The sequence below is a fragment of the Sorex fumeus genome, unplaced genomic scaffold, assembly GCF_029834395.1.
Source record: "Sorex fumeus unplaced genomic scaffold, SorFum_2.1 ptg000015l, whole genome shotgun sequence".
Classification (NCBI taxonomy): domain Eukaryota; kingdom Metazoa; phylum Chordata; class Mammalia; order Eulipotyphla; family Soricidae; genus Sorex; species Sorex fumeus.
In genome coordinates this window covers 8,500,656-8,644,834 of record NW_026606072.1, presented here as the reverse complement: position 1 = coordinate 8,644,834, position 144,179 = coordinate 8,500,656, and the positions used below count along the sequence as shown (strand labels likewise).

The 144,179-nt window shown below is 37.9% G+C and overlaps 1 protein-coding gene across 3 annotated transcripts; it reads left to right on the top strand.

The window, feature by feature from the left end:
• The first annotated feature begins 66,092 nt into the window (after window positions 1-66,092).
• C6 (complement C6) lies at window positions 66,093-133,029 on the top strand. Of its 3 annotated transcripts, XM_056112053.1 has the most exons (18): window positions 66,093-66,215; window positions 70,124-70,286; window positions 72,409-72,565; window positions 73,761-73,905; window positions 78,315-78,456; window positions 85,646-85,784; window positions 92,531-92,731; window positions 95,913-96,153; window positions 99,510-99,632; window positions 115,874-116,040; window positions 117,098-117,323; window positions 118,162-118,333; window positions 118,682-118,793; window positions 119,767-119,899; window positions 120,773-120,961; window positions 126,564-126,654; window positions 128,369-128,610; window positions 132,430-133,029. In XM_056112053.1, the coding sequence occupies exons 2-18, from the start codon at window positions 70,144-70,146 to the stop codon at window positions 132,609-132,611; spliced, it is 2,805 nt and encodes a 934-aa protein (XP_055968028.1). In that variant the 5' UTR covers window positions 66,093-66,215; window positions 70,124-70,143; the 3' UTR covers window positions 132,612-133,029. The 3 variants fall into 3 exon arrangements, with proteins under 3 accessions (XP_055968028.1, XP_055968029.1, XP_055968030.1); XM_056112054.1 differs by lacking the exon at window positions 132,430-133,029 and having other exon boundaries at window positions 126,564-126,650; window positions 128,369-128,604; XM_056112055.1 differs by lacking the exon at window positions 70,124-70,286 and having other exon boundaries at window positions 66,112-66,215.
• The last annotated feature ends 11,150 nt before the right edge of the window (window positions 133,030-144,179 follow it).

The window sequence follows — 144,179 nt, the reverse complement described above, 5'->3', positions numbered from 1 at the left end:
CCCAGCAGCTGAGGACCTCCGGAGCCAGCCACGGCCATGCTATTATTGTAATGCATGTGGGTGCCGGGGCTGAGGTCTCCAAGCCTACTCGCATTCGTGGCCGCGTGACATCTTATTATCTTATTTTTCCTTTGGAGAACCTGGAAGGCTACCAAAAGTATCCTGCCAGCACGGCAGAGTCTAGCAAACTTCCAGTATTGTACTCAATATGCCAAATACCAGTAACAATGATGGTCTCATTCTCCTAATCCTGAAAGTGCATTTAAATGACTCTTTTAAAATCTCAGGGCTAGGAAGAAGGAGAAGTTACTGGTGCCTGCTTGAGGAAATCAACAAACAACAAAATGATCACGATCGTGATCGTGATTATTGTAATGTAACAAAAATATATTAAAAACTTCATTTCTTTTTTGTTGTTTTTTTTTTAACTTTTGGATCACACTGGCAATGCTCAGGGGTAATTCCTGGTTTTGCACTCAGGAATTACCCCTGGCAGTGCTCAGGGGACCATATGGGATGTTGGAAATTGAACCTGGGTAGGCCATGTACAAGGTAAACGCCTTACCTGCTGTACTATCGCTCCAGCCCCTTAATTTCTTCTTTATGGACATTACCTTGAAACTAATTTCCTGAGTTTCTGTAAATTATTATTACAGAATGATTAGAAACTTTCCCTAAATTATAATCTAAGTTGTCCTAACAAATATTTCTTTTCCTTAATTTACATCATTATTCAGTTCCAACTATTTTGGCTTGTGCTCAATGACATAAAGCACTGTGCCTTATATATTCATAATGCAAATAGATATAGATATCTAACAGTTATCCTCATCTAAGTAATTGTATGTAAATTGCTACATTTCAGTAAACTATTTCCTGATTTTCTTTTTGTCTTTTAGCAAGTTGAGAAGACATTTTAGTTACTTCTAATGGTTCTAAACTGTTTTTTTTTTAAAGTTATTATTACAGAGAAAGCATGCAGCTTAAAAGGTGGCTTAGTTTGTAAGTACAGGAAGACTCAAAAGTCCTTCTTTCCTGCATTCAGGGACAGGAATAAATATAGTAAATATGTATCAAATGTCTCAGAAGTAATGTCCAAAAACACGATGGCAGTGTTGGTACCATCAGACTCTAGGTAGATTAAAAAGTGTCACTGTAGCTCAAAGGGATATTTCCACTACATGCCTTTTAAATACTTGAAATGTGTTTTCTTTCTACTTGTGTACACTCACACAGGTAAATTTGAGATTAGAACTTCTTAGGCCCTCCTTCGTTTCAAGCTCCTCTGTTATATCACTCTCCTCAAGATAAGATGTCCTAAAATTCTGTTATTTCCTGTCACCAGCCAAGCCATTGCCATTATGTTCTTCAAACTTCCATTTTTCCCCCCTGTACCATCTTTCCTACCAGTTTATATGCCTATAATCTTCTGCTTTCCAGATTCTCTATCCCCTCTCTCTTCATAAGCACTTAAAATTCTCTGGAAAACTACATTTGTTAAAACAAAACAAACCAACAAACAAATAGAAGGAGCAAACTCATGTATTATGAGCACAACAAATGGGGGTTCCAGAGAGATATGTGGGAAAATCAGGCAAAAGGTGATCAGCAATATGGTTAAAAATGACAAATTTCAATAAGAACCATAATGATCTATATAAAAATATAAAATTATAATGTTATTCTCTTAAATCTAGATAGTGTCACAAATCAAAATTGCTTCAATAAAAAAAATTTTAAATAAACTAAAAAAGGTCTTTGATGGTCCATGTATTCCACCCTATTTTTCTGCCCTAACCTTCTCAATTTATAGAAATGAATAGTTCTCATAAAATATATTAAAATTCCAGTGAATACAAGTAGTTATGAAACTTTGTTCCTGCTTCTCTGTCTCCATTCTGATTTCTTAGGCAAGGCAATGGATCCATGAATCTGTCAGGTGCAAAGATAATACAAAAATACACATCGTCTTGAGGGTAAGTGTGGTTGGCTTTTCTCAATTGACCTGTAAAGGGAAATGTTTTCTGTTTGACCTGATTAAGGAATTTCAGAGGTCACATAACATTTTCTTCCTAGACATCCCATGAGTACCCAATAAAGTATTTTTTACGCTAAAATAGTAGCTTTTCTCCATGAAGTTCTGTTTTATAGAGACTTACCACTATCTTTGTCTGAGTTTATTAGTGTAACTATTACATCTAAAATGACATGTTAACTGCTGGTGGGAATGCCAGCTGGTCCAACCCTTTTGGAAAACAGTATGGACGACTCTCAAAAAATTAGAATTTGATCTGCCATTTGACCCAGCTATAGCACTCCTGGGAATATATCCCAGAGAGGCAAAAAGGTATAGTCGAAGTGACATCTGCAATTGTTTGTTCATTGCAGCACTCTTTACAATAGCCAGAATCTGGAAAAAACCTGAGTGCCCAAGAACAGATGACTGGTTAAAGAAACTTTGGTACATTTACACAATGGAGTACTATGTAGCTGTTAGAAAAGATGAAGTTATGAAATTTACATTTACATAGAAGTGGTACTACATGGAAAGTATCATGTTAAGCGAAATGAGTCAGAAAGAGCTGGATAGACACAGAAAGATTGCATTCATCTGGGGAACATAAAGCAACAAAAAGGGAGATTAACACCCAGGAATGGCTGAGATTAGTACCAGGAATTTTGCTCCATGAAAGAAGGCCAGCCACAGGCTCTAGGTGAAGAGGAAGCTCAGATAGAGAAGAGAGTACCAAATGAAGGGTGTTGTGAGGGCCCTCCCAGGGTGGGAGAAGCATGCTAAAAGTAGTCGATAGACCAAACATGATTGCCACTCAAAGCCTCTCTTGCAAAACACAGTACCCAAAAGAAGAGAGAGAGAACAAGGGGGAATACCCTGCCACAGAGGCAGGATGGGGGGGGGGGATGAGGGGTGGGGGGAATGCTGGGACCCGTGGGGATGGATGACGGGCACTGGTGGAGGGATGGGCACTTGATCATTGTATAACTGAAACCCAAGCACAAAATTTGTAAGCCTATAACTGTACCTCATGGTTTTTCACTAATGAAAAAATAAAAATAAATAAATAAAATAAAATAAAATAAAATGACATGTTAAGTGAAATAGTAGTGATTTATTTCAGGAAAGAAGTGCCTTCTTAAGTGATTATTTTTGAGTGAGTTCCAGAGATAGTAAGAATATGAAATAAAATGCATTGTAACAATTATAGAAAAAGATAAAAAAAATTGTTCTTAATAGAATTTATGTAGCTCAGATCTCATTCTAAAAGAAAATGAATATATGTGTTGCTTTCTGCAAAAGAGTGTGGGGAAAGTGCCTTTCAATAGAATCCAGTAGAATCCAGTCTGAAGCTCGGAAATTAAGAATCATGCAATTGTAATCATACCACTAAACTGGGTCTGGTATATTAGACTTTTAAATCTCTTAATTTTATTCACAAAGTTTACTCTTTTTTTTTTTTTTTTTGCTTTTTGGGTCACACCTGGCCATGCACAGGTGTTACTCCTGGCTCTGCACTCAGGAATTACCCTGACGGTGCTCAGGGGACCATATAGGATACTGGGAATCAAACCTCTGTTGGCCGCATGCAAGGAAAATGCCCTACCTGCTGTGCTATTGCTCCAGCCCCAAGAGTGTGTTGAACTCTTATTTAAATTTTGAATGGTATATTTTAATGTATTTCTCACATGCTGTTTGAGAAAGGGAAGTAAATTTGATTTAATCCATAGCCTGTTTCTGTTTTTGATTTTTTGTTTTGAGCCACATCTGGCTGTGCTCATGGTTCGTTCCTGGCTCTGTACTCAGAGACCACACCTGGCAGGGCTCTGGTGAGCGCAGCTAGTGCCAGGGATTGAACCAGGGAGGCATAGCTTGCATTGTGAGCTCCTTACCTGCTGTACTAGATTTTCCCGTCCACCATTTATAAACACTGCCTCAGTATCTAAAAGGTAAAGGTAAAGGCCCTCTTGATCATCGATTTGCTCGAGGGGGCCCAGTAACATCTCCATTGGAGACTTTGTTGTTACGTCACGGGGAGCTTGCCAGGGTCTGCCGTGCGGGCGACATACTCTCGGTAGCTTGCCGGGCTCTCCGAGAGGGGCGGAGGAATCGAACTCGGGTGGGCCATGTTGGCTGCGTGCAAGGCAAACGCCCTACCGCTGTGCTATCGCTCCAGCCCCAGTATCTAACATATAATAAACACTCAAGAGCTCTGGAGCTATAGTACAGCGAGTAGGGTGTTTTCCTTGCACGCAGCTGACTTGGGTTCAATCCCCAGCATCCCATATGGTCCCCTGAGCACCGCCAGGAGTAATTCCTGAGTGCAAAGTTAGGAGTAACCCCTGTGCATCTCTGGTTGTGACCCGTTCCCCCCCTAAAAAAAAAAAAACCTCATGAAAGAGTGGTTAAATAATTTTTAAGCAATAAAGAAAAAATTATCAGGAGGTAAGCAAAACATAGCCTGAAGGAAAAACATTGGAAGAGCATGAATAAGCTAGTTTTTTTAAAGGCTTAAGTATTTTAAAAGGGAAAAATCAATTGAGTGTAAAATTAAATTAAGAAGGTTTTTCTCTGTTTATTCAGAAAAATAATTCCATTTGTCTGCTACCAAGAGTTAAAATGGTTTATTTGTTAAATGTGGGTAATAAATCCAAAAGAAAACCAAGGATTGATTAAAGTAAGAGAATAGAGAAGAGAAACATTAAAAACTGGAAGAGAAAGTAGGGAAAGCGAGAAAAGTAATGGGATAAAATCAGAGAAGGGGGAAAAAAAAGACCATCGTGTGCTTGGCAGCTGTGAAGTTACAAAGGTTGAAGATGTCCAAGATATTGGTTAGTTCTCATATTTTTTAATGTATAGTTGTGTTGTGAGGCTCAGAGTCAATTCTTCTGTTTGGTCGGCTATTTGATATTTTTTAAATAGCTGCCTCCTTTCCTAAACAGTGAGGTTGTTCATTGGTGACTGAGGAACTCTCACCTGCTTGACTCTAGACTGGTTATTAGTGGCATTCCACTACTGAGTGCTGATCACTGTGTCACAGAGAAGACCAGCCCAGTGCTCCTAGGAAATCACTCCCCCCCTTCCACCCCCCGGGATCTGACCCATGAGTGGTACTCCTTCCTCCTCTACCCATTTTCTCTACTTATAACTTGGAGACACTGAAAAAATCAGGTCTGCAGGGCGCTACTGCAGAGAAAGAGAGATACACTAGAGACAAGTCTGGGGTAGTCTTTACCACATCACACAAATAACTGCACACAATGGAAGTATTCTCATTCAAATGAAGTTCTGATTGCAGTCTCTGGTGAGTGGGTCAAGTTGTACTCAGAGTAGATGATTTTGATAAACCTGCTATTGATGAGAATAAGCATATTCCTTCAGGCAATCTTCTACTTCAACTGTCACTGTCACCAATGTGAGACTTGTTGTTACTGTGTTTGGCACATCAAATACATCACAGATAGCTTGCCAGGCTTTGCCTTGCGGGCAGATACTCTCTGTAACTTGCCTGGCTCTCCAAGAGGGGCGGAGGAATGGAACCCAGGTCAGTCACATGCAAGGCAAACACTACCTCAGTTCTACTTCAACACATTTTCTTAAACAGATTAAACAAACAACACTTTCCTCCCCTTGTTCATTGATCTGCTCGAGTGGGCCCAGTAATGTCTCCATTTTGAGACTTGTTGTTACTGTGTTTGGCATATTGAATATGTCACGGGTAGGCTTTGCCGTGTGGGCAAGATACTCTTGGTAGCTTGCCAGGCTCTCCCAGAGGGGTGGAGGAATTGAACACGGCTCGGCCAGGCTGGCTGCGCTCAAGGCAAACACCCTACCGTTGTGCTGTCACCCCAGCGATATAAACAGATTATATGGTAAATATAAATATGATAACTATAACTCAGTAGAGCAGCAAAAGAAATTTTTGCCTGAAAGAAATATCCATAAATAACCTTGAAAAAGATTTTTTTTGGTAAATTTAGGCACCATGACTAACAATACTGTTAATGGTAGAATTTTATGCATGAACATTCCAGCAGCACACCCTGCACCAGAGAGTTCTTCCCTCCATCATTGCCCTGGAATACCCCCAATACTCCCCATTACCCAACATCGAAAATTTCCTACTAAAGAGCAGTTCTCACTTTCTGTTGACTTTTGGTATTTTTTTAAAATTTTCTTACTATATTTCTTTAAATCCTATGTATGAGAGAGGTCATCTGACTAACTTCACTAAGCATGATACTCATGTATCCAGCCATGTAACAGCAAATTGAATGATTTTATCTTTTATCACAACTGAGCAGTATTCCATTGTGTTTGTGTGCCATATTTTTTTTTACACAGTCATCTGTTCTTGGACACTTGGGTTGTTTCCAGATTTTGGCTATTGTGAATAGAGCTGTGATGAACATAGGAGTGCAGATGGCTTTTTCTGAATAGAGAAATTAGGCCCTTGGGTAAATGCCAAGAATCGAAATTGATGGATCATATAGAAGGTCAATTCTTATTTTTTTAGAAGTGTTCGTATTATTTTCCAGAAAGGTTGGGCCAGTCAATATTTATACCAGCAATAAACAATAAATGCTACCACCCCCACCACACACACATACGTACATACACACTCATACATCCTCGCCAACACTAGTTATTTTTTCATCTTTGTGATGTATGCTAGTCTCAAAGATGTGAGATATCTCGTTGTTTTGATTTGCATTTCCCTTGTGATAATTAATGCAGACCATTTTTTCATAAACCTCTTGGACATTTGTATGTCTTCTTTGAGGAACTTTCTGTACATCTCTTCTCCCCATTTTTTATGGGATTTGTCTTTTTCTTGCTAAGTTCTATATTAACCCGTTGTCAGTTGAACAGCAGGCAAATATTTTCTCTCAGTCTGGGTAACTTTTTTTTCCCCTTTTTTTTTATTAGTGAAACACCATGAGGTACAGTTATAGACTTAGAAATTTCTGTGCTTGGGTTTCAGTTATACAATGATCAAGTACCCATCCCTCCGCCAGCACCCATCCTCTACCACCACGGGTCCCAGCATTCCTCCCATCCCCCGTCCCCTCATCCCACCCTGCCTCTGTGGCAGGGCATTCAGTCTGGGTAACTTTTTATCCTAGAGGTAGAGGTAGAGGCCCTCCCGTTGATCGTCGATTTGCTCGAGCGGGCCCAGTAACGTCTCCATTGGAGACTTTGTTGTTACTGTGTCTGGCATATCGAATACTCTCGGTAGCTTGCCGGGCTCTCCGAGAGGGGCGGAGGAATCGAACTCGGGTCGGCCATGTTGGCCGCTTGTAAGGCGAACGCCCTACCACTGTGCTATCGATTCCTCCCTTTTTATCCTAATCCCATTAATTTTGCAGTGCAGAAACTTCTCAGCTTGATATAGTTCCAATTGTTTATCTTTACTTTCATTTGCTTGGTCAATGGCTTTAAATTTTTGAAGATACCTCTAAATTTAGAGTCACAAAAGTTTTACTTTTATTCCCTCAGTATAATTTATGAATTAGTAATTCATAGATATCAAGGAATTTCATTCATTTTTAAGTATATTTTGTTCGTGGCCTGTGAAATGTTTCTGAGTTCATTTTTTTACATGTGACTGACTAGTCCCATTATTATTATTTGAAGAGGCTTTCCTTGCTCAATTTCATGTTTTGCTCCTTTGTGAAATATTTGTTGTCTATATATAAAAGAATCTGTCTCTGACTTCTCAGTTTTATTCAATTAGTCCGAGTACCTACCTGTCCTTATTCTAGTACCATGATCTTTATTACTACAGCTTTGTAGTGTAGTTTGAAATTGAGGAAAGAGACACCTCCCATCTTTTTTAAATCAATATTTCTTTAGTTATTCAAGGGTGAGGGTGTTGTTATTCTATATAATTTCAACAGCATCTGATCTATATCCTTTAAAATGCCATGCATATGTTTATAGGAAATGCATTGACTCTGAATAATGCTTTGGGCAAGCTTTTCATTTTGACAATATTAATCCTTCCAATCCATGAAATATACATTTTTCTACCATTTCCATGTGTCCTCCTTTATTTCTTTTAATGAATTTAAAACTGTAATGGTTTATATTTCTTTTTGTATAAGTCTTTCACCTGTTTTGTTAATCTGATTTCCAGGTACTTGATATTTTTTAGGTATAATTGCGAATGTGATTTTTCAGAATTCTCTTTTTTCTATGTTATTTTTTTAAAAAGCATAGAAAAGCCATGAATTTATGCATATTAATTTTGTAGACTTAAACTTTTCTCTACATGTCTATTGTTTCTTGTAGAGTCTTTATGGCTTTCTAAGTATAGTGTCATGTCATCCACAAATAGAGCTTGATTTCTTTTCAAATATGGATGCCCTTAATATCTTTTTCTTGCCTAATAGAAATAGCAATGAATGGAATGTTATAATATTTAATAATAACAATGATAATGAACAACATTGCCTTATACCTTATTTTCAATAAAAAAAGATCTGAAATAATATTGTAAAAGCTCAGATTTATAAATTACTTTATTTCTCTTTGACCCATAGACTCTGGTTTCCAGAACTGTCCCCTTCTATCCACTATGAGGTCAGCCCTTGCCTTTGAGTAATGGTGTATTATTTATATACATCTGCATCCTCTATTGTTGAGTTCCCATTACAGAATATGGTGCCTAAGAAAAGTCAAAAACAATAGGGAATAAATACAATAAGTACAGGCTCAAATGAAAGTTTTTCTAGCCTAAGTCCTTTATGCTATTTATTTTTCCTTAACAGAAACCCAACTTTATCTATTCTTTACTAATGTGATTAGTATTAGTATGTGATACTAATTAGTATGTGATACTAATACGAACAGCATGGTTTTTGAAATATCAAAACCGACAAAGTAGGCTAGAATGAATGACTATCTCCCCAAAGGCCTATCATACTACTCCTCAGGACCTAAAAATTGAGTCCCACATCTATGTGCCTTGCTATTATACTTTAAGACTTGAGCTTTGTTAAACAAGTAGTCTAAAGAGGAAAAGTATATCTAATTCTTCCTAAGTAGTGTACTAATTTTCAAAGAATTTTAACATAACAAAACATAAGAATAGAAAAAGCATATTGTGTAGATAATTTTTCCAGATTTAAAACATATTTTATGATTGCAAATAGAGCATTTATCACATTCTCTAAAACATACTGAGTTCTCAACTTTAATGGAATGGGTTTTATATAATAATGGGAATTATTAGTTATATTCGGGTAGACAAGTGAACAAATAAGTCTAGATAAAAGAAATATATTGTTTAGCCAAATTTGTAATGCAGTTTTGATGATATCTTAAAATGAGACTGTCTGAAACAAACATATTATCTGGAAGGTCTAGAATTAGGAATAAATTGACAAGGACATAACCAACAAGGTGGTGATTTTTGAAATATCTCATTCAATAACAATTTGTTGGTATTAAATTATTAGCACATCTGAAATACTTATCTGAGAAAACAATGAAATATAATGCCTGAATTTTATACTGAAAAATCTTTAGCACTGTTGTTCATCGATTTGCTCGAGCGGGCACCAGTAATGTCTCACACAAATTGTAAGACTTGTTGTTACTGTGTTTTTGGCATATCGAATATGTCATGGGGAGCTTGCCAGGCTTTGCTGTGTGGGCAAGATACTTTCGGTAGCTTGCCAAGCTCTCCAAGAGGGACAGAGAAATTGAACCTGGGTTGACCATGTTGGCCCGCAAATGCCTTACCCACTGTGCTATCGCTCCAGCCCATGAATAATAAACTAATTTAAAAAATTGTAAATTAGCTGTGGATGGCAGAACATAAGATCATAATTATAAGAACAATTTCAAAGCTCTTTGCAAGTTAGAGCAAGAGATTTTTTCTCATAACAAAACTCACTGGCCACTTAGAAAATATCAACAATTCTATGCAACTGAAGTTAAAGTTTCTACCAGTTTGTCTGTCCCCTGTCTCACATTTCAGTTTCCACCCCATCCTCGGACACAACCTAACTCCCATACTACCCTGTTAAACAAATTATATTTAATTTTTCATAAATACCACCCAGAACTTAGTGAATAACAAAATAAATTCATATCTGAAACTAAATATTCTGCCTATTCTAGAGGACTTGTATTTCAGGATTTGAGTTGGAGAGTAACATGTACAAAGTTTATTTGCATGTGTTTCTGGAATCAACAATTGGAAGAGAAAAAAATCATTATTAATTAGAGAGTGAATTGAAACTATGATGTACCAAATCATACCTTGGCCAACCCCATTGGAAATGTTATATTTATCTATGAGTTCTTAATAGCTACTTTATGCCAGAGTGTGACTCAATGGTAATGCACATAAGTGGCACATTTGAGCCTTGGGTTTGATCTCTAGCAATGCAAAAAAAAAAAAAAATACTCGATAGGAGTTTTTAAAACTTGGATCAATATGTACAGGCAAGTACTTCCCTAAGTCAAATAATCAGTAAAGTAAGGAACACATAGAAAGGGTTGTAATCTCAGTCAAGTTTCGCTCTCTTTAGTACAGATAATCTTGAAAGAGGACAGACAGTGCTGTGCACAAGTAGTGGGATGGGTTCATTTCAGAAACAGTTTCTATAGGGGCATTCTACATTCTATAGCATTCTACATTCAAAGCACGTAATTTTTTTAAATTAATTTTTGTTTTTTGGATCACACCTGGCAATGCTTAGGGCTTACTCCTGGGTCTGCACTCAGGAATTACTCCTGGTGGTACGGGGGACCATATGGGATGCTGGAAATTGAACCTAGGTGGCTACATTCAAAGCAAACACCCTACCCACTTTACTATCTCTCAGCCCTCTAAAGCAGTTTACATATGGGTGGCCAACTGGCATAGAAAAGAGTGCTTGTTCATTGTCATTCATGATTGGGGAAATACAAATCACAACAACAGGAAGTTACCATCTCACACCTGTGAACATGGAACTGTCACTGTCCTCCCGTTGTTCATCGATTTGTTCGAGCAGGCCCAGTAACATCTCCATTGTGGCACTTGTTACTGTTTGGCATATCGAATATGTCACGGGGAGCTTGCCAGGCTTTACCCTGGGGTGAGATACTCCCAGTAGCTTGCCAGGCTCTCTGAGAGGGGCGGAGGAATCAAACTCAGGTCGGTCATGTTGGCCGCTTGCAAGGCAAACGCCCTACCCGCTGTGCTAGTGAACATGACACATATCAACAAATCAGGAAAGAGGTAGTGTTGCTGGGTTTTGGTGAGAAAGGAGTGCTCATTCACCATTGGTGGAAATGTCATCTTGTTCAGCCTCCATGGAAATCAATATAAAGATTTCTCAAACAGCTAGGGATAAAAACCCCCATCTGATCTAGCAATATCACTTCTTGGCATCTATTCCCAAGATACAAAACAAATCCAGGAGAAAGGCTATATACACACCTATATTCATTGCTGCCCTTAGTACAATAGCCTAGAATGGAAACCATTGATAATACAATGCAAGCTAAATTTTTTAAATGTACTTATTTTAATACATTATAATTTTATTAAACTAGTAAGTAAAGTAAGTAAAGGCCCTCCCGTTGATCGTCGATTTGCTCGAGCGGGCCCAGTAACGTCTCCATTGGAGACTTTGTTGTTACTGTGTCTGGCATATCGAATACTCTCGGTAGCTTGCCGGGCTCTCCGAGAGGGGCGGAGGAATCGAACTCGGGTCGACCATGTTGGCCGCTTGTAAGGCGAACGCCCTACCGCTGTGCTATCGCTACTATTAATAAAATAACTCTACACCCAAATATTCTAATTCCATCTCATAATTCACTTGTTGTTGTTGCTGTTGTTGTTTTTGGTCACACCATTGGTGCTCAGGAGTTACTCCTGGTGTTGCTTGGGGGACCATATGGGATGCTGGGGATTCAAACCAGGTAGGCTGCGTGAAAGGCAAACACCCTAACTGCTGTACTATAACTTCAGTCCCAGAATTCACATTTCAAAATAAGCACTAGGGGTGATTACGACAGAGATAGACCTTAGTGCATATCTGCTAAATAAACACTGATCTTCATGTAATAGAACATGTTAAAATTTAAATGAATTCTCAAAAGAGTACTATAATGTTAAGATAATTGGTTCAAAAAAGTAAATTTTAAAAAATTAATAAAGGATTTTTGTTATAAAAAATCAATAGAATTATAAATGACAATATCATATTTTCTTTTCTTATAAAGCTATCGGCATTATTTTCTCCATTTTATTATTCTTCACGTGTAGTGAAATTTCAAATAAAATCTTAATCCAATGATAAAATTTTCTTCTTTCTGGATCCCAAACTACGACTCCTATAGTATTTCTGGGCATTATGAACTCAGTTTGAAAACAAGGTTGGATTTTGCTAATCTCCTGATGCACCTAGAGGAAGCTGAGGATAATATGACCCACTATATTCTGTTAGTGCCTGAAGCCTATGCCTAAAGCAGCTCATACAACACTTGCTTTCTGTTAAAATTTTGTTTCCGCTAAAGCAGTTATTAAAGGAATTTCTTTGTGGGTGGCAGTTTCATGTGAAGAGAAGTAAGCAACTAGCCTTTGAAAAAATGTATACTAGGGGACTGTGGACCTCTGTATACCTTTCTAGTCTAATTTGGTGCTCAACTAATTTCAGTAGTTGATCCAACCTAGAACTTTGGGGAAGGGAGGAGGGAAGGAAGGAAAGAAGGAAGGAAGGAAGGAAGGAAGGAAGGAAGGAAGGGAGGGAGGGAGGGAGGGAGGGAGGGAGGGAGGGAGGGAGGAGTTCAAAGGGACACTGTTTATGTGTATCTACATGGCAAAGCCTGGAAGTCAGTTTATCAAATAATGTTATGTGTCCTCTACATAATAGCTAAGTTATGATGTTAGGGCACGACTCTGGATCTCCGACCGCAAGCAAGGACCACGAGGAATGCAATCAGCAAGCAGGTAGTTTATTGAGCTGGCTAGCCAGGGTCAAGCCATCAGGCAAGACCCCGAATTTCTTCAAAGGGAATTTTATATAGGCCTTCACTGGCCGTTACAGCAAAGCCCGCACATTTCATAGCCAATAGATTTGTAACAACATATACTTTCTTAACCAATCCATTTAAAAGTACATCACTCCTTAGCCTATAGATTCAAAGATCAGCATTTACGTACATAGGCATTGTGGCTAGTGGTCATCTGGTAACTCGGATATTTGGTTATCTTCTTTGTTCCCTTTGATTCTCAGCTCATGGCTCCAGGGAAAAGTTCCTAAGAGAGGTAACAGATAAAGAAGGGCCAACCAATGGTTTTCGAATTTACATCCCAACAGGGAAGAGTCAACAAATGGTTTCAGAATTTACATCCCAATAAGGAAGGGCAGAATGGTTTCACTCTAAAGCTCTACTAGGTAGGAGGCAGGAAAGGAAGAGTTACTAATTAGTAGAGTTTTAACTCTGGAATCTCCTTCAGGGTTCCAAGGGACTTTACAATGACAGATTATGATTTCCCAGTTTACCTTCTAAGATAGTCTTCCCATTGGGTATAACTTGAATAGGCCTTCTTGCTCCTTTCAGATCAGTTTTACCTTAAATATTCATTCTTCATTTTTCCATTTTTTCTTCTCTGTATCTCAATTTTCTCAATTGTAAAGAAAGGATAGCAAAAAAAAAAAGATTGCATCAAAATTTTCTGAGCATTAAATGAGATAATCTCCACAAAATGTTAAGAAAACTGTCTAGCATTTTGTTAAGTCTTACATACTTAGGTAAATAATAGGCACAGATGTGTCTGCCAGTCCACTAGTGCGTGTATGCCTTATTTTTCACAGAATTACAACCTTACTAGAACAGTCATCATGGGAAAAATAGGGTTAGAAAAACAATCCTTGAAAACTTATGGCACTTTTTAATCAGGGCATTTTAACAAAAACAAGAATAATTCTAAAGGTACTAATTAAATCTCCAGTGGAATTAAATCTCAATGGCTTTTGCTGGCCCCTCCCCCCACACCTGCCAAGTCTGAATCTTTAATGTGTCAATTCCTAGAATTGAAGCTGCCGCATAAAGATGTAGATATCTAGCAATGATCTCTTTAATCATTGTAACAGAGTGATGCCAGTGGGGTCCCTCCGTGACTTAGGTGAAGTGGGGAGGAGAGAGGTATAGCCTTGAGAAGGGGACCTGCCATTTTGTGTCCCTCCACCTCTGCCATCCAGAACAGCTGGGGAAGTCCAGGACTCTGAGAGTCGGCTGTGGGTCTGGCTACTGAAGAAAGGAAAGTCAGTCCTTTCCCAGGCCTTTCAGGTTCTGACCTTTCCTACATAGAAAAGAATGCCAGGAGGAGACAAGAAATGAAGTATAACAAATTTCATTTGGAAGTTTTTTTGAAGAAGAAGACAGTGAGAGATAATAAAGCACTCAAAGCACTTTATTATTATTATTATTAACGTGGACTTCTCCAGGGTAGAGAGAGTCCCAGAACACAATCCGGGCATTCGATTCTGAAGCAGGAAGGCAGGCAGTAGGGACAGCTCCCCAGGGCAATGAATTCCTGGGATGTAATGAAACCAATAGCCCCAAGGCTGCCCAAACCATCTAGTGGACACAGGAATTAAGGCTTTATAGACCTTTACTTGGCCAGCACAAACACAGAGAAGGCTGAATCCCCTCTCCTCCCCCTATCTCCCCCACCCCCTTCGAGAGAAACTCCAGAAGGAATGAAGGCCAGGAAAGGTATGTCAAAGACCTTCAACTGCTCCAAACTCTTCTCCTTGGCAATTATCCAAGCAATGGATTCTTCTTCTTTCTTTCTTTCTTTCTTTCTTTCTTTCTTTCTTTCTTTCTTTCTTTTACTTATTAGCTTCTTGACTAAATTACTCAAGTATCAGAAGACTGTTGACTGATATTTCTGAGAGATCTGGTGGTACAAGAGTGCAAAATAGAACATTTCCCTGTCTAATATTATACCTCAATTACTTTTTTTTAAATAAATCACTGTGGCCTGCTCAGGATGGGAGATGTGTGCTGAAAGTAGACTACAAACCGAATGACGGCCATTCAAGCAACGGACTCTTACCTAGGTAGAAAGTCCCATGTGGGGCAGCTTGGGGAAACTCTATAAAAGTCAACTTGAACAAAGGAAGCAAACCCATATGCTGCCTGAGCCCATGTGCTGTCTGTGCCCATGTGTTGCTGCCAAGTGCAGGTGGTGCCTGAACATCTTTGTCACTGCGTCTGCCCTCTTGAGATGTGCACTTTCATATGTAATGCTGGGACATGCACTGGGGTTTGCTCTCCACTCTGAGAAGCCCTTGTGCTCTCTCTCTCTCTCTCTCTCTCTCTCTCTCTCTCTCTCTCTCTCTCTCTCTCTCTTCCCCACCCCCCCACCTTCCTCAAAACATCCAAATCAAACCTATTTTACACTTCACTGTTCATCTTCTCCTGAAATTCTTTTCTGACAAAAGAAAGACAAGAGCCCAAAAGGCCAGGCTAAGTTCTAGGACTAACTTTTCTGCAGGAGCCATGCCCACCGCAGATTCTTACCAGCCCTAGTTTCCCCAGCTGTTTCCTGGTGGCAGAAATGGATAGAGAAAATGGCAGGTTTCCTTTTCTCTTTTCATTTCTTATAAGTCTCACAGCACCCCACCGGCACCTCAGAAGGGGAGATGCTGGCTACATGTGGGCTCTGCATGCTCAGTTGGTTTTAATAGGGTTTCCCCAGGACGCCCACCCGTGGGGTTTGTGGGGTTTACTACCTAAGAAAGAGTCCATTACTTGGGTAGTTGCCAACAGGTAGAGTTGGGTGTATCTAATGGTCTTCTTTGATATTCTTTCCCTGACCTTTTTTCCTTCTGGAACTTCTCTGGTGCGGATGTCTAGTCTTGTCTTCAATGCTGGCACCAGGTAAAGGTCTATCAGCACGTAGTTCCTCTGTCCACAGATGGGTCTGGACAGCCCCGAGGTTAGTTGGTTTTATTACTTCCCAAGAATTCATTGCCAGGGGGCAGGAGCAGGACCTGCCTGCCTGCTTCAGAATCCTGTGCTTTGCTTTGCTTACTGGAGGCCTAGCTTCCATCCCCAGTAGAGCTGCTCCTCCAAGCACTGACAGGAGTGATCCATAAGCAATGTAACAGGCTGTAGCCCTGATTACTGTTTTGTGTGACCCTAAAAGTTTAATTAATAAATAATATAAATAAAGGACCATTGCTGTAGCACTGTCCTCCCATTGTTCATCGATTTGCTTGAACAGGCCCAGTAACGTCTTCATTGTGAGACTTGTTGCTACTGTGTTTGGCATATCGAATATGTCATGGGTAGCTTGCCAGGCTTTGCCATACAGGCAGGATACTCTCGGTAGCTTGCCGGGTTCTCTGAGTGGGGCGGAGGAATCGAACTGGGGTCAGCCAGGTCAGCGGCATACAAGGAAAATGGCCTACTCGCTGTGCTATCACTCCAGCCCAAAAGGACCATTACATTCAGTACTAAAATGCTACAAGATATATTCTTGTGTTGTTATGACAGAAGAAATGAACTCTCAAGAATCTGCATGTGCAAATTCCTCAGGCCATTTGATGCAAATAACAATGCAACAGGCTCAAGGTATAAAACCAGTTGTATTCTTACACTAAAGGAAGACAGTCTTGACTGCACAGTGTTGGTTTTCCCAAAGGTCTTCAAAACTTATTAAGATTTTGTTTCACTTAGTGAGAAGGGGATGGGGAGAGCAATTACCTTTTAATCACTCCATGATCTGCAGATAGTTAGAAAGGCCCTGGTAAATTTGGGAAAATAATAAAACTTAAGAAGAAATTGCTCACCCCAGAAACTGCACAAAGGCAAGAAGAAGACATCAGGTTGAGATGCAAATCCTGAGCTTTTCAAAGATGGAGAAGCTGAGGAACAACCCAGATGCAGAAACTGAGGCACCACCCAGGCACCAGCCTGAGGCACCAGGCCTTTCATGGTGGTAACGCCCAGATTAACCTTCATGTTTGCAGAGAACTCCAAGTCAGGACAATACTGGAAGAATTATATGTAACTTTCTCCCAAAAGTCATTCTGGGCATTTTTTTTTCCAATCTGGAGGAGCCCATGTCCCCTCCTGAACATGTAATTCCTCTCTCTGCCCTCATATTCCATCCCCCCACCTCTGTCCCTCTCAATGGGTACAGCTGCTTACGTGTTTGCCTTGCACTTGGCTAGCATGAATTCTATCCATGCACCCCATACGGTCCAGAGTCCCTGAGCACAGAACCAAGAGTAAGCCCTGGGCACCCGCTGGGTGAGACCCCAAAACACACTGTAGCACTGTAACGCTGTCCTCCCGTTGTTCATAGATTTGCTCGAGTGGGCACCAGTAATGTCTCCATTGTGAGACTTGTTACTGTTTTTGGCATATTGAATACATCACGGTAGCTTGCCAGGTTTTGCCATGCAGGCACAATACTCTCGGTAGCCTGCCGGGCTCTCTGAGAGGGGCAGAGGAATTGAACCCTGGTCGGCTGCTTGCAAGTCAAACGCCCTATCCGCTATGCTCTCGCTCTGCCCAAAACAAACAAAAAAATTTCTTTCCATAAAATATATTTTGCTTCCCTATTTCACTTCCTCCTGATATTCTTTTATTTGAGGAAAAACAATGACCCCACAAATGCCTGTGACAAGGTTAGGACTGATTTTCCTTTTCTGCAAGAAGAAATTCCTCCAAGACTAAGTCCTTGGCTCCCAGTGAACTTGGAGGTGTGACCCATTTCTGTCATGTACAGAACAAGTGGGCTTTGAGCACAGCTTGGTGGCTGCCTTGGCAGGGGATGAGATGAGTGGCAGTATACTTTGTAGGTGCTCATAGCAGACTTGACCAGTCCTGATCCACAGGGCAGACAAACAGAAAGGTGAATGCACTCTTTTCAGGCTGTCTCCCTTGCTCCCTACTTTACCAAGCCATCTGCAACAACCTCAAATGATAAACATACTGGGGAAATTTTATTTTTGTGTGTTTTATTGACACCATCCCCCATTACCCAACTAAATATGAATTGATTTGCATTTTAAAATATATTGCAACATTACACTAGTCCCTCATTTGTGATCTATAGAAAAAGCAGCTATAAAGGGTAAAGGTAAAAGGTAAAGGCCCTCCCGTTGATCGTCGATTTGCTCGAGCGGGCCCAGTAACGTCTCCATTGGAGACTTTGTTGTTACTGTGTTTGGCATATCGAATACTCTCGGTAGCTTGCCGGGCTCTTCGAGAGGGGCGGAGGAATCGAACTCGGGTCGGCCATGTTGGCCGCTTGTAAGGCGAACGCCCTACCACTGTGCTATCGCTCCAGCCCTATATAAGGGTATATATAAATATATATAAAGGGTAAACTAAATAAAAACAAAAGCAAACTTTGAGGTTATTTTTTAAATTTGATTTTTTAGGGCCATACCTAGTGATGCTCAAAACTTACTCCTGGTTCTATGCTCAAGGATCACTTTTGATCGCTATGCTGGGGTGACCACATGGTGTGCAGGAGATCAAAACCAGGTCATCCACAAGGCAGGCACTCTGCCCTCTATGTTATCACTCTGGCCCAAATTTTAGACTATTAGACCACTTAGTGGTTAGAAAGGAGGTGGTCAATCTGGACAAAAGAGGACTATTGTGAGGAAGCAGATAGCATTACACTTTTAGCAGTGACTTAATACAGTATATAGACCTGGTGATGCCCATCTGGAATTACTTAATGCTATTTTTTTCCAGTTTTTTAGTGGGTAATTAGACTGTCAATGACAGTTCAACAGGCAGAGTGAAAGCTTTGCGTGTGTATAAGTAAATTTTGATCCTCGTCATTGCATGGCCCTTCATATCCCTGGAAGCCCTAGAATAGCCCCTGAGTGGCCCTGATAGACCTTAGCACTGCTGGGCCCAAGCACCACGTCAGCTGGCCCTGTCAGCTCTGCACAGCAGGGTGAGTAATCATGAGAGGCTGAAGGGCACCTGAGCTCAACTCAGAAAGAGGCACCCTTCCCCAACACTCCATTACCAAAAACAGCGTGGGAGGAGAACAACTCAAAATTAAATTTAATCCAGATTATTTGAGACTGGTGTTATTAAACAGTCTCAGAGACCAAACATCTTTCCAGTTCTAATATTCTTTCCAACAGTGACTTAAACCTAATTATTTTTAATTTTTAAATTTCAGGTACTATGACGTGTAATACCGGCAGTAATTGAGTTCCATGCACGCAATATTCCAACACTCTCAACCAGGATGTCCCTCCCTCAATCTAACCTTCTCCTCTTGCACACCATCCCCATCATGGTAAACTCATTCTGTAGATCGGGTTCTGCTGCCTTTGATCATTTATTATTCCCTTGCTATGTTTCTTTTTTCTTTCTTTTTAAAAAATTATTAACACTTATTGCAGAAATTATGCTTGCAATTTGGGATACTGTAGGAAAACCTCAAAGCAAATATCACAGTTTAAATATAAAGGCTAATCACTTGTATCACTTGTCATTCCGTCCATCTTTGATTTGCTTGAGCGGGCGCCAGTAACGCCTCCATTCGTCCCTGTCATGTGCTATTGTAGCCCAATGGCATCTTCTCACTCCAGGAACGCAAAGGGCCTCAAACCATTTGTTTAGGGTTTTGACGAAGAAGTCTGACCAACTTGTAGGTGGGCGGCTATGAGTCCTTTTGATGTCCCATGGAATCCAGTCGGCAACAGCTCTAGTCCAGTGGTCGTCTCTAAATTGCATTACATGTTCGGCCCATCTGATTTCTGATGCCTTCGCAAATGAGACAGAGTCCCTGATTCTTGATCATCGACAGAGGTCGGAACTCCAGATTCCCTCTCTCACTTGAGTGAAGCATGATACTCCAAGCATAGCTCTTTCGATTCCTCTTTGGGATACTCAAATAGCGTTCTTGTCCTGTTTTCATAGTGCCCAGGTCTCTGAGGTGTATGTTAGTGCAGGAAGAATGGTAAAGTAGAAAAAGATGTGCCCAGAGCCGGAGGTTCTTTGTCCTTTTAACTACTTCTTCGACTCTCTTGAAGGTGCTCTATGCCACTCTCCCCCCTGTGCAGTTCTGGCATCAAGTCACTCCTTATGTTGAGTTCTTGACCCAGGTATACCTAGCTGCTGCATTCGGAGATGTTTGTTCTTTTGAGAGCAAATGAAACATCAGGGATTAGTTCATTTTTCATGAGCATTGTCTTGGTGAGATTCAGCTGGTCTGACCTTTCCACACTCATGGTCAAAGTCGGCCAGCATTTGTGTCACGTGGCTAATGTTTGGTGTTATTAGAATGATGTCATCAGCAAAACGGAGGTAGTGTAGTTGCTGACCATCTATCTTCACTCCCATTTCTTCCCATTCCAGTCATCACATGACATTCTCATAGGTGCACTGAAGAGTTTCGGTGAAATGGTATCATCCTGCTGAACCCCTCTCTTTATGTTGATGATCACTTCCTTGTAGAATGGTGAGATCCTGGTGGCGAATCCATAATTCAGCTTACGGAGGATCCTGATGTACTGAGTTTGAACGCCCTGATGACGCTTCAGTCTCAACAGAATCAAAGGCCTTCTTTAAATCGATGAACATTAGACAGAGTGGCATCTTAAATTATCGCGAAAACTCAATGAGCTTGCCACCATGTGGATGTGGTCAATCGTGCTGAATCCTTTTTAGAACCCAGCTTGCTTGTATGCTTGTCCTTCATCTAGTGTTCTGCCTATTCTATTCTTGACTTGACTTGAGTGAACAACTTGTAGATGATGAACAATAGGCAGATTGGGCGATAGTTGCCATGTTGTGGGTGTCTTCCTTCTTGTACAAAGGCTAATATATACTATAAACAAATAAAGTAAATATTCCAGTATAGCTTTATTGTCAGTAAGTTGCTGTAGCATCTATAGATTTACTGTTCTAATGTACAGGCTGTCAAACAGGAAGAGCTGGTATTTTAGTTCAAAGGCAGAAGGGAACTTTATTTTAGGGTGATCAGTCTCTTTTGTGATTTCCAGGATCTTAACCAATGGATAGTGGCCAACAGCATTAGTGTAGACAGACCACCTTACTGTACTAACTCAACTTTTATTTTTTCTATTTTATAACTTTATTGTCATCAGTTTAGTTACAATCAATATTTCCAACACCAATCCCACCACCATTGCACCTTCCCACCACCATTATTTCCAATTTTACCAACCACCCTTAATCCCATCCCCTTAGCAAGTCTGTAATAATTTACTTTATATGGCTTGTTATAAATAATTTTCTAAAAGGATCTTGCAATGTTCTTTATATCCCACATATGAGGTCAAGCTCCAGTCTTGTTAGAAGTGTGATAGTGTGTGCATTGGTGCACCCTGGTGGTAAACAAAGAACAATCAGATTGACTGTGTTTGGCCACCGTGAAACTGATGAAGGCAGCACGACTCTTTTAACTGCTTTCAATATCTGTCAATAATAAACAAAACTCCGAGCTTTCCCTCATGACATTCTTTTGATGGTCTTCCACCTTCTTTTGGTCGAATCATCTCATGCTTTTCTCTTTTCTTATTTTTCCTTTCAAAGTGGAATGGAAAATAAATGAAGATTCCTGTTGTGCTAAAAGCAACAGCTATTTTCCTCAAGGATTTTAGGTCTCTCCTTTGGGGTGAGATGTTTTACTTATGTGATATTTTAGCAAACAGTTATTCTTAAATGGTTTTTGGAACCTCTTAAATATAACTTATGCTCCTCAGACTATCTCACACCCACTCCTCCTGCTCTTTCTTAGGAAACAGTATAAAAGATAAACTAAGGACCATTATGGATAAGACATCAATTACTGTGCCAACAAGAAGGTCCATCTTCCTATGTACTCTACATTTGGCCTAATTTTCTAATCCCATGTTCTCCTTTCAGAAGTAATCTTCCCATGCTTCTTTTGTGTAGCTACATCTCACTTGTTGTCACTTTCACTCTTCATGCTCCTCTTCTATGTACCTTTGTCCACCTGACAGCAATCTTGTTCTTACAGATTTTGCAAGACCTGTAGCACACCTCATGCCCTGCCTGTGCTTGCTTTTGTCTCAGAGCGTTGCAGTAACTATATGCCATTTGGCACAGTGCAAGATACTATTTGGTCAGATATTGTCATTAACTATACATCTTAAGTTCAAATGTCTGTGATAAAGAGGATTTTTTTTGCATGTTTGGCTTGTCACAATCAAACCACATAATGGATTGGCTTTGGACTAGGTAAATATCTTTAGCCTAATCAGCTGCCTGGGACAGTGAAATTGCTACCTGCCCAGTAGGATCCAAAAGAAGCACAGGGGAAGAATATAATATAAAAATTCTCCTTGCAAGGGGGGCGTTCCGTTCCGTCCTTCACACCCTACCGAGGTCACCAGTTGCCCCCCACGAGCAGCTCTCCAGCACAGCCACGGCCCCAGAAGCACAAGGACTTAATGCAGAACCCAGCAGCTTGGAGCAGAAAAGTGAACGGACTATGCATTGATCCAGCCCATCAAGTCTGCCGGAGGGGAAAGGGTGTTGCCCCATTCGCCCTCTCCTCTCTGGAAAGAAAGATGGCGGCCACATGGGAGCCTTGTGGACAGCAGGTATGAGCCGGGAGTGTGGGGGCGACTAAAACCTCATGGGAAGGGGGGCGTTTCGGTCCGCCCTTCACACCCTACCGAGGCCACCAGTTGCCCCCACGAGCGGCTCTCCAGCACGGCCACAGCCCCAGAAGCACAATGACCTAATGCAGAACCCAGCAGCTTGGAGCAGAAAAGTGAAAGGACTATGCGTTAATCCAGGCAATCATTTCTGCCCAGAGGGGAAAGGGTGTTGCTCCCTTCCGCCCTCCTCCCTCTGGAAAGAAAGATGGCGGCCACATGGGAGCCTTGTGGACAGCAGGTATGAGCCGGGGGAGTGGGGGCGACTAAAACCTCATGGGTCGGGGGGCGTTCTGGTCCGTCCTTCACGCCCTACCGAGGTCACCAGTCGCCCCCCGCGAGCGGCTCTCCAGCACGGCCATGGCCCCAGAAGCACAAGGACTTAATGCAGAACCCAGCAGCTTGGAGCAGAAAAGTGAACGGACTATGCATTGATCCAGCCCATCAAGTCTGCCGGAGGGGAAAGGGTGTTGCCCCATTCGCCCTCTCCTCTCTGGAAAGAAAGATGGCGGCCACATGGGAGCCTTGTGGACAGCAGGTATGAGCCGGGAGTGTGGGGGCGACTAAAACCTCATGGGAAGGGCGGCGTTTCGCTCCGCCCTTCACGCCCTACCGAGGCCACCGGTTGCCCCCCGCGAGCGGCTCTCCAGCACGGCCACGACTCCAGAACACAGAAACCAATTTCTTAACTATCTGACTTTCAGTAGAAATACTTCCAGGGTTAATAGGTAAAATAGCAGAAATCCAAAACCAACATTTAATTCTTGAACCCAGCTGTAGAAAGCAAATCACTTCACAATGCTTTTTCAGCATGTCTGATTTGGGGGGGGGGGGGTAATCTCTAAATAATAGTGGTGAATCTTTTATTGAAACAATGAATCTAATCAAAGCAGATAGAGTGTTAACTAGAATTCATCTGCCTCACAGGGACGGGGAGGGGTGAGGGGTGGGGTTTTATTGGGGTTCTTCATGGTAAAAAATAAGTATTGGTAAAGGGAAATGTGTTTGATATTTGTATGACTGAGACATAAACCTGAAAGCTTTGTAACCTTTCCCACAGTGATTCAATAAATAAATAAAAAAAAATTCTCCTTGCACCCCCAATCCATCTCTACCATCATTTATTATTTATCTCTTGACATTTCACTGCCCTCCCCTATCAATCTTTTCCTGAATCCACAAAGTTTTGTCATTTGGAGCTTATGAGTTGATGCCTTTGCAAATGCCATTCTTTCTGCCAGAACCTGTACCATTTCTGTCTTCAAATTTTAATTTTTAAGCCACAATTTCACCTTCTCTGTAATACTTTTCCCAATATCTGTAGACGCTGTTGCCCATTTTTACATTACCATTCTCCTTTGTACTTATGTTTTGGGTCACGCCCAGCAGTGCACAGAGGTTACTCCTGGCTCTGCACTCAGGAATTACTCCTGGTGGTGCTCAGGGGACTATATGGATGCTGGGAATTGAACCCAGGTCTGCTGCATGCAAGGCAAATGCCCTACCCGCTGTACTATCACTCTAGCCCACTTCATACTTACTTTCAACTGGGCTGGAGCAGTAGCACAGCAGATAAGGCATTTGCCTTGCATAATCTATTCCACTCAAACAGCAAAGCCTGGCAAGCTATCCATGACATAGTCGATATGCCAAAAACAGTAATAACAAGTCTCACAATGAAGACTTTACCAGACCCACTCGAGCAAATCAACAAACAACGGGAGGGCAGTGCTACAGTGCTACAGTGCTACTTACTTTCAACTTAGTACTTACTATGCTCTGTGTCTGGGTTTGTTAATATGCTCATATCCCTAATAGAAATGCATACTCCTGAAGTTATATGTCTATCTCTTACTCATCACAGCTTTTTCACTAGTGGTTGGGATAATATTGGCAAGTCAGTAGGTGTTCAGTAAAGGTTTTCTAAAAGATTCTATATGTGTAATAGAAGTGATAATTTCTTTGACATGAATGTGGTAGTAGTAAGTCTAGAATTAGTAAATGCAAAAATAAATACTAATATGCCATCTTCAAATGACGTTCTCCAATGTTACTTACTGCTAAACTTGTACAATTGACTTTTCTATAAAAGATTATGGGGAAAGAAATTTATGTTCTGATCTGTATGCCATGAATCACACTAAAATCAGCTTTTTTCCTATAAAATGAAATTAGCTACACCTTTTCTTAATATTGACATCCTGGGTTCATTGTTAACATAGACAAAGGTAAAATTGGTCAGCACTGTTAAATTTACAGCTTTTCTTATTCTTGGCTATAACTAGAGATAAAAAAGTTTTCATTTATGGAAAATCCAGAACTCAAGATGCTAAACAAGGAATTATCTCTGATATTTATTGTTGCAAATAAATGGCTCCAATCACTTGCAAATAAGCGATTGAAGCAACTTTTTGTTGTATCTCTAGATCTTAATCTGCCACAAATAAAAGTATGATGTGACTGTTTGAGTCATCTATTCTGTGTATCTGTAACTGCGGTCTCTTTATGATACATAGCTAGGAGCTGAGCTGGTTTGGAGAGTTCAAAACAGCTGATCCCATGCCAGATGTCTGAGCGAGGACGCTATAGATTGCACAGACTTCCTTTTCCTCTTCATGTAGTCCCTGTGGTAGATAGGGATAGATAGGCAGGTAGATAGGGAAAGGCCCTGAACAATGAAACAGGTCAGCAAAACTTCTGGGAGGAAAATTCCAAGGCTGATCCACTTTGTGGATATGAATAATGAAGGAAATTCCTCGAATTCCCTTGGACTTCTCCCTCAATCTGATTAACTTTAGTGATTTGGCCCAAAGAAGACCATCACCACTCACAACCTCCCTGGTAACCTCCTTAGCAACGGACTATTACCCAGGAAGAAGCCCCACATGAGGGCAGGTTGGAGAAACCCTATAAAAACCACCTTGAACAAAGGAAGGGCACTCATATGCTGTCCAAGCCCATGTGCTTCTTGCACCCACATGGCCAAGCACATGTGGTGCCTGAACACACGTGTTGTCCACATCTCCCCTCTTGAGATGTGTACTTTCATGTCTAATGTTAGGATGTGTAGGGGCTCTCTTCACCCTTGGAGAAGCCCAAGTTCTCTCTTGAACACATTACTCTCTCTCCCTCTCACTCTCTCTCCCCCTCCATACCTTCAAAAAACCTTCCAAAAAATCTATTTACTTTGCTCCTCGTCTACTACTGAAATTCCTTTCTCTGAGGTGAGAAAGGAATCAAGTAACCCTGGGTCCCGGGTGGCAAAGGCAGATGGGAATAAAGTAACCATCTTTCTCCCCCCCACTTCACATAAGTCACACGTGTGGCCCACCAACATCACCTGCATCTCTCAGTGGTGAGGCTAACTTTAGAAATTACAGTTGGGACATCTAAGAGGCCAAGATAAAAGTTATTATCTTCCTAAAGATCAGAATAGATCAAAGCAGTGGCCAACTGAGTGATATCAAGAAAGTGGAGTAAGAGAATTTATTCTCTGATGGGGGAGTGTCATGTGATCTAGGTGGAGATGGAATAAAGGTGGATGTCTTGGGGGATGCTCCCTTCAAAGTGTGATCTTATTACTTCTAAGAAGATATCGTAACTAGATGCAAGTTTCAATCAATGAATGTAATTGACTATTACATTTTACTCTCAGTCCAGTATATTTTGCTCTGTCTTAAAGTCTTTAGAAAATCTACTTTTCTGAGAGTAGGTATTTCAGAAGCAGAAGCTCCATTCAAGCCGCCTGCTTGACTTCAGGGCCGTTAGCAGAGCATGTCATAAGTTTTATTTATTAAGAAAATTCAATTACTATAGGGGCCAGTGAGATAGGACAGCAGTAGACCAACTGGGGTTCAATCCCAGCATCCCATAAGGTTTCCCTGAGATTGCTGAAGTGATTCCTCAGTGAAGAGCCAGAAGTAAGCCCCTGAGCCTGTTGGAGCTGGCCCAACACAGCTCACCCCCATCAAAAAGGAAAACAATTACTCCAGATTTGTGCTCTTTTAAGCCCTAATGGCACAAAGACACACAACATTGTGCCCCCAAGGAACTGATAAGAAATGGGAGACATTCACAAATAATTGTGATGCATGGCTTTGCAAGTTAGTTTTGATTGCTCTGGCTTCTTTCAGTCTAAAGTTAGGTGACTCTGTGACTCTAAATTCTAATTAACTTATAATAATTTACATATAAATCAGTGCCTTTGAAGAATTTATTCTCTTAAGGATTTAAGACATGCATCTGTACAATTTATTTACATTATTAATTTGTAACTGACTGCATTTTAATCTGTTCTCAGAGAATTATAACACTCTAAAACAAAGTGATTAGGAATGCATCAACTCTAATCCCTTCTTCTATAAACAAGAAAATTGGGAAACAGAAAGGCTAAGGGTTACCTTATGGCACACAGTTTATTATTGACAAAGACAGGGCAGGCCAACCTGTTCCAAACTTCAGGGATCTGCTTAATTTAATTTATCATCTCTTTGCCTATTGAGGTGTTAAAAAATAGAACCCTTGATTTTAGATAGCATTTTTATTTTTTGTTTTCAAAATTTATGTTTATTAAGGCACTGTGACTTACAAAGTTATTCATAATATTATTCTTTCAGGCACACAATGTTCCAGCACCAAAAAGACCTCCAGTCGGGTCTCTATATTATAAGATTTTGAAAGTACTTAATGATATATTGATTGTATACTTCTTTGGCCATAGAGAAAGATGTAAACACTATACATAAATTTACAAATTTTATTTTCATTTGCTCTTCAATTTCTGATTGAGAATAGTTTAGAAAACACAGCATTTCATGTGAAATGCTGATCCTCAAATATAGAAATTCCTTCTATATTAATAGAAGATAATATAAAGCAGAAAGGCACATCATTATTTAAAGCAAAGTTGTAGCCCACTTTTTATTTTTCATAGCATTGTGACATTAGAAACTCCATTTCTATTAACACATTTCTTTCTCTGAGTTTTCCAGAATTTTGCAACTAGAATAAATTTTAGATTGTCTCTGAGCTGATCTTTACCTTTTACAGAAGTGATATCTGAAACCAGGATGTTGTAATCTTTTTTAGGTTTCACAGAGGGTAAACATCTTAAACCAGAATGTAGTTCCCTAATTCATATGCAATTCAGCTATTCTCCTTCCCAAATGTTTCTATTGTTTGCTACATTCCAGAGATATTTTCTTCTTAAATTGTTCAATTGGTTTATGGATAACCTCTGAATGATAGGAAAGCATTTCATTTGTCTTAAAAATAGGAAAACAAAAGATGAGACTTTTAAGCTTCCCGCAGTGATTTTTTTAAACCTTAATATCAAAATAGTTTGCTGTGGAAATTCCTTGACCATTGTTTTATGCCCACAGATGGTTTTCTCAAATGTTTCCACATTGAGGAAGTATTGACATTATATTTTAAAAATAAATATGTGTACACATTTGATCTTCAGCCCAAACTATTGTGGACATTCCATAAAAGAGCAGAAACTTTAGAAAAAGCCAGTCTTAAAAGTTGCATTTGAGCTCAGTGATATCACATCAAGATTTTAGACCCCAAAGAGACCATAAAAGTCTTCCTTCATCTCTTTTTTTCACTATACTTTCAAAAATGTATACCCTTTAATATTATATTGTATTTCTGTGGTTTTCTTTTTCACTAATTATAGTTCTGTTAGGGCGCGGATTGTGATCTCCCTTTAACGACAAAGAAACTCCAGAGACTGCAAACAGCAAGCAAGGTTTATTGTAAGACTGGCTAGCCAGGGTCAAGCCGCCTACACAGACACGCAGGTCAGTTAGGTGAGGCAAGACCCCGAACCTCTTCAAAGGGGATCTTATATAGGCCTTCATTGGCCGTTACAGCAAAGCCCGCACATTTCATAGCCAATAGATTTGTAACAACATATGCTTTCTTAACCAATCCATGTAGAAGTACATCACTCCTTAGCCTATAGATTCAAAGATCAACATTTACGTACATAGGCATTGTGACTAGTGGGCATCAGGTAACTTGGACATTTGGTTATCACCTTGCTTCCTCAGATTCTCAGCCCTGCATTCCGGAGGTGGATAAGGGAATAGTTCTTAAGGGAGGTAACAGATAAGGAGGGCAGGAAAGGGAGAGTTACTAATTTATAGAGTTTTAACTCTGGAATCTCCCTCAGGGTCCCTAGGGACCTAACATTCCTCCCTTTCTCTACTTCATATTGAGGAATCTTCCTCAGTGGGCTCTTCATACAGAGGAGTAATTTCCTCAGTGGGCAGGGTCCAGTATTGTTACCCAGAATTAGGAGGATTTTCAAGACTCAAACCAATTCTCCCAGGCCTCCCTTTCTCTCTGACGTTGTTCAAGGCCCTCCCCGAGCTTTGCCGTGAAGTCTCAGACCATCCCTGTATGATCAGTATAGAGTAGCAGCATTTTTCTCCCAACATCACACATAAATCCCCATTCTTCATTGCCTTGGGAGGGGGCCTTCCCTATCTACCTGCCTACATCCTATTGCCCCCCCCCCCCCCAGAGATTCCACCACCTTGAATCTTTAAGGGAGAATGGCAGAAGGTCCATCTTCTGGAGCTGCTTCATGCTGACAATGGGGCGCTGGCCCTGCCTACACAAGGGGTGAAATCTCATGCTACCTCAGCTTTTTAGTGGCCCTCAGCAATGAATTGGTTGGGTTCCTGAAGTTATCTGAAAGAAAAGATCAGTTCGATTAGACTGAGGGATATCACTTTGAAATGGTTAGACCCTGGAGGAGTAGAAGTTCCTTTCTGACCCAGTAAGGACAGAGTTCTCTACCCACAGGTTTGGCTGATAGAAAAATGACTTCCTGTGTCCAGATTTTTCTACTGGACACAGAAACACCAAGCCATTCTCTGCCTTTCTCAGTGCAGATTGGAAAAGCTTCTGCCCATACACTGAAGCTATCAATAAGAACCAACAGATATTTATACCTTGAACATATGAGCATTTGATCATTTGCATAAAGCCAAGCTGCGATCCTCCTCTAAGTTTCTTGATGCTGAACAGGTGTTAGGAGAGAAGGATCAAGATTTCCACTAGGTTCATTAATGGCACAGAAAGCACAGTTCTGAGTTACTTCTACCTTACTTGCTATTGAGTCCCTTTAATAATATTCCACTGCATTGGTCCAGGAGTTAGCAACTTTCCTTGTTGGTAAATCATCCATCATCTTCCTTTTGGAAACCTCCAATGTCCGTCGTTCCTCTTCTGCAGAGCATTCTTGCTTAGAGGAAACATTCTCTGGTGTTAATCCCATGATGCAACAAAAATTAAGAGCTGTTAACATCCTTGTTCTCTCCAAATGACTGTTCACAGAAAATGAGATGCAATACAGAAAGTATAGAAAGAAAATTCACAGTATTTTAGAACTAGATATTAATCCATTCTAATTTAACCAGTTTAGATGCCCTTTCTTGACACTTTTGCCAATTCACAAACTGGGGGAAAGCAATTCTGCACTTTGAGATGAGCTTCACCCTAGTAAAGCTCTGACTTCCAATGCTCTGATCAGACTAGTGACAGCATGTATAACATTGAGTTCCTTTATAGATTAGGCTGTTTTCCTACAGAGAGTAACCAGGTTTTATCTAAATTTCCCAAAGAGGGTTACCTTTTAGACCAAGATTAAATACATTTATTCAATCACCTTTGTAGAATTAGAATCTGATTCTTACAAAAAGCAAGTTACAGAAACATGGTTTTCTCTCCACCTTCATTTCAAAACTTTGCAAGATAGTTTAACAAACCTGGCTTGTTCTTTTGCATAAACACAGTAAGATTAGAGAACTCTCCATTTCGGATACCCCATTATTTACTGAGAAGTCCTGGGGATTGACTAAAGACAGGAGACACACCAATAGTGGCATTAATCTGATTTGGCACATCAGAGCTACCCAGGCCTAGCTAGAAGATGTCCCACGATGAACTGGATGGCCTCGAGCCTTCAGGCCTCATATTCCACAGAGATGTCCTGGCAGAAAGGAGTCCATCCCATCCCTTCTTCAGGGGTGGGAGAAATCCTGGTTTCCAGGTTTTTTTCCTTGACACTGAGAGTAGGCCCAGACTGAGTTAGTCATTGCAGAGTCCTAGATTCCTCATTCTCTATAGCAGTGATAATTTCTGGTCTTTTCTTGAGCCGGCCTGCCTCTAGGGTCGCCCTGAGGTTTGTAGGGTACTTGAAACAGTACCTGTTAAGTCCCTACTCCTGTCATTTAGACAGATCCCCTGACTGTTTCCCTGGAAGAGGGATTTGGGGTCCCACAGTTGTTTTTTTTTTCCTGTCTGCATGAGGGGTAGACCCTATTACAGAGAGGAAAGGCTTATCTGGATTTATGCAAACCAACATAGAGCCATGAAACATCAAAAACATACTGAAGGTGCAAAAGAAGAGAAAAGCAAGCATTTTACTTTACTCACAGAGATGTAATACACCTGTTTGCTGTGGGTCCTAGTCAAAAGAAGCTAAAATCTGTAGAGAAAGAGCATACCATTTAACATGTTTTCAATCCCATGTCAAAACCCTTGATTCTCTGCAACTTTTGAAAAATTCAATTATCTAAGAGCACTGTAACAGGAGTCCGGATAATCCACCTATCGTCTTTTCCATAGATCTTACTGAAAAGGTATTAGAACAATTCTGCATATGATTTAAAGAGTTTCTTATAACAAAACAATTTGATCAGTTCCTTTTCTTAAACCAACCTCAAACCTCATATACACATTTCTTTTACAAACATTCTATAACTGGATTCCTTTTCTTTTTCCCACTGATATCTCCATCAATTATCTTTCTGACTTAAGACACACATCTATATTCCTAATAGTCATCCCACAAGTTTAACCTCTTATTTTACTGAACTTAGTACAACATGATCTTCCAAGTTTAGACACTAGTTACCAATCATCTCATTTAACATTGACAAAAATACTCTGAAGTACCATTTCAAAAGCATTATATCAGTTCTATAGGTATGCAAAAGGCTTTAGAGATGCTCACAACTAAAGTTCTTACAACATACATTCACTGGGCAAAAGTTCACTTCACATTAGAAATTAACCAAGAGACATCTTAGAATTCTGATTTCTAGGAAAACACAAATACAAAAAGATTAAAACACTCATAGATGACCATGAAACAGAAAGAATTTCACACTTAGGTACAAAGTTCTGTGAATGTCAGGACTAGGTTGATACCTGGAGACAAAGCTTGGCATGAAATAAAATTATCAAAATAATAGCATGCACTTTTAAGCAATAGACAGGCTGATTAACAGCATAGTTAGTAAAATTTCCCACATTTTCCATGCAATTCTCCATTCTCAGAAACTATTACAGAAGGCTGACATCTGAGGTGAACCCATTTTATAACTCTTAGTAGTTCTAGAAATTTTAGTTAACCAAGAGTCTCAGAGATCACATAGAGCACTGGTAGGACAAACTTTGCAACCAATTTTATAACTCTAGAAACTCATGTTTAAACTAAACCATTACTTTTTGAACCTGTTTTCATGTGTCATTTTAACTCCTTCTATGTCAAATATTCTAATCCAATCCAGATACAAATATGTACATTAACATAACAGCAAAAGACCTATAAACAATCAATTTTTATAGAACATGATAAAACTTTCTTTGGCTTAATTTCAATAGTTCTTGTACCTTAATTATTTAAAATCATGAGCTCTCTATACCAGACATTTTTAACAATTCCACAAAAATACAAACATGCTTTCAGACACAGAAAAAGCCCTTTGGATTTTTTTTTTTTAACCAAATTTTGATATCAGTATAAGAAAATATTTGAATTGCTGTGTGAGCACAAAAAGGATGGCAACAATCTATCTTTCCCACCGCCCGTGTTCGGTAGTTTCCCCCACTCCAGGGAGGTAGATGGAGATGGGTAAGAAAAGGAAGGAAATCTTATGGCCAGGTTGCTTGATCTTAGTTGCAGTTTATTCCAATCCTCTCTCCATTCACTCCCGTATCTCTTCTGCCTCTCCTAGCCACCCATTCTTACAGTCTCATTATATCCCATAAAAGGAACTCAGGTTCTCTCAAGCATGTTTTCCCCTGTTCTCTCAGACCTAGTAGAGAGCCCCAAAATCTCATGGTACTTCTAAAGGGGCAAAAAGGAGAAAGAACATTGAGGCAGCAAAACATACATTGCTTCTTTACATCTGCAGGCCAGTACCAAAGACTAGCCTGGCTAGAGCTGGGAATCTACATCCCAAAGATCAGGCCTTCAAATATATTCTAAGAAACGTAGCACTATCTGTAGCACTGTCCTCCCTTTGTTCATTGATTTGCTCGAGCAGGCACCAGTAACATCTCCATTGTGAGACTTGTTACTGTTTTTGACGCATTGAATATGCCACGGGGAGCTTGCCAGGCTCTGCTGTGTTGACGGGATACTCTTGGTAGCTTGCCAGGCTCTCTGAGAGGGACGGAGGAATTGAATCTGGGTCGGCCACGTGCAAGGCAAATTCCCTACCCACTTTGCTATTGCTCCAGCCTGAAAATCCCACATGTATTTATAAACATAAACCAATGATCTGAGAGAAAAAAACATTTTGCTTTTGTTCAATTTGTTGATGTTATATAGTATATTCTGAGTATACCTATATTTTGACATTAATATAGGAAGTCCTTAGTTTATTAAAAAAATAGATTTTCAGTGAAATGGCTTAACTCATTTGACCTAATTATAAAGAAAAACAGCTAGAGCTTTCAAAAAATATTCTGATTCTGATTCCTAGATAGAAATACTATTGGATTTAATCTGATCTTTGGACTAAGACCCCTAAGACTAATCACTTACTCTTTCCATGGGATCCCAGATATTTTTTCCTGGTTTCAGTGGTATCCTAAAGTCCTATCTTCAAGACAGCTTTTAAAAAATTAGAGAGATAAGGCAAATAACCAGCCTAAAATACAAAGGCAAACAGAGGCCAGACTCATCCCTTTGGCAGGCTGAGAAATTTCCATTCGGTGTGGCAGAAAGCCTAATGAGAGGAAAGTCATTAATTAAATCAACAAAATGCTGCAGTTTGATCAGGAGGCAATACAGATAGCAGGGCATTAGGTCACCCCTATCCTTTCTAGGAGAGAATCTAGGAGGAACATATCTATCTTAACCATGATCACTTCTGGAGAAAGAATTTCAGAGTGCATGCTTCTAAATTGCAGTTAGTCCTGCATTTTACCCTAGGTGCTAAAGTTAACTGTGTCCCTTCAAACTGAAGGACAGACTGAACTATCCTAGACTTTAGAAGATTCATTACCTAGAACAATTTTCTTGGCTGTATTCTTAGATAGCCTTATGATTTCACTGAACAGCTGCCTTTTCCCTGATGCCTCGCAGTTCTCTTGGGGGCATTGGGATCACTCCACTCTTGGTTCCTATCTTGTCTTCACTACAATATTCAGTCAAGATAGATAGTATGGAAAGTCTTGAGCACTGCTCTCTCTTTACTGTTTGGTTCCTATCACAGATGTGGTACCTCACTGGAACCTGGCCTAATGGTTTGTGCAGTCAGATAATTATTCACAGGACTTATCTTCATTGAGCACATGCTGGGGAGAAAAATAATAATGGGATACAGGAAGCAGTATCTGCCTCAGATTGAAAATTGTCTTTTGATAACTTATCTGGTTCATGTTATGAAAAGCAAATGTATAGTCTGCCTTTTGTCGTCGTGAATGCTTTTTCTGGACTCTTAAAATTTTTATCTTTCAAATTTTTGAGCTCTTATAAATTTTTCCTGCTTCTCCTGAGTTCTTACCCCATAGCAGAAGCATATATCAGAAACTGCACATTCAATACTGCTTTCCAGAATGTACATGGAAAATTGAACTCTTGATATTACTGATTAGTCTTTGCATATGTTTATATCATGATATTAAGAAAAGGGAACTACCATTGTATTTATGTGGTATGGATTTTTAACAGAAAGTCATTTTCCAGTGGCTCTTTGTTAAAATATAAAATGGTTCTCTTCAGAACTGAGGGTAGCATGAGACCTCAAGCTTAATCCCTCTCTAGCATGTCTAGTATGTTCCTAACACTAATGGTGAAATCCCTGCTACAAATGTCATCTCTATTACACTGCAACCAAGTAAGTAACCTCTGAATTTTGCAAAAATAAGAATGAATGGGGAAAACTTTTAAAAATGATACTAGGAAAGGTGATATGCCAGCCCATCGATTCCCCTAGTAGATTTGGTTGTGATAAAGAACTTGAATGCAAAATCATAAAGGCATACATTTATAATCAAAATGAAATTCATCTGAATTAAGATTTCTGTAGTCTGTGAAAACAAGGACATTACATACTCAGGGACTATCACATAAACTCTGTGTATCTGGGCAATGATTAACATTCTCCATCTGGTCATGGCAGAAAGCCCAATGAGAAGAAAGACATTAATAATATAAACAAAATACTTCAGTCTGACGAAAAAACAAAACAAAACAAACAAAAGTATAAGCAGCCAACTCCTAGACCTTTCTAGAAGAAGTTTACCTGTTTTAAGGAATGGGTTAAGTCTTAACATCCTAAGAGGTCCGAGAAGAGGGTAATCAAAGAAAAAGTAGTGAGGAATAATGGGATGAAAGATAATATAATGCAGAAAGGCACATCTTGAATGAAACTTACTTTTGATTTGAAATTTAACTTAGAGGAATTCAAATAACATTAAAAGGAGCAAATATTATGCAAATATCCAATTTTTAAGTAATTTTTTAAAAAGGCCAATAACATTAAAACAGAAAATATTGGAGGCTGGAGAGATAGCACACCAGGTTGAGCACTTGCCTTACATGCTTCTGACCAGGAGTTGATCCCTGGAATCCCATATGATCTCCTGAGCACTGTCAGGAGTGATTCCTGAGTGTAGAGCCAGGAGTAACACCTGAGCTTAGCTGACTGTGACCCCCTAAAAACAAAACAAAAACAGAAAATACCTTACAGTCAACTTACCTGAAGTCTTAATTCATCCTCTACAAGCAAAGCAATGGGACTATTGATTGGATGATTATTATAAGCACATAGATAATTATTATAAGCACATAGTTTTTTGTTGGTTTTCTTGGGGGGGCATACTTGATCATTCTCAGGGGTTACTTCTGGCTCTGCACTCTGGAATTACTCCTGGCAGTGCACAAGGAACCATATGGAATGCTGGTGATAGAAACCAGGTCAGCTTTATGCGAGGCAAGCACCTTACCTAACGTATGATTGCTCCAGCCCTAATAGTTATTTGTTTGACTGGTCACTATAAGAATTATCAGTGCATCCCACCTGGGATATCTTCTACAGAAAAACCTTTTGATTTTCGACTAATTTTCTATTGTCTCTTTAATAACATTATGCATCAATGTAATCTCAATTAAAAGAATAAAAACATATTACAATATGTTTTCCCCCCTTAGGTTGTAAACAAGATAAAAACAATTTAGCCAAAATAATTTAAGAAGTAAAACTAGTTTGATCTCCTCATTGATGTCAAAGAGTGAACTTCATAGAAAATTTTTCTGCTTTAAGAGACACTTTACATACAGTGGATAAAAGTACATTTTTTTGCATTCATAGTTTGTTCTGAAATTCAAACATTTTACTTTTGTTAATTGGCTCTTTTCATGTTAGGATTCCAATTTTCAGCATAATTCCAAGTAACAGCAACATATAAAGTCTAGTCATGACCAAATAGATCAAAATTAAAAAAAAGCAAAATTACAAAATATCTCAATTACCTAAATGAAAGTGTGCCCTCCAATTTGTAGATAATTACTCAGAACTGAAACTTTATAAAAAATTAAATTTCATCCCCTAATTAACAGATGTGTTATACAGGCGATACCCACATAAATATGTATTCTTAAGAATGTTTTTAAAATTATTCCAGAAAATTCAATCTTCCTACTGATTATAAAAATTGCGTGCCTTGAAACTGATGGATAGTGAAGTAGGAAACAGCCTTTCCTGTGAAAGGAAGCCCCAGAAAGCTGAATTTGCAATGAGAAAACCAATCAATTTGTATGCTGGGCAGTGAACCCTTCCCTGTTCTCACACAACCAAGTTTCATTTAAGTGACATTAAGCAGCTTGCTGTACGATTTTCAAACTATAATTCCTACAATTGTACAACTTTTTATTTTATGTTTTTACTTTGTTTCTCAATCTTACCCATCTTAGTTCAATTCTGTTTTGAGGAAACATACTTTAGGAAATGTGAATTTTGAAAGGAAGGAAGAACAAAAAAGAGAAAGGAAGGAAGGAAAAGGAAGGAAGGAAGGAAGGAAAAGGAAGGAAGGAAGGAAGGAAGGAAGGAAGGAAGGAAGGAAGGAAGGAAGGAAGGGAGGTAGACAGAAGAGAGAGGGAGAGAGGAAGGAGGGAAAGAAATGAGAAGAAAAGAAAGATAAGAAATATAGAAAAGCGGTTTTCTCCCCTGATCTGCGCGGGACGGGCACAGAGGCCCAGCTCTGGGCAACAAAGCTGAACGGCTCCAATTCCAACCAGGTACAGCCCGCCCCCAAGGACCTGGGACCCTCTCTGGGCATGCGCAGCTAGATCCATCTCCTAGAAAGCCGGTTTTCTCCCCTGATCTGCGCGGGACAGGCACGGAGGCCCACCTCTGGGCAACAAAGCTGAACGGCTCCTCATTCCAACCAGGAGACATTCCCAACTCCTCGCCCAGTGCCAGGGACTCTTTCCAGAGCCGCGGCCGCTAATGTGGCCGCGAAATATTTTCCCACTACATATGCCATAGGAACCATAAGCTACCTTCTAAGATGGAAACTTCTGTAGTTTAGCTCAGCCACTAGAAACACAGTAGCCAATAACTCATGAACCTATCTTAACTCACAATGCATATCAAGCAGAATAGTAACAGTGAACGTGAAGGACTAAACCACACTTGTCATAATGGTAAAGCAACGCAAAAGCCCACCAAGCTTTCTTATTGAAGAGTCTAGCCCATATGACATCAACAGTACTGTAGTGTTAGACAATCTCTCTGACAAGGAATTCAGAAGGGAGCTACTTAGGATGCTTAGGTTACTAAACGAAACAATGGAAAGCAATGCCAATAGAAGACAAGAGGATTTGGAGGCAGAAATGAGGAAAATGCAATCGGAAATGTCAGACCTGAAAAATCTCGTAGGCGAATTGAGAAACTCAGTGGAAGGAATCAGCAGCAGAGTAAGAGCTGCTGAGAACAGAATCAGTGAGCTCGAAGATGAAGTTCAGAGACTCTCCAGAAAAGAGCAGAAATTGGAAAAGAGACTCACAATTCGAGAACAGATGGCAAGAGAAGATCATGATGAAGCCAAGAGGGGTAACATAAGAATTATTGGAGTCCCAGAGGTACAGGAAGAAAACCTTGATGATGAAGAAACTGTCAAAGACATCATTGCTACAACATTTCCAGAGCTGAAGAAAACTTGTGACCACATTCAGGAGGCCCGAAGTGTACCAGCTAGAAGAAATCCGAATAAAAATACCCCAAGACACATTCTGATCAAAATGACCAAAACCTTAGACAGAGACAAAATTCTGAAAGCAGCAAGATCGAAGAAAGAAATCTCTTACAAAGGAGAATCCTTAAAATCCACAGCTGATTTTTCTGATGAAACCCTCATGGCCCGAAAACAGTGGCGGGGCATACTGAAAAAACTTATTGAAATAAATGCCTCCCCCAAAATACTTTACCCAGCGAGACTCTCATTCATAATAGAAGGAACAACACACAGTTTCACAGACAAACAACAGCTCAGGAACTTCATAGACTCAAAACCATGGTTACAAGAAAAACTAAATGGGCTACTTTAAGGCAGGAAAGGCCCCTCAAATACACGAAATTTCAACAGAACAATGGGACAGAATCCCATAACAATAATCTCTCTCAATGTCAATGGGCTAAACGCACCAAGTAAAAGACATAGAGTGGCAGGATGGATTAGAAAATTGAACCCAACATTCTGCTGCCTGCAAGAAACACATCTCAATAGCCAAAGCAAACACAGACTCAGAGTCAAAGGCTGGAAAACAATCCTACAGGCAAAAAGCTCCCATAAAAAAGCTGGGGTAGCCATCCTAATATCAGACAACATCGATTTCAGAGTGAAGAAGGTCATAAGAGACAGTGAAGGCCATTTCTTATTGATCAAAGGATCTGTACAACAGGAAGAACTTACAATAATAAATGTATATGCACCTAATGAGAGACCAGCAAAGTACTTAAAACAACTACTCATAGATTTGGAAAAAGACATCAATAGCAACACAATACTAGTGGGAGACTTCAATACCGCTTTGTCACCTCTTGATAGATCAACCAGACTCAAGCTTAGCGAGGACATACTTCATCTGAGGGAAACAATGGAAGAAAGGGACTTAGTAGATATATACACGACACTTCATCCACAAAAAGCTGAATACACATTCTTCTCAAGCGTACATGGAACATTCTCCAAGATAGACCACATGCTGAGCCACAAAACATGCCTCCATAAAATTAAGAAAATAGAGATTGTATCAACAATCTTCTCAGACCATAATGCGCTGAAATTAGAAGTAAATCACACACAAAAACAGAAAACTAAATCAAACACCTGGAAATTAAACAGTGCGCTATTGAACAACGAGTGTATTAGACAGGAAATCAAAGGGGAAATCAAAAGATTCCTAGAAACGAATGAAAATGAGAACACGAGTTACCAAAACTTATGGGACACAGCAAAAGCTGTGTTAAGAGGAAAGTTTATAGCTCTAAAAGCATTCCTCAGGAAGGAGGAGCGAGCACACATAAGTAACCTAACCTCACAGCTTAAGAGCTTGGAGAAGGACCAAAAAAAGGAGCACAACCCAAACAGGAGAAAGGAAATAATAAAACTCAGAGCAGGAATTAACGAGATGGAAACCCAAAAAACAATCCGAAAGATCAATGAAACCAAGAGCTGGTTCTTCGAGAAAATTAACAAGATCGATAAGCCTCTAGCAAAAATCACAAAGAAAGGGAGAGAGAAAACCCTAATAAACCGAATCAGAAATAAAAAGAGGGTCATTACAACAGAAACTACAGAAATTCAAAGGATCCTCAGGGAGTACTTTGAGAAGCTTTATGCCACGGAACATCAAATCCTCGAGGAAATGGATCAATTCCTAGAATCCTACAGACTCCCAAGGCTGAACCAAGAAGACCTGGAATACCTGAACAGACTTATCACCATCAAGGAAATTGAAATGGTAATAAAAAGTCTCCCCAAGCACAAAAGTCCTGGCCCGGATGGATTCACTAGTGAATTCTTCCAAATCTTTCAAGAGAACTTACTCCCAATCCTCTTTAAGCTTTTCCACGAAATTGAAATATCAAAAACACTTCTGAACAGTTTCTACGAAGCAAATATCACACTGATACCAAAAGCAGACAGAGATACCACAAAGAAAGAGAATTACAGACCGACATCCCTGATGAACACAGATGCAAAGATCCTCAACAAACTACTAGCAAATAGAATCCAACTAGTCATCAAAAAGATCATACACCATGACCAAGTAGGATTCATCCCAGGGATGCAAGGATGGCTTAACTTTCGGAAATCAATCAACATAATCCATCATATCAACAAAAGAAAAGATAAAAAGCATATGATTATATCAATAGATGCAGAGAAAGCATTTGACAAGATCCAGCACCCCTTTATGATGAAAACCCTAGCCAAAATGGGTATAGAGGGGAACTTCCTCAACATAATTAAAGCCATCTACCACAAGCCTACAGCAAGCATCATCCTCAATGGGGAAAAACTGAGAGCCTTCCCTCTAAGATCAGGGACGAGACAAGGATGCCCACTCTCTCCACTGCTGTTCAATATAGTACTGGAAGTACTTGCAATAGCCATTAGGCAAGAAAAAGATATTAAGGGCATTCAGGTAGGAAAGGAAGAAATCAAGCTCTCACTATTCGCAGATGATATGATACTCTACTTAGAGAACCCAATAACCTCCACCAAAAAACTCCTAGAAACAATAGACTCGTATAGTAAAGTTGCAGGCTATAAAATCAATACCCAAAAGTCCATGGCTTTCCTATATGCAAACAGTGAGAGAGAAGAAAGCAACATGAAAAAAACAATCCCGTTCACAATTGTGCCCCAGAAAATCAAGTACCTAGGAATCAGCTTAACTAAGGAAGTAAAGGACCTGTACAAAGAAAACTAAAAAAGGCTACTTCAGGAAATAAAACAGGACATGAGGAAAGAGAAAGATATCCCCTGCTCATGGGTCGGGAGACTTAACATTGTCAAAATGGCAATACTACCGAAAGCATCGTATAAATTCAATGCAATCCCTATAAGGATACCCTTGACATTCTTCAAAGAAATGGAGCAAACACTCCTGAAATTTATATGGAAGAATAAGCCCCCACGAATAGCTAAAGCAATTCTTGGGAAAAAGAAAATGGGAGGAATCAACCTCCCGACCTTCAAACTGTACTACAAAGCAGTAATAATTAAAACGGCATGGTACTGGAACAAAGGCAGAACTGCAGACCAATGGAACAGGGTTGAATACACTGACATCTCCCCTCAATCATATGATCATCTAATCTTTGATAAAGGTGCAAGAAATGTGAAGTGGAGTAAGGAAAGCCTCTTTAACAAATTGTGCTGGCATCACTGGACGGCTACATGCAAAAAAAATGGGCTCAGAACTCTGCCTAACACCATGTTCAAATGTAAGATCAAAATGGATTAAAGACCTCAACATCAGACCAGAAACCATAAGGTACATTGAAGACAAAGTTGGCAAAACCCTCCATGACATTGAAGCTAATGGTATCTTCAAAGATGCCACGCCACTGGCCAAGCAAGTGAAAACAGAGATAGATAAATGGGACTATCTTAAACTAAGAAGCTTCTGCACCTCCAAAGAAACAGTGACCAAAATACAAAGACTGTCTACAGAATGGGAAAGGATATTCGCCGAATACACATCTGACAAGGGGTTGATATCCAGGATATACAAAATACTGGTTAACCTCTACAAGAAGAAAACATCCAATCCCATCCAAAAATGGGGTAATGAAATGAACAGAAACTTTCTCAAGGAAGAAATCCGAATGGCAAAAAAGCACATGAGAAAATGCTCTACATCATTAATCATCAGGGAGATGCAGATCAAAACCACAATGAGATACCATCTCACACCTCAGAGACTGGCCCACATCCACAAGAACAAAAGCAACCGATGCTGGCTTGGATGTGGCGAGAAAGGGACACTTCTTCACTGTTGGTGGGAATGCCGACTGGTTCAGCCCTTCTGGAAAACAGTATGGACGACTCTCAAAAAATTAGAAATTGAGCTCCCTTTTGATCCAGCAATACCACTCCTGGGAATATATCCCAGAGAGGCAAAAATGTATAGTCGAAGTGACATCTGCACTTGTTTGTTCATTGCTGCACTGTTCACAATAGCCCGAAACTGGAAGAAACCTGAGTGCCCAAGAACAGATGACTGGTTAATGAAACTTTGGTACATCTACACAATGGAGTACTATGTAGCTGTTAGAAAAGATGAAGTCATGAAATTTACATACAAGTGGTACAACATGGAAAGTATCATGCTAAGCGAAATGAGTCAGAAAGAGAGGGATAGACATAGAATGATTGCATTCATCTGGGGGATATAAAGTAACAAAATATGATATTAATACCCAAGAATAGCTGAGATCAGCACCAGGAGGATTACTCCATAGCTTAGAGGCAGCCGGGTGTTCTACGGGAAAAGACAGCTCGGATAGAGAGGGGAGCACCAAATAAAGGGTGTCTGGAGGATCCTCCCAGGAGAGGAGAGGTATGTTGAACGTAGACTATGGACTGACCGTGTTTGCCACTCAATGCCTCTTTTGCGAACCACAGCACCGAAAAGAATAGAGAGAACAAAAGGGAATGCCCTGCCACAGAGGCAGGGTGGGATGGGGGGATGGGGGTGGGAGCGATATTATCCATGGTGGTGGAAATGGGCATTGGTGGACGGATGGGTGTTTGATCATTGTATAGTAGAGACCCAAGCACAAAAATTTGTGGATCTACAACTGTACCTCATGGTGTTTCACCAATAACAAAAAGGGGGAAATATTTAAAAAGAAAAGAAATATAGAAAAGAATTTGCTTGCTTATTTACATATGCATACCAGTATAAGAGAACTTTTTTTTGGTCAGCAGTTTTTCTCACCCCAAAAGAATGCACCATGCTTCTTACAGCCTTTCATGTATTTTCATCAATGAAAAGTTTTGAATTCATCTTTGAGTGTTCCAAACGTTTGTCAAAAATCATAGGCTTTGAAAAGTATGTTAAAAGCAGAAAAAACTAGCAGAGCGGGTAGGGCGTCTGCCTTGCACGCAGCCAACATGGCCGACCCGAGTTCGATTCCTCCGCCCCTCTCGGAGAGCCCGGCAAGCTACCGAGAATATTCGATATGCCAGACACAGTAACAACAAAGTCTCCAATGGAGACGTTACTGGGCCCGCTTGAGCAAATCGATGATCAACGGGAGGGCCTTTACTTTACTTTACTTACTTTTATCATATCATCAATATAACAGCATTGCTGTTTTAAAAAAACATTAAAAATGATGACTATTGATAATCTTGGGTTGATGAGTTTCAAAACTAAATTATCATTTGAAAATTTTAATCATCAGATAGGTTTGAATAGAGCCAGATATATAGTACAGGAGGTAGGTATAGCATATAGCCAACCCTACTCTGAATTCTGGCAGCACAAGCGGTAAATTTAATCCCTGAATGCAGAGCTAGGAGGAAGCCCTGAGTACCTCTGGGTGTGATCAAAAACAAATGAACAAATCCAAAAAAAAAAAAATTTAATGTTCAGTGCCATTTCAGTGTTCTTTTCCTGAATTTATGATTTCTAAAGTTAGAAATATATTTCATGTTTGACTTCTATTTGTTTATTAACAGATAGTTTGAGGAAATCAGAGCAATAAAGTCATGTTCTGAATATATTGCCAATTTTAATTAAAAATAACCTTAAAATATAGTCCTTTTTGTTGTGGTGGCTATTTTTGTTTTTTAGGGCCACACCTAATTGTACTGGGAACTACACCCAAGTTGGATCATGCGGTGTTAGAGATCAAACTATCCTGCCTCAAAAGTAAGCATTTCAAATTTTATTTTATTTTGGAGGGGGCACACTCAGCAGTGTATCAAATATATGAAATGTTTAGACTTGATAAGTGATGAATAGAGAAATCTTGGTTCCAGTCTACTTTATAAAATCTTTAATTTTAAAATGAAGAATAATAGCCTCACTCCAGACTCTGCATTCTGGAATTATTTGGGCGACCATACAGGATATCAGGGATCAAACCTGGGGTGGGGTGTGCAAGGCAAGCACCTTACCTGCTGGACATCACTCCCGCTTCAAACACAGTCACTTTAAATCAGATTTAGAGTATACAGATATTTTGTTTTGAGTTATATTTGAATCTTTAAATTTTCTTCATTTGTAGCTTAGCACTTATTTAATTTTATTCTGAGACTAAATCCTCACAGCAATCAATACTTCTCAAGACACATGCTTATATAACAAACAGTTTCATACTCTTTGTCTGTTAGGTTTGTCTTTTATTCTGAACTATCTTATTATCTCATTCTTACTTTGGACAAACTGGCAGGCTACCAAATGTAACCTGCCCACATGGCAAAGTCTGGCAAACTTCCCGTGGCATACCCAATATGCCAAATACCAGTAACAATGATGGGTCTCATTCTCCTAACCCTGAAAGAGTCTTGAATATGGCACTTTTTAAAAAATTCTCAGGGCTAGGATGAAAGAGACGTTACTGGGGATTGCTCAAGGCAATCAACGAACAACAGGATGGTCGTGATCGTCGTGATAGTGATCTGGTGGCATTTCTTCATGTCATGTCATGGAAAAATAATAAGATTCCAACTTTTTATTCTCTTTCTTTTATTAATAGTCACATAGAGATGGTCTGTTTCTTGAAACAATTGTTTTTTTTAAAAAACAGAACTCTAAATGAAAGTTTACTCAGTCAATAATTAAGTTTAATAATCTATGTTTTGTAGTGCCTTGATAGTGTCTCTAGTAATATATGATGACTAATTAACAAAGTTAATGTGAGGTGAATGAAGATTTTATTTGGATTTCTTCTTATTATTAAGCCAAATCTAACTAATCTGTTCCAATCTAACTGATTAACATTGTCATCCTGTTTCTCTTTATTTATAGTGTTTTTCTTAAGACTGGTAGAAGCCATCTAAACTCGATTATCAAAAACGTTAACACAGAAGATTTAACAACAGTTTAGTAATCCCTCAGACAAGAATATGCTGTTCCCATTGTGAGATACAATTTTCCCTAATTTACTTTTTCTGAAGTTTTTCTCTTTAATAATTGCATTAACCATTTAGTGTAGCAAGCAATACAAAATAATCTGGGACCTGCTAGGAAGAAAGACTTGAGGGATGATTGGGCATGTGGGAACAAAGGTGGAGGGAAGGGGATAGTGGTGGGGGCATTGGTGTTGGCGAATGCCTATAATAAATGCATCATGAACAACTTTGTAAACCAGGGTGTTTAAATAAAGTTAGGGGGATAAAGACTTGTGCTTTCTAAATAGAGAAACTATGGATCTGTAATTCTGTTTTACTGAACAATTCCAACTTTATTGAAAGAAGTTCAAAAGTAGTGATTAAGTGGCTTTACGGGCTGGAGCGATAGCACAGCAGTAGGGCGTTTGCCTTGCACGCAGCCAACATGACCGGCCCGAGTTCGATTCCTCCGCCCCTCTCGGAGAGCCCGGCAAGCTACCGAGAGTATCTCACCCACAGGGCAAAGCCTGGCAAGCTCCCCGTGACGTATTCGATATGCCAGACACAGTAACAACAAAGTCTCCAATGGAGACGTTACTGGACCCACTCGAGCAAATCGATGAACAACAGGAGGACAGTGACAGTGACAAGTGGCTTTACATAGTGTCTAAATTTTAGTTTTTCAAATATTTGCAGTGTGTCCTTTACCTGGAGAAATTATGTAACTGGGTCAAAAAACTCTTTCATTTTCTTTTGGTTGTGCATGCATCTGCAAGGTAAGTGTGTGTATTTGTGTGTGCTGTATGTCAATCCATTTTACTACCTGGCAATAACCTCATATGCACAAACTAAGAAATTTCAATACATTTAACTTGACGTTTTAGAGTTTCTACTAGTGTAAAATAGAAAACAAATGTTAGCATGAATTATTTTTTAAAAACAATTTGATCTATAGGAAACTTTGGCTATAGTTTGTGAATAACCACTATCCAGAGTGGATAATAAACATATAACATTTTAAAAGTTGCCTTTTCTTCTTCAGAGGCTTAGGTTTCCAGCATGGGCTGGAGTACTCCCTAGAGGACATTTGGGTATGTGTGGAGGAGGTTTTTGCTTGTCATTATGACTGGGACAGCCCCAGGCACTTAGTGAGTACAGGACAGAAATGCAAAATAATCCTCAGTGCATAAAAGACATTCTGACTTAATGAAAAACTGTCATGTCATAATGCAGCAACACCCGTATTGCAAACTGATGGTGTCCCCATTCTGAATAGGTATGACACATGGGAGATATTAAGAAACTAGAATGGATAATCTTAATATCATTTATTTATTTATTTATTTTGCCCATGAAACCTCAGGCCAATAAAAGAAACTAATTAGAAAACAGAAATCTCATCTTCATAAAATTATATTTAACACCCACTGTAAGCAACTGGTAATTTAAATGGTTTGCCAAGGGGTTTGCTGATTTTATGTAAGGTGGTAATATGTTGGAAACTACTTAAATCTGATTGTAGGAAAATAGTGCTGTTATTGCTCAAAATTTTTCCTATAACTTTAAGAGTTCAAAATTAGAACAATTCTGGAAATTGTAAAGACTTGAACACTGAAAAGAAAGATTTTAAAATAAAGGTATCTTTAATAGGGGCTCAGACTTCATTATTTACACTGCTTATGCAATAATAGAGAGTCTATCATCTCATGTGCATAGCAAGGAATAGGAGATAAAATTAAGCTACATATTTAATTCAGTTTTGATAAACTCAACACTTACATTTTGATTTCTTTCCATTAGGAAGTAGACTATATTTGGATACTTAAAATTTTTTTTTTAATTTTTATTAGTGAAACGCCATGAGGTACAGTTGTAGATTTACAAATTTTTGTGCTTGGGTTTCAATTATACAATGATCAAGTACCCATCCCTCCACCAGTGCCCATTTTCCACCACCATGGATCCCAGTATCCCTCCCACACCCATCCCCCCATCCCACCCTGCCTCTGTGTCAGGGCATTCCCTTTTGTTCTCTCTCTCCTTTTGGGTGTTGTGGACTGCAAAAGAGGCATTGAGTGGCAATAATGTTAAGTCCACAGTCTACTTTCAACATGTATCTCCCCTCCTGGGAGGATCCTCCCAACACTCTTTATTTGGTGCTCCTTTTTCTATCTGAGCGGCCCTATCCCTTAGAGTGCCCAGGTGACCTCTAAGCCATGGAGTAATCCTCCTGGTACTGATCTCGGCTATTCTTGGGTATTAATCTCCTATTTTGTTACTTTATGTCCCCCAGATGAATGCAATCTTTTTATGTCTATCCCTCTCTTTCTTACTCATTTGGCTTAGCATGATACTTTCCATGTAGTTGCACTTGTATGTAAAATTCATGACTTCATCTTTTCTAACAGCTACATAGTACTCCATTGTGTAGATGTACCAAAGTTTCTTTAACCAGTCATCTGTTCTTGGGCACTCAGATTTTTTTCAGATTCTGGCTATTGTAAAGAGTGCTGCAATGAACAAACAAGTGCAGATGTCACTTCGACTATACATTTTTGCCTCTCTGGGATATATTCCCAGGAGTGGTATTGCTGGGTCAAATGCGAGCTTGATTTCTAATTTTTTGAGAATCGTCCATACTGTTTTCCAAAAGGGCTGAACCAGTCGGCATTCCCACCAGCAGTGGAGGAGTGTCCCTTTCTCCCCACATCCGCGCCAGCATCAGTTGCTTTTGTTCTTTTGGATGTGGGCCAGTGTCTGAGGTGTGAGATGGTATCTCATTAAAAAAAATTTATTCAATAATTTTTCAATGCTTTTAAGTTGAATAAACAACCATTTAAAAGTTTATGAGAAAAATATTCCCTTAAGGCAACACTAATTTACTAATTCTCTTTTTAAAGCTTTTAAGATATAATTTCTTAAGGGTAATGGTAACCCAGAGTTCAGTATTTTTATTGATCACTTGATCACTTGACATCCCATTACTCATTGATTTGCTTGAGTGGATGCCAGTAACATCTCCATTCATCCCTGTCGCGTGCTAGTGTAGCTCAGTGGTGTCTGTTCACTCTAGGAACACGAAGAGCCTCAAACTGTTCAGGGTCTTGACAAAGAAGTCTGACCATCTCGTAGGTGGAAGGCCATGCAATCTTTTGACGTCCCGTGGAATCCTGTCAGTAACTGCTTTAGTCCAGTGGTCGTCTTCAAATCGCATTACGACGCCTTGGCAAACGAGACAGAGTCCCTGATTCTTGATCGTCGATGGAGGTCAGAACTCTGGAATCTTTCTCTCTCTTGAGTGAAGTGTGATACTCCAAGCATAGCTCTTTCGATTTCTCTTTGGGAAACCCGAATAGCTGGTCTGGTCATGGTCACGGTCCTCCTGTTCATCAATTTGCTCGAGTGGGCTCAGTAACGTCTTCATCATGAGACTTGTTGTTACTGTGTTTGGCATATTGAATACGTCACGGGTAGCTTGCCAGGCTCTGCCCTGCGGGTGAGATACTCTCGGTAGCTTGCCGGGCTCTCCGAGAGGGGCGGAGGAATCGAACTCGAGTCAGCCATGTTGGCTGCGTGCAAGGCAAACGCCCTACTGCTGTGCTATCGCTCCAGCCCATAGCTGGTCTATTCAGTATTTTTTACTGAATTTAACCCCATGAACATCTTAATCAAGGGGTGATATAGGTATAGCTATGGTAACTTTCAGTAAACACCCCAAACTTTAAAAATGTCTGTTTAATATAAACAGATTTGATTCCTTGTAAGTTTTAAAAGTCACTTGCAGGGCTGGAATGAGTGTACAGCAGGTAAGGATCTTGCCTTGCACATGGCTGACCCGAATTCCATCCCTGGTACAACATATCGTTCCCATAGCCCTGCTAAAAGTAATACCTTAACACAAAGAGAGTAGCGAGCCCTGAATACTACCAGGTACAGCTTCCAAGCCAAAAATAAATAATTTTTTTATAATTTATTTCTTTATTGAATCACTGTGGGAAAAGTTACAGAGCTTTCGGGTTTAAGTCTCAGTCATGTAAATATCAAACACATTTCCCTTTACCAATACTTATTTTTAACCGCTAACCCCAATAGAACCCCACCTCCCACCCCTCCCAATTCCTGTGAGGCAGATGAGTTCTAGTTAATACTCTATCTACTTTGACTAGATACATTGTTTCGATAGAAGATGCACCATTATTGTTTAGAGTTTACGACCCCCCCCCCAATCAGACATGCTGAAACAGCGTTGTGAAATGATTTGCTTTCTACAGCTGGGTTTAAGAATAAAATGATGTCGCGTGGCCGCTATTGAAGCCGCGCGGTTCTGGATTTCTGCTATTTTACTTATTAACCCTGGAAGTATTTCTATTAAAAGTTAGATAGTTAAGAGATTGGTTTCTGTGCTCTGGAGTTGTGGCCGTGCCAGAGAGCCGCTCGTGGGGGGCAGCTGGTGACCTTGGTCGGGCGTGAAGGACGGATCAGATCGCCCCCCTTCCCATGAGGTCCCTGCCGCCCCCACCCCCAGCTCAAACCTGCTGTCCACAAGGCTCCCATGCGGCCGTCATCTTTCTTTCCAGAGAGGATTGGGCGAATGGAGCAACACCCTTTCCCCTAAGGGGAAGGCATGCTGGCGCGGTTTAACACATAGTCCATTCGCTTTTCTGCTCCAAGCATTTGGTTTTCTGTGCTAAGTCCTTGTGCTTCCGGGGCTGTGGCCGTGCCGGAGAGCTGCTCGTGGTGGGCAGCTGGTGACCTCAGTCGGGCGTGAAGGATGGGCCAGAACACCCCCCTTCCCATGAGGGTTTTGTCGCCCCTGACCCCTGGCTCATACCTGCTGTCCACAAGGCTCCCATGCAGCCACCATCTTTCTTTCCAGAGAGGAGAGGGCAAATGGGGCAACACCCTTTCCCCTCCGGGCAGGCATGATGGCATGGTTTAATGCATAGTCCGTTCGCTTTTCTGCTCCAAGCTGCTGGTTTTCTGCATTAAGTCCTCGTGCTTCTGGGGCCATGGCCGTGCCGGAGAGCCGCTCGTGGGGGGCAGCTGGTAACCTCAGTCGGGCGTGAAGGACGGACCAGATCGCCCCCCTTCCCATGCAGTCCCTGCCGCCCCCACCCCCGGCTCAAACCTGCTGTCCACAAGGCTCCCGTGCGGCCGCCATCTTTCTTTCCAGAGAGGCCAGGGTGAATGGGGAAATACCCTTTTCCCTCCGGGCAGGCATGCTGGCGTGGTTTAACACATAGTCCATTCGCTTTTCTGCTCCAAGCATTTGGTTTTCTGCGCTAAGTCCTTGTGCTTCCGGGGCCGTGGCCGTGCCGGAGAGCCGCTCGTGGGGGGCAACTGGTGACCTCGGTCGGGCGTGAAGGACGGCCCAGAACGCCCCCCTTCCCATGAGGTCCCTGCCGCCCCCACCCCCGGCTCAAACCTGCTGTCCACAAGGCTCCCGTGTGGCCGCCATCTTTCTTTCCAGAGAGGCCAGGGCGAAAAATAAATAAATTTTTAAAATTATTTTGCAATATTTTATGAGGAGATTATGTTTTGTGCATTTTTCTGTTCTCAACTTTTGGAGTTCCTTCTGGAACTTTAAAACGTAGAGTGAATAAACAGACTAACTTTGGATTGAGTTTATTACATTTCAGTTACTTAAATTGTACTTTAATTTATGTTATAAAACTTTTGACTTGATTTCCAATAACTCTCACAATAAAATACCTAGGTTCAATGAGATTATCCTCAAAGTATAGCATTAAATTATGGGGCTCCAGAGGTCTATCTAACATTTGGAAGCAAACAGGAGATGCCTTCAGTTTAAAGCTTTTCTATGATTGTATATTGTTTCAAATATGTTACCTTCATATTTTAATTTGAACATGATTTCCTCATACTTTGGTTAATAATAGCATGCATTAACCCAAACATGGAAATACCATAATGCAGAAACCTTAACTGGTAATGAATAAACAAACAAACAAATAAAGAAAGAACACCTGGAATAGGAGACTTCTTCATATAATTTTACTTTAAAATAATTCTTTGCTTCTTTAGACTCAAATAATATAAATCAATATAAAAACAAGTATTTTCCAAATACTTATTTTCGGGACAAGGCCACCCGAGCTCAGCCCTGAGCCTGAGTCCCAGAATCATTACCCAATACAAGGGTGCTGCTTGAACCCACTACGTTTTGGGGTGAGTGTAGCCACAGAGAGCTGTGAGGACCATAGCCTAATGGTTTTGCTTATCTTAAACTCTGCAGAGATTGTTGTTGACCCCTCAAATTCTCTTTCACTTCTTTATTTCAAGGCTTATTTTCAGTAGAAGCAATGGGTGGGGCGGCTGACAGCTTACTGGCTGCCATTCTGATATTTGTTCCACCTACTTGCTAAGAATCCATACCCAGTATTCATCTTGAGCTAGAATTTCATATACTCTTTTGAAGCTGCTTACATCCACTTTAAAATGTGCATTCCTTGTCATACATCTAATCAAGGCCTCCTCTATTCCTGTTCTTTCAACATATATTTTTCATTCTATCTGATCATGTAAAAGGTTGTGAATTTTACAAAGAGCCTTCATATAACTGGGAAAATTAACCCTAGTATATTAATTTCCCTTAACATTGCTGTTTTCATGTTTCCCTACCAGAAAGATTGAGATGCCTTTGTAAACTTTGGACTTCTTTGCAAGATGTGTCACCTTATCAGTCTATGTGCCATATACCAAAGTTCAAATTTCAATTTTTTAATCTCCAAAATTTTTTAGTTAAGTTTTACTGCTGTATCTCAAGATTTCAGCTCTACAATTTGGAGGAGTGCTTCACTTTCCACAGCTTTAAATTATACTGTAGAGCCATAGTAATCATTAAAGCATGGTACTGGAATAAGGTCAACTCTCAGGCTAACAAAATAGGACTAAGGACCTAGAGATAGATTTTAAAGTATATGGACAGCTAATGTTTGACAAAGGAGTAAAGAGCGTGAAGTGAAAAGGGAAAGCCTCTTCAACAAATGATGTGGGAAAATTGGTCACTCACTTATATTAAAATTGAAGTCAGGCTCCATTGGCACACTATGCAGAAAAAATCAGAGCTAAAACCATAAGTTACAGTGAGGTAAATATAAGCAAAATACATCATGACATTGAATCAAGAGCTATCTTCAATTATCCAATGCTATTGAATAAGCAAATAAAAGTGAAGATAAGCAAATGGGACTAAACCAAAGGAAGACATTTTTGCACCTCAAAAAAAAAAAACCCAACGTACTCCCTGAGGATCCTTTGAATTTCTGTAGTTTCTGTTGTAATGACCCCCTTTTCATTTCTGATTCGGTTTATTAGGGTTTTCTCTCTCCCTTTCTTTGTGAGTTTTGCTAGAGGCTTATCGATCTTGTTAATTTTCTCGAAGAACCAGCTCTTGGTTTCATTGATCTTTCGAATTGTTTTTTTGGGTTTCCATCTCGTTAATCTCTGCTCTGAGTTTTATTATTTCCTTTCTCCTGTTTGGGTTGTGCTTCTTTTGTTGGTCCTTCTCCAAGCTCTTAAGCTGTGAGGTTAGGTTAGAAAAGATGAAGTCATGGATTTTACATACAAGTGGTACAACATGGAAAGTATCATGCTAAGCAAAATGAGTCAGAAAGAGAGCGATAGACATAGAAAAATTGCATTCATTTGAGGGATATAAAGTAACAAAATATGAGATTAATACCCAAGAATAGCTGAGATTGGCACCAGGAGGATTACTCCATAGCTTAGAGGCCAGCCGGGCATTCTAGGGGAAAGGGCAGCTCAGATAGAGAAGGGAGCACCAAATAAAGGGTGTTTGGAGGATCCTCCCAGGAGGGGAGATGCATGTTGAAAGTAGACTATGGACTGAACATGTTTGCCACTCAATACCTCTTTTGCAGACCACAACACCCAAAAGGAGAGAGAGAACAAAAGGGAATGTCCTGCCACAGAGGCAGGGTGGGATGGGGGGGGTGGGGGTGGGAGGGATATTATCCATGGTGGTGGAAAATGGGCACTAATGGATGGATGGGTATTTGATCATTGTATAATCGAAACCCAAGCACAAAAAATTGTAAATCTACAACTGTACCTCATGGTGTTTCACTATTAAAAAGAAAAAAAAAAAAAACCAAAGTAAAAATACACCCTGAAGACTGGGAAAAAATACTTGCTTGTCACCCATATGACAAAAAAATATTCCTATCACCCCTCCCCCACCTCACAGCAAAATTTCATTAAAACGATGGGCGGGGGGTGGGAGGGTTTGGACGGTGAGATGAATAGAACTTTCTCAAAAAAGATATACAGATGGCCAAAAGGTATATAAAAAAATGCTCTGTATCACTCATCAGGAGGAAATTGCAAATAAAAGGAGCAATGAGATACTGTCTCACAAAAGTGAGACTGGCACACACCATCACACACACAAAACAAAACAAAAAAACAGTCAGTTTTGTCATGATGGGAAAGAAATTCCTCACTGTTGGAGGGAATGTCAACTGGTTCATCCATTTTGGAAACAATATAAACACACTGAAAAAACTAAGAATTGATTTTCTATATAATCTAGCAATCCTGCTTCTTGACATCTACCCTAGGGGCTCAAAAACTATTCAGAAAAGACATTTGTAGGCCTGTGTTCATTACAACACTATTTTTAATAAAGAAAATCTGGAAACAAGTCAAGTGTCCAACAGATGACTGGATAAAAAGAAGCTATACATAAAAGTATATAAACACAAAGGAATACTAATATGCTTTTAGAGAAGAGAAAATCAATCATGCAATTTGTTGCTACAGGAATGTATGTAGAAAGTACCCTACTGAGTGATGTAAGTCAGAAGGAGAGTAAGCTAAATAATAGGAACTCTCTCATATGTAGAACATAAAGAAGCATAGTAATGGAACAGTGAATAATCAAAAGCAACACACTCTGTGAATTGGCACATAGAACTGAACTTACCATGGTGGGGAAAGGGGGTGGGATACATTGAGGAGATAGCATTCTGGTGAATGGTTTAGGGGCTGTGTATGATTAAAATTCTAACAGTAGCAATATTAGAAATTACAGAGCCTAGAATTTAAAAAATAAATAAATACAATGTTTATTTTATTAATAATGAATGACATCAGGGAAACTGGATGTTTAAAATTTTTATCTTCACTGCTTGACTACTAATTTGCCTCCCAAATACTACCATAAATGAAAGGACAAGTCTCTGTCAGTTCTCCAAGTCATTTCAAGCTCCAAATTAATAGTATTCCATTAGTGAGAATTTATTGCAGCAAAAAAAAAGGCAATAAATTTTCTATCTTGAATCTGAATAATTCACAAATACAGATGTTTCTCCATTTTACCTTGGCATTCTTGATGCCTCATAAGTTTAGCTTCTCATGGTAATAAATAAATCTGATTTAATTGAACTAGTAATTAGTGAGCATGAGTATGTTCCTTTGTAATCTTTGATAATTAAAAACCATCTTGGTAAACATACTCAAATTATAGAATCTTTTGCACTTCTACTTCCACAAATAATACAGGGAAGATAGATGATTACTTCATTAGTCAATAGTAATAATTTTTAAGATTAGAAAATTCACATATTAATGAATTTAACTTCTACTAAGCATTCTACACTACAATAAAGCTCTGGACTAAATTTATATTTTTCACTGTATTGATTAAATGGCCACTTTGCAAGATAGAATTTAAGGAACAACCATTTGAGACATATATGAGTTGCCAATTCTCTGATCAAATTCATTCTAGTTCTCTGCACAGAGCAATGTTTTCTAAGTCAAAGGAACTTAAAATAACACTACCCAAAATATAAGAAGAACTGCTCCCATTGATTATATGAAGGCAAGTACAAAAGTCAGAGAAATTAGTCCATTTCAGTTTTTCAATAATCTATATTTACACCTTTTTAATATATAATTTGAGAGGACCACCTAGACTGGAAATCTAAGGAAAGTCTTTCAAAGGCAGAAAATAGCTTGGGCTAAGGGAGATGCCAGTCACTCAAAGATGTCTATTTATGATACTCTATAAGAACACAAAATAGACTTTAATTTCAAAGGAGAAATAATAATAATAATAATAATAATAAAGAAATGGGGTAAACACTACAGAATCTGTTGTACATGCACAATACTAGAGAAGCAAATAATTTGGAGGCATCAGATCAATCAAGATCAGCAACACTATCCTTGTCTTCCTCAGCAGGAGACTCCACGCTTGGAAAAACACATCTCAAACATAGAAGGAAAAACATGAGAGTGATAAATATATAAAAATACTTTATATATATTTAGGAACATATACATACATATAAAGTTTATTGTTACGAAATGCTGGATTTTGGATTTAGAAAGCTTAAGCCTTTAAAAGTTAAATTAAAAATTTAAATCTATTAGTATACAATTTCATTTTACAAATGTATTATTATTACTATATAATTGTGATGTATTTTTAAATTTTTAATTATAGAAAATATGTAAACATTAAACATCTGTAAACAGTACACACAATTATGAGAGCTTTTGAAAGCATTATTTTCTTTGTTTTTCTTTTTTAACTTTTGGGATGATATCCAGCAATCAGAGGCTATATTTTTCTCTGAGCTCAGGGATCACTCCTGGTAGTGCTAGAGAGATCACATGTGGCACTAGAGTTCTGGGTATTTAAATGATTAACTAAATCACAAACGCACTAAGGATTAAATATCAAAATATCTACAAGGCAGCCAATGACAGTCAATGAACCTGAATAAACCATATTTTACAATATTCTTTTAACTAGACAAGTCCAGACTAACGTTGACAAACTGTATTAAAGAAAAATTAGCAAACAGAATTTAAAAAATTTTCCTTTTATTGTCCAATTTTTTAATTAGTTAATAATTACTTAAATGCTAAGTGTTGTGGCCGGACTGATAATGCAGTGGGTTGGACACTTGCTATTCATGTGACCAACCAGATTAAAACTCTGGCAACCACAATTAGAACCTTAGGGCTCCAGAAATGATCCCTGAGTGCAGAGCCAGGAGTAACCCCTGAGCAAAGTCAGATGTGATCCGAAAAGTTTTAAAAATTGTCTCTTTGGGGCTTTGGGGGGGGTCTGTTTTTTGTTTGTTTAAAAATTTTTTAATATCAAAAGTCTTAGATTTTACTTTATTGATAGAACATTATCTTCATAAACATGAGGACTGTACAAATGCTCACTGGATACATAAAAAGGTGTTCAGTATTACTAATCATCAAATCAAAACCATAATCTGATATCACCTCAACTCTATTTTCATCAAAAAGGCAAGAGATAAGAAGTGTTGATGAGGTAGAGGAGAATGAGAAGACTTCTATACCATTAGTGGGAATGTAAATTGTAATTAATTTTATAATGAAAAAACAATATGAAGAATCCTTAATAAATTATAAATATAACTAACATATTATCTAGCAATTCCATTTCATTTTCAAAGAAAAAGAAAGCAGAACACTAAACTGGTATATGTATCCCCACATTAACTACAAATTATCCCCAGTGGCTGAAACGTGAAAACATACCAAGTGACCATTAGTGGATGAATAAGTAAAGATGCATTATATGAATTCAATAAAATATTCTTCTATCAGAGGAAAGAGTGACATGTGTGACAACCTAGATAAAATTAGAGGACATTTGGAATAAGGTTAAAAAAATTCTGCATGCTATCCTGGTTAGATGGGATCTAAAAAAGAAAAATTGCCAAATGGGGTATAAATGCAAGGGTTTTGGGATTGGTGGAATTAGAATGAGGTTGGTGAAAGGATAGGATACAAACTCTCAGCTATATTATGAAAGTATGGGGGTTTAATGTAAACTATGATGACTATACTTGATAATACTATATTATGTAATTAAAACTTATTAAGAGTAGGACTTAAATTCTTGTAAACAAAAACAAATTTATAGATATGTTAATTACCAAGGTTATGGAACATTTTCCATAATTCATGTATACATATGTGTATATATACCGGTATATATGCACATCATGTATTGCATAAACCATCATCAAATACATATATATACAATAAAGTCACCATGATGTTGACAATTAAATAGCTTATATTTTTCCAATTCTACCTCCATAAAACTGCAATAAAAATGAGGAATGCTACAGTGAAGCTGTCAATGTTCTTTGAAAATTAAAGAAAATGATCCTCTAATTCACATTCTTTGTCTCTCTTCCTCCTTTGGATTAATTAATGCAGCTGTGTTTTCATGTAATAAATCTCATTTGAATATTTTCCCACTGAAGGTCACATTATTGGCAGGATTGGTGTTGGAACATTTAAAGCCTGAAACAACTGTATATTAACAGCTTAGTAAAACATGGTATTATGATAAAATTTTTTAAAAAAACAAATGTTTTTCTTCTATTATTTCTTTATATGTAAATATAAATTTTAGATGTTGTATTCTTTATGATACCATGTTATTTATATGACAAATTTAATCATATTTTTTGAAGTTTTTATTTTAAAATATGCATTTGAGTGATTATATGCTTCACATATGTGTTCATTGATTTAATATAAGCTTTACTAGCATACTGTAATTTTATAAGAGTTAAGATAGCATTCATTTTCTTCACAATTAGATTCAGTATTTAATGCATTTTCTAAAGTGCCAAATGCCCTATTAATATTTCTAAACTGAATTTGAAAAACAGGCTTTTAAAACTACTTCAAAGTTTTTGACTGGTATGGAATTTATTTTTGTTTGGGGGCCACTCCTGGAGTATTCAGGTGTACTCCTGACTCTGTGCTCAGAGATCACTCCTGGCAGTGCTCAAATGCCATATATAATTCCAGGGATCAAACCTGGGTCAGCTACATGCAAGGCAAGTTCCCAGGTCTGTACTCCCTCTCCAGCTCCTGAAAATAATTTGAGTTAATGATCAACTCTCTTGCCATCAATTTTTGATACATTTCTGAGAAAAAATTACTTTTATAAAATCGCACAAAGAACAAACTCAGAAACATGATCGATATAATTTTTGTGCTTGAAAATTACATTAAAAATTTTTATGACTATTTTTGTATCACACATTTTGCTGTCAGCAGAAGTTGAGGTTCTGTCATGCTAAGATTGTCTCTTGGCATCACTTATTTGAAAAATAACATAGAAGCAATCATCAGAGTATGGTAATTTAAAAAAATGACTGCTCTAAACACTTTTCTGTTTGTTTTGTTTATTTCACTTTCCTCTCTACTTTGGCCACAGAAATGTGATAAATAGAAAAATTGTTGGGAATGGCTGGCTTCCACTGCTGGGTTAAATATGTTGCACATGTACTTCTAATGGGTTTGTTAGGCTTCCAAGAAGTTGACTGAAACAACTCTCCCCTTGAAGAACCTGGAAAAATAAAAGATGTTTATGTGAGTGAGCCAAGTCTCAAAGAAGGGGTATGTTCTCTTTTATCGCCTTTCACTCTTGGATTGTTGTTCAAACTTGGCATTGTTTGCATATCCTAATGCATTTTTTTCTTTGTCTCGGAGCCATGAATCCAGCCGAGACACAACAATCACTGGCCCAGACTTATTTTTTGTTTTATTCTATGCTACATTCCATTGTCCTGTGTCCAAAAGATCTCATCACTGCTTTTCTCATTAGATTTTACTAATTTTTCACAGTTAAATGTTGAAAATAAAATATTTCCCTCAAAGTGGTTTTTACAATTTTTTTTTTTACTGCGGTGAGGTTCTGTGACTTGCAGTACTGTTAATGATGGTTTCTCAGGCATATACATCCATCACCAGTGTACTCCCTTCCCAAGGACACTAATTCCCCTCTTCCAATCCTGTCTCCCCTAACTATATTGTGTGGATAAATTCTCCCATTTTGTTGCCTTTGGCAATTCTTTAGATGATCTCAAGAAACTCATATCCCCCTTTATTTCTCCCTTACCTCTTTTATTAGCTATTCCCAACCCAGGAACTCAAACATTTACTTAATTGTTTCTTCAGGGCGACGCCTGAAGGCCTTTCTTTTTCAACCATTTCCCCTATACCTAGTAGACAGATCCTAGAGGATCATTTCTCAATCATGATTTGGAATCATAATTGCTACGTTCCACTTTTTACCCTATACTTAGAGGGAAAGTAAAATAATTTGGGGGCGGGGACTTGACAAGTTTATTAACTCCTAAAATTACTGCTAGTTGTGTATAGCTCATAGAAAACAAAAAATATTCACCATTGATTTAGTTCTATACAGAACTTAGGACTGACCTGACAAGAAAAATGGTTTTGATGAGCTGGATAGGACTAACTCTGATTAAATAGTGTCATAACACTATTTTGAAAGTGTTAGAAAATCTCCTTTGAAATGGCAATAGTCTGAGTATAATACAATGTATCATAGTATCATATGTTTTTAAGAAATATATTCATAGAATTATAAAGAAAAGGAAAATAAATTTTTGTGTTTTTTTTTTGGAGGGCACACCCAGTGGTGTTCAGGAGTTGCTTCTGGCTCTGCAGTCAAGAATTATTCCTGGCTCTGTTTAGGGGATTATATGGGATGCTGGGGATCAAATATGTGTTGGCTGCATGCAAAGCAAGTGGCCTACTCTTTGAACGATTGCTCTCACCCAAAAAAAGATAATGTATTAAAGAAAAAAGGAATTCTTTGTGGTATTTGGTGAGGAAAGTAGGGCTGGACACCGTGAAAGTCAACAATTACACTCTCTGCAAAGAATTCTTTGTTACATATGTATGACAAGTCAGTTGCACATTATATTCGTCTAGAGTCTCTAAAGCACAATTTATAATGTTGGCACATAAACTTCAATTGATTCATGCCTAATCCTAAACTGCTAGTCTTCTCCAAGGAGCAAAGTCATAAAACCTGCAGTAGGTTCTGTAGGATTAGATTTTCTAAGATTAAACTATGAAGATTTTCTCCAGTAAAGTTTAGGGATAGGATAAAATGGAAATAGAGACAATAAACTGCATCTATGAAAGGTGCAACGTTCTTATGAATATTAAATAAATGCTTATAGAAAGCTAGTAAAGTAAAGTAAGTAAAGCCCCTCCCGTTGATCGTCGATTTGCTCGAGCGGGCCCAGTAACGTCTCCATTGGAGACTTTGTTGTTACTGTGTCTGGCATATCGAATACTCTCGGTAGCTTGCTGGGCTCTCCGAGAGGGGCGGAGGAATCGAACTCGGGTCGGCCATGTTGGCCGCTTGTAAGGCGAACGCCCTACCCGCTGTGCTATCGCTCCAGCCCATAGAAAGCTAGAATTTGACATATTTTTGTACACTGTTCAGTTGCAATCAACACAGAAGCCATGGTAGTTGAACTCTGTGATTAAAGAAAAAAAGATTAAGGATAGAATGTCATTTGGAAACATACAGAGAATTATCTTTTTTTAAAAAAGCAATTTCCTGATAAAAGCATGAACTATGCATTATACCAAATCCAGGAAGCCAATGATAAACTGAAAGCGCTTATTCACTTTAGCAATAGATTGTTGACGGCCATTGAAAGAACAGTTATTATAGACTAAGTATTGTACCTATTTTTAATCCAAATTTAAAAGAGAAAAGTCAATTAGTATATGGTAAGAGATTAAATGAAATGAATTTAGACTATATTAATAATTTTATAAATAAAATAAAATTCGTTTACCAGACTAAAATCCAAATCAAAACTTTTATTCCTTTCTTTGAAAAATTTTAATTTCTCATTCTCCAAAGTAAAATAAGTTTACTTTACAATTACACTTTTTGTACTCACATACTGACTGACAAAATACATTACAGGAAGCTGTGGTACAGAAGGGGTCACTAACTTTGACTCAAATGAGAAATTATAGTATTTTTTATGTAAAACTAAGTTGGCATGTGAATAGTTAGCATATTTAAAAATCCTTTAGGTAGTCAGTATCTTCTACTGTTCATTATCTTATGTTTGGGGTTATTTTCTTGGCAGTAAAATACCAGTTGGCTGTGAATTTATCATCGTTCTGAGAGGAATAAAGATTTAACAGAATGCATCATCTCCTGTTGGAAAAAATGTTAATTCTCCCATTTTAATGTTCCATGTCCTGACTCTACTTTTCTCCTACACCCTTCTGTTTCTTTTATAATTATAGGATTTTTTAGTGGTCATCCTATGTTTAAATTTACCATAAACTTTCTATACTATGTGATATAAAATATATAATTTATATGATGTGGAATATATATAAATTATATATACTAATTAAGTGTATATATAAATTATATAAACTTCAGCAACAGGTAATTTCTGAAAGAACTTAGCTACTATATATCAGAACATGCTTTGTTTTCAGCTTTAAAATAGCAAAATATTGTTTAGAAAGCAATTTGTATTCTTGTACAGAGACATACTCAGGAATAATTAGAAGACAGAGAATTCACCTCAACTGATGTATCCAGACAAAACAGTAGGCAAAAGTCCAAATAAAGTAGAGTTAAATAGCTACCTGAAGAAGATTTCAAAGCAGTCATCATAATGATGATAACTGAAATAAAAGCAATGTTAGTATAAGAGAATAGGAGAGAAAGTTTGTGGGAAAGTTCAACCAGAAATCATGGAACTAAAGAACATAAAAATAGAAATGACTTTGCATTGAACTATTAAACTCCCAAAATAACCAAAGCAACTCTGAGAAAAAGGGAAAAAAAGAGGGAAAGAGCTGTATTGCTTCAAAATTAAACCAGAATCCATAATATAGATCAAAAAACATACGCAGAATTCTTTGTGATATTGATTTTAGAAGAGTGTTCTGTGATTTAACTTCTTTGGAAAGGAAACAAAATCAAAAACTAAATGGAAATACACGAGACACAAAAGTTTCTGTACTAGGATGAAACCAGTTAAAAATAAAAAGACATTCCAATGACAGATGACTAGATTATGAAGGTGTGATAAATATATATATTATATATGTGGCCGATCTGACTGACCCGGGTTCAATTCCTCCACCCCTCTTGGCTAACCGGCAAGTTACCGAGAGTATCTTGCGCAGACAGCAAAGCCTGGGAAGCTACCTGTGACATATTTGATATGCCAAACACAGTAACAACAAGTCTCACAATGGAGACATTACTGGGCCCGCTCAAGCAAATTAATGAACGACGGGAGGACAGTGATAGTGAAATATATATATTTCAGTGAAATATTTATTTATATATAAATCATAGAATATGAGAAAAAGATAAAAATGCAAACTCTTGCAGTGAAGTTCAAGAAAATCATGGGACACACATATATATACATATATATATGTCCACTGTGGACATATATATATATATACATATATATATGTCCACTGTCCACTGAACTCCCATTGTTTATCCATTTGCTTGAGCAGGCACCAGTAATGTCTTACAACAAATTGTGAGATTTGTTGTTACTGTTTGTGGCATATTGAATACGTCAGGGGTAGCTTGTCGGGCTTTGCCATGCGGGCGAGATACTCTCGGTAGCTCCGAGAGGGGGTGGAGGAATCGAACCTGGGTTGGCCGCATGCAAGGCAAACGCCTTACCTGCTGTGCTATCACTCCAGTCTATACACACACACACACACACACACACACACACACACACTTGAATGAGTAATAAAAAACTTTAAAGACAAACAACAAAAACTTAGAAGAATTTGTCTTTACTAAATGGATCTTGTAAAAAATTCCTCAATGGATTTCTGTGAAAAGGGGAGAAAAAACTTTACTTGAAAGTGGCATGATTCCTAAAAAAAATCATAGAATGTGAGAAAAAGATAAAAATGCAAACTCTTGCAGTGAAGTTCAAGAAAATCATGGGATAGAGGCAAACTGTTATAACACCCAGAAAGCATGTAGGAAAAATGGTGACAAAATTTTATATCAATTATTTCACTAAATATCACTAATCCGTATTTGACAATTGGAAAGTATTGAGTGGCAAGGATAGTCAAAAAGTCAAATCAAAGTTTCTGTCTCCAGAAGATCCATTAATGATAAATATAGGCTCAAAGAAATTTTAAAAAATTGCAGAATAACCATACAGGCAAATGGCTGTCCCCTTTATTCATATTTATGTGAGTTAAAAGAAAGACTTTAAGCTTAAAAAGATAAAATGGAGAAACAGATGCTGTAGACTAATTAAGAGGTCAATATATTTCCTTATAAAATTTGGTATAAACTTTGAAGGGTATAGTAGACATTTATAGGTCTTTCTATCCATTACATTCCCATCAAAAAAGAGCAAATACACATTCTAGTTAAGAATTTTTTTCTTAACGGGCTTCTGAAAAGTGTAAATATATATAATTTTTCTAGTGAACAATCTGAATATCTTTGGGATCTTTCTCACAAGTTCATAAAGAAAGAGAACATATATGCATAGCTATAGGGAGTAACAGGCTGCAGAAGTGCATGTTAAAGGAGTAGATGAATAAAACACTTAATGCAGTAAATATCTAGTAAATATTTAATATCTTTACATTGAAAAAGACTAAGATATATATAGGTCAATGGTAAAAATAAGAAATCAAATAAAACTTTTTATAAAATGCCATTACTGTCAATTATAAAAATATACATGAAAAACAAAACTGAATATTTGAAGGATTATGTATGCTTAAACATTAATTTGTAAAGACAAGTATCAAGCACTAAATATTCATAATTTATCTCAGAAAAGAAATTAAATGTGTCCTTATTCTAAAAGTTCTTCCACAGGTCAATGTGATAAGGTTTTATGAACTGTGGGAGGTCACAAATTATCTACATTGAAATACTTTAAAAAGTGATATGATTTACAAGTTATTATATGTGTTTTTATATACACTAACAAAAAGAGACACATATACATATATATTTGTGACTGGAAGTAGTTTTAACAAATATTGATAGTGGTTTTGTCTAGTTATAAAAATGATGTAATTTCATTCACATTTTTCTATATTTCCTAAATGTTAATTAAAATGTGCTAATCATAAAATATTTATGTACTTTTACTAAATGGATGCATTATGAAAGGAAAATATATTTTTTAATTCCCTAAAGATATTTAAATTGGAGTCAGATACTTCTTTTCTTTTTGCAGTAGAATCTATTACAACATCCCCTAAATGGAAAAATCATTGAAATTGCAAAACCCTGTGTAACATCTAACTCTCAAAGTTTCAGGGTTACTGCTGTTTGAAGTGGTTATTTGCATGTCCCAATATTTCCACACAATGTTGACTTCATTAATGTTCTAGGTGTCATTTGATCTCCGGGATATGACTGTGTTAACTGGCAAAAGAAAAAGAAATCTGACAGGATTACTCGTTAAACCTTCTGCCGTGTAAGCACCCACTGTTTCCTCAACCATCTGCCTCAACAAACACCGCAAACTCTTTAAAAGTTAATGGCATCATTATTTCATCTGAAATTTTAGTATTTAAGGATCAGGTGATCAGTATAGAGAGTAGGGTGCTTGCCTTGCACACGACTGATGGAGATTCGACCTTTTACATCGCATGTGGTCCCCTGAACAACTCTAGGAGTAAATCCTGAGTGCAGGGTCAGGAGTAACTCCTGCATCAAGTAGGTGATCACACACACACACAAAAAAAAACAACAAAGAAAGAAATTCTAGTATTTAACATATTTTTAAAAGACTTAACTAACTTTCATGCATGAAATATGTCTAACTCAGTATATAGCTATTTGTGCAATTCTCTTAAAATAAGTTATAGCTATTTTGTTTAAGTCTCAATTAGAACAAAACTTTTGGCTTCCTAAAGAAATATCCTTCCAATAATCAAATAACTGTTTGCATCAGATTTTATGAATTAAGTTAAAACAAAATAAATATACATTTTAGATCGGAGATCAGTCATTTTCCTGGGGTTCTTGCACTGTTATGGCAATGGTAAATATTATTTCTTCCACCTTTAGGGCATGGACTGAGAGGTGGGGGTGGAATATGATATTTGTAAAATTTTCAAGGGGGTGGAGGAAAGGTTATGGTGGGGAAGGGTGGAGGTGAACAATAGCATATTTTGAACCTGTCAGATACGATGTGCTGTGCTACCTTAAGTTGAAACAGTTCATATGAACCAGCATATTGGAATATGATAGGTCAAAATAAGAAGGATTTAAGCCTGTATTAAAATTTTTTCAAATGCCCATAAAATCATCTTCAAGGTTTCAGTAGGATCACTAAGTTTTTAGCGTTCAAGGGTATATAAAAAAATGAGAAAAGTACAAGATTATTGTTCTTCTACCATGGCACTATAAGGGAAGATATTTCATAACTTGCTTCTTCTAATTCTTGAACATTTCTTTCCACGTTTGTATTAATCAGTGTGATAATGATAAAATGTTCATACATAGGTATCATCAAAATGCCTAAAGAGGCTTAAGAGTGATAAGTAAGAAACTATTTGATATTTATGTGTTTGACTTAGCACTATAAAACTAATTATTTCCATTTAAATAAACATTGAACTTTTAAAAATAAAATAATTTTCTTATAATAAATGTTAGAATAAGGAGAATAGCCAAAAGGATCTTTCATTACCAGAGATATTTTATATGGACTCTATTCTCAGATGTTTTGATGATAAATAAAATAAAATTCACCTACACATTTTAATGCTGGGGACTTATGAAAGAAGTTGCCTGCTGAGAACTGAAAACTGGTCATCACTTGTAATTCAACTCCTTCCAATTATGTATATTTTGGTTACATAAATAGCTTTTATGACTAGCTTTCTCCACAATTTAGAGAACTATTCTGGAAGATATCCATTTTTTCAAAACTTAAAGGAAAAATTCCAGTACTAGGAGTCCTTTGTTTAGGTTTTCTTGCTGAAGTTTTCTATTTAAATTTAAAGGTCCTAGTTTGGAGATGGGATGGGAGTGGGGTGAAAGACAGTCTAATAGTTAACGGGAACCTGAGTCCGCATAGCCAACATGAGTTAACATTGTTTGGAAACTCCAGAAGCCAAGGGTTATTAAAATCAATTAAAAAAAAAAAAACACCCAGTCTGGAGCCAGGTCTGCACCCATTCAGAACCCGTCATTCTAAGCACAGCTGAAGTTTCTCCTCAAGGGCTATGATTTGGGGCTGCTGAGAAGAAAAATAAAAACAGGATAGGTGAGTTACCAGTGATCTATGATCAGCAGGTACCTTTAAATGAATTTATTATTTTTATAATCTAAGTATCTTAGGGTTTTACCAGCTTTTTTGACAAATTGGATTGGGGAGTGTAGGATGGGAAAGGTTAGCTAACAGCATGGGAAATCTGATTTTCTGCCTCCCAGTTCCAAATAGTGAAAAAGAATTCTGTTTCTTGGTATCTCACTCAAAGCCCAGAGACATTCTAAAGACACTCAGATGTGCATTGGTTCCATTTTAAATTGAAGGACATAATTCAAACTTACCGATATGTCAATGCATTTGATTTGCAGTTAGTTATAGTTTAGTCTATTTGACTTTTTAAAAAATCCCAAAAGGTTTATTAAGAAAAAACCCTCTAATGCTTATATTTGACTCAAGCTTTTGACTTTAACAATTTTACAGAATGATGAACTTTTAAATTGATATCCTTTCATCACAAATAAGACATGGAAAGCAACTACATTAAAATATGTTTCTAAGTTTACCCTCTGAGGGAGCAAAGAAATTCACTTGAGGGAGTCAGATTTCAATCGGGCAATTTGGCAATACTTATCAAAAATTTTAATTTACATAGTTTGAGACATTTTACTACTAGGGACATATCTGTTGTCTCTATTGAAATACAACAAAAATGAACTAAAATATATTATAAATATGCTTATTGGGTACCTAACCTACTAAATCTATGCAATAAAGATACAAATTAACTCCAATATATTACATCCATGTGGTATAAAACTATGCTACCATAAAAAAATTAAGTGTATATGTATTTGTTAATATGAAAATAACTACTAAATATATTATGAAGTGAAAATAGATAGTTGCAGAACATAATGTACATACATTCTCTTTTGTGTTTGCATTTAAATAACATGCATACATGTATATATGTATGCTTATGTTTAAAAGAAATTTTTCTTCATTAGCTACCTATTACAAAAAAAAAACTGGGCATATATACTGCCTGAACCCATGTGCTGCCTGCGCCCATGTGGCCGAGCACATGTGGTGCCCAAGCACATGTGTTGTCTTCATCTCCCCTCTTGAGATGTGTACTTTCATGCTTTCATGCCTAACGCTGTGATGTGTGTAGTGGCTCTCTTCACCCTGGAAGAAGCCTGGGCTCTCTCTTGAGCAGGTTACTCTCTCCCACGTTCTCTCCCTCTTTCCCTTCAAAACTCCCCAATAGAAACAAATTTCACTGCTCAAAATAATAATAATAAATAAACTGCTTATGTTTAGGAAAGTTTTTAGAAACAAGTACAACTCAAGAACATACTTTTCTGTACATTCACTTCAAATTTTCAAATACAGGCATGTATTATTTAAAAGTTAGGAAAAGAGTTGGCTATATTATAAACCGTAGTTTTTCTTCATTTCTATATCTTTAGAACATAATTAATGTCAAATAGGAAGTAAACAGTCTAAATAAATCATAGTATTTTATAAATAAATCTGAATCCCAAGAGCTTGTTTTTCATTTTAGTTACATTTAGTACAACAAACTAAAAATAAATTATTTATTGTCTAAACTACTAGTATTTCTAAAACAATGAAAAGAGAACAGACAAGTTCATTTCTAAAGTCAACAATGAATCCATAACCTGGAAGAAATTCTAGTACACTTATTGCAGAAGTGGTTGCAATTACCAGGCAAACTAACTACTCAGACTTCACTAAAACCCATTTCTAAGCTATTTCCTAGGATCACTTTAATAATACTTATTCATTGTATACTATGCTTGCTCTCATTTTATAAAACATTGAAATGAACAAAATAGACGCCAAAATAAATAAATAAAACCCACAAGTGCCTTGTTTAATTTCTAGTGAAAAAGGAGCAACAGAAAGGATATTTATTTAAATCTAGACAGTATTTTACAATATTTAGCACTGTTCTCCCATTGTTCATCGATTAGCTTGAGCGGACACCAGTAACATCTCACAACAAATTGTGAGACTTGTTACTGGTTTTTTTTTTTTTGGCATATCGAATATGTCACGGGGAGCTTGCCAGGCTTTGCTGTGCAACAGATACTCTCGGTAGTTGGCCAGGCTGTCCAAGAGGGGCAGAGGAATCAAACCCAGGTCAGCCACATGAAAGGCAAATGACTTACCTGCTTTGCTATCGCTCTAGCCCATTTAACAATATTTAATAATAAAAAACAAAAAAGACAGAAACTAATGGGAAATTGCAGTTTCAAATAGAAAGATCAGAGATCTAATGTTCTTGGTAAGATTAAAAAATAGCTAAATCAATATTTCTGAATCATTTTGAATATGAATAGTCTTATTTTCCATCAAAGAACATTTTTATTTTCAGATCATCTTTGAAATGCATAGGCAAAGGCAACAAATTTTAAAGACTCTTTAACTTTTTTACTAATTTAGAAAACGAGAATTTGTTGATGGCAAACATGACACAATTAGATGACAAATATGATTCTAAGCACTTTGCATGAAATTTCTTATTAAAAAGCCAACAAAAGGCTTATAAATTATGTCAAATATTGCTATTTTATAATAATGGAACTGAGACACAGAAATCAGGTAAATGATCTTTTATTTCTTTAAATGAGTTGCTATATTAATTACAGCAGGATTTACATATTTTGTTGTGTTACATACTTAGTTGGAGACATAAAGATTAAAATGCCAACATAGGGGGAAACATAAATGATCTTGAAAATTCCTCTTACTAAGCCTTTAAAATACAGATAGAAACTGTTGTTCATAGTTTTCTCTAGCAATCAGCCACATTTAGATAAATCCTCTTATGATTTGAATTGTAACATTACAGGAATTTAGATGCTCCAGTAATAGAATTATTAATGTTACTAGAATTTCAGCAAAGGGACACACCTCATTCAAGAATGAGGAGTACTGGATTCTTATATCCTCTACTTTTTTGCACTTCCTTAAGATAGATATTTATCATCTTAAAATGAGATATTGTGGCTAGAGACTTAAAAGATACATTTCAGCTTCTTATCCGGTCCAGATTCTCACTTCCATGACTTTCTGGGTAAGGTTGCTACACAGTGAACTTTATATTTAGCAGATTTCCAGATGCCGGGAAACTAAACAATACTTCCTGAAGAATGGCCCAAACTCCTCCACTAGCTCCCCCAAAGTTGAAAACACTAAAATTTATTTGAAGGCCCTGCCCCCAAAATAAGCAATTGTTCTAAAGAGCATGATTACATTTCGATTTCCATTGTTAAATTATATGGGACATACTGCATGCTTTATCTTGTAGCCTATCACTATTCAGAAAAATGCACCGAAGGATGTAGGCCCGAGAGTATTCACCCTAGAAAATCATCTGATCTCCTTTATTTTCAAGAGCATGTGAATTTTCAAAGTTTTTAAGGAAAAATTGCTCAAGAAGGACAGAGAGATGAAGTGAGTTCTATAACCATATTTGAAAGTGTGACTGAGAGATAACCATCAAAGTTTGACACCTGAGGACCAGGGATGTGACTCAATGGTAAAAGCACATGCCTTGCATCTCCTCAACCTGGGTTTGTTCCCTGGCATTAAAGCATTGTAGCATTGTAGCACTGTCCTCCTGTTGTTCATCGATTTGCTCAAGTGGGCACCAGTAAGGTCTTACAACAAATTGTGAGACTTGCTATTACTGTTTTTGGCATATCGAATACGTCATGGGGAGCTTGCCAGGCTTTGCCATGCAGGTGAGATACTCTTGGTAGCTTGCTGGGCTCTCCGAGAGGGGTGGAGGAATCGAACCCAGGTTGGCAGGGTGCAAGGCAAATACCTTACCCACTGTGCTATTGCTCCAGCCCCCAGCATTAAAAAAAAACCAACAACAACATTATCCCCAGCAAGTATGTGATATGTATTCTATCATTCTCCTTCAGTTCCTTGAGGTTCCCTTAACATGTCCAGACACTTCATTTTGTATTTTATCCTGCTGACTCTGCTGATCCGTGAGAGCCATACCTGTCTTTGTGATAAATATCCATGGACTCCATGGACAAGTTGTTCAAAAACATGCAATTCTGGAACCCAGAGCAGAGAGAGGTGGGTGTGAACTTGGTAACTTTTCTTTATGCCCTGGGAACCCTGGAGAGTGTAACTGACAATAACAGAAGAATTCACCACACCAAGCAACTGGAGTGGGAGTCTGGAGGAATATATCTCAGTATAAGAACTGCATTTGAGTGGAATACCATTTGAGGCTTTTACAACAAGAAAACCTACTTATATTCTCTTCAGTAAAATCAAGAAGTTCCACAGAAACTTAAGAATCTGTATGACGTGTTCAGTTGACTATTTAACTTATTTAGAATCTCTACTCAAGTCTTTTTGAAATCAGAATATAACTCTGCTTGCCCACAGTTAGTGAGTTAATTACAGAGAATTTTCTACTCATTAAATTGAGTTTAGCAGGACTTCAATTAAGCCCCACTGCTAGCTATTAGCTTCATTGTTGACTTGTACAAAAAGGGGGGGGGGAACTGTTTACTTGATAACATTTAATAATTCCATTTTTTCGGTGCCAATCACTCATTCCTCACAGCTCCTTTAAATCTGTTGAATGTTTCTAAAGTACCATTGAAATGTTTCCATGACTTGGGAAAAACATGTGTTTAGCAGGTTTTAACTTTCATTGAATTTTTTAGAGATTTATTTTAGAAAACTATTTGTATGAGTCTTTTTAAATTCACCAATTAAAGGACTACAGAGGTAATTCAGGGATCAGAGGCATATCCCTTGCACACTCAAGAATCTGAGTTCTATCTTTGACACTTTATGCCCCTTGGTGGACCTGAGAATTTTGAACCATTCTGCCTGATTGGCCATGTCACCTGGAGCACCCCAGGACTCCTGAGCACTTCTTGGGAGATATTTAAAGAAATAAATCAATAATAAAATCACTATTAATTTCCCCAGTACACCATCCAAGTATAGTAGAACAGACTTATCTATAATACTCTTTAAATCAAGAGTTCTTTATTACTCTCTGCTGCTATAAAGAATAATATTTTTCATTCATGTCATTGATAAATATTTCTCACAATCATCCAACAAATTTTCCATGCTCCCCTCTAATATTTGCATGTCATTCCTTTAAAAGCATGCCTGGTGGAGCCACATGAATTTTTCAAGATGTTTCTCTCACCTCACTTTCTTTTTGAGTCTTCAGCCCCAAAAAACTCTCACCCTATCTCATCATGATACGTCTCTCTTCCACATCGTATGCTTCCTCTTTTCAGCAATTTTAAAAAACATTCTTGCTTTCTCTCTGTCCCTTTCATTCCACGAATTCTAAATGTTTGATTCCATATATGTGTGACCTGTGGAGTTACACAGGACTGCACACTTAGAAGGGCTTTGTGAAGCTTAATCCTTTGTCAAAAATGCTGGAAGTCTTTTTTAAAAACAGGAAAAAATTGTAATTGAATCACAGTGAGATATGCAATTGCAAAGTTGTTCATGATTGGGGTTCAGTCATATAATGTTCTAATACCCTTTCCTTCACCGGTGTACATTTCCCACCTTCAATGTCCTCGGTGTCCCTCTGTGCCCTCCCCACCTCTATAATATGACAGGCACTTTTCTCTCTCTGTCTCTGTCTGTCTCTGTCTCTCTCTGTCTTTCTGTCTCTATCTCTCTATTTCCTTTTTGGCCTTATGACTTGCATTACAGATACTAAAAGTTTATGAAGCATATCTGTTTACCTACTTCCAACACTCCGTTTCTGTTCAAAATGATAACTTCCAACTAGCATTGTCATACTGAAACCTCTATCCTAACTGCCCTTCACCTCACACATACTCTTTGGCAAACTTCCAACCATTGACTTATTTCCCTGGTCCCTTATTTCCCTGGCCTTGGATATCTCATAGTATTTTTTTTAAATTCTACAAATTAATGCAGCCATTCTATATCTGTCCCTCTCCTAGCTCTTTTCACTCACTGCTGGAAAGTCTTAATTTTTATGAGACCCTACCATGTTCACTTGACACTGGTCCCCACAAAAGATATCCTGAGTTGCATTAAGTGAGAAGAACTCCACATATGCTATCAACACATTCTTCAAACTTATTCACCATAGATAATGCTCAATTATATTTTTTATGTGGAGCTGCAACCACAGTGAATATATTCATTCTAAACAACTGTTCCCTCACTTTTCCAGACAAATAAAAGTAGATAAATACTATCTGGATAACTTTTGTGACCAACTTTGCACCAAACGTGAGACCAGACAATGTAACTGGCAAACTTGTCCTATCAATTGTCTCCTGGGAGATTATGGACCTTGGTCCTACTGTGACCCCTGTGTTGAAAAACAGGTAAGTGACATACAGACATCTTCCTGAAATCTGAATCATAATAGAGTATTACATTTCCTTTAAGTCTCAAGAATTGAAGAACTGTTCTATTTCTTCAATTTGAAAATATAATGTCCCAGCTTCTATTGCAGGGAAGTTTCGCCTTCAATATTTTGGAGCTGGAGAAAGGAATTAGAGAAAGATTCATTTTTATGTTTTACTGTCTTTGGAAGAAAATTCTATATGGGTATAGCATTTGCCTGAGTCTGAGAACCCAGAAAGCACAAGCACCAGCAAGAAAATGGAGATATCACTCTAGATTTTAAAATCAGGCAGGAAGGAGGGCCATTAATCAAAAGTCTGAGTCCTTGTTCTTCCTCTAATTCTCTTCCCCTTGGAGGAAAGTCCCTCCAACTGTTTATTGCTTCCAACTGCAGTATTTACTCACCTCTGTGGCATTCCTGTAAGGGCACTGGCCCATGGCAACCCAGTGAGGGGGAAAGTGCTGAGCTTTCACACATGAAGGGAAGAAAAAGAAACTGATTGGGACCACAGTATCTATGAGAAACTATTTTGAAACCTTTATATAACATCTTATTTAAAGTTTACATTATCTTGTATCTTTCTACCCATTTTACAGATGACTAAGTCATTACTCATGAGGGGTTAATGAACTTGCCCAAGAGCAGAATAAGAGTAATAAAGGAGCTACAGTTGGACATGATTTTTTTTAAAAAATTTTACAGTTAAGTCCTAGTGTTTTTCTAATTTTCCATTATCCTTTGTTTTACTCCCACCATTAAATTGTTTCTATGGTGGCTGCCCTATATAAGAAAAAATCAAATTCCATCACATTTGTCACTTAATATTATCTTTGAGATATAGAAGGGTCATTGATGTTTTTCTAGAAGAATTTACTATACTTAGGAGGTTCTAGTAAATAATTGTACAGTCATTTTTTATTTAATTTAGAAACATAATTTCAAAGATAGAAGTAATATTAGAGCACTTATTCATTTTTTGGTTGGAAAAATGAAACCGTGAGAGGGGGTGACCTTGTTATGGGTCCACTATAATGGAACTAGAAAGTTTATTAGTAAATGTAGGAACACTGCCGAAAGGAAAAATCACCACTGTGATTGAGAACCCTGCTTTTCTCAAAAGCATTTGAACTTTGGTCTTGCTTTAGGGTTATTCAACTTCCTTATCCTTTCAGTTTAAAGTCAGATCCATTTTGCGTCCCAGTCAGTTTGGAGGACAGCCATGCACCGAGCCCCTGATGACCTTTCAACCATGCATTCCTTCTAAGCTCTGCAAAATTGAAGAGGTCAACTGCAAGAATAAATTCCGCTGTGACAGTGGTAAATACTCCTGGAAAACATTCCGTTTCTACTAAAAATGACTTGAACAAATAAAGGTATTCCAATTGACTACCAATAAAAGTCATGCTAGGAAACACCCATGATATTTACAGCCTGTGGAGACTGGGTGTTATGCTGCCAATTATCCAGCTGTTCATGTGTGAAATTACACTTTTCTATCTAGAATCATCTGGACCACTTAGCTAATTCATTAGTTTATTACTAGTGCCTAGGTCCTGACGCAGTTATAATGTAACAAGGGAGGAGGAGGAGGAAATGAAAGAAGAGTTATATAACTTTATTTTTTTAACTATTTTATTGATTGAGGTTTTGATTTACAATACCGGGAATGATGGTTTTACGTGTACATAAGTCTAACATCACTCCCGTCACTAGTGTACTCCCCTTCCCCAAAGTTCTCAACACTCCTCCCTTTCAACCCTTGCCCCAAATTCAGTTTTGTAGATCAGTGAGTGAGATAACTTTAAATTTTGGCTTTTAATGAGCACAAATCTTTGAGAACAAGTCATTGAAAAGGAATGACAGATATACAAATTTTTAATACAGTTCATTAGGTCACAAGAATGATCAGTGTGTGTGTGTGTGTGTGCGTGTGTGTGTGTAAATGGATAGAGCCTAAGATTTTATGTTCTCATGCATTTGAGACAGATATTCTGCCACTGAGCCACATTTTCAGTACTGTGACACGTTTTCTTGAGTGGTCTTTTGGATGATTCCAGAGGTAGACTGAAAACAACTTAAAGCAACATTCTCTTTAAGCTAAATACTTGAACTTCAATACTTAATAAGTTTAATACCTATTCATAAATTCTCACATTTAAGTTTCATTAGATTGCCATCAAATTTGTTATATATAAGTTAATAATATATGTTCTCTTGATAATTAATAGCTTTTCAACACTTACTGTTGGAACAGCCTAGATTATTTCTGAAGACTTTTCTTCAACAAACACCAGATGGCAAATATTTTAGGCTTTGAAGGCCATTAGGTCTATGTTGCAACTACTCAACTTGTGTTGTAGCATCAAAGCTGTCACAGAGAGTATATAAACAAATTAGTGGGGCTGAGTTTCCATAAAATTTTGTTTACAAAAAGAGGCAGTGGGTCAGTTTTAGCCCTCAGATCATAGTTTTCCTAACTCTTCTTAAAACATTCAACCTAACATAGAAAATAAATATAGAGCATACAGCTCAAATGAAAACTCCATATCATTTCCTAGTGCTCACAGTGAAGTGTTTGTATTAAAACCTTCCATAAAATTTCAAATCCTATAGAATAATGACCACAGAAATATATTTAATATTCTTTTCTTACTGTTACTTCAGCTTCCTGCCAGACATGTAGACAGTGACAGATTTTTTTTCCCTGGAATTCCACACACAAACCTAGGAAGTAACAGTAGAAAAGGGTTGGATGTTATACATAACATCTATGCAAATAAGATCATTTTACATATTAACAAAAGAATATGGAAAAAAATCTTGAACAAATTCCAGAACAAATTTTCAGGAAAAATTCCTTATTTAATAGTCTATAAATATATGGCATTTATTTTAAAAGAGCTTTTTTTTAAAGGCAGAAACATAGCCCCAATGTTGACATCATGGACTATCTGTTCATAATGAGTGATTTCAGAAGAATTACTTATCAGCAGTATGCCCCAAACCACCGATAGAGACACCAAGAGGCCCAGGTTGGCCAGTGTGAATGTGAATGTCCAAGGATGTAGTACTTCTCAGGTTCTGCAGTAATAGCAATTATTTGGAATATCCCTGTAGTGCTTAAGGGTCCCCAGAGTTGTACCCAGTGATCCTCAGAAACACATGCAGTGCTGGAGATTAAACCAGGGTTGGCCACATGCAAGGCACATACCTTGAACCCAATACTATCTTTCCAGCCTCTATCAGTTTAAAGTATATGTGGATTTTTGAAAATTACTACTGAGCCTGAGTCCCATATGCTGTGTCAACTCTTCTCTCAAAGTCCTAAAAATGAAATAATTTGCAGTTGATTACAAAAATAATAGCAATTTAGCTATAAAAATACACTTGAAACAGAAAGGAAAGCATGTACAATTTCTAAGTGACTTCACAGCACCAGCTGGAAGTGTATATGTTAATGCCCTGGCTAAAACATACTGCCTCCAGCAAATTTTGCACAACCTGAATTTCCCTTCAAATGTGCCATTCCTCCTTTAACATGGCATGTATTTAAACTTCACAATATCTTTCCCCAAAAGCTTCCTGTATCACTGAGTTCTCATGACATGGAACCAATCTCAGTCGCGACCCATTGGACCAATATCATTCCTGCTATCTATTCTTGAATATCACTCACAAGGCATTTTCTTACCTTCATTCCTGTCCTTACTAAAAATGCCCTTTTCTATGACCCTGAAAGTACCAAATGGATAGAATTCCTTGTATACTAAGATATCTGGTGTCCTATTTATAAAGTTAAATTAAGGAAAACTGAACACTACATTGAAAACCTATCTCTTTCTATAAAATTGAATTTTTAAACAAAAAATTATTTTTAAAATTTATTTTCAAATTTATAAAATGTGATCTATGGATTGTTTTTCAAAAAAGCATCTCTATTTCAAACTAAATTACCCATTCTTTTCTTCCTGCAAATTATAAGGCAAAGAAAAAAAAACAGAGATATAAACTGTTTTAAAAACAGTGTTTTCCAGTATATGTCCTGGAATTTTTATAAATTCAATTCTAACTATATTTTCAGTCTTGTATGATCATGGTGATCATAACTATATTCTTTATAATGATAGTCTTAATGCAACGCAAGTTCCAAATAATGAAAGGAATATTTAATTGAATTCATTATATTCTACTTTCTTAATATTATTAACAGACTTGAAGTGCTTTCTCAGGAATGCTCTAATAATAAATTTTAATTCAACAAAATAATATTCAATTATCCAATGCATTCAAGTTACTTAACAGTCATATAGAGCACTAGCAAAATGCTGATCACAATTTGAAATATTTAAAAATATTTTTAAGGGGTGGGGCGGGAATGAGTGGGTATCACATCAATTGTGCTAAGAGCTTAATCCTGGTTCTATGTTCAGGGATCACACTGGGCTGAACTTGTGGGGGACAATATGTGGTGTTGGAGACTGCAGGTGGGTCAGCAAACACCTTAATTCCTACACCATTTCTCAAGAAAACCTGAAAATATCGAAAAAAAATTTAATATTTTTAGTGATACCTATATATAATAGTACAAATGCCAATATTCCTGGCAAGAAGAGAGTGATAGGCAGAAGAGCTACCTAGTATTGTACATGTTGATGCAATATTTTACACATGATAAAGAGTTATACATTAATTCCAAAAATCCTAATGTAGTTTAGCAAGTCTTAAAGAAGTGATTTTTTTTTTAGTACATGGAGTTTAAGTTGTTTTAGAAATTCATTCATTTAACTTGCTTTCTAGTACAGTAATATCTAGATATTTAGTCTGAAAATATATATCTAGCAAATTATATTTAGTAAAAGTTAACAGTAATTATAGTCTACATGTACATAATAATATATGGTGATTATATATAGAAAAATAATTATAAAGCACCCCGAAAACATATTCAGTTTGATTTTGACAAATGGATATGCACATGTAAATCACTCCTGAACAATAGAGAGCACTGCACTGCCTTCCCGTTGTTCATCGATTTACTTGAGCGGGCCCAACATCTCCATTTTGAGCCTTGTTGTTACTGTGTTTGGCATATTGAATACATCATGGGTAGCTTGCCAGGTTTTGCCGTGTGGGCAAGATACCCTTGGTAGCTCGCCGGGCTCTTTCAAGAGGGGCGGAGGAATCGAACCAGGCTCGGCTGGGCTGGCTGCGTGCAAGCAAACGCCCTACTGCTATGCTATCGCTCCAGCCCAACAATAGAGAGAAAAAATTTATATACAAAATTGTATGTAAGAGACCTGGGTTGAATTCCTCACACCAAACAAAATTATTTCAAATACAATAATGGAAGTGTTTATAAAATTTTATAGTCATTGTAAATAGAAGTGTTATTCCTACTATCTTTTTTTAGACCCCAAATTTTAAATTTGTTATTCATTTTCTCCAAAAGAACAAAGTCTGTAGAAAGATCTCTATAACAGGAATAGGATTCTAATGTTATTTCTCTTTTTAACACAAATAACAGTGGTGACTAATTCTATGGTAGCTTGTCTAATTCTATGAAAACTAAGGAAATATTATTTTATAATTCCATTTCCTAAACCTTTATCAAAAATAATGAAAACTTGCCTTAACTTTCACTAGAAATTTAAAGCGCTGAATCCAAATAATATGCTCCTAAATCTTAAGGTGTGTCAGTGTTACGGATGTTTGCTTTTCCTGACTAGGCCGCTGCATTGCCCATAAGTTAGAGTGCAATGGAGAAAATGACTGTGGAGACAATTCAGACGAAAGGAACTGTGGAAGAACTAAAACAGTGTGCCCGCGGACATACATTCCCATTCCTAGTGCACAGTTGATGGGCTCTGGGTATGTGAACATTTTTATAGTTTGGTGGGTAAAAGGGCTGAGTTAGAACAACAATGTAAGAATGAAACACATCACTGTCTACCTTCCTCATTAACCTCTTACTACTCCTTTCACCTACATTCTGAGAGCAGATGATCTTCACTCTAAAGGAATAAAAGAATTTAGATTTTCACATGCAGTTTGTACCTGGAAATGTTATGGGGGCTTTACAGATATATATTTTTTTAATTGTCATTCATCTTCTGACATTTCTGGTTCAGGGACAAACTTATGGAAGTATAGACAAGCTGGAAGATACTGGGGTAGATTACTGAAGCTAGGTCTTCAGGGCCTGCTAACCATTCAGAAATACCAGAAGCACATGGAGAAAGAAGGCATTAGGAAAGTGCATCTATGAGTGTCCAAAACAGAAAAAAAAAAAGGGAAAAAAAGGAGAAATATCACCAGCAGCAAGCACAGGATCAATAACTAATCAATAACTAAAGGACAGAGACATAAGAAAGAAGTTAAGCAGACATAAGGAAAGGAGTGCCATTAAAACAAATAAATAAACAAATAAAAAATCGATTATTTGAAAAGGTAAGGTAATAAAAAGTTAAAAAAAATAACTAGGACATTACAAATATCCTCTCTAGTAGAGCATGTGGTGATACAGGGTATGTCAGCACAGTTTAAAGACAGAAATTCAGATGTTTATTACTGCCACAACTTATTCAATTTAAAAACTAGGAAATGGGACCTAAGAAATGTTAGCTAATGTGTCTACATCTATCAAATAGAAATGGTCTATCCTGGTTTCAAACCCAGGCTTCATTTTGTCTTCTGGTGCCACCAATTCATATTTCTAGCAATCCATGCTGATTTAGTGCCATCCCCGCCTTTGAAATGCAGCTATACTAGAAAAATTTTTGGTAGATCAAGCAACAAATCTTATAATAGTCCCAATCTTATAATAGTCCTTAGAAATTCAAACTTTCTCATTTCAGAAATTCTAATGTTCTCATCTCAGAAATTCTGTTATAATTTTAGAAATCTAATATCCTTTTTAGAAATTCTAATATTTCTTATTTCAAGTCACGAGGTCTTTGAAAGTTTAGCAAAGAATTTTAGATTCATGAGACTAATCCAATGTCTCAGAATACTTTAATAAATACACAAGAAAATCAACGAAAATGTAAGAACTAAGTCTTAATCATAACCTTAAGAAATCAGTAAAGATAATCTTCCGAACTTTCTGTTCCGTAAAGAACTGTCTTTTCAATTTTTGACCAGGAAACAAATAATTTGCTTTAGTTGCCTCATACTAAACTTTGAAAAAAAAGTCTTTACTAATGCTTGCAGACTTGCACACAAGTTTCCAAGTCTGCTTGAGGCTCCATGTCTCTGCAGCATTACATGTAACCTCATTTGATTACAATGAGAAGTAGAAGATAATGAATCAAACTCCAGCAGTAAAACAGAACATCATTAGTTTAAAAGAGTTAGTTTAAACCAGTTCTAGTTTAGTTCTGCAGTAATTCACTTCATCATAACCAAGTTTTTGAACATCTCTAGGTCACAATTATATTTTTTTCTTAAGGCTTTTCTGTTCATTTTACCAAAAATTAATCAGAGATTCATATTAAAGTACTTGTGACATTAGCTGAATTTTTCCCTGGGAAATTAGTTTTGCTCTTTTTCTCATTTATTCATATGTGTTTTGTTCACTCAGAAGTTATAAATTGAATGTTTACTTTATTTATTTATTTTTTGGGAGCAATAGCACAGCGGGTAGGGCGTTCGCCTTACAAGCGGCCAACATGGCCGACCCGAGTTCGATTCCTCCGCCCCTCTCGGAGAGCCCGGCAAGCTACCGAGAGTATTCGATATGCCAGACACAGTAACAACAAAGTCTCCAATGGAGACGTTACTGGGCCTGCTCGAGCAAATCGACGATCAACGGGAGGGCCTTTACCTTTACCTTTACCTTTATATTTATTTATTGAATCACTGTGGGAAAAGTCACAAAGCTTTCAGGTTTAAGTCTCAGTCACACAATGATTAAACACCTTTCCCTTCACCAGTACTTATTTTTCACCACCAATAACTCCAATATATCCCCCTACCCCTCCCAATGCCTGTGAGGCAGATGGTTTCTACTTAACTCTTTCTCTACTTTGGTTACATTCATTATTTCGACAAAAGATGCATCATTATTGTTTAGGATTTCACAACAATCAGAACTGCTGAAAAGGCATTATGAAATAATTTGTTTTTTATAGCTAGTTATGAGAACCATATGATGTTGCGCGGCTGCGATTTTGGATTTCTGATATTTTACTAACTAAGTCTGAAGGGATTTCTGCCAAGAGCCAGATAATTACGAGATTGGTTTCTGTGCGTCTGGTGCCATGGCCATGCTGGAGAGCCGCTCGTGGGGGGAAAACTTGTGGCCTCGGTAGGGTGTGAAGGATGAGCTGGTACTGCCCTCCATCCCATGAGGCTGCAGTTACCCTGTCACTGCCGGCTCATACCTGACTTTCCAATAAGCTCTGAGGCGGTGGCCACCTTGCTGCAGGGAGGCGGGGGGGTTGGAGACGGAAGGGCGAGACACCCTTTCCCTCCCGGAGAGGCATGGCACCGTAGTTTAACTCATAGTTCATTCACTTTTCTGCTGCAAGCTGCCGGGTTCTGGATTAAGTCCTTTTGCCTCTGGAGCCATGGCCGTGCTGGAGAGCTGCTCGTGGAGGGCAACTCTTGGCCTTGGTAGAGCGTGAAGGACCTATTTTGTTTTTATAGAATCACCATGAGATAGAGAATTACAAAACTGTTTATGATTATGTTTTAGTTATATAATGTTCTAATATCCATCCCTTCACCACATCAGTGTTCCCAGTTTCCTACCAATCCCTTCAAACTACTCCACCTGCCTCTATGGCAGGCACCAGTTCTCTCTCTCTCTCTCTCTCTCTCTCTCTCTCTCTCTCTCTCTCTCTCTCCTCTCTCCTCTCTCCTCTCTCCTCTCTCTTCTTCTCTTTCTTCCTCTCTCTCTTTCTCTTTCTCATTTGGCATTATGGTTTGCAATATACGTGATGGAAGTTTATCATCTATATCCCTTTAACTACTTTCAACACTCAGTTCTTGTCCAGAATGATCATTTTCAACTATATTGTCATAATGGAGCCTCCTCTATCTTAACTACTTTCCATCCCCCCAGATCTTTGTGGTAATTTCCAACCACTGACCAGTCCTCCTGGCCCATTTTCCCTGGCATTGGATATTAGTTTAATACTTTTTTTTATATCTCACAAACAAATGCAGTTATTCTATATCTCTCCCTCTCCTTCTAACTCATTTCACTCAGCACGATACTCTCCAAATCTCTCCATTTATAGGCATATTTCATAACCTCACTTTTCCTAATAGCTGTGTAGTATTACATTGTTTAGATGTACCAGTTTTTTATCCATTCATCTGTTCTCGGACACTCAGGCTGTTTCCAGATTCTGTCTATTGTGACTAGTGCTACAATGAACATAGAAGTGAAGATGGTGTTTCTGTTGTGTGTTTTTGGACAACCAGGGTATATTCCCAAAAGTGGTATTGCTAGGTCAAATGGGAGCTCAATTTCTAGTTTTTTGAGGACTGTTCTAGGTCACAATTCATCTAGGTTTTGAATGACCACAAATTAATTTGTCTTAAGAATTCCTAACTAAAGTCTATTTCAGGAAGAATTCCTGTATACCATCTTAACGATGTATAGAAGTGTCTTTCTTCTTTCCTTTCCTTGTAAGAAAAAACACAGCCAAAACCTCCTACTGATAATCACATTTTCTCATGTTCTGATTTATGAGGGGTTACACTACAAACTCACCTCTTGCTCTAGCATTACAGATGGAGAGGACCACATGCTATGTGTACTTTGGCAGAAGGACTGTGTGGTCCTTGGCCAACCAGAGCTGCTGTCCCTAGTGTTCTGAGAAATGAGAAAAACCTGCTGGCTTGGGAACAAGCAGTCCTCTCTTGCTTCTCTGGGGACTGAGAGTTTCAAGAGCTATTTACTGGAATTTCTTTCTAATCTGCTGCCCTTAGAATGTCTGTCCCCTCCCTGACATATTTTTACACACAAGTACTAGCTTCATGTGTGGTGGTTCCTCTTTTTAAGTGACATCTTTCTGATGAATATTTTAATAAGGCATACCAAAATTTCTATTTTACCAGCCTCAATCACTAGGCCCTAAAGAAAAGCAAGAGTCAGGCAATAATACCGTGCTATTTTCTTTTTCTCAGGTTAGGTTGAGATATGAATACACAAACATATGCATAAATACACTTGCATACATACACATTTAGTGTGTATAGCTATGAAGTGCTTGATTCAATTGAAAACATGCAAAGTATGATTAGATTCAAAAAAGCCTCCAGAAACCAAAATATTAAAGGCTATGATCTTTAAAAGGTAAAGGTAAAGGTCCTCCCGTTGTTCATCGATTTGCTCGAGCAGGCCCAGTAACGTCTCCATTGGAGACTTTGTTGTTACTGTGTTTGGCATATCGAATACGTCACGGGGAGCTTGCCAGCCCTAAAGTTCATTTAAATTCTTTAGAAGGGAGAAAAAAGAATAGATTTAAAAATTGCTATATACGGCCAGCAGATAGGGCATTTGCCTTGCACATGGCTGACCAAGGTCCAATCCCTGGCACCCCATATGGTCCACAAGCGAGCCAGAAGTGATCCCTGAGCACAGAATCAGGAAAAAGCTCTGAAGACTTCTAGGTGTAACCCCAAAACAAACAAAAACAAAAAAATTGCTATCCAAGGACCAGAGTGATAGTACAACTGGTAATGTTTGTCTTGCATGCACTGACCTGGGTTCAATTCCCCAGGATCATATAGTCCCCTGAGAATGCCATGATTAATTCCTCAGTATAGAGACAGGAGTAACCCCTGAGCATCCCCAAGTGTGCCCAAAATAACCAAATAAAAATAAATTGTCACTATTTGATTCAGTTCCTAAATGATTCCTGGAGCACTCCCTGATAGTGTCCCCTCTACACAGCATATATATTCAGGTCATCTGTAAGCAGCTCTGTCTTCACAGATTCCTCAGGACCAGGGAGTTCATTCTTTGCAAGTCTTTTCTTATGAGTTTATAATAAGATCATAAGTATAAAATAAGGCAGTAAGTAGACAACAGTTTTTTTTTTACCTTGTTGATTTTTTTTAAATTCAGAATACGAAAATGAATGAGTTGTAGGCATGTCTGCTAGTCCTATTAACTTTAATTTGGAAAGTTCTTTCTAGAATAGCTTCCTTCCTCAAATAACTGTACAGAATCAAATTTGGATGTAGCTATTTGAGTATGAGATGTATATTACAGAAACCACTGGAATCACCCCTTTGGGAATATAAAGGACAGTACAGAGAGTTGCTTGCCTTATATATGGCCAAACAGGGTTCAATTCACAGCACTCTATATGATCCCTTGAGCCATGAGAGGAGTGATCTCTGAGTGCAGAGCCAGGATCAAGGCCTGAACACTGCCAGATGTGGTCTCCCATAAAACCAAAATAATCAGCTTTAAGGATTTGATGTCCATATAAATGGCCATTTAAAGTACATAATTTTATTTTATTGCAACATAATTAATATATTTAATTTTTAATACATTTAAAGACTTTCATATAATTTCAGAATCTTTTCAATATTCCCCAAATAAAACCTGCACCTGTTAAAAATCTGATTTCATATTCCATCAACCCTCATTTCTAGACCTAGGCAAGTGTTACAAGTGGGGGTGGAGGTATTACATGACTCTTTGTGGTCCCCCAGGGTATTTCAAGGGGGTCTCAGATGAAAATTTCATTAATGGAAAGAATCATGGAATGAGAATATGGGTAAATGTGTAGGCTAGGGATGGAGGCACAGACAGGCAGTAAGATGGGAAAGGTCCACAGCTGGAAATATGGTTGAGAAACCCTGTCCTAGATAATCACTAATCTGCATTGTGTCAGTATAGATTTGTTCATTCTACACATTTCCCCTTAATGAAATCATATGATATGAGGTATAAACCTAAATTTCAATAAGTGATTAAAAAGTGTTTAATTTGGATGAGTGTTTCCCAAAGTGGGAAGTATCACACCCCTGCAGAGGCTGCTAAGATAATTCAGAGTGGTCATACTTTTTGATAGAGGGACCAAAGCAATTACACAGAGACTAGAGCAGTTACCTTATATGTGGGTTTGATCCCTACATTTCATATGGTTCCTCAAGCCTGCCAGGAATGGGACTCTGTTCTGACTGAAGAGCCAGGAGTCAGCCCTGAGCAAAAACAAAAACAAAAACAAAAAAATCTGAATAGGAAGCTTTTTTTCATATGGCACATTTTAACATTAAAATAATTTGATCATTGTATAATTGAAACCCAAGCACAAAAATTTGTAAGTCTACAACTGTACCTCATGATGTCTCACTAATAAATAAACAAATAAATAAATCTCAAAAAAATAAATAAAATAATTTAAATACTATTAATATCTTGTAAATGTTTTCTCAATCTACCACAAAAAACTCCTTAAATATTTTATTTGCTTTTACCTAATTAATTTCAATGTCTCAATTTCTTCAATTTTCTTATTTGTAAAATGGATATATGTAAACTAAATATCATACAAATGTTAAATTTGGTAAAAAGTGTTTGACTTACAGTAAATAGTACATAGGTATGTATTTCATATATTTTAAACATAATTGTTACAATCATTAGCAAAAGCAAAATACTATAATCTACCTAAATATACTATCTCCATTTCTTTATTAGCACTCTATACGAATTCTGTCACAGTTTATTGAAAGAAGTGAATCCAAGGTGGCATGGATTAAGGATAATTTATTTCCTCATCTACTTATAAAGTTTACAATGGTTCAGAAGTGATAATTATAAATCCAAATTTTATTTTATGTTGAAAACCCATATTTTAATCAAGTGAGAGGAATAAAGAGAAACTAACAAAAAGAGAGAGTCTGAGTTTGGGCTTCTTTTCCCTCCTGAATGGCTTGCTATAGTCTAGGAAAAAAATTCGCTTCGTCTTGGTCATTTGTCATATGTTGAAAAAATCTAAGAAAGATATATCTTTGATATTATTAAGGTAAATTTTAAAAATTGTTCTCTTATCTATTGAATTCTTGAAAATTGCTCTGTTTCTAGATTTCATTATCTGGCAGGAGAGCCCAGAGGAGAAGTCCTTGATAATTCTTTCACTGGAGGAATATGTAAAACTGTCAAAAGCAGGAAAGCAAGTAATCCGTATCGTGTTCCTGTGAATCTGGAAAATGTCCACTTCGAGGTACGACATCTTATCATATGGCACCCCAACACCAGTGTTTATCATATTAAATTTACAGTGAGTAAGTCATGCTTGGGGCTGGAGACATAGTGCATGGTTTAAGGTACATACCTAGCTGGCCCTAGTTCAAGTCCCAGCACCACATGTTCCCTTAAGAATCAAGTGCAGGGGTGGAGCGATAGTACAGCAGGTAGGGCATTTGCCTTGCATGAGGCCAACCCAGGTTCAATACCCAGCATTCCATAAGGTCCTCTGAGCATTACCAGGGGAAATTCCTGGATGCACAAGCCAGGAGTAATACCTGAGCATCGTTGGATGTGCCAAAAAAAAAAAAAAAAACACACAACTAACAAACAAACATACAAAAGAATTAGCAAATGCAGGCCCAATTGACTGAGAGAGGCCACCACATAAAAAATAGTAGTGATTATTGAAGAGAAAGATTACAAAGGAAATTTGTGCTTTATTTCAGATATTAACCCTTTTTCATCTGAGTAGTGGGCAAATTACTTTCTCCCAGTCTTTGGGATGTCTTTATTCTCATTGTTTCTTCTGCAATGCAGAGTTTCTGAATTTGATGTAGTTCCATCTGTTATTTTTGCTTCTATTTGCTTTGCCAGTGGTATTAAGTAGTTGAAGACTTGCCTTGAGAGTTCATGTCATGAAAAGTTCTGTCAAGAAAGGGAGTAACAAATGGCCAAGTCCAACTGAATCTGAAAGTTAGTCTACAAAACTGAAATTTCCAAGGAGAACAGGGGGGAGGGTCACTCTGGTGAAAGATGTGGAGCACTGTATTTTATCATGAAATCTTATCATGATCAGTATTGTAATTCAAGGCATCTCAAATAATTTTGTTTTAAAAAAATTTCTTTGGGGGAGAGGTGCACACCAGCTGTGCTCAGAGCATAGTTCTGGCTCTACACTCAGAGATCAACTTGATTGTACATAGGGAACCAGATGTAGTGTCAGAAATTGAACTTTATTTTATTGAACCTGGGTGCAAAACACCTTACCAACTGTACACTCTACAGCCCAGAAACAAACATTTAAATTTTGTATGTATTGATATATAATCTTTCCACAATTCAGTCTATTATCAATTTTCAGATGAAAGGTCTAAGGTCCTCCTTTTCCCAAAGTTAAACAGTAAGTCATAGCTTATAGATTGAAGCCCATATTACTGAGTCTGGGCTGGAACCATAGCACAGTGGGTAGGGCGTTTGCCTTGCATGCAGCCAACATGGCCAATCTGAGTTCGATTCCTCCACCCCTCTCGGAGAGCCCTGCAAGCTACCAAGAGTATCTTGCCTGCAGGGCAAAGGCTGGCAAGCTACCTGCGACATATTTGATATGTCAAACACAGTAACAATTGTCACAATGGAGATGTTTCTGGGCCCGCTCGAGCAAATTGATGAACAGGAGGACAGTGGACAGTGACCACTGAGTCCAACTTTCTACAGATATAGTGATAATATATCTCCATGTAGATAAATAGTTTTGTTTCTCCAGAATTTTCTCTTATCAAAGCTAATTCTATGACAGCTGGACATTTTTCAAATGTGTAGTTTTTAAAATGTATCCAGGATTAATCTTGATACCTGACTCTGCACTCAGGAATTACTCCTGGTGGTGCTTAGGGGATCATATGGGATGCTGGGAAATGAACCCTGGTCAGCTGTGTGCGAGGTAAATGACCTACCTGCTGTGCTATTGCTCCAGCCCCACTTGTGGTGCTTTGTACATGGTGAGTGATCCATGCTTGTTGAAACATGATCCATGCTTGTTGCTTACTTTAATTTGTCTTGAGAACCAGGAAAGAAACAGCAATAATGGTTATATCCATATTCACAAATTTGATGAGCTGATGAAGATTTCAGAAGGTCTAATGTTTTCTGAGGCCATTTGCTGGGTAAACTGAGTTTAAAAAAAAAATCAATGAAAACCTCTTTTAAAAATAGTCTAGTGTGGGAAGGGCTTTATGGCCCTTGTTGAGATAGAACTATATTCAAACTCTTTCCTCTACGGATACTTTTTTGTAGCATTTTTAGTGGTTTTTCATAACAAACAATACAAAATACATTATCTCAGTTCTGCTTTGGGTCAGGGATTGGGGTTTGAGATGGAAACATCCTAAATATGGTGGTGAGAAGGTATAATAATGGTGGGATTGGTGTTTGAATATTAAATGTAATCAAATATTGTGAACTTAATTTTATAAATTAAAATGTATAAAACATTTTTAATTTTTTATAAAATAAATTATAAAACAAAATAAAGAAATATAAAAAGGCAAACAAATAAAAACAAAAACAAAAAATAGTCTAGGGTGGGAGGAGGAAGTAAATGAGAAGTGATCTCAGGACAATGGCAGAGGATGATCATAGGAGGGTGTCAATATTATTTTAACCATGTTATCCAAACTTCAACAAAATATTTTAAAGACAGTACATATAAATGGTTACAGTTCCGCTGGGACTCCATAGCTCAGGAGTTAGAGCACTAGTCTTCTATAAATGGATTCAATTCCATCTGAATAAATTCAACTTAAATCCAATTGATATATATCAATGGATCCAACTGCCAAAGTCAAGCACATTTTGAAGTGTTTATATAATACTAAAAGGTTCTGTTTCTGTCTGGAGGAGGAAATGATAAAAGTAACAAGTGTTCTCTAAATAGCTGAAGAAATATCTACTGACCATAGAGCCAGACAATGGAAACCCCATTGTTTCCACAATGGGGTTGCTAGGGGTCAGCAAACAATCAAGGAAAGTAGAAAAGGTCTTGTTAGTTTCCAGAACAGGACCTCAAAAAACAACAACAAAAAACCAACTCTGTTTTAAAGAAACAGTAACATAAAAATGTTGCCATCATGTCCTTATTCTATGTAATTTGTACCTTTGTAGGATATTTTCTAGCATCCAAACAACCAATCTGTAAACTTCATCTTAAAATACAATACTGTCAAACGAACAAACACTGTCCTCCCGTTGTTCATCCATTTGCTTGAGCGGCCCAGTAACGTCTCCACTTTTGAGACTTGCTGTTACTGTGTTTTGGCATATTGAATATGTCTTGGTAGCTTTCTGGGCTCTCCAAGAGGGGTGGAGGAATCGGACCAGGCTCTGCTGGGCTGGCTGCTCGCAAGGCAAACGCCCCACGGCTGTATTGCTTCCGTCTCAGAAAAGTATCTACTTCTTGCAGTTTTATAAGTAACAAATGTTAAGTTCAATTTTAGCTCGGGGCAAATTGGAGTCTGTATTACACTCTCTACTTACATGATACTTTGATTTTCAACATATTTGCTTATAGTTTCACTCAATTACCATAGTAACCTCTTCAGAAAGGTAGAAAAAATCTTTATATTTATATATTACAGGAACAAAATAAAGAATTGGTAAAGTTGGGTAGCTTTCTGCATTACTTAGCATGTAACAAAAGTCAACAGCACAATAGAATTACAATTCTTAGTTCCTGAGTCCTGGTTCTCTTCAGTGTTGCTTTTGCTAGATGAAGTCTTGCTAGTAATGTCAGAACACTAATAATGTCCATGCAGTTTAAATACTTTTCATAAATTTTTATTTAAACATAATCTTCTATGAAGTTCACAAATGGTAGGTTCTTTCAATTTAGAAGCTGTTAAACGGGGGAATTTTATGAACATATTTTGAAACATCATTATTAAATAATATGCATACAATCTTACAGTTAAATTTTAATATTAAAATGCAGGTGACAATCACACAATGTATCAAATTTGAAATATTTTGCAACCTTTTATTAATTATCAATGATTTTGAACTTACTTAGACCTAGTGTAGCTATGTCATAAAAACAACCAAAAAAAATAATTGCTACTATACATATCTTCCCAAGTTTGAATTCAGGGACATCATATAGATAACTTGAAATCAGCTCTGATATGAATATGTAGTGTAAATATAATGTATGTGTGTGAACATACATATGGAAAAGCAAATGCTGTAGTAAATCAGGTTTCCCACTCTCCCAGAAAGTTGATTGTTAAACATTAACCAGCGGGTCACTGAGTTCACTCTTACAGTTTAGCAACTCAAGTCTGGATGGCAAGTCACGCTGAGAAATAAAGACCTAAAATCCTCATTCAGACTAAGATAGACTCATTTCATTATCAGTGTAGTTCCAAATCTTTTTCAACTTTAAGTTACCTCATTTCATCTCAAACTATATGCCCTTTAGTTTTAGATAATTATGTGACTACTGAGGATATGGTGCTATTTCAACAAATGAAAATTTGGAAATGACCAGATCTAAGGTCATGTTAGCTTACTTGTCAGGTTTTTTTTTATACCTTTAACAGGAAACTGCAAATCTCAGCTTTACTCATTAAAAACAGTAGAGAACTTCAAAAAGCATTTTACTTCCCTTCTCTTGAAGATTAAGAGTTTTTTTTTTTGAGAGATGAAATAATGGACTAGGTGGTGCACAAAAATCAGAACAGCTCATGAAACGAATGGAGGATGTAATTGGACAAAAGGTGTCCTTCTACCCCATGCTATCTCTTTCATTATCTTCTGTCTCTCTTACAAATGCTCATCCTTCCTCAAACACAAAAACCAAGGCTCATCAAGCCCCAGTAGGTTATCATCCCACAAGATTTCCAGTTAGTTGGAAACTTGTATGTGTAAAATGGGGATGAAAATCTTTTCCCCAGAGCTTGGTTGACATCTTTTCCTTTGGAAATCTATGAAAATAGAATATATCAAAACCTACCTACTGTTCATACACATCACTGAAAGAACTCAATCTTCCTCCTTTTACAAGATGACTTGGCTTTCTACATTTCCTTTCATGGAAGACCATTCTCCTTCCCTCTCCTATCCCTCCCCCTCCCTGTATCCTCCCATATCTATCTATCTACTTGGTCAACAACTTCTACAGACTCACCTCCTAAAAACTATTAATTTCTCTCTTCAAAGAACTAATCCCTATTAACCTCTTACTCTTGGTTAAATACCATTTTGTTTGTTTGTTTTAAACTGTTCTCCTGTATTTCACTTTAGTTAACTATAGATAATTTGATTTTTGTAAAGCATAAATATGCTACTAACACTTGCAATCTTTCACTCATTCCATTATTTTTCATGTGTTTGGGACTATACACAGCAATGTTCTGGGCTACTCCCTACTCTGCACTCAAGGGTCTGCCCCAGGTAGTTGTCAAGAAATTATATGTTGCTGGGGATTAAACCCAGGTTTCTTGCATGCAGAGCATGTGCTTGGCCAGTTAATCTTATGTGTAAAATCTTGCTTTTTGAATTCAAAGCAAATATTCCAGTAGCTTATCTAAGGACAGATCCTAATTTCCAAGTCCAATCTAATTTTTAGCACATCTCAGTTGTAAACTTCCTCCCTGGCAGATAATATATAACAGATTTTTTTTCTGAGTTTCTGATCAGAATACCCAAGGCCCCTTCTTTACATGTTAGTGATTTTTTCAAAGGGATGCACTTTTTCTTATGTGAGAGTGAATTCATAAAAAAATCTGTTTCTTTTTTTGAAAGATAACAAATAAATATAAGTAACTATGTTTAAACACGATTGTCTAATTTCTTATTAACTAAAGCACTTCATTTGGGAGCATTTTAAATGCCAACTGGCATACACTATTAACATCTAAAAGTAACTCTGAACTTTTGACTGTATTTTTCTGTTGAGAAAGACTTTTGCAGCAATATTGTTTTGTGTTTCCTTGATGAATTGTGCAAACTATGTGGTTTACCTCACATTGGAAAAACTCAAAATTCATATATTAATATTGAATATTTTAAACAAAAAATGTTTGAGCTGGAAAGCCACTCAAACTTTTTTTTTTTTTGCTTTTTGGGTCACACCCGGCGATGCACAGGAGTTACTCCTGGTTTATGCACTCAGGCATTACACCTGGTGGTGCTCGGGGGACCATATGGGATGCTGGGAATCGAACCTAGGTAGGCTGCGTGCAAGGCAAACACCCTACCTGCTGTGCTATTGCTCCAGCCCTCAGCCACTCAAACATTTTAAACATAAAGTACTCTGCTAAAAACTTATTTTGTAACTGAAAAGGAACTGTTCATTGTTCTTTCTCCTCTTGTCTCTTCTTGTCTCTTTCTAACAGAAAAATGCCCTATTACACTCAGCTCAAGTCAAATTCCACTGGCTGTTTGTCTCTTCTTCTCAGACCCCATGAATGAAGACTGATAAACATCCAGCAGGTGGACTAGATTGTTTTTTCTCTTTCTCACAGATATGACCTGTAGAGCATTTATGCTTAGCCCTTAATAGGGCCAAAAGGTTGGTTTTCAAACTAGAATTCATCTGCTCTCTCTTTCCCAGTCCTAATTTTCTGAAAGTACCTCAATTTAGATCCCAAACTTCATTAAATTCACAGGCAGACTAAAAATAGCCTCATTGTTTATCACCCCATTAAAGTTCAGTTTAGGCACCTTTCCTCCTATAGCCCCACTGGGTTTATGGTTATTTGTTGCAATCCCAATGTAAACTCAGCACTTCGTAAATCTATTAAGTGTCTAAGATAGTCTTTTTCTAAGTAAACTATCAATGCCTGAAGAGCTAGGACTAACATTATTCCTTGTTTTCTAGGGAAATGGATCAACCATAGATGCTTATTTTAAGCAAAGATGTATGAATGCTCATTACAATAAATATTTAGGGGTAGCTTCAATATGTCCTAAGGTATGTCTTATTTTAAATGGCTTTTACTCCAGGTACAAACAGAAGAAGACGATTTGGAAACATATTTCTACAAGGATTTAACTTCTCTTGAAAATAATAAAAACGATCGGACCTCAGGTTTATTCGAACTGCGTAAATCTTCTCGAATACCTATTTTATTTTCCTTAAAGCAAAGTGAAAGCAATTCCCAGAACTCGGGGATCAAACAAGCCATTCAGGCCTCTCACAAAAAGGTGAAAAACAGTTTCTGACATTTTTTACTCTTCCCTGAAAATTAACACCAACTTCAAAAGTCAAGCAATGAGAATGGAGGATTAAACCAGTAAGATTTATAGCACAAAGAGTTTTACTTATGTTTTTACCCACTTCGAGAGTTAGAGAAATATTATGCTTAATGCTTCTATTTTATATGCTTATAGTATGTTTTCTTTATTTAAATTGTTTTATTGCTATAAGTGTAATTTTTAGAAACCAAATTTTGATTTTTCAGTGTAATCTAATGCCTTCGATGAAATACTTGGTATTATTTCTTCCTTCTTCCTACTCATTTTATCCCTTTTGCTTTAATTGATTTTTGTCTTGTTTCATTTTTTACTTATTTCTTTACCACACTTCTATCTGCTCCCTTTTGTTCTTAAGTCATTTTGGAAGTTCTGCTGACACAGGCAGCCAGGTAAGGAGTCCCTTGGAGATTTTAGGAACCCTTACAACCAAGAAATGTTTGGACAAATAGAATAAAACACAGAAAGGAGCTATCCAGCTGACAGAGTTGGATATAAGCTGTATCCTGCCAGTAAGATAATTAATAGGCAGAAACAATGTCCCGAAGAGACAGAGAGAATGAAAAGACCTTCTCCACCAAGTACAAGTTCTTTTCCCTGAACCCCGCAAGTAACAATACATGCCCAAGTTTAGGTAGCATGGAAAAATTCCAAAACAGCTCAGGTCACTTCATGTTGGAACTGCCTAGGTGTGTATCCTACTTTGCACATGTATTCTCTTCCTTTAGTAAAACTTTCATTTGCTTTACAGTTAGAGCTGATGCTTCCTTATGCTGTAAGAGTGTAACTTTGCCTCAGACTGAGAACCACAGTACTCCAAAAGCCAGATGGCAGAGGTTAATTATCAGGCAATGCAGATCAACTGGATTCCAGGTGCAGCTGACAACTGCCTTAATGAGGCTGGCAGGACCATAGTATCCCCATCAGGAAAGAACTCAGACAAACTCTTCCAATCCTAATCTACCCTCAGACATACCCTCTAAGTAATATCTTTACTTATCATTGTCTAGATAACAAGAATAATTTAAATAACAAAGAAGAAGAGTTGTTTTACTCCTATCACATCAAGTATTCTGTAGCCCTCTGTTATATGTCAGATTGCCCACCTTACTATCACTCATCTCATCCCTACTATATCTTTGATAATTTATTTCTCTACTGCACTATTACTACAATTTTCAACTCCTAAAACTTCAGTTTTATTTAGATAGGTAGCAATAACTTCAAAATCACTCCTGTCTTTCAGTAGAACATTCGTCGATTTTCGTCGATTGCCTCCAGCAGGCCCCAGTAACGTCTCCTTCATCCTAGCTCTGAGATTATATTCAAGGCTCTTTAGGAGAATGAGACCCATCATTGTTACTGGTATTTGGCATATTGGGTACGACACAGGGAGTTTGCCAGACTCTGCCGTGTGGGCAGGTTACATTCGGTAGCCTGCCAGTTTGTCAAAGTAGGAATGAGATGTCATAATAAAATGTCGCACGGCCGCAACATAATCATTTTTATATTTTGTTAATCACAGATCTGATTAGCATCTATTGGGTAGATAGCCCATTTCAAAAGCAAAGGGCCAGTTGTCTCATTAAGATTCACTGCTTTTTTAAAAATTACTTTGCAGAACTAAACCCACAAAAAATTAGTTAAAACTAATTAAGAGCTCACAAAATGTTGAAATAGATCATATACCATTGATAACCTTCCAGCATGCAATTTTATAATCTAACAGAGCCAGTTGTAGCTGCCATGTACTGACAAGGAGCACCCTGGAGGGCCTTATACTAATTGATTTCCCAAAATTTCACTTGTATTTTCCACAATTTACTTTTCAAAGCAATTGCGCATTTCAATTTTCATTTTAAAAAGACAACAAAGATACTCAGGGAGTGTGTTAGTTTTCTTCTAAAACCACAACCATTACCAACTCATAAATGTTCTATGACAAAATTTAAGTATTAAATTTAAAAACAGACTTGATAGACACTAAGTATAAGCTTCTCAAAGAAGAAACTTTGTCTTATTCTTTCCATAGAATCTGAAATAGCTGAGCGGTAACTATTTTGAAAGCAAGAAACTAAAATAGAGGAAGAGAAAATAGAAAAAGGAGAGAATGAATGAATGCTGACTCTTTTAATCTTTGTGATTATTTTTTCTTTTGTATTAGCAATCATTTTGTGCCATATATAGCATGCAAGGACATATCTTTAATAATAGCTTTAATAGCTATTATAAAATTGGTTTGGCTAAAATAGGCTCTTTGCTATAGCTATTACTCAAACACTCTAATTTTCTAAAACTGAGACATCATATGAAGTGCATAATTTTTTAAAAATGTTATACATAGATATACTTTCATAAAACTCATGAAATAGAACAATCTAATGTAATAAGATTTTTAGCATAATACAAACCACTTATGCTGAAGTAAACTGACATAACAAGAAATACCTAAAAAAATTCCTCAATTATTCTACTTAAGGGTGAAAGGGAGAGAATATGAATGATTGTGTTAAATTTTACTGTCAAGTAATTTTGAATCACAGTAGTTTGAAATGCCACCTGGTGTGCAATCCTCATCTAAGTGCAAGGAAACATTCCACAGATGACTGAGGTCTAGCTACTGTAAAGTTTTTTTCCAAGGCATTAATAGAGCTGTGATTTTAATACCAGTTGCATTACTTCCAACTGGAAATTGTCACAGTTTTTTTTTTTTTACAATTTGCATCTGGAGATGTTCTAAATAGAAGCTGGGTATAGACACAGTCATAGTTACAATCAAAGAGGAAGATTTACTTTTCTGATAATTGATCTCTTTGGGAATAGAGAACATATAGCTCAATCACTGATTAACATGAATAAAATTTTATTAAAGAACAGTGATTTGTAAGGTTGCTTATGACAGAGTTTCAAATTATATTTTTAAAGACAACCTATCTGTTTAGCACATAGAGCATCTCAGAAAAGATACTGGAAATAAAATAAAAAACATGATTTTATGCATAAGTACTCGCCATAAAGAGTTGGATGCTTGTAATAGTATGGGAGGAATAAAGTTAATGATCCTTTGATGTTTAATATCTTAAAATTTCATGATCTTTAATATTATTTTTTGCTGTTTTCCTCCACTGTTTAGGATTCTAGTTTTATTAGGATCCATAAAGTGATAAAAGTCTTAAATTTCACCATAAAAACTGGAGATCTGCAGCTCTCTGATGTCTTTATGAAAGCACTTAACCATCTGCCTCTAGAATACAACTCTGCCTTATATAGCCGGATATTTGACGACTTTGGGACTCACTATTTCACTTCTGGCTCTCTAGGAGGGGTGTATGACCTCCTCTATCAGTATAGCAGAGAGGAACTAAAGAACTCAGGTATGCTTTCTTTAGCCTGCTTAACAAAAAAATGATTTTATTAGCATACAATTTATTTCTATCATTTTAGTTGATTTGACAACTTTTTTGGAAGAGCCCACACAGACCAGTGCTTTGTGCTTACTCCTGGCTTTGTACTATGAAATCTCTCCTGGTGCTGGAATACTCCACTGCACCACGTGTCCAAGGTTCACCACGGCAGTTCTCCGTGGTTCCGGGGATCAAACCCAAGTCAGCCTCATGTAAGGCAAGCACCCGACTCACTGTATTATCTCACTGCCCCCACCCAGTGTTGTTCTTATATCTGTGAATGCCTCCACACTCATTCTATTTCTCAAAAAGAAACCTTATCTTTGCTTAAGGATTATTCTTGGCACTGCTTGGGGGACCATCGTTGGTGCCAGGGATTGTACTCAGTCTCCCAATATGCAAAGCAAGTGTCCTACCAGCTGTATTATCTCTCTAGAACTTAGAAAAATGATCCATCTCATATTCACTAGCAGTTTTGTTTTCTTTTACTTATCCTTAATTTAAAGCTAATAGGATAAATAAAGAAATAAGTCAAGTCTTGGCAAGTTAATGTGAATCATTCAGCGCCTACTAGTGACAAAACTTTTAACCAGATAAAAAATACTTTGACTTGAGGAAAAATTACAGCTTTATATTGTGGGATATAATCAGGAGAATTTTCTCTGCTAATTTCTAAAATAACAATATAAACCCTGGCTTTTAAATTAATCATGGTTTCTTAAATATTATTTTGCCTATAATAACTATTATTTTAGTTTAAGCACCTTAGAATAAATTTCTTTTCAGACCCCTGTGTGAAGTGATACAGTAGCTCTGTGATAATTCTGTCCTGTGCCTCTAAAGAAGATAACATTAGAACACTACATGGTAACTAATGCCCAGTTGACCAGTTCTCTCAAACAAATCTAAATTCTTTATCAGTTCTTTTTGTTCTGGCAATTTATTTGAAAAAGACAAGATCTGGCCAATGCTGGTGTCAATGCTTTGAATTCTTACATCTCTTTATAGAAAATTCTTGTGCTTAATATGGGTTCCCTAAGTCTTCCAGACATGCTATTTCCTCACAATAGACTCTTTTAAAGAGGAGCACATCTACAGCATTTTCAGTGAGAGGCCTGAAAGGTATTTTTACCTGGAAGTTACTGAAATTCAATCAGCATTAATGTTGAGCAGAAAGAGTTGGACGAAATCTCTAACCCTTGACTTGGTTTTATTTTGCCCTTGGGATGAAATTAGTCTGGTCACTGCTCCTGGAACACAGAAAACAATCTCTCATTAGATGAGCTATACTCATTGTGTCCTCAGAACAAGACATTTAAAAGGTTAGACATATTGAAGAACTCTGTGAATGTTTAATCAACCATCCAGCCTTTTGCTAGTTGGAGTCTCATAACTGAAATGAAGAGTGACACATTCCACTTCCTACAGAAGCAGTAAAAGGAAGATGGAAACCTTCCATCTCTGTTTCTCTGTAGGTCATGAAGGGTAGAGACACACAATAAGGGAAAAAAGGGGAGTTGGAGCTGTGAAAGAAAACTGCAAATATATATGTATAAATATATTATATATAAGACATTCTTGTACATCATATATATTAGTATAAGAAATATATGTTTCTGAGCTGCAATATCAATATTGGTAGTCAATTTTACTGTGGTGAAGGTGAAACCCATGCATACATAAAGAATTCTCAAAGGAAACAAGTCCTTCAGTGTGTTTATCTGTTTTTCCCCCCCACTCAAATAATGTAAAGCCTGGCTTCATCCATTTTATTTCTTCTTTTATACAGCCATAATATGAAACAAGAGCATACGCTTCATTTTTATTTGCTTTACTCAGTAGTGATTATATCCCTTGTTATTCATTTAGAAAAAATTACTTAGTACTTTCTCTCCCTTAAGAAAAATGAAACAAAATTAAACTATGTCTTATTTGCATTTCTTGATTATTCCTCTACAGTCAGTGCCCCATGGTCAATTTAAAATCTTGAATAAAAGTTGACATTGCTTGAGTGTGTAAGGTGAAGAAAATTTCAAAATACGGTAAAAACATGGGAACATTAAAATTTTACAATATGCTGTATGGTAATTTCAAATTCCATTTGTCAGAAATTCATTTTATGCTCTAAATTGGAAGAAAAAAAACTTCTTCACCCACTATTTACCAGTATGACATTTTTTACTAGCGCTATTGACCTTTAGTTCATGCAAGCAGGAAAGGACATTTCTCAAATATTCATTCCTATGCTAGAGCAAAGGGGAACATTCAGGTTTGAGAGTTCAAGTGCTTCAGTACCAAACAACTTCTTAGCCAATGGAAGTAAAGTTCAATCAACAAGCTACAGGACTGACTGAATGGAAGGATGAACTTATGCACTAACAAAGTTTTTATTTTTAATCTCTAATACAGTTCATAAGAGGAATTCATTATCCGAATCCATAAAGATACTTCTATCATGGGACTGGAGCGATAGCACAATGGGTAGGGCATTTGCCTTGCACACGGTTGACCTGGGTTCGATTCCCAGCCTCCCATATGGTCCCCCAAGCACCACCAGGAGTGATTCCTGAGTGCGTAAGTCAGGAGTAACCCCTGTGCATCACCGGGTGTGACCTAAAAAGAAAAAAAAAAGATACTTCTATTATCCTAGAAAATTAAATTAATTACATAATAAAATTGTTTGGTCAATATCATTAAACAATAACCTCCCCCCCCCCCCCGTTGTTCATCGATTTGCTCGAGCGGGCTCAGTAACGTCTCCATTGTGAGACTTCTTGTTACTGTGTTTGGCATACTGAATACTCTCGGTAGCTTGCCAGGCTCTTTGAGAGGGGCAGAGGAATGGAACCTGGCTTGGCCAGGCTGGCTGCGAGCAAGGCAAAGGCCCTAACGCTGTGCTATAGTTAAAAAAAAAAACCCTAATAAAATAAAGAGGAAAGAAAGGAGTAGTGTGTTGTAGCTATATTAAATCCCCAACATGAACTAAGTATTTGATTCATCCACTTGGTAGAACAATACTACCAGAAATATAGCCCATACTAATTCATTCCCAGAAATAAGCAACAGTGACCTCATCGGTACTCTTTGGAGCTATTGATAAAGGAGCACAATGCAAGGAGCTCATCAGGACCTCTTATGTTTGGGACTTATAATGGGTAAAACCTGTAAATAAAATTTTTTAATCACAGGAGATTATGGGAATTGGCCATGAGACTGATAGAGAGTACTTATAGTACTCTCTATCCCCAAATGCCCAGAACCTTATTATCCTCTGTGTGTTCAATGATACATTCTCAGGGTCTTTTGTTCACATTCTATTTTTTTAGGTTTAACAGAGGAAGAAACCCAAAATTGCATTCGTAGTGAAACTAAGAGACGTACTATAATTTTTAAGAGAACACGGGTGGAACACCACTGCACTACTAATAAGCTGTCAGAGAAACACGAAGGTAAAAGAATTCTCTCCTAGCAGCGTGTTCGTTGTGTCCTGAAGTTGACAGTGATTTAACTGCCATATTGTATAGAATTGTGCTATCTTTAACATTTCACTTATTATAATTGTCTACCTTAAAACCATGTATGGAGGAGTACAGCTAAAATCTCACTAGTGCCATATAAAAAGATGGGATAAAGTTTCTTTAAAAATATAGCCTGATAAAGATCTGAGAGAGAGAGAGACTACAAAGCAACACACCGAAGAACCCTTAGGCAACTGAGTCAGAATGTTGTGATTGATTTCTTCCTCTTCCATTTTCATATCCAGTAAGTGATCAACTGCTTTCCTGCCTTTAGTCAATTGTACCTCTCTTCATTTTCATGGGCATACCCTGCACTTATTATTTCCTATCTGAATTATAGCAGGCATCTACTAACTGCTCTCCTAGCCTCTAATATTGCCTTCTTCAGATCTTCCCTAAACAGTTTCTGAGAGAGGAACATTTTTCAAATCAATAATTAGTAGGAGGCTTTCATGCCTTGGACATGTCAGTTTCACATAATCCTAAAGATAATTTCCTGGCACTCTCTCTCTCTCCTCAGCTGAACTTTATGGCCACAACTTTTTTATATCTTGCCACTATAACTAACTCCTTTTGATGTAAAATTCTTTTATTCTCTTATCTTGCATGACTGTTACCTATATAAAGCTCAGGGGGGAAAAAATGAAACATAACTACAGACACTCAAAAAATATGAGCTGGAGCTGGGGCTGGAGCAATAGCACAGCGGGTACGGCGTTTGCCTTGCACGCTGCCAACTCTGCTTTGATTCCCAGCATCCCATGTGGTCCCCTGAGCACCGCCAGGAGTAATTTCTAAGTGTGAAGCCAGGAGTAACCCCGGGTGTGACCCAAAAAGCACCCTCCCCCCCCAAAAGAGCGGACATTCTCGTAGGGAGATAGGAGCAATTATAAAGTGAATATTTACTACACTATCCCTCTCGGAAAGACTGGCAAGCTACCGAGAGTATTCCGCCCACACGGAAGAGCCTGGCAAGCTATCCGCTGTGTATTCGATATGCCAAAACCAGTAACTACAACTGGTCTCATTCACCTGACCCTGAAGGCTTCACCGACATGGCAGCACTGAGAAGGATGAGAAAGGAGAGGCCGACAAAATCTCAAGGCCGACCTAGGCTGCCACAACGAAGGAAGACAAAAATGACCGTCTGTACTTTAGATGGGCTGGTCACGTAATGAGATTTAAAGACGACCGTTGGACTAGAGCTGTTACTGATTGGATTCCACGGGATGTCAAGAGACCGCGTGGCCGCCCACCTACCAGATGGTCAGACTTCTTCGTCAAGATCATGAACGATCGGTTTGAGGCCCTTCATGTTCCCGGAGCGAACAGATGCCATTGGGCTACACTAGCACGCGACAGGGACAAATGGAGACGTTACTGGCGCCCGCTCGAGCAAATCGACGACTAACGGGAAGTTAAGTGATTAAGTGATTTACTACAGAGGCAAATAAATATTAGAGTATCAGAGTCTAGCGATGGCCTAAATGGGGGATTATATGTTAAGCATAAAACAAATAGAAACTAGGCTAGAGAAATAGAACAGGGGTTAAAGTGTTTGCCTTGCATATGACTGACTACAATTCAATATCTAGCTCTGCATACGGTCCCCCAAGCACCACCAAGAGTGATCCCTGCAAAGAAATAAAAATAAAAAAAGAAGGAAAATTTATGTACTGTTTATTACATAATGTAGTCATATTAAAGTATAAACATAAAAAGACACAGAAGGAAAATATAAAAAAATTAATTGCTAGTAGAACCAGAGGATGGTTACAGATTCTTCACCACTGGCTTATGCAATAAAATGACTTAACAAGAATTTGAATTCAGTAAGTCAAGAGCTCAAAGACAAAAAATTAGAAGAATAAACTCAATATGAATATTTTAAAGCTGAGGTAAAAAATAAACATTGGAAATATCACCTTACATTTATAAATAAATTAGATACTGCAAGCACAAAATATTATTCACTAAAAAAATTAATAAAGTTAATTACCTATAGAAGATAGGTAATTTAATTCATGAGAGGAAAGAAAATTTCAAGTATTAAAAGTTATTAAGGAAAATTGAATGAATATGTTAAAAAATATAAAATAAATTAATGAATTTAATTACATGTAGGAGAGATCTAATGCAATTCATAAGGGTATAGAGAAAAATTTAGATATTAAAAGTTATTAAAGAAAATTGAATGAATATGGGAATAAAAATATAAGTTTAAAATAAATTAATAAAATTAATTACACATAGGAAAGATCTAATGTAATTCATAATGGGTGCAGAGAAAAATTCTGACATTAAAAGTTCACTGTATCACTGTATCACTGTCCTCCCATTGTTCATCAATTTGTTCAAGTGGGCTCAGTAAAATTGTGAGACTTGTTACTGTGTTTGGCATATTGAATACTTCACAGGTAGCTTGCCAAGCTTTGCCGTGCAGGTGGGATACTCTTGGTAGCATGCTGGGCTCTCCCAGAGGGGTGGAGGAATCTAACTTGGGTTGGCCATGTTGGCTGTGTGCAAGGCAAACGCCCTACCTGCTGTGCTATCGCTCCAGTCCACATTAAAAGTTCACTTGATCACTTGATCATTTGACTTCTCATTAATCATCGATTTGCTTGAGCGGGCGCCAGTAACATCTCCATTTGTCCCTGTTGCGTGCTAGTGTAGCCCAATGGCGTCTGTTCGCTCTAGGAACATGAAGAGCCTCAAACTGATCGTTCATGATCTTGATGAAGAAGTCTGACCATCTGGTAGGTGGGCGGCCACGTGGTCTTTTGACATCCCGTGGAATCCAGTCAGTAACAGCTCTAGTCCAGCGGTCATCTTTAAATCTCATTACATGACCAGCCCATTTGATTTTTGATGCCTTGGCAAACGAGACATCATCCCTGATTCTTGATTGTCGACGGAGGTCGGAACTCTGGATTCTTTCTCTCATTTGAGTGAAACGTGATATTCCAAGCATAGCTCTTTCAATTCCTCTTTGGGAGACCCGAATAGCATTCTCATCATGTTTGTGTAGGGCCCAGGTTTCTGACGCGTATGTTAATGCAGGAAATACAGTGGAATCAAAGAGATGTGCCCAGAGCCGGAGGTTCTTCGTAGTCTTAGCTATTTCTTCGATGCTCTTGAAGGCGTTCCAAGCTGCTCTCTTCCTCCTGCGCAGCTCGGGTGCCAGGTCATTTGTCATGTTGACTTCTCGACCTAGGTACACAGAGCTGTTGCATTAGGAGGTGGTCGTTCTGTTGAGAGCAAATGCGGCATCAGGAACGAGGCTGTTTTTCATGAACATTGTCTTCGTAAGATTCAGCTGTAGTCCTAGCTTTCCACACTCATGGTCGAAGTCGGCCAGCATTTGTGCCACTTGGCTGATGTTTGGTGTTATTAAAACAATGTCATCAGCAAAGCGGAGGTGGTGTGGTTGCCGACCATCTATCTTCACTCCCATTCCTTCCCATTCCCTCCAACGCATGATGTTCTCGAGGGTGGCACTGAAGAGTTTCGGTGAAATGGTATCACCCTGCCGAACCCCTCTCTTGACATCAATGATTACTTCTTTGTAGAATGGTGAGATCCTGGTAGCAAATCCATAATACAGCTTACAGAGGATCTTGATGTATTGAGCTTGAATGCCCTGATTGGCTAGGGATTCAATGACCGCTTCTGTCTCAGCAGAATCAAAGGCCTTCTTTAAATCAATGAACTTTAGACAGAGCAGCATCTTGAACTCCCGAGCTTGGTTATCGTGTGGATATGGTCGATGGTGCTGAATCCTTTGCAGAACCCGGCTTGCTCACATGGTTGTCCTACATCTAGTGTTCTGCCAATCCTATTTAGGATGATTCGAGTGAACAACTTGTAGATGACAGACAATAGGCAGATCGGGCGATAGTTGCCAATGTCATGGATGTCTCCCTTCTTGTACAGTAGTACAGTCCTGCTAGTTTTCCATTGGGACGGAAACTTGCATTCAGACAGGTAGCATGTGAAGAGCCGAGCCAGCGTATTGATGAGTACTGACGGCAGGTTCTTCAGGTGTTCAGGTCTGACCTTGTCTGGACCAGGTGCTGTTCGTTTCTTTACTGACAAAATGGCATGTCGGATTTCAGGAGGGAGAACATTGAGAACAACATATCCATCCTGTGGAATTTGGTATGTCGGGTAGTGGACATGACTATCGAAGAGATTTGAGTAGAAGTCATGGATAATCTTCTCCATTGCCGTTCTGGAAGATGTGATAGATCCATCAGGATGTTGGAGGGCAGTCATCTTGGTCTTGTAGTTGGTGAAGGACAGGCGGGTGTTACGAATACTTTTCCCGGCTTCTGCCACATCTACCAGCACTTCTGCTCTTCTCTCTTTGAGGTATTCCTTGATCGCATCTCTGCACTGCTTTGCGAGCTCGGACATTCGCTTGTGGTTGCCTGAGGCATGCGCCAAACCACGTTGGCGAATAAGCTCAAGAGTGTTCGAAGACAGGCTTTTTTTTTTTGTGGCTATCTTTCTCTTGGCATTCCTTGCACAATCATGGAGGTGCTGAACCAGTCGATCATATTCCTCATCAATGTTGTCAACAATGGCATCTTGCCATGTTGCCGCAATAGTGCCAAAGAGCTCCCAGTTGGTGGTCATTCTGGGAGTTCCCTTTTTAAACTTTGCAGCCCTTTCTCCCCACTCTGTGAAGTAGAATTTTGCATGAAGGTGACGGTGGTCCGATCCCGTTAGGAATTTTGGGACAACAGCGACATCGGTCAGGCAAAACCGTCGATTGAATATGATGTGGTCTATTTCGTTGTGGAATCGTCCACCAGGAGACTCCCATGTGCAATGTTTAGATTCGGCCTTCTGGAACTGTGAGTTACCATGCATGGTCTTGGTCGACATGATGAACTCAGACAGTCTGTCACCCTGTTCGTTTCATTCTAGGCCATGGGTCCCGATGTAAAGTTCTTTGGCTGCTCTTCTCAGTCCTATCTTGGCATTAAAATCACCCATAATGATCTTGTAGAAGGTGTGGTCTTCTTTATAGAACTTCTCTAGCTCCATGTAGAACTTCTCAATTTCTCCTTCATCATAATTAGATATTGGTGCATAGACAACGAAGATAGAAACTTCCGGCAGCGAGCCACATCTATTCAAATGTAAACGTCCGATTTGGGTTGTTAGACATTCGAATGAATCAATGCTCATGGCCAAGTTTGTGTCGACAAGGACACCGATACCTCTGCCACCTCTTTTATCGCATGTTCTGAGGAACAATTCTTCTCCAGTGTCGAAAACAGCATGATGAGATTGGTGTCTTCTTGTTTCGGTCAGACCAATGATGTCATACTTGATCTTTCACGCTTGTACCATCAGGTCCTCAATGGATGCATCTGATGCTAGCATACGTGCATTGAAAGTACAGATGATCATTTTTGTCTTCCTTCGTTGTGGCAGCCTAGTTTGGCCTTGAGATTTTATCGGCCTCTCCTTTCTCATCCTTCTCAATGCTGCCATATTGGTGAAACCTTCAGGGTCAGGGGAATGAGACCCATTGTAATTACTGGTTTTGGCATATCGAATACACAACAGATAGCTTGCGAGGCTCTACCCTGTGGGCGGAATACTCTCGGCAGCTTGCCAGGCTTTCTGAGAGGGACAGAGGCTTTTGGGGCAGCCTCTAATCGCCCTTGTAAGTGTTACCATATTTGAATCCTATCAAATATGGTACGGCAATTCTGGAAGATGGGTATTTAGTATCTTATAATGTGTCACGCGGCCACTCTGTGGCCGCGCGGGTCCGGAAAGCATCCTGGTGTGTGGCGGCAGCTGGGTAGTGGAGGTAGTGTCGGTAGTGGAGGTCTGCCAGTGAGGTATTTATCTGGTCCCGGTAGGGGTAGGGTGGGTCTTCTGTGCGCAATCCAATTCTGGGGTCTCTGGTGGTTGGTGGAAGCAGACAGGGCAGGGTAGGGTGGGGCTCCTGATTTTAATCCCTTTGTCACCTGTGGTTGGTGGGAGCAAGCAGAGAATCTCTGTCCCTGGGTCCGTTGAACCTGGAGTCGAAGGTCTCAGAGTTCTACTTATCTTGTGTTATTAAAAGTTATTAAGGGAAATTGAATGGACATAGAAATGTTAAAATAAGTGAATATATGGGAAATGCAGTTACAAATGGCAATAACACAATAAGAAAGCCATGGTAAAGAAAAACTAGCCTAGTGTTGAAATTCTATGCCAGGACTTCAACAACTGCATGGTGAGCCTCTTCTTACTGGAAACTAAGCTATGCCAACATACACTATGCTCTAGACCCCCAATTGAAACACTCATGTAAACTGGGATCAACTCATATGCAAGTGAGCAGCAACAGTGGGCCAAGAATATGACAGGCCTATATCACTGCCTGTGCCCAAGGCCATATACTTCCACTGATTCTAGCTATCCTAATGTAGCCAGATTGGCTCAATAACCCCACCACCACAAACAAACCCCAAGATTATGGGCAGGTGCAGCAAACACAGTGGACAAACAGTGAGACACTAATTTGGATGAACCATGGTGTACTGCACTCCTGAATTTCATGAGACATCACTTGAACCAGGCTAATACTTCAATACCAGGGGAATAATAGCATTGCCTAATCCTCAGATGCAAACACACAGAGAGAAGGCAAGGAACATGTAGAGTGAGAGGGAAAGAAACATGCCTTAAATGAAAGAATAAGACAAAGCCCCAGAAAAGAAATCTGAAACACAAAGATAATAACATAATCTGTTGAAGAGTTCAAAGTAAACTCTTTGACTTTGGTTAAAAGCATTGTTAAAAAGATGCTCACTAAACTCAGGAGAACACTATGTGACCTAAAAGAAAATAATAAATTAAGATTCAATAGACACTGAGTCAGAGAAATAGTACATGCATAAGGCATTTGCTTTGTGTGTAACCAACCTGCACCTGGTCCCCCAGCTGCCAGGAGTGACTCCCTAAACACAAAGCCAGAAGTTCTGAGAATAGCCAGCAAATAAACAAAAATGTCCAAACTGGACCCAGAGAAATGGCTCTGTGGTAGAGCACATGCCTCAGAGCTGGCAGGCACCACAAAAAATAATTCCAGACAGAAGTCCCAGAGCTGAAGTAATTAACAGAACTGAAAAATACTATGATACAACAACAGGTAAAGGAGAGGAACAGATAAGTGAGAAGAAAGATAAAGCAATATAGCTCACCCATAAAGGATATCAAAATGAAAAGGAATTAAAAAGTGAAGATGTCTGTTCCTTGTCTTTTCCTGAAGATACATTGAGAACTCTTAGACATTAGTAAAAATTATATACTGACTAGGGCTCCAGGAAAAAAGAAAGAACCAGATTATTTTAGCTAATAATGGCAGAAAACTTTACAAATCTCCGGAAGACAATAAACATCAGTGATAGAAGTCCAGATATTTTCAAAAGCTGGAAACCAAGAAAGATCCCACCCAAACACATTATGATTAAAATGGCTAAAGTTAAGGAGAGGGTCTAAGTGAAGCCAGGCATGACTTCATGTGTAGCATAGAAAACCCAAAAGGTCCTCAGAAGACTTGAATTAGAGTGAGAAGAGAGAGGTAAGGCATACCCAAAGTACTGAAAGGAAAAGGCTTCCAGTCATGTAGTCTACCTTGCATGATAATCAATTAGAATTGAGGTGATGCTAAGCATTTTCAGGTAAGCAAAAGTGAAAAGGTTCATCATCACTAAATCATACAATAAACTTGAAAGTTAATAAGTATATGTCAAGATGCTCAACATCATTCATCATTGAAAAAATACACCTTTTAAAATGAACATCTAAAAAAAGAGCAGAGTTAATGAGTATTTGAGGATGAACAATAGTGCAATATTATGGGAAGGTAGTGCCTTAACAATATGGAAAAAAGTATAGATTCCTCGAGAAATTAATTTCATCAGATATAGAATCTGGATACATATGTATATGTTTGTGTATAAAATGACATGATAATATCTTGAAAAACAGATTTTCACCCCCTTGTTCACTTCTACATTATTGACAATAGCCAAGACATGAATGCAGACTATTGCATCAATAGGCGACAGAAGAAAACCATGCCCTCTGTGACAATATGGATAGACCTTGGAAATATCATATTAAGTAAATTAAGTTAGACAGAGAAAGAATAAGCTACACAAGCAAAGTACTATGCTGATTGTTAGTAGCTGAAGGGTGGAAGAAACAGGGCTCGCTGGTCAAAGGAGACAAACTTGAAATGACAACTGGAATTCCAATATTCTAATGTTCATATATTAACTATCATCAATAGAGTTTTATGTACTTGAAAGCCACTAAGAGAATAAACTTAAATATGCCACAAAAATTTAAATCATGGGAACAGATGGATCTGTTGATTAACATGATTGTGGAAGTTATTTCATAATGTATATGTAGAGCAAATTGTCACATTATGTACTTTAAGCATATTACAATTATGTTTGTCAATCACACCTTAGTAAAGATGGGAGGGGAAAAACAAAGTGAATAATGAGGGGAATGATTCTTATGTTCTGTGTTGCTTAATTTTTAATAAACTAAGCATATATTTCAAATCCTGAAATTACATATTTTAGCAATATTTGAGATATTTCTTCCAACAAGCCTTTCTTTATTATAACCTTCATATATAGACTTTGCTGCCTTCATACTTGTCCTCATTTCAACTACATTTGCAAGATCATGAAACATTTATCATACTTATTTTTCTCCCCTTTTGCTTTAATTATTGTTGTCACTGTGAAGAGCATGCATGAACTTAGATGTCGTGCTCTCATACTTGTTGCAGTGTTGGCCAGGAGTTGCACATTTTAGTTATGGGCTGAGCTGCATTGCTTACACAGGAATTCTTCACAAGTGGCACTCACTTTATTGTTGTGCTAGTGCAACAGAATACTGTTGTAGTGATTGCAAGGGGCTGCTCAGCTGTTTACACATGGTCTCACGGGAACTGCACTTGCACACATCTGACTAAGTGCCAGGGATCACACACTCTGTTGCTGTCCCAGGGACCCAGACAACAGAGCTGTAGAGATGCTAGGACCATATTCAAAGCAACTGGGCAGCACCAGAGATAGAACTCATGGTCACATGCATGAAGGTCACTGCTTTTATCCAGTAAATCCCCACACTCCTCACCCCTCTGTTTTTTGTCTGTTCTAGTTCCTTCAATAAGCTGTAACAAATTTGGGACACTAATATGGTTACTGAGTCCTTAGTTTATATGCCAAGTACTCGTTAGATGTCTAATATATATATATATATATATATATATATATATATATATTTCAATGAACACATGAATCATTAAGGGAAAGAAAATGAGTGGAATATACATATCTTGCACTCTTAATATGTACCAGACTCTGTTTCAAATGTCTTCTGTGTGTTAACGTTTTAATTCTCATAACAACCCTATGGGTCTAGTACAATGATCATTTCTATTTTATCAATAGCACGCGACAGGGACAAATGGAGACGTTACTGGTGCGTGCTCGAGCAAATCGACGATTAACAGGAAGTTAAGTGATTTTATCAATAAGGAAATTGAGGTCCAGAGAGTTAAGAATGAATAAACAAATGATCAAAGCAGGACATCTGTCCACTTAACATTGCAGGTATCAACATGCTCCCTCCCCCCGCCCTTCCCAGTCAAAATCCACATTATTGTTAGCTCTCTATGTCTTCATGTTCTGCATCTATGGATTCAACTAGCTGACAGAGAGGTTGGCTGAGTCCATGAATGCAGAACTCAAGAATGGACAGCAATTTCATTTAAGTGAACAGGTGCAGTTCAACCCCATATAGTCCATGAGCTATTAGTATTTCAGTCTGAATTGAACATACATTTTAACTATGAAGCTATAAAGATAAGCTTTGTTCACATTCAATAGAATTTACATGACATGCCTTGCTAAAGGATTTGGGATTAATCCTATTAATGATTCTAAAACTCCTAAGTATGATCTGCAAAGTATCAACAGGTATTGTGAGGGACCAGGGAATGTGGTTCAGTGATAGAGTATGTGCCTATCACAGTCATGAAACTCCATGTTTGCTTCCTTGCACTGCTTCAGTGTACTCCTTGCAGTGCAGTGTCACAGAACTTCTTTGTGTTATATGTGCCAAGATACTCAGTCTTTAGTGTGTGCCAACCAAGTGTAAGAAGTCTTCACCCCCTGAATAAGAGAAACTCATGTCCCACCCTCTCCCTGCCCCCAACAACGCTATCATCACAATAACAACAAAGGCTGGGCAGGAGTGACAGCACAGTGGGTAGGGTGTTTGCCTTGCACTCTGCCAACCTGGGTTAAATTCCCAGCATCCCATATGGTCCCCCGAGCACTGCCTGGAGTAATTCCTGAGGTCATGAGCCAGGAGTAACCCCTGAGCATCGCTGGTGTGACCCAAAAAGCAAATAATAATAATAATAATAACAACAAAGGATAGGGGAGAGGGAACTAAGTGTTGTGAGTGGAAAAAAAGCTTTTATTTTCAAGTAGGAAAACTTTCGATTTAATATTGCTAAAGGAAATCTCTAAGAGTGAATAAGACTATGAAAAATTTTATGATTTAAAAATATTAGATATAGCATCCAAAGATACCTTATCAAGAAACTTACAGGCTTGTCATTGAACAAAATACACTACTATTACCAGTAGGAAAATAGCAAGAATTATTAAGTAGAAAAGAAAAGAAACTACTCTCCTTAAATAAAAGTATTTTATAATAGTATTTTGCAATAGTACTGAAATTTTTGACTGCAATTTGACTATGTGACCAACATGAAGAGCTTAATTTTTCTGTGTTCTAGGTTTCTCACTATTGAATATAATAATGACAATATTAATAGTATTTATCTTGTATAATTACTATGATAAAAATATATAAAATTATCAGAACAACATTCACTTGTATTAATTTTCAGTTCACATCAGCTATTACTATTTTTCATTTTCAGGGGCATATATTAATGACATTTGATATAAACAATGGCAGTAGAAATTTAAATAACATACATAAAGAAATTTGTCAGGGTTGTGGTGCCACCAGCAGGTACCTGTGAGGCCAGTGCATCAGCAACCTGATGGCACCTTCAGACTTCCAGATACCCCAAAATTGCTGCTGAGCCTTTGGTCAGACCCCAAAAACTTGGGGCAAAGTTTACCAAGCAAGTAAACGGCCAAAAGTTAGGTATGTGAGAGACACACCCACAAACACCTCTGGCTCTCTGGTTCCTGATCAAAATGCTTAACGGCCATATCTCAGAGACTCAGAAACAAACCTCGAAACCCAACAGCTTTTGGCAGAAATGTGTCCAGTCCCTGCAGTAAGTTACAGGCACTGGGCCACCCCAGGAGGGAATAGGTTTCGTGCCTTGGCCTGTTCCCCCTGGCTGCCATCCACCAGAGGCCACTGGACAGTCAGGTTTGGGCCCACAGTGACGAGACACGCGGGACCTCATGGGATGGGGGTGGAGCCGGCCCTTTCCTCCATCCCAACAAGACCCCGAGTTGTCACCCACGAACAGCCTTTCTGGCTCCTGATCAAGCTGCTTAACAGCCATGAACTGAGAGACTCAGGAACAAATCTCGAAACCCAGCAGGTTTGTGTAGAAATCCCTGCAGATTTAATTGTTAAAATTTTGGAATTTCAAAATCATGTGGCCACCCACTACTGCAGCCACGCGACATCATCTGCTATTCATAACCAGCAATAGAAAACAAATTTTCTACTGTTGCCTTTTCAGCAGATCTGAGTGTTGGGGTAACATCCCAAATAATAATGGTGGGTCTGGTGTCAAAATATTGAATGAAATCAAAGTAGAGAGAGAGTAATGTGGAAATCATCTGCCCTACAGGTAGGGGGAGGGTGTGGGATGAGGGTATACTGGGCCTTTTGGTGGTAGAGAATGGGCACTGGTGAAGGTATGAGTGTTTCATTGTATGATCGAGACTTAAACCCAAAAACTTTGTAACTGCTCTCATGGTGATTCAATAAATAAAATTATAAAAAATGGAAAAAAAAAGTAAGGTGGAGTTTATGCCCAATTCAATCAGCTCATCAGTGGCTGAATAAATAGCAGTACTCCTTCATAGAGCTGGAGAAAAAAAAAGAAATTTGTCACAGGACTTAAGTCCAGGCTATGTGAACAATTCAAACAAATCAAAAAAGAAGTAATCACATTTTTAAAATAGCACTATAAGTCCAGGATATGTGAACAATTCATACAAATCAAAAAAGAAGTAATCACATTTTTAAAATAGCACTATCTGTAGCACTATCCTCCCATTGTTCATTGATTTGCTCGAGAGGACCTACTAACATCTCCGTTGTGAGACTTTGTTGTTACTGTGTTTGGCATATTGAAAACAACACAGTAGCTTGCCAGGCTTTGCCATGCGGGTGAGATACTCTCGGTAGCTTGCCATGCTCTCCGAAAGGGGCGGAAGAATCGATCCTGGCTCAGCCAAGCCAGCAGTGCACAAGGCAAACACCCTACTGCTGTGCTATCGCTCCAGCCCTTTTAAAAATAGACAACAAAGCCTCCCATTCTTCATTGATTTGCTCGAGTGTCCAGTAACATCTGCATTGTGAGACTTGTTACTGTTTTTTGGCATATCGAATACGCCACGGATAGCTTGCCAGGCTTTGCCGTGTGGGTGAGATACTCTCAGTAGCTTGCCGAACTCTCCTAAAAGGCAGAGGAGTTGAACCTGGGTCCGCTAAGCCAGCTGCGTGTAAGGCAGATGCCCTATTGCTGTGCTATCTCTCCAACACAAAATAAATTTAGTGTCTGTCTTTGGGACAAGCTTGGGTGGTGGTGGGAAATTTCAAAATAATTTTGGTGGGAAGGTGTAATGATAGTGGGATTGGTGTTGGAATATTGAATGTAATAAATTATTGTGAACAACTTTATAAAAATAAAATCTAAAAAAAACAATAAATAAATAAATAAATAAAATAGACAAAAAAGTATTTAATAGCACTTCTATTCTTCAATACTGAGATTCCAGTAGGAGCACATCAAATTAGATGGGAAAGTAACATAGAAACCAACTATAATAATAATATTATAAATAATAATAATAATAATAATAAAATAGAGGGCTGGAGCGATAGCACAGCGGTAGGGCGTTTGCCTTACAAGCGGCCAACATGGCCGACCCGAGTTCGATTCCTCCGCCCCTCTCGGAGAGCCCGGCAAGCTACCGAGAGTATTCGATATGCCAAACACAGTAACAACAAAGTCTCCAATGGAGACGTTACTGGGCCCGCTCGAGCAAATCGAGCAAATAAAATAGAAGGCTCAACTAGCAACAAATAAGCTTAATAAATCCTTAGACAAGGGCTGAACAACCTCGTGGTGAGATATAACAAGTTTCACATTAAAATTTTCTTTAATTTATCAATTTTAATATTAGAACTTTGTTATCTAATCAGTTTCAACTCTAGAATTGTATTCGGTAATGGCTTTTGTATGCATTAAAATCACTTGATCACTTGACATCCTGTTACTCATCAATTTGCTCGAGCGGGCACGAGTAATGGCTCCATTCGTCCCTGTCGTGTGCTAGTGTAGCCCAATGGCATCTGCTCGCTCCAGAAACACGAAGAGCCTCAAACTGATCATTCAGGCTCTTGATGAAGAAGTCTGACCATCTCGTACGTGGGTGGCCACACGATCTTTTGACATCCCGTGGAACCCAATCGGTAACAACTCTAGTCCAGCGGTCGTCTCCAAATCGCATTACGTGTCCAGCCCATCTGATTTTCAAAGCCTTGGCAAACGAGACAGCGTCCCTGATTCTTGATCGTCGATGGACGTCAGAACTCTGTATTCCTTCTCTCATTTGAGTGAAGCATGATACTCCAAGCATAGCTCTTTTGGTTCCTCTTTGGGTGACCCAAATAGCATTCTCATCCTGTTTTCATAGACCCCAGGGTTCTGAGGCATATGTTAGTGCAGGGAGAACAGTGGAATCGAAGAGATGTTCCTGGAGCTGGAGGTTCTTCATCCTCTTAGCTATTTCTTCGATGCTCTTGAAGGCGTTCCAAGTCGTTCCCTTCCTCCTACACAGCTCAGGTTCCAGGTCGATCGTCATGTTGAGTTCTTGACCTAGGTACACATGACTGCTGCATTCAAAAATTAAAATAAATAAACATTAAAATAAATAAACAAAACTTTTAGCAAGATAATCAACACCATCAAGGAGAGAAATGAAAATAAAATCATAGCATAGCACTTATATAAATATAGAAACTTTTTCAGTTAGCAGTGTTGGTTATGTACTTCACCACTCCACCTATCTTACGTAGTTGTGAGAATGTACATGGTCAAATCGTTTTTGGAAACTTTGTCAGTATTTACTAAAGCTGAATATACATATACCCATTGCTTAGAAACTCAAGGTATGTTCTCAACAGAAGTATGGGCATGTAACAAAAGCAATACATAATGTTAATAATGCTAAAAGTAGATTCATTCACACACTGGAGATAACTTAAATGTCCAGGCAAAACTCAATAGAACCTTAATATTCTTCCAGAGTAAAATGGTAAAACTGTGATGTATTTACAAGGTTTAACATTATACAGCAATGAAAATGAACTAACCACTGAAGCATAGCATATTAAAGATTGAGTGAAGAAAATAGCCACAAAAGATGACTATATATGATGTTCTATATAAAGTTCAAAAATTGGCAAAACTAATCCGTGGTGTTACTAACAAGACTGGTGATTGGATTAGAAGACAGGATAATGACTAAATGAAGCCATTTCTGGGGTGTTGTTGATGTTCTGTTCCTTAATGTGGATAGTAGGTATATGGATGTGTTCTCTGTGTAAAAATTCACTAAATTGCATACATAGGAATTTTTACTTCTCTTTTTGAATTTGTCTTCACTTAAAAATATGAAACAATACTAGAATAGAAAAATATGTAATATGGCTAGAATAAAATTTAGACCAAGTAACATAGTTGCCATCAAATAATTAAGATGAGAAAACATTAATATGGACCCATAGTTCAATTTATAGGAACTGAAAAATTACATGATTTCTTTTACTTTCTTAACTGAGAAACCACCCAGTGTTATACAATCAGTGTTACATTGTTTGTTTACTGGTCCTTCACTTTTCTCACCTCCCCCCATATCACTTTTTCCTTCCTTAATGCTATCTTTTCAAACTTCCTTCTTTCCAAATTGTCTAAGACCCTCCACCAGTACCTAATATAATTCTTGCTCAGCTCTCATTCACACCACTAGCTTCCTTTGAAATTGATTTTATTTTATTTCTCAGTACAATATTCTATTACTCCATTCCCTACTAGTTAAATACACTATTACTTAATAGAAATTTGAAATTTTATATAAAAGGTAAGTATCTATGTAATTAAACATTAACTGTCATTGGCTCTAAAGAAACATTGTGCCAACTTATTTTAAATTTCTTTTTCTGTTTGGACTGTACTCAGGGCTTACTCCTGGCTCTGCACTCAGGGATTACTCCTGGAAGAAGTCAGGGGGCTATATGGGTGCTGGGGATTGAACCTGGGTCAGCTGTGTATAAGGCAAGCACCCTATCCTCTGCACCATCACTACAGCTCCTGTGCCAACTTTTAACTTGTTTAATTTTCTTATCTCTTCAATTAACTGTCCTTTAACATATTTCCTGAAGCTTAAAAGCATTCTATAAACCATTTTTATAATTAGATGTCTCCAGTCTGATAGTCAATTGATTGCTTTTCAGAAGTCCTGATATTTATGTTGTGTTTTGCTTTTACATGTCAACCTGACCTCTTAGGGACCAGGTGTTCTAGGTCAAACTACCTCTAGCTTCAAGGCCCATGTTTATAAAAGTACTTCTAAGGACAGTTGTATAAAGATATTTATATAACATAAAATGTATAGTTTCTACCATGTGCAAGATGTCCAATAAATGGTATTTGTTATTGTAACTTCTGTTATTAAATTCCCTACAGCAATGAGAAGAGTGTTCTTGGCTTTCAGTTAACTTAGTAAATGTGATTACATGCTCACACCATCTATTATTCCTACTGTGTAAATAGCCTTTACTTTAAAATTGAAATTTGCAATAAAATTAAATGGATAATTTTCCCAAACACCTTGCAGGTTCATTTTTGCAGGCAGCAGAGAAGTCCATATCCCTGGTTCAAGGTGGGAGGAGTGAGTACGCTGCAGCTTTGGTATGGGAGAAAGGGACCTCGGGTCCAGAGGAGAAGGTGTTTTCTGAGTGGTTAGAATCAGTGAAGGAAAATCCTGCTGTGATTGACTTTGAGGTAAGATCAAAAAGTTATGGGTAAGAGAATCAAAGCAGTCTCTAGTCGCTCAGATTGTACAACACAATTCCTTTTCCATCTTCCTCTCAGATAAGAAAGAAAATGTCTTTCTTTAGTGCACAATGTGCCTTTTGTCATGTTAAATTTTGCATTTATTACTTTTGCTACTCAAACAAGTATTTTCTAGTATAGTACTTAAAATTCCTAACATGCATAAAATGCCAGGGAAGGGACTTTAGTGACTAAAATGACTCAGACTTGCTTTGAGGAGTACTCTTGTGATTCTCAAGTATATGGCAAATCTGATGTCTATATTTTCCTGCAATTTTTTATTTGATGAACATGTCTAAATCTTCATTAGATTTATCTCTGTGAGACAATATAATTGTATGTTCTGTTTCTGTTCTATCACCACTGATTAAATTTACCAGTCTTTTATTTACTATAATTACATTAAGAGGTGATTTTTATTATTTATTGCATTATTTATGGAATGTTTTGCCCATATGTCATTTGCAACCAGTTCTTCCTGAAACATGACTGCATTTTAATATCTCCCAAAGAAGTTATTTTGTTCAGTTCATTCAAATAAAAATGAAGAAGTTCAATCATTATTAAAGTGGAATAATTTACATCCAGTCTGTTGATACATTGAGTTCTACAAGTTCTACAGGTTATGGCAGGATACTGAGACACAGACACCCATCGGGGTAATTGTGAGTAACATACTTCACTAGTTCACCATCCCTTTGGGATTTGAAAATGTTCATAAAATATATCCCCTGTTAATTCTGAGAAGAGTGAGGTCCAGAGATACCTCATCTGTCACACTTTGGGGACAACAGAAATCAGTTAATCTTGAAGAGACCTATTCACCTCATGATAGTAGGAAACATTTCTCACCCTCTCATACAAAGGCCTTTTCTCCACTATAGGCAGAGAGATGTACTGTATTCTAGAATCACCCCTTTGACGGGGGTGGAAGGATTTCCTGACTTTGCATCTTATTCCAGTGATTTGGTCATGACCGAACCTTCTTTCTCCTATCTGCTCTTAGCTTGCTCCCATCACAGACTTGGTCAGAAACATTCCCTGTGCAGTGACCAGGCGGAACAACCTCAGGAAAGCATTTCAAGAATATGCAGCTAAGTTTGACCCGTGCCAGTGTGCTCCATGCCCTAACAATGGCCGCCCTACCCTCTCAGGGACTGAGTGCATATGCATATGTCAGAGTGGCACCTATGGTGACAACTGTGAGAGACGCTCTCCGGATTATAAATCCAGTAAGTAGCAGCAGCTGAGTGTGGGGAGAGCATCTTTCCCCTCCAGAAGCCATTCTAGCTTGACCATTCATAAGACCAAACAGAAATCCCACCTTTCTTCAAACTCATGAGAAAAAGAACCTTAAATTTTAAAGTTCAACAGCCGCAATGTACACAATCTGTCAACTATGTCCCCTTGGAAAACAACCTAACCTCCTATCTCAACCTATTCTTTCATAACATGGACTTAATACTCGCAACCTGACTTTAAATACATATGTAAATAACGCATAGTACATGTCTTGTAACATGAAAGGAATACAATGATAAAGAATAGTATAAATGTATACAAATGTTCTTGCCATAAACTTCCTATGCATTGAAGTGAAGAATGAGGATAACTTCATGATATGGTATAAGTTATGTCACAAATTTTTAAAAATTAAGCCAGAAAATTTCATGGAGGATTAAGTACCATTTGTGCAAATTTCACTTCCTCTGAGAAAGACTATGTATCACATAGTGAGACTATAATCTATTTCCTTAAAAACACAATTTGATCTATCCTATTCAGAGGAAGTTTATACAAGTGTAAATATCTTATACATATGTTGGACACAACACAGCTATGTGACTAATAGTTAAAAATGACTCTGAATTGTTGCCTTTCTTCTGCAGGCTGAGGAACTGGGGCAGGCAATCAGGCAATGTGTAAGCAATTTTCACAGGCAATTGTTTTGATCCTCATAATAGCCCTGTGATAGTCCACTAAGGAACACAGTGGGAAAGGGAGGAAACTGACTTATCCCCATTCTTTCAGCCTCATCATGATGGGAGGGTGGCTCGTTCTGCATTCCAGATGCAGTGGATGGGAACTGGAGCTGCTGGGCTTCCTGGAGCACATGTGATGCTACATATAGGAGATCCAGAAGCCGAGAATGCAACAACCCTACCCCTCAGCAAGGAGGAAAGCTCTGTGAGGGGAAGTCACAGCAAGTGGAGGACTGCACGTTCTCAATAATGGAGAACAAGTAAGGATGGGTGAGAGGAAGAGACGGAAGAGACAGGTCTCTTTCCCCACTGAAAGCTAGAGTTGTTTGTTATTCTACTGCTAAAGAATTGAAATGTTACCCATTCCAACATAGCATAGTAATAAGATGTTTGATCTGATTCTCTTTTCTCTCTTTCTCTTCATTTTAATATATAGCAACATATATCAAAATAGAGATGATAAAGCACAAACATAATGTATACATATGCAGATATATTTGAGTATATACATGCCTCTAGATACATGTATGTGTAGCACTGTAGTACTGTCCTCCTGTTATTCATATATATACATATATATATCATACATATGCAATTTTTCCCTTTAGTGGACAACCCTGTATCAGTGATGATGAAGAAGTGAAAGAAGTAGACCTTCCTGAGATTGAAGCAGATTCAGGGTGTTCTCAGCCTGTTCCTCCAGAAAATGGATTTATCCGGGTAAGCATCCTTCTGACCTTCTTTGTGGTTTGGAGTTCAACACATAGGAAAGAAAAATATTCACTTCCTTTTATTTGAAATTATCATTTTCTACCTTAATATTTTCTTCTTGATTTAAAATAGAAAATAATTATTTAGAAGTGTTCCTCTTCTCTTCCATCCTGAGTTCTCTAGATATATAGTCCTGACTGTCAGACTGAAACACTAATGCTTCCTGGTGTTCTTTGGCACTGCTAAGTTTATATGCTAATGGTACACTTATGTAAGCAGAAAATTTGTGCATGATAATGATTTGGATAACTTGTAAGAATCTGAAGCTAGAATATGATTGTTTATTTCTGGATCTGTGCGAGTGAATCCCTAGTTAAAGTATGTTATCAAGCAGACAAAGTAGTCTTGTTTATAAAAATGCTTGTCATGTCTGTAATATCTTACTAGGTTAGAAATCTCTAGAATACTTAAACATGCAATTATTTTTATAAAATTTTTATAAAATGCGTGATTTTATTATCCTTTTCATTCTAGAATTAAAACAGAAATAATAAAATAATTTTTTATAAAGTCACAATAAGTTTCTTTGGTGGGAAGAAAACACAGTTTGCAGTGCTCAACTGTGACTCAGGGATTATTACTGGTAATAATCAGGCAACTATGCATAGTACTGGGGATAGAAGGTAAAGATCATCTCTCAGACCTGTAGAAGTTCTTACTATAATTCAAAAGAACTGATTTCTTTTAATAGGCATGTTCATGACTTTAAACTTACATATAATACATGCATATGCATAAGTGAAATGAACCAAAAGTGATTGTGGGGGTAAAAGGAGAGATATTAAATTGCTATCTAGAATTAGAAATTGAGACGAATCTGTGACCAAGATATAGGAGTTTATAAAGAATATAAGATGACCGGGCATGTTTAGAAATATTTTTCAAAGAATTGCTAATTTTCTTATTTCTGTTTTAATTCTAGAATGAAAAAAGATTGTACGCAGTTGGGGAAGAAGTTGAAATTGTCTGCCACACTGGATTCAAAACTGTTGGGTACCAGTACTTCAGATGCTTACCAAATAGAAGTTGGAGGCAAGGAGATGTGGAATGTCAACGTGAGAAAGGGCAAATTCTTATGACTATCACAGGAATAAATATCTCCAGTATCAAGCCAGATCACACCTTTAGATTAGAACATTTTGTCACTTTTTGTTAATTCCGGTGAAAAGGTATACTGATGCAGAAAATAGGATTTGTTTGTTAAAATTCGCTTTCAAAATATCTTCATATTTTTTTCTCCCAGCCCTGCATATTAGCCTCATTCACACGATACTGCAAAGCATGAACTTTTTTAAAAAGAAAAATTCAGGAAGCCTGCTAAATGCATCTAACCACAAACATCTGCCTTGTCTGATGCACAGAGTGATGCAAATTATGCATCCCAGGAATATATTTGCAGTTTTTATGTATCAGAAATGAGACTTTGTGTGAAACACAATTTTCTCCTTCTAGTATTCATTCGTTGTTGAGAAAGAAAGGATGAGTTTATAGGCATTACACTTCTGTGTTTTGATGAAGTCAAAAGAGATGCAAACAAGACTCAGATGGGGACACCAAAGAGTTATCAAGGGAGACCTGAGTCAACTTTTGTGTTCTACTCTGTGTCACTCACAATGTGGTAGGATGCTTTGGGAAAAAAATCTCATGAGGGAAGAAAAGAGAAGATAAACATTCCTTAAGAAAATAGGTCCTGAAATAAAGTCATAAAAGTTAAAAATGTCTAGAGAAATTCCTTAACAAGAAAACTAAAGTTTCTTAGTAGAAACATGTGATATTCCACACCCAAGTTTTCTGATGAAATGGTAGCTTCAAATATGAACCTACACTGTAATTGTTTTAAAATAGTCACTTGGGTTATATAAAATCTGCATACGTTCATTAAGTATTCTGCTCCAGTAAACACATTTGAAATGTTTCTTTCTCTGCAGGGACAGAGTGCCTCAAGCCTGTTGTACAAGAAGGTTTAACAGTCTCACCATTTCAGAGATTATATAGAATTGGTGAATCCATTGAGCTAACATGTCCCAAAGGCTTTACTGTTTCTGGACCATCGAGATATACATGTAGTGGAGATTCCTGGACACCACCCATTTCAGATTCACTCACGTGTGAAAAAGGTGGGTAGAACCTCAAGATTCTGGAGTTTGAAATTGGTAGTAAAACATCTACAGTGTTGCTATTCTTGAAATCTTTGGGGAAGGATGAAAGGGAGAAAACAGAATTTTACATTAGTGGGCTAAGCTATATTGTACCTTGTGATAGCACAGCGGTAGGGCGTTTGCCTTGCACGCAGCCAACATGGCCGACCCAAGTTCGATTCCTCCGCCCCTCTCGGAGAGCCCGGCAAGCTACCGAGAGTATCTCGCCTGCACGGCAGAGCCTGGCAAGCTCCCCGTACTCGATATGCCAAACACAGTAACAACAAGTCAAGTCTCATGATGGAGACGTTACTGGGCCCGCTCAAGCAAATCGATTGATGAACAACGGGAGGGCCTTTACTTTTACTTTATCAATGATGAGATTAGATAAAATGGAATTATTGTCTAGTTATCTTCAAATTTTAGAGAGTGGGATTAATTTATTTTATCTGAGGAGGTGCAAGCAAATTTAAGAATAAAATCAGCTAACTGAAGTTTTGGTTAAAATGACCAACTACAAAAAAATACACACAAAATTGAACATTGTTTTAATTTAAAGCATATTAATAGAAATGGGAGATAGCTCAAAGGCTTGTATTCAGGAGACCTAAGTCCTATCCCTCTCATCCATTGGTTCTTCAATGACTGCCTGAAACAATACACCCCAGCACCTATTCTGGAGTGACCTCTGAGCACTGCCAGAAGTGGCCCTCCAAAATTGAAAACACAGAAACATAAGGTATTCAGTGATTTTTTTGATGGTGAACCAAGAATATCTCTAAATGCAAAAGCATGAAAACAGCCCTACTTGGGTCCAAAGCAGAGATTGTAAACAGGAACCAAGTTCAGATAATTGACTCAAAATATGCAGTTTGTACAATTCTGTAAGCTCTTTGCCCTTGTATTTCTCACTCCCCTTTTTGTTTATTTTTTAAATATGTAAATGAAAAGGGGAGGGGACTCAATCTGTTGAATAACCTTGAAAGTAATAATAAAAAGAGCTTGTGGAAATTTTTGGGAACTTCAGGTTAATATTATGTTTTGTTTTCATATGATCTCCATTCATAAGGGTCAGATGGATGAATATACTTGGGAATCACAGAATTCAGAAAGTTACAATCTCCTGTGTCATTTGTGTTGCATTCTCTTGTTTACACACAAAAGAAATGGCATAGGTCTATCTATATATCACACACAGAGACAAATACACATATACGAAAATACATGTATGTATAACCACAGAGAGGACTCTATGTTTAAAAAACAAATGGAAATTATGATCCAGTCTGATAGGCAATAAAATCTTCTACAGCTGCATAAATGAAATACCTTATCTCATGTACTTCCTCTTCGGTAATATTACCCAAAGTTTGATAAAAAGGAGTTTTTACAGGAAGAGAAAGAAAATAAATAAGACATTCTTTCCTCGCAGTGGGTGGGGAGCTTTGAAGAGACTTCCAGGTCATTTGAAAGTCAGGAAAAGAATTTTAATTCTTTTGGCATGAAAATAGATTTAGTGTCCTAAGGAAATGAGCTGTTATATGCCCCCAGTCACTTTTTCTCTTCCTCTAAGAAATCAGTATCTCCAAAAATCCCTCTTGCCATCAGCACTTCAAAGAATGCAACTTTCATACCTCTATTTTGCTCACAAGCTGTGCTAGACTGTGGAGGTCTCAGATCTGGTCTCATTCTGACACTTTGTGAGTGAGCAAAACTCCTCACACATGATCAATGACCTCTCAAATCTGTAGTGACAGAGCAATGCCTTTTGCCATTTGAAAGTTGATTTTTCTTGGAAGTAATGTAGAATGTAAAGTCCCTCCCTAATCTAATGTGGAATTTATTTCCAATGAACAAAGTGGCATTGCTAGACAAGAAATCAAAGAAAATTTCTGACTCAGTATAAATTTTAATATCAAGCTTTACCAAGAATTATAGTTCTATACATTTATGGAGCAGAGTACAGTCTGTTTTTCACTCAGGGTGCCCCCACAGTGGGGCAGGTGAGAGCCCTCCCTGCCCCAAGGAACCAAGCCCTGGCAGCTGACCTCCACTAGCCAACTGCCGCCATGCTCTGGGTCACTTTCTGGGCACTTCCTACCCATTTTCCATAATTACCACACCATATTTGATGGAGTTCAGAGAGTAGGCAACAAATCACAGAGATAAATATATATATACATATATACATATATATGTGTATATATATTATATTTATATATATTTGCCATATATATATATTTGCCTTTCAAAGAGCCCAGCAAGCTGCCGAGAGTATCCCACCCTCACAGGCAGAGCCTGGCAAGCTCCCCGTGGCATATTCGATATGCCAAAAACAGTAATGATAATAGGTTCTCGTTCCCCTTACCCTTAAAGAGCCTCCAATCATTGGGAAAGACAAATAAGAAGAGGCTGCTCAAATCTCAGGGCTGGGAGTAATAGAGACATTATTGGTGCCCATTATTGGTGCCCGCTCAAATAAATCGATGAACAACGGGAAGACAGTAATACAGTGATACATGTTCATGAGGATTCTGGGACATTTCACCAGGTAGATCAAAGGTCTTAAACAGAGGTTAACAGTATGAATTGGAAAAAGGAGTGAAGAAAACCTACTAAGTTTTTATATCTGCCTCTTCACTTCCAACTTAAACTTCCTTTCCTTAACAAACCTTTTATTTGATGGGCTAAGAGGAGAAGCCATGAAATGTCTTTTCTTTCACCTACTAAATAAGAGCATCTACATCAAGCCACCAATTGCCATCCTCTAACAGTTCCTTCCAAAGACTGTAGTGCTTCTGTGGAGGCCCATTACTCAGATCTGAAGCTGAGACACCAGCTGCACATCCGGTTCAACTTGAAGGAAGATTCTGTGATTTAGCTTAAACGAGAACAAAGATAACCAATATTTCCACTTCACTGTGACCAAACCCATGTTGTTTTCGCTACCTTAACCTTCCTCACATACCCATTACTTGGTTGCTCCTTTGAACTCAGCATCACTTCCTTATAAATATTTCTTATATTTCTCAGTTGACTTTATTGTTGGTTGTTCAGCATTGTCCCTGTTTATCTTTAAGTATAATTCTTCACTTAAAAACACTACAGCTATCTGGAGAAAAATAAGAGCTTTCTCTTAGAGGGAAGGCTGAGGGTTGCGCAGAGAAAAGCAAACCAATACAGAAAGAGTTTTTGATTAATTGCTTTCCTGGCCCCACTGTTTGGTGTAAATTCCAGTTCATGTGCCATTGTAACAGGTGGGCTATTCTTAATAAAGCTTTACATAAGATCCACTTTCTTTCTTCTTTCTTTCTTTCTTCTTTCTTTCCTTCTTTCTTTCTTTCTTTCTTTCTCCTTCCTTCCTTCCTTCCTTCCTTCCTTTTGTTCTTTCTTTCTTTCCTTTTTTTGTGTTTTGTTTTGTTTCTGGGCCACACTTGGTGGTGCTCCTAGCTCTGTACTCAGGGATGACTCTTGGTGGGAAGGAGGCCAAACCACAGGAGAGGACCTTATGTGGTGCCATGGTGCCAGGGATTGAACCTAGATCAGATGTATGCAAGGTATGTGCCCTACTGCAGTATAATCTTCCTGACCCCCCAGATTCACATTTCAATATAGCAAATCACTTATCTGTGAACACATTTCTAACTTCCTTGCTGAACTAGAAGACATCTATTTGAACTCAGAAGAGGCCTCTGAAGCAGAAGCTATTCTAGGAATGAGGAAATGCAAACCAGGAGACAAAAGTTTCACAATAGGAACTACTTGTTCAAGTGAACATTTGTCTCCATCTTCGCATCTGCTCTGTTAGTCCCTCCTGCTGTAACAGCAAGCACAGCATAGAATGTTGATAGGCAAAGTTTTTCAGAATCAAAGATCCAAAGACAAGGATCTACTTTGTATCATACGATTTTCATGTACATCTCAAATTCCTGCCAATTCATTTTATCTATGTTCAGTTTGGCACTTTTCTTTCATGAACCAATTACTATGATTATTTTATTGATGTCTGTTTTCTTGCTTACCTTAAAATTCACACACACAAAAAGAGACAGTTGCCGTTTTTGTTCTTTTGTTTTCCACCATAAGGTCTTAATGGCTGGATCACATGAAAAAATAAGTATGAGTTATTTAGGAGTTTCATTTTTCCATTTATTCTTCTTGTACACTAATATGACTTTCAACCATTATCCCTCCCCCAAGCTATTTACACCATTGTCATTTCTGATATCCATATTGCTAAATGTAATGGACTTATTTTGATTCTCATCTTTTCTGATTTCTCAGCAACAATTCAACTATGTCCACCTTCTTCTGCATATGGGTACTTCCCAGGTTTCCTGTTAGGGCATGATCTAACTCACCATCAGTGTCTCCTCATGTTCCATCAGGCAGACTTCTGATATGCTCAATCTGCAAGTGATGGAAATGCTCAAGGTTCATCTCTACCCATCACTTCATGCCATACTCTTGCTGAGGAATCTCAAACACACCTAGTGTTTCAGTGATTTCTTGTCTGTCAGTCACAGGGCCCCTCTCTCAGTTTCTGGAAAGTCATATGCTATTTTCTTATGAGCACTTTTTGTCTGGTGTTTTTCTTTGCCTTGGATATTCTTCCTTTTCTCTTCTCATTTTACTATTCCTAACTTTCCTAGATGGTAGCACTGTCCTATGGTAGTGCTGCCCTCCCATTGTTCATCGATTTGCTCAAGCAGACACCAGTAACATTTCCATTGTGAAATTTGTTGTTACTGCTTTTAGCACATTGAATACACCACGGGGAGCTTGCCAGACTCTGCCATGTGGGCGAGATACCCTCAGTAGCTTGCTGGGCTCGAACTCAGGTTGGCTGCATGCAGGGCAAATGCCCTACCAAATGCTGTGGTATCGCTCCAGCCCAACTTTCCTAGATACATCAGTTATTTTTTTATTACATGCTTTCTCTTTAACTCAAGCTCGAGCGGGCCCAGTAACGTCTCCATTGGAGACTTTGTTGTTAACTGTGTCTGGCATATCGAATACTCTCGGTAGCTTGCCGGGCTCTCCGAGAGGGGCGGAGGAATCGAACTCGGGTCGGCCATGTTGGCCGCTTGTAAGGCGAACGCCCTAACCGCTGTGCTATCACTCCAGCCCTCTAAATAATAGCAGCAATTCAATTTGCGTTAGTGCTTGTCCAGGGAATGTCTATCTGTTCTCCTCAAAACTTTAGGTTATTTCAAAGAGTTCTGTTTCTACCACAGCATCTGGTTCAAATTTTGCTTGATTTCAATCTCCCAAGAAACCAGTGCTTCCTGGTTGCTCAATGAATATTTGAAAAACAAATGAAGAACAATTCCAAAAATTCAATTTTTGTTAGATTCTCTGAACCTAACAAAAATTTAGTATTGAGAATGTCAATATAAAATGAAGCCAGAAAGAAGGAACTTTCAGATAAAATATTTTATAAACTTATCTTGAAAAGGAAAAATTAATGTTCCAATCACAGGAAATAAATGAGAAACTTAACGAGTGCCTTTTCTCCTAAATTTAAATTTATCACTTTGAACTCCTGCTGTGTACTGTTCTTTTCTCTCTTTTTTTTCAGATTTTCTGACAAAATTAAAAGGCCATTGTCAACCAGGACAAAAACATTTAGAATCTGGATGTATTTGCATGTCTCCAGAAGAAGACTGTAAGTAAGTAATACTCTGAAATGTGTTTGGAATCTCAGAAAGCCAGTTCAGTGGAAACATTAATATAGGAATTAGACTTCCTGAAGCACAAACACAAAACATTTATTTTGGACATAACGGGTACCCTTATGCACTTTTGTATTCCTTCTTCCCCTCTGGGAAGTGAACTTAAATTATCTCTTAGCCCAGTTCTAAATTATCTCTCAGTCCAGTTCCAAGTTTACATGACTTTTGTTTATTAAACAATTTTATTTTGGTAATATTTATCACTCCAGTGATAGTACAGGGGTAGGGCGTTTGCCTTGCAAGCAGCCAACATGGCCGACACGAGTTCGATTCCTCTGCCCCTCTCGGAGAGCCCGGCAAGCTACCGAGAGTATCTCACCCGCACGGCAGAGCCTGGCAAGCTCCCCGTGACATATTCGATATGCCAAACACAGTAACAACAAAGTCTCCAATGGAGACGTTACTGGGCCAGCTCGAGCAAATCGACGAACAACGGGAGGGCCTTTACCTTTACCTTTTAATATTTATACCTTCACTCATTCACATGGTCACCTGCCTCTTGGGGGAAGTCTGTGAAAGGTAATTGCTCAGCTGGTCATACTAAATAAAATTAGACTTGTTACTGAGAAAACAAAGAACATATGCTGGGGTTTGACGCTAATAGACAGTGTCCAGATGCAATTCTTCACCTTGGAGGGTGTGTGTGTGTGTAGGGGGGTATTCCCAAGAAGGTCTGGGGACCTCTCGCTGACATTTGGCTAAACCAGCAAGATGGCTCAAAGTTAAGGATCAAGAATGAGATGGTGTTTGGACTTTGCAGTGCAAGGGACCACCCAATCGCAGTGAGAAGCCTTCATAGCTACTCTACTAGTGGTCAAGGGAGACATGTAGTGTCAGGGTTCTATTATAACTGCTACTGAACTATCTTCGTGGCTCCAAATTTCCTTCTCTTGTGACCCTTATTAATTTCCAAATTTGACTCTATCTACCTCCCTCAATATCTCGCATAAGTGCCTACCTTGTAGCTTCCTGCTCTTGGTGTTTCCTCACTCAGCAGATGCTTTCTGGGAGATACTTACAACACTGGGATTGACCATTTAACCTAGAGGAAATTTTTATCTTTTATCTTTGCAATACCAAACTTTCAGAATGCAAATTGTAATTAGAATCATCTAAATTTCAGTTCTTCCAAACCTCTCTGGTCTCTTTTTAATTTTAATGAGTATTAGTGTCCAGAAGAGGTGGGTTTCCTTTCAAAGCAGAGGCAGGAACTGAGTTGGATACACAAAGATGGAGAGGCAAGACCAATACAGAATAATCAAGGCATGAGATGGCAGTAAAAATGGAATAACCTTATGAAAATAGAAAATTTATAAGCACAATTTTCCAATAGTAAAGATTGATTTGGAATGGTGGAAAGTAAATCTAGAAAAGGAAAATTTCTTGGAGTCAAATTATAGGGAAATATTGATTTCTAGAGTTTGAGATTCAGACTGTTATTTGAAAGCACTTGGAATTAATGCCAAAATTAAGATTAAGTTCCAAGAATATGAATACTAAGGCATGCCAAATAAAATGAAAATCTAAAGAAAAAATTAGAAATTGGGGAAAAATATGGGGAAGAAAATTTTGTGGTAAGTTAAGTTGATTATATGCCATCTCAGTTTTTTTGCTAAAAAAAACTAAATGCTTTCTTTCTTTTCTTGGGCAGCCATTATTCAGAAGACCTCTGTATACTTGATAAAGACTCTAACCATTACTTTACCTCAACTGTTTGTAAGTTTTTGGCTCAGAAATGTTTAAATAATCAGCAACTTAATTTTCTACATATTGGTTCCTGCCAGGATGGCCCACCATTAGAGTGGGGCTTGGAAAGGGCAAAACTTTCATCCAATAGCACAAAGAAAGAATCTTGTGGCTATGACACCTGCTATGACTGGGAAAAATGTTCAGGTAAGTTCTAGTAGTGATGACATAGAGCAAATGCTTCCACTAAAAATTCATCTCAACACTATCTTTTTTGCATTTATAAAATTTTCTTTAAAATAACCTTTCCTTAATCAAGAATAGTTCCTCTAAATCATTAAAAGTAGTTTATAAAATAATCTAGGTATAAAGGAAAAATATAATCCATCCAGTTAGATGTAACTAACTTCACTATTTTCTATGCATATATAATTCACATCACCATTAAATCCCCAGTGAGAACAGGAACCACCGTTGGATCTCAAGCTTCAGGAACCCTTTTCCAGTTTTGAAAAGTTTTCATTCATCTTAATTTTCTAAATTTTCCTCCGGTATTTGAAATTGAAAAGGGCTAGCACTACCTCTAAGAAGAATGCCCTAAACTTGAGCTAGGTTCTTCATGACACCAATCGCTAAGGGAATATTCCTCAAAATATTTTTTTCCTTTTCCAGTGCCCAGGACCAACCATGGCTATAATTGTTATTTTGAGGCTGTTCTGAACCTGGGCAAGGTTTCTCATGAACCTACTATTCTATCACTGAGAAATCTTCTCTCTATCCTCTGCTTCTCCTCTTCCCACCATGCATGGGATCAACCAGATGCTTTAATGAGCCCAGAGAATCAAGTATATAAAGACATCCCTAACTTAGAGAAAAATCCATCTGGGAATACCCTTCATTCTCAGAGAGCAACCTGGTTATACGGTAGTCAGAAGAATGATCGCTCTAAATTATATTATATATTATATTTATATTTATAATGTATAATAAAGACTGCTTTCCAAATTCTCACCAAAATTTAGAGTGATCATTCTTACATATCTCTGACATTTTGACTCTTAGTGGCATTAAAATTCCATCTTTGAAGAATATTTGTGAATTGCTTAAGATAAAAGAGCTTCATAGCAGTGTACTTGTTATTAGATAAAACGGTGGAGTGAAGTCTCCTGCCCCTTCCAAGAAGCTCCTCTTTGCATCTGTGTATTTATTCCTAGGATACACAGCTGCCATTCCTGCTTGGGGCACTGGGATTATCTTCACCTAAAGTGCTTGAGTGTTTCTTTCCTCAGATGGAACTCCAAGCACTCAGGTCCTGGAAACAGGAGCTTGAACCCCTGGGAAAAAGTTGATCTTGGATATTTCTGAGAAGAGAACTTAGTTACTACCCAACTACACACAGACACACACACACACGCAATGCATGCAGCACGCACACACATGTGCACACGCACACGTACACACACATACACATACACACACATACACACAGACACACACTGTGTTCCAACGCCACAATTCCAGAGAAGATTGAGACCAACTCAGAAAGAGAGGCCAATGTTTATGAACTCCATCCAGAGCCTGAGAGACACTGAGACTGTGCTTTATCTGTAATTTGAGCCTATAGCTCCCAGATTTCTCTTTTCCTGTCTATATCCCTGGTGCAAGGGCATGAAGGTGTGTTAGCTACAAAATATGTAGCACAGTGTGGGATCACAACTGAGTTGTCAATGTTTGCCTGAGGGTACTGGGGAAAATGCTGACCAAAGAACTGAACAAGAGGTAATGGTAGTTGCAGATTTCCCCCTCAACTTGGAAAACTAGTAACATGTTGGGAAATTTGAATATGATTATTTCTAACACCAAAGCTCTGTCTCCCACTACCTTAACTCCTACTCTGCCTCAGCATAGATTTACAGTCATTTAAAGAAGCAAGTTGGTGTAGAAACATAGGTAACAAATGGTCTAGAATTCTGTGCAAACAACATAGGACAACAATCTACACTGATGTTAATCAGAGATGCTGGATTACTATCTGTAGCATAAATGTTAGGCTACATAAAGTTAAGAAAACAAAACAATCTAGTTCAAGGCATAGAAATTAACATCCAGTTTCAACAAAATGAAGATAGAGAATATACTATAAATTATTTTACATGCAACAAAACGAAATGGTGTGGGGGGAGGATTTAAATGCAACAAAACTGTGAAAATTACCTAGAAAAAAGTTTAAATAAACAGCCTTAACAATGCTTCCCGGAATAAAGAGAAAAATCAATAAATAATATAAGAACTATAGCAACTATAACAAGGATACAAAGAATATAAGAAAAGTTCAGAAATAAATGACAAAGCTAAAGAAAACAATAACTTGGGCCAGAGCAATAATAGTACAGAGAGTAGGGTGCTTCCTTGCACGCAACTGACTGGGTTCAATCCCAGCACCACATATAGTTCCTGGAGTAACCACCTGGGGTTATCCCTGAGCACAGAGCCAGGAGTAAGCCCTGACCAACATTGGTTGTGGACAGAAAAATTTTTTAGAAACCCACAGTAGCTAAACTGAAAATACAATAGAATCACTACAGAGTAGAGAGGAAATAGATGATCCATCAGGCAGTTGGAACACCACAAAAGGACCACAATAAAAGGAACAATGGCAACATCTCAGAAATCCCAAAAGGCAGGGCAGGGGATATTTCTAAAGTTCTGAAGTCAGTCTGTGACCAAAACTCTTAACAAAATGGAAACAGAAAAAAAATGGCTCAACATAATAAATCTTTTATATAACAAACCTACAACTAATGCCATACACAATTGATAAAAAAAACTAAAATTCCTTTAAGATCAGTGTACAAGTTTTTGTCCACTCAATACTTAGAGTTAGTTTTGATTTATAAGTATTAGAAAATAGAGTAACATGCAACAAGGAATAAAAGAAATTCAGACCAGAAAAAAGAGAAATGAAAATACTGTTATTTGCAGATAATACTATAATGCATATAAAGCTTACTGACTGCAAAAAGCTATTAGAAACAATGAGTGTATTAAAGGGGAGGTTTACAAAATCAACGTGTAAAAATCTATTGCTGGGCTGGAGAGTAACCACCCACTAACAAGCAGGAAGAAAATAAATATTATTGTAGTAGTCTATGTTTCCATTTTTAGATACTAGGTTATCATTTATTTTCAAAATTTCCTTTTCCACTATCTATGCAATAATCCATATTCCTTTCGCCAAAACCATAATTATTCTAATGATTCAAATATTTATTTATTTAACAAGAATCTGGATTTTCAGTGATACTGTCCATTTTGCTTGCAATAGTCTTATATTAAGTCACAATAATGGACATAGAAGAATTAAGAGGTGACTACATTTTAGACAGTGCCTTTTTTGTAAACTAGCAGCTTAATTTGATATTCAGGATTAAAAAAATAGTCGAGTATGAAACAATAGAAGGATAAAATAGACTCTGCGAACATCATTTCAGTATCCCAAGTGTGGTAGTCGCTGTAGGAGTGGTGACACGTCTGAAGATCAAGCAGCCTTTGTACTCTCAAATCACACTAGTTAGATGAGTAACTTTGCACAATAACTGTGAATATCCTTAATGCAAAGCAGCATGTCATAAAAGCTCTAAGAAAGATAAATATCATCTAGCTTGGAAGGATTTCATAAAGCTGAAAGCATGATAACCAAGTGTTAGAAGATGAAATGGGGTTAGTAGGAAGGGCCTTTTAGTGTAGGTAGTCTGAAAACAATCTTGCTAAGTGCATTTAAGACATAATCACTGCAAAGAATCTACTATCTGTCCTTTCCACCAGCCTGGAGAATAGCATTGTCTACAGAGATAAAAGTCTTGTGCTCTTCCACAAACCATTTTTGACAATGAGAAAGACAACTAAAAATCTTCTGTAGCTAGTTGACAGCTAACATACAAGGAAAATGTGTCTGCCACTCTGGAGGTGGGAAGGAAAAACCTAAAGCACTATAGTGAGTCACACAATCTCTTTCTCTCATTTCAGGCTCCTCTTCCAAATGTATCTGCCTATTGCCCTCCCAGTGTCTTAAAGGTGGAGACCAAGTCTACTGTGTCAAAATGGGGTCATCAGTGACTAAGAAAACATTGAACATCTGTGAAGTAGGAGCTGTGAGATGTGCCAAGCGGAAAATAGAAATACTGCATCTTGGGAGGTGTTTGACCTAACACAATTACTGATAAGCCTATTAACATCTAAATATAATCCCTATAAAGAATGATCTAGCATACCAATGGTAGATTAGCATGCCTAGAAACTAATGACAAAACTTGCTATTTTTATATAATTACTCTTCACAGTCTATGCTGTTTTACCCTTCATTATTTACATCAGGCTATGAAACTTTAGCATGCCCCCAAGGTACAATATTCAGATCAATGTAAATTCTTCTGTCAATTTTGCACAGAAATAATAAGAGTTCTGATGAGTTTGTTGAGTCTGCGGTAATCATTATTCTCACAAGTACAAAAAGAACAAAACCATAACTTTTTTTAATGAATGAGATGGGAATCTTTAACTTGTGAAACACGTTCTTGAAACTCAACCTTCATGTGTTCATTTAATAAATGGTATGAGTGTCTACAATGTGCTGACTACTAGATCTGATGATAAGGGCTCAGCAGTAAATAAAACAGATATGAACCCTTCCCTTCCTGGAACTATACAGAAGTGTAAAAGAAAATTGCACAAAATAAATATATGCAATATATTTCATACTTGATTTTGTTTGCCACAACAAATACAAAAAGAAAATGATAGATAGAAAGGTGAATTCTATTAATAAACCTCAACTTATTCTAGGATTTCAAAGAAAATAATTCACTTGCATAGAAAGGAGAGAAAGGAAAGAATTCTTTTTTCTTCCAGTATATTCCTACGCTTTTAAGTTTATTTTTTATTTAAATCTACCTGCTCTAGAGAGCAGGTAGGGTGTTTGTCATACCCAAGTCCAGATTGAACCCAGCTCTTCCTCCCCCTCACCCCGCACAGTGGTCATTCGAGGCCTGCCAAGAGTGATTCTATAAGTGCAAAACCAGGAGTAAAGAACAAGTCCTGAGCACAAACAAGTTGACCCAAAACTATGGAAAATTGCCATAGAACCTTGAAGAACTGGGTTTAAAGTTCTATTTTTTAATACCATAACAAGAAAGCAGCCCTTTTTTTGAGAGACTAGAGTGTCATTTTAAATTTGAGAATATAAGCATACAAATAACAATAGTACTTAAATATTAATGTCCATTAGAATTACCTTGTGAGCTTGTCAATACAAATAACCTAGGATCCACTCCCAATTACTGATTCAGTCGATCTGGGGTGGGACCTCAGAATTTTCATTTCCGGCAACTTTACAAATTGTATTGTTGATAGGCATCAAGTGGGGGAAGGTTGGAGTTGGAACCACTGATGTTAGAAAGAAAATAACAAATAGCTAAGCCTGTGTAGAAATGATCTCCCAACCTTGGCCAGTAAATCTCTAAGAAGTGAATGGATGTGGATGCCCTTCCTCTAATTCATTGGGATGTCGACAAATGAAAGGGGACTTGAAGTCTTAGAGAGATGGCAGCACCCTCAACAGACCTTCCACTTCAAATGAAACATCTTAAATATTTGGCAAAACCAAAAATATCTGTAATATCAAAAGTAAAGAAAGATAAAGAGGAGGGGCTGGAGTGATAGCACAGAGGGTAGGGCATTTGCCTTGCATGTGACCAACCCGGGTTCGATTCCCAGTATCCCATATGGTCCCCCAAGCACAGCCAGGAGCAATTCCTGAGTGCATGAACCAGGAGTAACCCCTGTGCATCGCTGGGTGTGACCCAAAAAGAAAAAAAGAAAAAAAAAGAAAAAAAAAGATAAAGAGGAAACTCTGGATACTAAGAACTTTTTTTTTCTGATAAAAAAGCCATCAATTGTGTTTTCCCTCTAAAGCCAGTAACTATCTTTTCCCCAGTCATGCCACTCCACTACCTTTTCATTGAAACTCTAGAATCAGCTGATCTTAGAGGCATTATGCCCTCAGCACTCCCAAGATGCATTCAAAGGGCAAAGCGATCTGACATACTGCAATATTTGTTTGGAGACTGGTTAAGGCTTCACAATTATTACTAACTTTGCCGAGATTAACACTTTCTAAACTAAGTATTGCCAGAATATTACTCTTGATAGTAATCAGTAGAATATCCTAAAAAGTCATTGAAAAGAAAATTTTCTGGCCCCCTCCAAGACCCACTGAATTATAAATGGTGAGGGGAAGGCAGGGTAGTTCCAAAAATCTATTAATAAGTTGCCAAGATGCACACTAATAAGTAAGACAACTGATATCAAAAAGCCCCTTTCCCAATTCAAAATGATGCTTGAGCCTCTCTAAGAAATGAATGTCTACTTTCTAATAATTGGGTCAAGAAAATTCTCTCTAGAGTGCATTAACTCTACCCTATTTCCTCTTATGCCGGCTTCATATCTTTCGAAGCCATAGATCAGGAGCAGGGGAGCCGGGGAAGGTCATGGAAATTAGAACTGACATGAATTCATTGCTCCTAGTGGGATTTCTATTCTCTTCCAAGGTGTTTTTCCTTCCTCAATAAAGAGGAAGATGGAAAATAATCATGGAAGCCAGACTAGAGCCTTCGAGCATCATTTGTTGTGTGTGGGGCACCAGGGATGTATAGAGCAGCCCTCAGTGGCTGGATACTGGGAAATCTTAGAACTTCACGAGTAAGCAAAGTGCCAGTAGTAGAATTACTGGGCAATGTGTATCCATCCCAAAGAGTACCTGGCCACCTCCGAAAGAGAGAGGGCTGAAGGCCAAATACTTTCAGAAGAAACCTACACCAACCATCTTAGAAGAAATCTATACCATCTTAGAAGTGACCAAAAAGCAGTGTGGCATGACTGGGGCAAAGATTAGTGCAGTTCTTTTTTTCAAATTCCAGTACACAGTAAAAGGCCTGGGGACTTGGATGGTTTTCATGACTTCTTAGAACGTAACACAAATTAAGGAAAATTCAGAAGTTCTGAGACTGCACTGAATATTGAAAATGGATCTATTAAACACACACACAAACAAAAACATGGAGGAGGGGATGCTAAGAAACATTTGTTTCTCTCACAGGAAGTTCTGAGGAAACACCACACCAAGGAAATAGTGACAACCAATAACGGAACCAGATTTAGGTGACACTGTCACTTGGTTTTATATAGAACAATCCTATTATCTCTCCTAGTCTACTTTCCTTACTTCTAACATAAAGGTTCCAGATCTAGTAGATGGAGAGGAGGGTGAGGTCCTAGCAAGAGGCACACCCAACCCCATCACTCTAATGTTGCTGAAGTTTTTGAAATATATAAGAACAACCTTCTATAGTGCCTGCCCAACCCCAAGTTCTCTGATTAACAAGCTTGACTGACAATGAAGTCAGAAAGTAGTTAAGATGGGAATTGTATATCAGAGGAGAGACTATTATCTTAAAATTAGTGATTTTTTAAAACTATTGGACTAATATTTTTTAATAGAAGCTGACCAGAAATAGCTGTGATCTATCCCAGTTGTCTTATGTATTCAAGATTTCTTACATAAGCAAGAGAAACATGGAATTTGGAATATCATAATAAAAGCCCTATTAGCTTGAACCACAACATTAAAAAGCTTGAAACAGTGGACCCATATTGTGGCACAGTTCTGGAAACTAGAAATATGAAGTCAAGGTCAGCCGGGCCATATTGCCTCCTTGCTTCTTCTGGCTTTCTAGTGCTTAACAGAAATTGTTGGCATTCTTTGCCCTACAGATATGTCACAAAACCATCTTCATTGCCTTCCCTTGGTACATGTCTATTTGTCCAAAGTTTGGATTAGGTCTACTCTAATGACTATGTATAAATGAATTTTTCCACAAAAACCCTATTTCTAAATAGAATCACACAAATAGGAGGAGTTAGGTTTTCAATGTACTTTCTTCAGACACAATTCAATGCATAGCACTATGTATTAAAGGGGGAAATGCTTATTGATACCCTGTTATATAATCAAAAACTTATTGCATCTACTCACAATGTTTGATTAAAATCTATCACTCTTGCTGTAAGGTATATTATTCATTGGGCTCTAGCAATCTTCTCTTTGAATGGTGATTAGTTGAATATTTTTTAACCACTTTAGTTACCTTTGTTTCAAAAAAATGTTGAATGCATGAATCCATTAAAGTTTGCTCCAGGTTTATTTGCATACCACTTACCAGTTCAATTTTTCTCACTCTGATATTAATATTAATATAGCAATTTAGTATAATAAGTGTTAAGAGTTACTGATAAAATTGTCATCGTGAGGCTGAGAGCAAAGTTGAACAATAAAAACTTGAAATTTGGATCTAGACTCTCCAACTTTGTCCTGAAAGTTAAAATAAATCCTAGATCGAAGGCAAAAGTTTTATCTTCTTAGGATATCTGTAAGAAATAGTGAGCATTCATGCTAAAAGCTAATTTTTCTGCTTTTTAATTACTTTTAACTTTAGTTGCTGCTTCAAGATATTTTCAGAAGTGAGATTCCAGTTTAAAGAACTTGACAAATAAGCATACCTTGTATTTCAGATATGCTGAAATCAGAATTCTATGAACATCACATTAAAATTCTAGTCCTCTTGTATAGTGACGTTCAAACTTAACTAAAGATTTCCTCTTTGGGGTAGTATTCTGTATTACTCACTAAACTTGACAATATGATATTTTTTTCTTATCCACAGAAGCCTGCAACTCCCACAACCATATCTCCTTAGGGTTAAAGTTTGAGTTCGTCTGTGATAATCAGAAGAGCACCTACTAATTAAATCTAATCTACACCCCTTCCTAAATTCTAATTCTAAGTAACAAGAAAGTGACAGATAACAATGTCTCTGACTGGTGTTGGGCACCAAAAAACCTAAAACTTGATTAATTGCTTTAGAAGTGACAAGCTTTCTCAGGGGTCACCTTGATTCTCTTAGAATGTAGTGTGTGTGGAGTCAATGAAGTATCAAGATCTAACCAAACAAATGGCCTGAAAAATTATAGTTGTTTCCATTTTGGTTTATGAAACAAAGACAGGACATTGTTACACTATTTGTCTTCTTGACAAGTTCTAGCTGCATGACTTCAGTTCCAGCTGTCAAATGTCAGTAAAGGTGTGTGTTAGTGAGTGAGAGATTCAAAGGGACAGATGGTGCATTTGAAAAGTCATTCTTATGAAGATTTATGTAGAAAGATGTTCATCCCAACACTGTAATATAAAAAATGACAGACCCTGAAGGTCCAGTAATAAATCATTACTCTTTCATCTGATTGATGGGAAGAATATGAGAGTACTGAAAGCATTTTTTCCAAAAAATGTTAAGGAACATAATTTTAAAAAAGTAAAAATCAGTCTGAAAAACTGTATGATAAAAGATGAAAATTTTATATACCAGTATCTATAAAGATAATGGTTAGGAAAACAAACCTTGGTTGTTAGGGCTATTTTATTTCTTTTCTTCTATTTTTTCTATTTTCTAGATTTTCGATAATCATGCAATTTCTAAAAATAATTGGGTGCTGAAAGGTATCTTATTTTTTCCTCTTCTACTTGATATTAATATATATATATTCATCTCCTTGGAAATATGAACTGGTGGCAAATGGACCTTGTAAGTATTTAAGCCACCCCGATTTACATGAACTTGGCTCTATGAGGCGGTAAGTAGCGTCTATTCAGATAGGGTGCACCTCAAAAATATTTATTTTACGGAAAGGCAGGCATACCTGGGGGTGTTCAGGAATTACTTATGCACTCAGAAATTACTCCTGGTGGGCCTGGGGTGGTGGGGTTATATGGGATGCTGGGAATTGAACTCGGGTCAGCTGCATGAAAGGCAAACACCCTACCTGCTGTAATATGGCTCCATCCCTCGAATATTCATTCTTTCAGAAGCATTTTCTAGATTCCTGCTAAATCTATAATTATGCAAAGTTTTAAATAATTATGCAGATATTTTGAAGTTGCTTAGTGTATAAAATAGGAATGTGTAAAAAGGCACATTCAAAGCAGAATCAGATAAATTAGAAAATGGTGAGCTGCTATTAAGATATTTCAGGTGCAGATAAAAGAGAATTTTAAAATCTTGATGATTAAAAATTAAAACCATGCCTAAAAACTCATAGTTGGATGACCACTGGAAATACTGTTGCCATTTGCACTTCAGCAAATCTGAGTCCCAGTTTTTGTATGTGAAAATGGGGACAATAGCAACCAATTTGTTCTGTCCCACTCCCCACCTCACAGGATTGTCTAGCATACATATGAATTGGTAGCTAAAGAAAGTGAAATGTAATGTGTTTTTCACTAGTTGGGCATTATTATAATTATTCAACACTAATGGATAGTGTTGATAGGAGAGAGTATAGGACTTTACACATTATTTCCTACCACAGGAGAAATTTTCCTCTTTTGCCAACTTTTCCGTGGACGCTTGATTGATTAAGGGGGTTGTTGGTTTGCTTAGAAAAGTCAAGGGAGAGAAACGTGTTTGTTCACTGTGCTCAGGCAAGCATGACCACAACAATCAGCATCAATAATAAAGGTCTGAAGTTCTCTTTAGAATGAATCACCCTATGACAAATAAATAGATGTTTGCAATCATAGTTCTAACAATCTATGCTATAAAAGCAATGTGGACAGAAGACCTATGAACAAAAAGTGAAAAGGAAGTTAGTCTGGGTACCTGGAAACATTCCCAGTATTATTTGTTTGCTATCGCCTCACATTACACACAATCACAAAGTGTATTTTGAAAAGACCACACTTATGTAAAGTATGACCACTAACATGGGGGGAAAGTCAAATTACATTTTGCAGTCTTTAAACCAAAAGATTTTTTTTCCTTTTGAAGAGGGATTTGTAATAATACTGAAGTATAGAACACTGTCCTTGTAGAAGCATATTCATTTTCTTTATAACAAACAAAAGCTAGTTTTTGTTTTATAAAATGCCTTTTCCTCTTCTGGTAGTTGCATTTACTTGCAGTTGTCGAAATTATTTCTTGCTTGCTATTTCTCAGGAACCTAGTAGATTATACTTCCCGACCCCCATAAGTTTCAGTGCATGCAATGGATGCTGATGCATGAAATAGAAACTTCATTTCATATGTAGCTTTGGACAATTTCTTTGGACAAGTGTATAATTTCTGTCATGAAAATTTCCTTTGCTTTTGATAGCTTTTAAATGATGGCTGCTACAGTAGCCTAATTCACCAAGTCATAATCATGAGTACAGTCCTCATTATTCCATCAAACTTCCACATGTATGTGACATAGTAAAAAACTAAAGCTTCTGTTGTTTGCTAAACATCTGATGTCTGATGTTTACAGTCAAGTGTCCAATGTTTATTGAAGGTATAATACATGACCTGAAATTTGAGAAGCTGATAAATGTCTATATACTGAGTTGATATTCATGTTGTGATTATTCCAGAGGTCATAAAAGTAGTGGCAAACCATTTGACATTCTTCCACTGGAATGGTGGTTTTCCCATAAAGCAGGGTGCAGCCTAAAGGCCCCATAGAATACAAGGTAGTGACTCTATTCGACATCACCATGAGATACTCTTGGTAGCTTGTCAGGCTGTCCAAGAGGGGGGAGAAATCAAACCTGGGTGGGCCGTGTGCAAGGCAAACACCCTACCCACTGTGCCCACTCCAGGGTATGTCCTACCCACTCCAGTCCATATAGATAAACATATATATGTAGTTTATTATAAACTATATTTGGGTTTAATATCTCACCCACTTCCAGGTGGTACAAGATTTCAAAAGATTTCAGTCTTCCTAAATGAGGTACAGAAAGTCTGAGAAGCTTAAGGTCTTATTGCTCTACTCCAAATTTCTGAGCCACAGAATCCATAAGCAATATAAGTAGATATTCCTTTACACCATTTAGAATAGTTTATTACAAAGCAATAATAAGCAAAATAGTGTAAGAGAATGTCTCGATCCTTAGCAAATGCACACTCAATATATAAAAAATAAATACTGTGCTAATGATAATTATTGTTATGCATATACTTGAATACTGTATTTTTCCTGAGTTACATAAGAGCAAGATATATAAATCATATATAGAAAAAATTGATAATAAAAATTACAAAATGCTAACAGAGAATCTAGGTGAAGTGTACAGGGGGTTACATTTAGTCCTGAAAATCATCAGTAAGTCTGGAACTATTTAAAAGTATGAATTGTATGACTGAAACACAATCACAAACTTTGTAACTGTGTGTCTCACAGTGATTCATCAAAAAAAAGAAAAAAAATTGAAGAGTGAGACCTTATGGACTTGCACTGAATGTAGGATAACATTGGTTTGTCTTTCTTGCCGCAGGGAGCACAGAGGAATGGGAGAACTGTAAGTTTATTGGGTTACAGTGCTCCCATTCCTCTGTGTTTATTTGTAACGTCTTTCTTTGTGCTCTGTTGACTGGTAAATACTGTTTTTCTCTTCTCCTTAAGTCCCTTGAATAGTTTATTCAGAGCAATGTCCTTTTAGTATGGGCACAGAAGGACAGTAAATGCTATGCTTTTGTAACGTGGGAGTTAATTGACTCTCAATGATATTTTTTATCTCCTGTACATCTGTTCTCTCAACCAAGCTTCAGTTGCCCTTACTTCCTAGTACCCCCAAAGGAGGGTCCCGATGAAGAAATGAATGGGCCCAGAGTAAGTGGTGAGCTATGTGCTACCCTGGCATCAAAATGGGCCTGGCCAAAGTGCCATAATGCTTAACTATAAGTTAAGAGCTTGGTCATGAACAAATACTGTCGTGATCCAAAAAAGTAATAACTATATTTGGACCCTGCTAGGGCTAGGAATGATTAATCTGGCCTGAGTACTGCAGTATGAGTCTGTGGCAAGATGTTCCCAGGAGAGCTTCCTTACAACGCTCAATCTCTTAGTGTGTCCATTCAAAAATAACTAATATTAAGTGTTAATTAAGATATTAGGAGTAGAGAAATACCCCTAGGTGGTGTTTCTATCCTTGAGCCTAATGGGTGGTCAGGAAGGGTTTTCTTTATTTTTTTTAAATTTTTATTAGTGAAACACCCTGAGGTCCAGTTGTAGACTTACAAATTGAAGGGTTTTCTTATGTTGATTTTGCTACCAGACTGGGTGTAGCATGAGCTCAGAGGACAAGATGTGGAGGGACAAGCAGGGGAGGAAAGAAGAGTGGGCAGACACAGAATCCAGAGAGCTGGGATCAATGACTGAGGGGCTAGGAAGGAAGAGTGTGTGATATGGGAAAGACGAGAGATTGAAATATAGGGCAACTAATCAGCAACCAGATTGGCCTTCGTTCTTCCTTCACCTGCCCGTCGCCAACAGCCATCCCGATTCAGTCCATACACAGCCGCTCAAAAGCACCGAACTTGGGCAGTGAGAGAGAGCCTCCCAGAGAACCTGCAGGCACACATCCTTCATACATATTTTTTACACACTGACCGTAACTTAGAAGTCATACCTGTATAAAACTATAGCTAACAATCTTAAGACATATCTAATTTTCTGTTAATCCACATACACCTTAGAGCTTATAGCAGCTGACCAAAGCAACACTGAAAAGAGTGATAATAGCCTTTTACACATAAGCATTGATTTAGAGAGCTTGAGCAGACAGAGACTAACAGTCCATCTATGTGAAGGAAGTTCCCTTTGCAAGTGGCTCCCTTCACCTGATCAATAGGTTCATTTTACTCAAGACTAGAAATCTCATTTTTAAGGATATTGTAACCTCATGATTTCATTCTAAACAGTGCATTTAGTTGTGGAGGTCTTTATCATTCAGATCCCTTCCCCCAGAGAGTGACTGAGAGAAAATAAAGAAGGAAGGTTAAGTGTAAGTACAGGTCCTCTGTTTATCAATGCAAGAGCACAAAAATCAATGACCATAGGACAAACTTTCAAAGAACTGTATGTAACTGGATGGAATGTAACATGGGTCACCAGTCTCAGGGAGCACAGGTCTTCTAACCATGTCCTTAGAATCATAGGACTCAACAACCCTAAGAAATTTCCAATTGTACTTTGCTTTTCATCTGCTGCATGCATTATCAATTGTTCTGTTAAAAAATATAGCATAAACAGTGGTTTGAAGTAATACACATTTATTATCCTATGGTTTGGAGTACCAGATAGTCAGTGTGGACATTATCTAAAAGCAAGACACAGTAAAATTGCATTGTTTCTTATGGCTCAGGGGCTAATTTTTTCCTTGCTATTTATTTATAGCTCGTAAAAACAATCTGCATTCCTTAGAATGTTACCCTTCCTCCACCTTTGAAGGTAATTATAATACTGTTTTTCACATAATACTAATATAATAATAATTATTATTATGTGAAGACATAATACTCTATCTCCACATATTCCTCCTTTGCTCATGCTTTCTCCTGGTCCCACTTTATCTTATAAGGACTCTGGTTAATTAAATTTGTCCTTTTAATTATTGCTTGCCAAAAGGGTGCCACACTCAATCATGGTATGCCTGGAAATGGAAAACCAGTAAGAGAAAAAGATAGGACCCCAGCCAGGCAAATTCCTCATTGCACCCTCTTCTATGTCTGAGCAGACTGAAGGATAGCAGCCATTCTCACCCACAAACACAAGTGGTCAGAGAAATAAGGAAAATCAGAAGACAGGGAGCTTCTGGTTTATGGCCCTTGATAGATCAAGCACAAAACTAGAGAGCAGCAAGACCTTGAAAGGGGACACTGGTCACAGAGTTCTAGCCACAGATCTCAGACCTGGAACAGTACACTGGACCAAGAACTGAAAAGCTACATGATGGGGGGCAATATATGCTGGAGGTAAGTGAGCAGTGAAGGGATAGGACCAGAAATCCATACACTAATAATTAAAAAAGTGATCTGAACATTGGAGAGGAACCTAGAACCATTTGTTTATACTACATAATTAACTTCACAAACAACTTTACAAGCAGTTCATGTGCATTTCTTACAATGCACAAGGACTGACAAACTCAGAAATAAATCTATTTTTCTATTAAGCAAAGATACATAGTTTGACTATATATGCAAAGTCTTTTTCCTTTTGGGGTCACATCTGGCAATGCACAGGGGTTACTCCTGGCTTTCCACTCAGGAATCACTCCTTGCGGTGCTCAGGGGACCATATGGGATGCTAGGAACTGAACCCAGGTCGGCTGCATGCAAGGCAATTGCCCTACCCACTGTGCTATCACTCCAACCCCACAACGTCTCTTTGATTGTATAAGGTAGCACAGTCCCATGTTTGGAGATTAGGATAGAGATGTCCTTGGGGAGCCATTGTCTATAATATCTAGCATATTTTGGATAGCATTATCCATGATAGGTTTTGAGTTCTCCACAATCCTGGGAAGTTTGGGTTGTTTTCATTTTTCAATTACCAAGAGGTCATTTTGCAAATCAGATCAGTTATCACCTCTACTAATAAAAGGGCATCTGTCTCACCTATCTCACATGTCCTTCTCTTCCCGAAGGGAGCATAACATGATGCTCACCATAACCATGCTGCTGGACCCCACACCAGGCTGTTTTACTCAGGGTGCTACACGAAAGACCTCACCCCGTCCCATGAGACCCAGCCTCAGCAGCCAAAAACCTGCAGAACTCAACCTCCGCCATGCTCACAGCTGCTCTCCACATACTTGGGGGAGAGCCTCACCCACAAGTGAACCTATT

What these genes read in the sequence shown, in the direction of transcription:
- C6 (XM_056112053.1), top strand. Translation starts at nt 70,144, where the DNA reads ATGTCCAGACACTTCATTTTGTATTTTATCCTGCTGACTCTGCTGATC. An exon ending in TTCAGGCCTCTCACAAAAAG is followed by an intron (nt 92,732 to 95,912) that starts GTGAAAAACAGT and finishes TCCACTGTTTAG; the next exon opens with GATTCTAGTTTTATTAGGAT. An exon ending in AGGAGATGTGGAATGTCAAC is followed by an intron (nt 119,900 to 120,772) that starts GTGAGAAAGGGC and finishes CTTTCTCTGCAG; the next exon opens with GGACAGAGTGCCTCAAGCCT.